This window comes from Capricornis sumatraensis, chromosome 14, assembly GCF_032405125.1.
Source record: "Capricornis sumatraensis isolate serow.1 chromosome 14, serow.2, whole genome shotgun sequence".
NCBI lineage: Eukaryota > Metazoa > Chordata > Mammalia > Artiodactyla > Bovidae > Capricornis > Capricornis sumatraensis.
In genome coordinates, this window is record NC_091082.1 from 77,221,063 (window position 1) to 77,365,241 (window position 144,179).

Sequence of the window (144,179 nt, forward strand, 5' to 3'; positions counted from 1 at the left end):
CTCCTCTTGATTCTGGGCTGATTTATTACAGCTTTGGCTAATGGAGTGAAATTTGTCAGTTCTGGGCCTAAACTTTCAAAGAACTAGTAGTATTCACCATCTCTGGATGACTGGAGAAGCCCCATAGGGAAGCAGTAAGACTATGAGAGGAAGAAAAACATAGGTAAACCCAACCTTCTAGCCATTCTACCAAGGCACCAACATGTGAGTCAAACCACCTTGGACCTTGAAGACCAGCTTAACCACCAGCTGAATATCACCGAATGAGCCCAGCAGACACAATCTGAAGCAGAAGAATCATCCAGCAGAGGCCTGCTCAATTTTCTGACCATAAAATTGTGAAACACAGCAAAAGGATTGTTGTTTCAATGTTCTAAGTTTTAAAGTAGGTTATTAAGTAGCCACACACAAATGAAACAATCTATACATCACTATCCAGAACAACCTATATACAAAAACAGAACAGTCCCTGCAACACAGTATGCGTTCAATAAGTGTTCACTCTTCCAAATTCTTCAGGGATGGATTTAATTTTCTATATATTTTAAAACAATGTCTCTAAAACTCCATAATTTTGAGCTCTTTGTAGTCAACCAAATTTACTGTATTATTTTTTTCCTCCACTGCTTCTGTTAATGTGGTTCTCTTTTCCATTTCCTAGCTCCATTGCACTTTCAAACTTTTACCTGGGCACCTCCTATTCAGGACGCATCACTTCCTCCAGAAAGCCTTCCCGGTTCTCACTCTTTCAACCCAAGGCTGAGTTAGATGCTGCTGACGATTCTTTCAGCTGCTTGTCTAAAGACCAACTTTTGTTTTCTTTATTGCTGGCAAAGCCCTAGTTTTATTTAAAGTCTTCTTCCTCCCCCATGACTTGGTAAATTTTAGTAAATCTAAATGCTGTCTTGCACATCTGGAAGTTCACAGTTCACGTACTGCTGAAGCCTGGCTTGGAGAATTTGAGCATTACTTTACTAGTGTGTGAGATGAGTGCAATTGTGCAGTAGTTTGAGCATTCTTTGGCATTGCCTTTCTTTGGGATTGGAATGAAAACTGACCTTTTCCAGTCCTGTGGCCACTGCTCAGTTTTCCAAATTTGCTGGCACATTGAGTGCAGCACTTTCACAGCATCATCTTTCAGGATTTGAAATAGGTCCACTGGAATTTCATCACCTCCACTAGCTTTGTTCATAGTGATGCTTTCTAAGGCCCACTTGACTCCACATTCCAGGATGTCTGGCTCTAGATGAGTGATCACACCATGGTGATTATCTGGGTCATGAAGATCTTTTTTGTACAGTTCTTCTGTGTATTCTTGCTAGATCTGATAGACAGAGTGCCTGATGAACTATGGACGGAGGTTCGCAACATTGTACAGGAGACAGGGATCAAGACCATCCCCATGGAAAAGAAATGCAAAAAAGGAAAATGGCTGTCTGAAGAGGCCTTAAAAATAGCTGTGAAAAGAAGAGAAGCAAAAAGCAAAGGAGAAGAGGAAAGATGTAAGCATCTGAATACAGGGTTCCAAAGAATAACAAAGAGAGATAAGAAAGCCTTCCTCAGTGATCAATACAAAGAAATGGAGGAAAACAACAGAGTGGGAAAGACTAGAGATCTCTTCAATAAAATCAGAGATACTAAGAGAATATTTCTTGCAAAGATGGGCTCGATAAAGGACAGAAATGATATGGACCTAACTGAAGCAGAAGATATTAAGAAGAGGTGGCTGAAAATAAAGTTATGACCAACCTAGATAGCATATTCAAAAGCAGAGACATTACTTTGCCGACAAAGGTCTGTCTAGTCAAGGCTATGGTTTCTTCAGTGGTCATGTATGGATGTGAGAGTTGGACTGTGAAGAAAGCTGAGCACCGAAGAACTGATGCTTTTGTACTGTGGTGTTAGAGAAGACTCTTGAGAGTCCATTGGACTGCAAGGAGATCCAACCAGTCCATCCTAAGCAGGATCAGTCCTGGGTGTTCATTGGAAGGACTGATGCTGAAGCTGAAACTCTAATACTTTGGCCACCTGGTGCAAAGAGCTGACTCATTGGAAAAGACCCTGATGCTGGGAGGGATTGGGGGCAGGAGGAGAAGGGGATGACAGAGGATGAGATGGCTGGATGGCATCACCAACCTGATGGACATGACTTTGAGTGAACTCCAGGAGTTGGTAATGGACAGGGAAGCCTGGTGTGCTATGATTCATGGGGTCACTTAAGAGTCAGACACGACTGAGTGACTGAAATGAACCGAACCGAACCGAACCGAAATGGTGTCTTTGTCATTGTCCTTCTCTGTATTGTGATTTTTCCACAAGTGTCCAGGTGACTTGATTAGGAAATGTTAGGAGAAGTTTGCTGTGGCAGAGTAGCTACTTTTAATAAATTTTTCTTAAAAAGTGATACTTAGGGAAGAAACAAGATTTTATTTTTCCCTTGGTGTTAGTCTGTTGATACTGTTGATGTCTGGAGCTATTGCAGCCATCTTGTGATCCTGAGGGAAATTTTGACACTGTACTGAGTGAGGATGGCAAAGTGAGAAGATAGAAAGAACCTGGGTCTATGTTCAGTTACTAAATTAAACGATTCTGGCCTTTCTTAGGTTAGGATTTCTTTTTACATAAAATAATGCTTCTTTTTATTATTTAAGCCATTTTTAGTCAGGCTTTCTGTTGCAAGTGGCTAAAGGGCATCCTATTATGGCGTCAAATGCCCTGGCTCTCTTCTACCCAGAAGCCATATATCTCCTTATCATCTCACTTCCCACATTATTCTGTGGTTATACAATCTGCCTCCTCTGGTCAGGAACATCTTGAGGTTTATTATTTGCATTCCCAGCACCTGGTGTAGTATAAATGGTGTGAACTAAATTTTATGAACTAAAGTGAACCCAAGGGTTTTCAGATAAAAAATAAATTTTAGCCACTTCAGGTATCATCCCCTGTCCCAAATTAACCCGAAAGAACTGCTCCTTGAAGCTGCACTCCTTACCCTCACCTCCCACCAACAGCAGTAGTCCCAGAATACAATCTCATTTGGATATTAACCCAAATGAAATATCATTAAGAAGGCTGCAGAAAGGCCGTATGACTCATTCTAAGACTGAAAATAACAAAAGATAATCATTATAATGACGATAGCAATGTCTTTCCCTTGCATAATAATAAAGGTTACCATTAGCTGAGTCCATCATACTCCTCTCTACCCATAACTCCCAACTAACAGGGATAAATAACTTCCTAAAAGCCACAGGGAAAGTACATAATGAAATCAAGATTAGAACCCAGGTGTCTGCCCCCTAAGCCTGGGCTCTTCCCATTTTGCTCCCCCCAAACCCCTTTCTGAGCACTGCATTTGCCAAACTGACTATGCACATGATTTCATTTCATGTTCTCAAAGGAGCTGTGGGTAGCATCATCCACCTTGCTTGATGTCATTAATGCTGTTAACTAAATATAGGTTACACTGGGATCATTACAGAGCTTCATTTCCCCTGTATCTTCTTGTATATTGTTTTTAAAATCCATAAGAAACCACTGTTTAGAAGGGAAAAGAACCTAATGTGACTGAATCAGAAAACTTTTTTTTAAGCACCAAAGGATAAAAAAATTAAGTTGGCCCAGTTTTTCATAGTGGCATGTTGATGAAATGCCATGGATGAAATGCCATGAATGAAATGTGGGATGAATGAATGAAATATTTCAAAGTGGAAAAATAAATCATGAGGAAGAACCAATTCCCCAAAGAAACAAGGCTGCAGATAGCAATTCCCTAATTTCCAGTCCCGTGCACATTTTTCATTCTGAGAAGACCCCTCTGTCAAAACCTCTTTGATGGAGACATAGAGCTAAAGCAATAAGAGAAATCTCATTCTTTAGAGCATCTCTTTGCTTCCCTCCCAGGCTTCAGGATGCCGGAATGTCTTTGTTCCCATGGACCAGGCAATCAACACTCATCACCAGCTACTCAACAGGCCCCTTAGAAGTAAAGACAGAGCAGGTATCACCTGATGCCTGTGAGCAAGGGAGTCAGTAAGGACATGCTTTCATTTTTCATAAGAGCACATGAGTTTTCCTACTCAACTCTCCCCTTAAGAGCAAAATCCTCTTTTCATGGATTATCTAAAGCATAATAGTTATGTTTTCTTAACTCACTCATAATAATCTTTCAATATTTAACTACCTGATCAATTGTTGAATGACTGTGTTTCCAATATAATAACAAATATTGATAGGACAATTCCAAGCGAGAAGGTACTCAGCACATGCAGCACACCTTTCTTCTTTTCAATCAAACAGGAATAAAGCCGGATTGACCTTCCCCCTTCCATCTCCACATGGGGTCAGTGTTTTGCCCTGCCCCCTCCTACCCTCTGGTGTCAGTTGCACACATTTGATTGATGCAGACCTAGGTTACTTTAGAGGGGTCCAGCGGTGGCACCTGGCAATGGGACCCAGCAGAATATGGTTACAGTTCCCATCAGATGTGGTGACCCTACTGCCAAAGAAGGGTAATGGTGCCAGGTAGCCACTGTGTGTTGATTGCACTCAACACATCCCTAGGTGACCTCTGGGATAGGGGAAATTTGGTAGCAGCCTGTCATTTTGCATTAGGAGGCAGGAGCCAGGCTAGAGAAATAAGAATCGAGTAGTAGTAGCAGTAATAATAATGGGGCTTCCCTGGTGGCTCAGATGGTAAAAAATCTGCCTGCAATATGGGAGACCTGGGTTCGATCCCTGGGTCAGAAGATCCCCTGGAGAAAGGAATGGTAACCTGCTTCAGTATTCTTGCTTGGAGAATGCCATGGACAGAGGAGCCTGGTGGGCTACAGTCCAAAGAGTCACAAAGAGTCAGACACAACTGACCAACTAACACACACGCACAGAGCAATAATAATAACAATAATAACTGTATCTACTAAGGGCTTTCCCAACTTGTTGAGCTGCTAAAACAAAACACCACAGATGGTAGCTCATAAACAACAGAAATGCATCTCTCACAGTAGTGGAGGCTGGAAGTCCACGATCAAGTTGACGGTATGGTTGGGTCCTGGTGCAGACTTTCTTCTGGGTCACTGACTGCTGACTTTTCCCTGTGTCCTCACATGGTGAGAAGAGTGAAGGAGCCCTGTGGGGTCTCTCTTATAAGAGCACTAATCCCATTTATGAGGGTACCACTCTCATGACCCAATAACCCCAAAGTCTCCACCTCCAAATCCCATCCCAAAATTTGGGGTCGGGGGACACAAGCATCAGGATCCCAGCAAGGGTCTCGCAGTATGCCAGACCTATCACATTGCCATCTGACAGGTGTCCTGCATGGGCAACTGCGCTGCCTCCCTTTCTACCCAGGAGAACACTGAGGCCTGCGTAGTTAATGACATCTCACAGCTCCAAGCTGACACAAGGGTATGAACACAGGCCCGTCTGCTTCCAGAACCATACCTGCTCACCATGCCCAGCTGCCACTCGTAGCTCTGTCCTCTGGGGCTCCAGAACTCCCTGTGGCCTCAACCTCCACAAGTTTCAGTCCAGTCCCATCAGATGTCCTGCAGTGGCTTCCAGCCACACTGACACACCTCCTGCCCTGGGTCCACCTCACACAGGTGCATCTGTTGCACATGCCATATACATCACAGAAAGGTTAAGGCTCTGGACTTTAAATTCCCTCAGCCTGGTGTCGAGAATCTCCAAAGACTGCTTCACCCTCCATCATGGCCCTACCTGCATCTTCAGTGCTTGTCCTGCGGGCTTCTCACTTCTCCTGACCTCCAGGCCTTTCCCGGGCCAGCCCCTCGATGGCCACCCACCTCCTTTCCACCAAGGCCTCTATGAGAGCTGCCTGACCAGCTCAGCTCCCCCAGGTCCCCCAGACCGACCTCCCGTTTCCTGAACTCCCACAGCATCCTCACCCTGCCCACTTGGCATTTGTTTACCGTCTCGCATGTACTGTGCAGTAATAGCTTTCTGTTTTCAATATCCTTTTTCTGATTGGATTGGAAGCTCCTTAGAAGCTGGGGCCGTGCCTTGCACTTTGCTGATGCTGCTTTTCCAACCCTGTCTTTACCAAACTCCAGTCTACTGCAGTGGCGAGCAGAGGGGCACCTGAGATAACAGGATTCCTCTGAGCACCTGACCCACAAGGCATTTGACTCACTCTGGGTTTGGAACTAGACTTAGTCAACTAACCAACTAATTTTTTTTAATCGTTTGACCTCTCCCTACCCCCAGAACAGTCACAGAGGTGGCCTTGCGCCCAACTCCTTGCAGAGAATCACTTTCTCCCCCTGCACCTCCCCACCCCCAAGTCCCCATGGAGACAGGCAGAGCCAGACTTAAAGGGAAGCAGGCTGGATGCCTCCCCCTGGACGCAGTGTACATTCTCACAGGGACACATTCTGTCTTAGCAGCAGCCCAATCAGCTCCCAAAGTCCCAGCCATCTCCTGCATCAAGGCCCCCAGATGGCGTGTTCTGTGGAGCATGCGGTGATGGAGGGAGGCACCTGCTAGGGAGGAACACAGCCTGGGAGCTGAGTGCCACCAAATCATTTGTCCCTCTGTCTTGGCCCTTCTGCAAGATGTCTTGCTCTTAACAGGCATCCTGATGGCGAAAGAAAGCCTTGGCCACATTCAGCCTGCAAGTGCTGGAGGCATTTTGGCCAGAGGAGGTTGCTTTCTTCTTTCTCATCAAGCCTTCCTTCCTTCCTCTCTCAGGCTGAGTTGGAAAGCTCTTGAAAGATAGCAGATTGCAGGCACTGAAGGCTTGTGTCTTCTGTTTATCCACAGAGTGAGGACATTGGCCAACGCGAGAGCCCCTGTACTGTTCCTTCCATGTGCTCCTGGCTCCACGGCACCCCCGGAGCAGCCCGCCTGGACTATCCAAAGTCCCAGCTCTTCCCACCCCCAGCCTCCCACTCCTCCAAGCTGTGCCAGAGGGAGCTGAAGATGCATCCCCTGTGGCAGTGGTTCTCAGATTGTAGGGGCCGCGACCCATCAGTGGAGCAAGGCAGCCTACCAGGTCACAGCTAGCAATTGAATGAAATAGAGTGGAACGGAACGTATCAGTGCGTCATACATAGGGGTGGTGATTGTTTCATTTGATTAATGCTACACACACACACCCAGGTGAGTGGGGTGGGCACCTTCTTTCTGGCACCAGCCGGCTCACTCTCTGCCCAGAGATGTGATTCTAGCACAGAGACGTTGAGGCACTACAGCTTCACGTGCAGCAAACCTACCCCAAAAGCTCTTGTTTGCAAAGGGAGGTTGCCTGCCTCTAAACTTAGAGCATCTTTGTATGAGAAGGCCAATAGAGCCATCTTTACTGCAACACTGTCTTCTCCCAATTATTGTATCAGTATTAAAGCCAGAGATAGTTTTGCATGACTTTGACAGGTGGCTGGAATTTAAAGCTCACCACTGTCCCTTTGGACATGCTCCCTGTGTTTTTGGTCCCAATTCACCTTACCTGGAGCCTGCACCCTACTCCAGAACACGTGCTCTTGCTCTAAACTTGCTTTAGCCCCCAATCTAATCCTCTCAAAGAGGTGGGTGATGCCAGTGCTACATTTTCATGGTGGACAGTAAGGTGCAACAAAGATTAACCTACAGGAAGAATGATCCGGTGGTGGAGAGTCTAGTACAGTAAGGCCAGGCGGTACCATCCGGGACAGAGAGAATTACCTCAACAGTTATTCTACCTGGTTCCTCTTACTCCTAAAAACAACTTCGCTCATGTCCACCATTCATAATAACACCTGGCCAAGGGAAAATGTGCTACCATCTTACTGAATTCTACTCAATGAATGCCTTCTGAGGGTGTCTGGGGACAGTTGAGTTGGGAAAGTCAGTTATTTGCTGATGACATGAGCAATCAATGCAGTGAAGACACAGAGGTGATGACAGTCACCATCCTGGGGGAAAGCTGTATTGATTTCCTCCATCCTCATCACCAAGGGTTTAGAAAATGGCATTAAAAAGTAGAAACTACATATTCTTTTTATTCTCTAAAGGAGAAGCTAAAGATGACATCAAGAATAATTTGACAGAGATATTTTACATTTTCCCTTGACAAAGCAAATATACTTCATGACAGAGGTTGGAGGGAAAGATCTCCCAATAGTCTCGTTAAAACCCCAGTGATTATTTTAAGGTGAAGCCTCAGTGGAAAAGCAATACCTGAATCCACAACTTTGGATTTTGTACTCAGACTATAATTATCAATTGGAAACGTAGACTGCGTTTTGCCTAAATCAGATTCAATGAGCATTGATCCAACATCACTCTCGACACACAAGTTCAGTTCAGTTCAGTTCAGTTCAGTTCAGTTCAGTCGCTCAGTCATGTCCAGCTCTTTGCGACCCCATGAATCACAGCATGCCAGGCCTCCCTGTCCATCACAAACTCCCAGAGTTCACTCAAACTCATGTCCATCGAGTTGGTGATGCCATCCAGCCATATCATCCTCTGTCGTCAATCCCCTTTTCCTCCTGCCCCCAATCCCTCCCAGCATTAGGGTCTTTTCCAATGAGTCAGCTCTTCGCATGAGGTGGCCAAAGTACTGGAGTTTCAGCTTTAGCATCAGTCCTTCCAAAGAACACCCAGGGCTGATCTCCTTTAGAATGCACTGGTTGGATCTCCTTGCAGTCCAAGGGACACTCAAGAGTCTTCTCCAACACCACAGTTCAAAACCATCAATTCTTCGGCGCTCAGCTTTCTTCACAGTCCAACTCTCACATCCATACACAACAACTGGAAAAACCATAGCCTTGACTACACAGACCTTTGTTGGCAAAGTAATATCTCTGCTTTTGAATATGCTATCTAGGTTGGTCATAACTTTCCTTCCAAGGAGTAAGCGTCTTTTAATTTCATGGCTGCAGTCACCATCTGCAGTGATTCTGGAGCCCCGAAAAATAAAGTCTGACACTGTTTCCCCATCTATTTCCCATTAAGTGATGGGACTGGATGCCATGATCTTAGTTTTCTGAATGTTGAGCTTTAAGCCAAATCTCCTCTTTCACTTTTATCAAGAGGCTTTTTAGTTCCTCTTCACTTTCTGCCATAAGGGTGGTGTCATCTGCATATCTGTGGTTATTGATATTTCTCCCAGAAATCTTGGTTGCCATACAAAGTACTTTACAAGTTGTCCAGTAACTTTATTTACATTTTCAATTTCTTTTTATACAATCCCATGAGCCATGCAGGGCAGGTTTTAATCCCCCCCACTTTATTGATAAGGAAAATGAAGTGAATTGTTGAAGATCCTCAGCAACCAATACTTTAACTGGAGTCTCTTATCTCAAGGCCTCAGTTCTTCCCTCTATGCCATATGGTTTTTCACATTTCTGAGGTCCCTTTGTTCATAAGATTTGTCTTAATACTAGTAGTGACTGGAGTCATTGATTGTAGAAATGTAGAGGTTCTTACTGAATCAGAATACAGACTGGGGTATTACAATAAACCAAGAGGTTCTCAAACTTAAGCGTGTATCAGAATCATCCAGAGACTTGTTAAACCACTTTGCTGGGCCCCACTGCTAGAGTGTCTGATTCAGAAGATCTGGCACGGGGCCGCAAACTTGCATTTCCAACAAGTTCCCAGGTGACACTGATGCTTCTGACCCAGGACAAACACCTGGACAACCACTGACCTGGGGATTTTCAGCGGAGGCAGCTGAAGAGATAGAAGTAAGCCTTCCCTCTACTTCTGCATCTGTCTGTGGTCTGGTCCATCCAACTGGCCTCTGCACAAATTCTTCACAGGATTGTTGCCTCATCTCCTAGCCCTTCTACTGCTGAGGTTTCTCCAGGACGGAGCCTGTACTATGAATCCCATGGGGCTCCTTCCCTGCCACAAACTTTATATCTATCCTAGTGATGACATTTCCCCATCATGGTCAGATTCAAGCTTGATGGCTAGGATTCTAAATCACAGCCTTTCACTGCAGGTTCTGAGAAACATCAAAGACTTAAGACAGATATGAGGAACACATGTTTTAGCCAAAGGAGCAACTTTGCTAATTAGCCCCTAATAGCTAATTAGGGACTAAATACCATCCCATCCCATAGTCCCCCAGCCTCCCTACACTATCCAAAATGCACATTATACTCAAGGCCCTGAGAAGTCCTGCAGGATATAGACTGGGTTAACTTTAACATAGATCTTTCCAATTTTACAAGACTATAGCCTCCTTTTATTTCCCTGATAATGCTTCCTATCATTTCTTGGAGTAAGAGCAACCTGATAAACACTCATTAGAAAAGAGTCCACTTTAAGGTGTTAGTGACGGATCCTATGGAGTTGACAGGATGAGTCCTCAATGTCAAGTTTTCTCCTCAACCAGCCCTCCCCCAAAGGACACACATAGGTAGACTGACTTGTAAAATGCAAGGCATGGAAGGCGGGAGGGAGAGAGACAGAGCAGAAATCCTGCTTCATGTGGGCGGCCGGATCCCCAGAGGAAGGAAGGAGGAATTTCTCTCAAAGTGACAAAGCAGATGAGTCATGCCTCCTTTCCTGGAGAACAATGAGTGAGGAGGCAGAAGGGGGCCAGGTGTGTTACACAAATGGAGCTCCCTCCTCATGAAAGATAACAAGACTGGAATAGCAGGCCCTCTCTGGCCCCACTGCCCACAAAGCTGAGAATCAAACAGACCTGCTCCCAAGGAGCCTTTAAGGCTATCAGGGAAGATTCATGGAGGAAGCAATACAAGACATCATAAAGGAATTTATGGTGTCAACCCCTATAGGCAACCCAAGAAGACAGTCATTATACAGAGCAAATGCTTCACACATCTTTGGAGATGGCTGGTCTACGCATTCCCGCAGATGGGCTCGCAAACAGGAAAGCGCCTAACTTGCTCCTGCTGGCAAATCCGGTGACTCCAGCTGCTAGATCTGTGGAGTCCTTCTTGCACAAACAAATAGGATTCCCTGAAGCAAATTAACTCTCAGAGAGTGACCCTTCCCCTATGTGAATACCTGGCACATGGTCATCAGCCTACAACTGTCATATATTGTCTTCCTGCAAATCACGATGAGGAAAGCATTGAAACCATTCCTGCCCTGGGAAGTGTGTTCCAGACCATAAACACCTGCCCCAATCAAAGTAAACTGCAAGATCACAAGCCAAATTCTATATTCCTGGAGGAGAAGAACAGAACTGTAATATAGGAAGCCCTAGGATGAGATGGTTGGATGCTATCATCGACTCAATGGACATGAGATATTCATTGGAAGGACTGATGCTGAAGCTCTAATACTTTGGTCACCTGATACAAAGAGCTGACTCATTGGAAAAGACTCTGGAAGTCTTTTCCTCCACTGGGAAAGATTGAGGGCAGGAGGAGAAGGTGGTGAGAGAGGAGGAGATGGTTGGATGGCATCATCGACTCAATGGACATGAGTTTGAGCAACCTCCAGAGATAGTGAAGGACAGGGAAGGCTGGCATGCTGCAGTTCATGGGGTCGCAAAGAGTCAGACGTGACTGAGTGACTGAACAACAAAGATGCCCAAAGAGTAGCATTTCCTCTGTGGAATCAGGTCTTGTGCCGCTGATAGTAGGAGCCTCAGCCCAATATCCTCCTGGCTCCTACACAGAGACACCTGGTTGCTCCGGCGTCCCATTGCAGACTCTTGCATGCCTCTGTACTCCTCAGCAAAGCAATAGTTCTTGACCAGCAGTGAGGACGGGGCACCCCAGCTCCTCATCCATCCATAGCCCTCCGCCTTCTCTCCTTTCTTCAGGCTTCAGAAGCACTCTCTAACACCTCCTGAATAAGCAGGCCAAGGATGCAAAGAGACAATGAATCAGACAAAACAAACTGGTCCACGAATACACGGAAAAGTGTTCAAACTATGACTCAACGTTAAAATGTCTTTTTTTTTTTTAATTTTTGCTTCCCGCATTAGCAATTAAACCAACATGAAAATGTTGGGTGTGAGCAAGAATGTGGATTAAAACAAGGTACTGGTGATGAGCCCCTTACTGGAAGATGCTCTACAAAATCTGAGTGAAAGTGTTTATGCGTATGCATTGAATAACCTGGAAATATGTTCACAGTATCTCAGGTTATAAAGATGATTATAAAATAGCTTATACAAAACAATCTTATCTGTGGATGTACAGGTATGGGTGAGTGTGGAAATGTATCTGGAAGGATATATTCCCAACTTTTAGTTCTTATATTCTTTGACTCTGTACCACCCTTAGGCCCAGGTCCTTCCTAAGCCCCATATCTTAGAGGGTTTCACTCAAGCCCTTCTCCATCCTGCTGCTTGCGTGAGGCAGGGATTCTCCAAGGCCATAGGGATGAACCCACCCAAAGCCCTAGCTTCTCCTCCTTCTGGATCCTGGAATTCCCATTTCCCAGGCTGCATAAGCTTCTTTCTGGGTCCCTTTCGCTGAGGGTAAATTGTATTACTGATGAGCATACCCCAGACCCAACAGGTGATCAGGAAGGAGCTGTTTGGCCAGGTGTGGGTGGTACCTGAGCCTGGGACTGACGGCAGTGTCCTCATGGGCACACAAGGACCCTCCGGGTGAAGGCTTGAGTCATGCCTGGGACAAGAGAGGGAGCGTCCAGGGTCTGCTCTCTCCAGGCTCCCAGACTCTGGTTTGAGAATTCGAGGAGGCCAAGAACTGTAAATTTGAACCTGTACTTTCAGTTTGTTTCAAGGGTAAGGATAGAAGAGATTGCATCTAATAGTTTGTCAGCTGAATTTATAGCCTCTAAGTATTTAGACTTTCTCAGCTTTCCAAATATGGTATGTGGACCTTAATTCATACTCTTGCCTCAGGCCACAAGAATGTTAGGGATGGACAGCTTTAGGTAGTGGAATTAAGGATATTTTATTCTCTGTCTCTCTCCCTTCCTCTCCTTCCTTCTCTCCTTTTCTCTCTATATCACTTTTTATCTCTCCCTTTGTTCTTTTTTAAATTTTGTTTTACTGAAAACTAACAAATCGATGTTGTTTCGATAATTCCAAGTCTATAAATCTAATCTAAAAAAATGTTAGAAATGTTAACAAATGTTTGTGCATCTAGAAATTCAGTTCAGTTCAGTCACTCAGTCATGTCTAACTCTTTGTGACCCCATGGACTACAGCATGCCAGGCCTCCCTGTCCATCACCAACTCCCAGAGTTTACCCAAACTCATGTCCATTGAGTCGGTGATGCCATCAAGCCATCTCATCCTCTGTCACCTAGAAATTAAAAGAACCTAAATGCTAAACAATGGGGAAGTAGTAAATGAATTACGGCATACCATATGAGTAAGTATTTTTAAATTATTTTAGTAAATATGTGTTATATTAATGAAGAATTTTAGTAAAAATATGCTCAATACAATATTAATTTAGAAGCAAGTTACAAAATATATAGCATAAATATAAGATTTAAAATATGAATATGAGATATGTTTACATGTAAAAGACAGAAAAATCACAAAGATATTAACTGTGTTTATGTTAAACGAAATTCTGGATGAGGAATTCTTTTTATTTTTGGGTTTCTCCTACAATGATTCGGGGTTGCTTTCATAAGCAGGAAAAACTTATTAAAAGTCTAAACATGTCTCTCCCTGGATCCAGGTTTGTGTTTCCAAGAGGAAGCCATACCCTGGTGGCCTTTGACGTAATCTACAAGTGAACCCTGCGTCCTGTCGCCACCGTGGAATCCCACTTTCCAAGTGTTATTTCCCTTCTGTACCTTCTGACGTTTGGATTCCTGGAGCAGCCCTGGGGCCTCAGCCTAATCACAAAGCTGTCTTTTTCCTGGGCGGCTCGGAGGGTGGCCTTCCCAGGGAAGCAACATTTACAAGATGCTCTTAGAAAAGCCAAGCAGACCCACCTGACTTTTCCCTGAAGCGACCTGAGTGCTATGAGCTACTGAAGATCCTGGCTCATTCACCCCAGCTCCCCAAACCACTGCCATCCCCTTCCTCCCCATGCTCCACGATGCAGGTACTTTCATTATCTCTCTCTCCCTGTGAAAATATATGATTGGTTACTTCACACAAACACTGAAGCTCCTAAGGGTCTTCATTTTCAACAGGGAAATGGTGCACTTAGCCCGGGGAAGGAATCTCAAATGGCAGGATGTCCAGCAGGCAACTTCTGAATGTAAAGGTATTTGGGGAGAGCAGAGGGAAGCAAGCTGTCTATCTAGTGCCTAAAACCAAACCATCTCAACAACCTTCTTTCAGCAAACCAGCTAAGACCTAAAGAATAGAAGATTGAGATACTCCCCTGAGTATCAGAAAACTGAGACTAAAAGGAAGGCCAGTTGAGCCCAGATGCCTCTTATTCAAATTAGAAACCAAGCACAAAGATGCAGATGAGAACTGCTGGCAACTGACATTTCTGAATGTTGAGACAGGAGAAGAAAGCATCTCTTAATGGTATAACCATGATTAGTGTTCTAGAAACTCTTCCAAATAGCAGACTAACATCCTATCATGAAAATTGGAGATACCAAGGCAATATTTCATGCAAAGATGGACACAATAAAGGACAGAAATGGCAAGGCCCTAACAGAAGCAGAAGAGATTAAGAAGAGATGGCAGGAAAACACAGAAGAACTATACAAAAAAGGTCTTGTTGTTTATTGTTCAGTCGCTCAGTTGTGTCTGACTCTTTGTGACCCCATGGACTGCAGCACACCAGCCTTCCCTGGCCTTTACTATCTCCCAGAGTTTGCTCAGTCTCATGTCCATTGGGTTGATGATGCCATCCAACCATCTTATCATCTAGATTTGTCAAAAAGTTCTTAATGACCCGATTAACTATGGTGTGGACACTCACCTAGAGCCAGACATCCTGGAGTATGAAGCTAAGTGAGCCTTAGGAAGCATTACTATGAACAAAGCTAGTGGAAGTGATGGAATCCCAGCTGAGCTATTTCAAATCTTAAAAGATGATGCTGTTAAAGTGCTACACTCAATATGCCAGCAAATTTAGAAAACTCAGCAGTGATCATAGTACTGGGAAAGGTCAGTTTTCATTCCAATCCCAAAGAAAGGCAATGCCAAAAAATGTTCAAACTACCATACAACTGCACTCATTTCACATGATAGCAAGGTAATGCTCAAAATTCTTCAACCTAAACTTCAGCAGAACCAAAGAACTTGGTTCAAACTTGTACCAAGAACGTCCAGATATTCAAGTTGGATTTAGAAAAGGCAGAGGAACCAGAGACCAAATTGCCAACATCCACTGGATCACAGAAAAAGCAAGAGAATTCCAGAAAAATATCTACTTCTGCTTCATTGACTAGGCTAAAGCCTTTGACTGTGTGGATCACAACAAACTATAGAAAAGTCTTAAAGAGATGGGAATACCAGACCATCTTACCCGTCTCCGGAGAAACCTGTATGGGGTCAAGAAGTAACAGTTAGAACCAGACATCGAACAACAGACTGGTTCAAAATTGAGAAAGGAGTAAGTCAAGGCATTTTATTGTCACTCTGCTTTTCAATTTCTATGCAGGGTACATCATGCAAAAGGCTGAGCTGGATGACTCCCAAGCTGGAATCAAGATTGCCAGGAGAAATATCAACAAGCTCAGATATTCAGATAATACCACTCCAATGGCAGAAAGTGAAAAGGAACTAAAGAGCCTCTCAATGAGAGGCTCTTTCACTCTTGATGAAAGTGAAAGAGGAAAGTGAAAAACCTGGCTTAAAACTCAACATTCAAAAAACTAAGATCATGGCATCTGGTTCCATCACTTCATGGCAAATAAATGGGAAAACGTGGAAACAGTGACAGACTTTATTTTCTTGGGCTCCAAAATCACTGCAGAGGGTGACTGTAACCACAAAATTAACAGACACTTGCTCCTTGGAAGGAAGATTATAACAAACCTAGACAGCATATTAAAAAGCAGAGGCATCACTTTGCCGACAAAGGTCCATCTAGTCAAAGCTATGGTTTTTCCAGTAGTCATGTATGGATGTGAGAGTTGGACCATAAATAAGGCTGCTGCTAATGTTCTCAGTCATGGCTAACTCTTTGTGACCCCATGGACTGTAGCCCGCTAGGTTCCTCTGTCCATGGAATTTTCCAGGCAAGAATACTGGAGTGGATTGCCATTTCCTTTTCCAAAAGAAGGCTGAGCACCAAAGAATTTATGCTTTCGAATTGTGGTGCTGGAGAAAACTCTTGAGAAACTCTTGGATAGCAAGGAGATCAAATCAGTCAATCATAAACGAAATCAACCCTGAATACTCATTAGAGGGATGGATGCTGAAGCTCCAATACTTTGGTCACCTGGCATGAAGAGCCAATTCACTGGAAAAGACCCTGATGCTGGGAAAGATTGAGGGCAGGAGGAAAAGGTTGAGAGGATGAGATAGCTGGATAGTGTCACTGACTCGATGGATATGAGTTTGAGCAAACTTTGGGAGATAGTGCAGGATAAGAAAACCTGGTTTGCTGCAGTCCATGGGGTTGCGAAGAGTCAGACATGACTTAGCTACTGAACAACAACAATCGTAGTATTATTTCCCCTAGTGTAGGCTTCCTCCTGCTCACTGGCCCTACCTCATCCACACAGCCTTACCTGAGAAGCTGGGCAAGAGCTTCACTGCTGCCCCCGCCACACACACCCCGTGTTCTCCAGCCCTCATTAGGCAGACTGGGAGTCATGAGCCAGTCTGGAATTTAGTTGCAAATGTTGGAATACAGAATACTAGTGATGGACATCTACCAGGAAAATCACGCGACAACCATTCTGGCCCCTAATTTCCTCCTCTTAAAAAAAAACAAAGGATTCTACTAAATTTCCAAATCCTTTGTTCCTCTAAGACTATATCATTCTAAGGATATGTATCTTATTTTCTTTTTTCCCTGAAATCTGAGATCAATTTTCCAATTTGTAAAAATAGAGCAACACCCCTAAAACTTTTTCTGAAATCATACTTATTTCCAGCTTGGCCAGTTTAGCTCCTCATTTGATGCCTGTTTCTTCCCAGTTAGTTCTATGTTCCCAGTAAATTCCTTGAGGGGAGGACCCAGAGGAAAGCACATCGTTCTTCTCTGCTTGGCCACGTCAATGCTGAAAACACGCTTCACCCATAATACGTGCTCAGGAAACAGGCAGACTAACTGGGCTGGCTGGATAGTCTCAGCATCACTCCCCAGGCAAAAACCAAAGCTCTCAAACAAGCTGGCCTGGGGTGAATTCTGCTCTCAGATCCCTCATTTGTAAATGGAGATGGCTGTTTAATGAGTTTTAAATGAGATTATACACCAAGTGGCGATTCCAGTGCCTAGCACAGAACAAGAGCCCAGTAACATCAGCTCTCATGTTCTATTGCCAGTGTAAGAAAGTCTTTTCTCTTCTTGAAAAACAGAATACAAAACCACAATCCCCACTAGGAGAGAAACAGTTGGTGGCAAATTCACCTCCGACAGATTGGGAGTCTCTGGGAGGCATGGAGCACAAACTCCCTCCTTGGTACATGTTTCGACCTCAGAGCTGCAGCCTGGCCTCCATCAGCCGAAGAAAAGCTTGGCTTGGTGCCTTGAAACTTATTGGCACAATAAGAGATAATGATTTCCCTGTACACATTCCCTCAGAGCAGTTATTGTTCAAGTATTTCCCTTATTCCTCCTTTACCGGAAAACAATACCTTATAGAATCAGCTGAGGAAGACACTAATAGCAACTTCAAAAGTGCAGCTTTCTCGCTGCCCTGGCTTGGCAAGGAAGCCTGTTTGGAGCAGTTCGCCCCAGACCCAGGAACAGAATGTGACCAAACGAGTCCCTGGGGACTGATGTGGGCACCAAACACTTGGCAGCTTTGGGGCCAGCAGGGCCAGCGATAAGAGATTGGTTTCCTCCATTGATGTCCCCTTTGGAGCATTTGCCAGCCCCGAAGGTCATAGCCATGCTATGAAAATAGTGGGGTTTTTCGTTGTTATTGTTTCTTCCCCTTCTCCACTCACCCTTCTTGTCTTCCATGATATTTCCTCTCTGTCCCTTGGGAAATTTGTGTCTTTATGGATCTGTCCCCCGCCCCTCTTTTGTGAGCATACTAAGGCAAAGATCCACTTAATTTTCAGAAACCATGTCTGTCAATAAATTGCTTTTGCTCAGTCTTGGAGGGGGCACTGCCACCGTCCTCCCTGAGCGGACATTCCTTATGTAAGGGAAGCGTTTCTCATTATCTGTCTTGACCTCTTGTGCAATCTTCTTTTCATCCTCTCCTTGGGCTTTTCTTATCATGGTTTGCCCTCCCTCACCCTCATGCTGTAATCGGCAGCATCCTTCTCAGCACCTGTACATGTCCTCTGATACAACCTTGATGATTCCCTCTCATCCTCCACCAGAGCCCTTTAAATTGGAAATGTTGTCCTTGCTCGAACCAAACCAGCACTTCAGCTAATTTACCTCTAAATCCTCCAACCTTCCCCCTGTAAGGAAATCAGGCATGAGAAGCTAATGGGTTCCATTCCTCCACTGGGCTTCCCAGGTGGCAGAGCAGCAAAGAATCCACCTGCCAGTGCAGGAGACGTAGGTTCGATCCCTAGGTCGGGAAGATCCCCTGGAGAAGAAAATGGCAACCCACTCCAGTAGTCTTGCCTGGGAAATCCCACGGACAGAGGAGCCTGGCGGGCTACAGTCCATGGGGTCACAAAGAGTTGGACACGACTGAGTAACTAAACCACAACAATTCCTCCACTGCATGAGCACGTATCGTGCACCTCCTAAGTGGCAGCACTCTTCTAGATAAACTAGACAGATACACTGCCTGTCCTGGGGGGCTTACAACTAAGGAAACGGGAAAGAACAAGTAAGCAGACAATGCTGGGTGATGAGCCCGAAGAGCTGAGTCCATCACAACAAGCTCGGAGGCTCCATGGATATTTGAGGTCTTCGAGGGTCACACAGCACTACCCTCCGTGTGCTGGACACAACTCGACCCGCTGGCTTGAGGTGGTATCTCTTTCCACACTAGATCACACCGCATTCTTTGCAAGGATGCACTAGAAAGCTGGCTTTTCAGCATTTGCTGTGATAAAAGAGGTACTTGCATTAAAAAAAAAAAAATCAGCGCAGTGCCTAATCTGATCCTAAGGGTCAAGAAGGCGAATACTGGCCAGCAGCTCTGTACATGCCATGAGCTTATTTAAGAATGAATTTTAAATACCGTATCTCTTTCTATATGTGAAGTTACTTTTCAAACGGTTAGTAAGTCTTTCGGGTATAGACTTAACACTACATTGTTCAGACCCAACTACTTAATCAGAATAACTAAATTATTCTGGGATTTCTCTTGGCTGCCAAGCTTGTGAAAGCTGGGGGATCTCTGATCTAAGCTTGAGACCTGAAGGATGAGGATTTGTTAGTTGGGCTGACAGGAAAGAATGTTCCAAGCCGAGTAACATGATATCCAGAGCCCAGATATGAGAGAGAACGGGGGTGGGAGGGAGATTTTAAATTGTCTAGTATGTCCTGGATTCCCCCACTCCACCCCGGTAAGCCACCCCTTCCATCAGCCACTGCCCCCCATGCCCACTCACTCACGCATTTGCACACCCCTCCCCTGCCCTTCCCAAGTGCCGGCTGGACCCTCTCGTCTCCCTCCAAGGCCTGAGATCACACCCCGAGCAGGGAAAATCAAGACCTAAAGATGCAACACGCCTCCTGGAGCCAGGCCAGGCAGATGGCTGCCCCAGGAGTGTCGAGTGGCAGGCGAGAGAGGGGGTGTCAGCACCCCACATGGCTGGTCTGGTAGCAGGTGACAGAGAGCCGGCCAGGGAGAGACTGGATATCAGAGACAGGACTCCAGTCCCTGGAAGGACCTGAGGCCCCGAGAGGAAACCACGCAGGAACACAGTTCCCAGAAATGGGGCACCGGCTGGAGGTTCAGTGACAAAGAGCAAAGCAGGAGCCCAGAGCTGAGTGACCAGCTGGGAGGAAGTGGTCTATTTATAACAGAGGAAAATCAGACACAACTTTCATGTCCAAAAGCAGGGGGTTAGTTTAAAAATTATATGATAAAACTACACTGTGGAATAAGGTGGGAGATAAGGAGAAAAAAAACATGCTCTGTAAGACCACATGAAAACAGGAGAACATTTCTTAAATCATGTACACTGGGGCATTAATTTGCACCCTAACTCGTAAGATAAAATGCCTATATGGTGTATGCAATTAGAAACACCAGAGAGAAAAGAAGAAATTGACCAATGGCTGGAAGAAGATACAACCAAATGTTATCTAAGTGGGCAGAATGTAACTGATCTTTTAGTTTTTCTTTTTGCTATTTTTCTGTATTTTTCCAAATATTCCAAAGTTTAAAAATTATTACCTTACTTTCTTTAATAAAAATAAAAACAAGACCAAAAGTTGCTTGGAGTCATAATCTTTCCCCAACGCAGAGCAAAGCCAGAGGAGAAATGGATCTCTCCAAATGGGTTGGCTCTCCATACAGAGAAGAAAAGCCAATGATTAGAAAGTGAGAGATGGGGCCACCCAGATGCTTGATAAAACACCAAGGCCAACTTGGCATTAGAAGGAATAAAAAATGAGAAACCGATAACCCAGTTACCTACCCCACTGCTGCCACCTTGCCCCATGGTTCCCTTTCCTTCTTCTCTACTCATGCCCAGGTATTTCATTTCTCCCCAGCTGTACCTCCTGCTCAAAGCACCTCTGAAGCCCTGCACGTCTGCTGAGGGGAAGCCAGGGGGTGAGGTCAGGACTTGCAGCGATAGCATCAGGACAGCACCATCTGGGCCAGTGACACAACGTGGGGTCTGGGCCAGCAGCCCTGGGTCTGAACTCTGACAATGTCCAAAACCAATGGTCTGGCTCTGGATAAGCCATTGAGCCCATTTCTTCACCATAAAGTGAATATCGGCCCCCCTGTGAGACTCAAATGAGATCAGTCTTCCTGGCAGGGCTTTGTCAACTACGAAGTGCCAGGCATCTATCAAATTTAGGTTACTAACTGCTAGTTGGAGTCTACTAACACAACAAGATAAATTTCTGGAGCTTCTCAGAGATCTCACAAAGTCCGTGAAACACATCTTGGCTCACTTCAGTTAAGCTCCTCTGTACTTGCTGCTTTGACTTACGGAGACACACGATCAGACCACGTGGCTCTGACCTTCATGGAGAAAATGCAAATGAGTGCCTCTTCTGTCTCTATTAGGGAAATTCCACCAAATAAAGTCCCACAACTGAGGCCACAAGAGAGCCTGAAAAAAATTACTGAGAAAAGCCTTGGTCATGTTTGCTTGGCATCCAATATTTCTAGCTAAGACATCAACACACCTCTGTTTTTCCAATAATCCTATCTTGATCAAAGCCTTGATCAGACCTTCCCAGGTCATAACCTGGGAAATAAAAAGCCTCAGAAGATTAGCTGAAAAAAACAAGTCTAAGATGACCTTTTCTTGGGGAATCCCTGGTAGTCCAGTGGTTAAAACTCTACGCTGTCACTGCCAAAGACCTGAGTTCAATTCCCGGTCTAGAACTAAGAACAAGCTGATCACAAGCTGATCAGTGTAGCAGGAAAAACAAAAACAAAAACAAAAAAACAGATGACTTCTTCTTTATGGGTTCCTAATAAGCCTCAAAGAAGGCTTTCAAATATTATCTCATTGAATCCAGAGATTTCATGTTGAAAGATGAATGAGTTAATAGACAAATGAATAAATAAATGTAAATGAGGAAAGGAAATTTTATTTGGAGGGATGAGAATTATTCTCTAGTCCCTGAAGAACAACAAATTTAAAAGGATATGGCCATCATAACTCCCAGAAAACCATAGAGAGTGGACAGAATCCAATATGGGGGCTTGGAGTTCTGAGAATACTTTCAGAGAAAACCAAGTTCTGAGAAACCATTCAGCTTCCCATCCAAGGAACTCCACCTTCAGAGAGCCCCAGGTGTTCTATGGAAAGCTGCTGAGAACCCGTCAGATACAGAGCCTCTGCCCCTTCCTTCCCCCTCGTCTCCCCCTGAAGAGCCCCAAGACCAGCCACTTTCCTTTAGCAACTTGTCATGTTTGGGCTCTCTCCTAAGCTAGCCTCCTACCCAGCTTCCTTCTGTCCTAACTTTTACTACATACTCAGTGGCTGCCCCAACCCAGGACACCTCATGGGCCAGCTCAGAGCCCAGCCCCAGGTCAGGCACGGGAGCAGCATGACCACAACAATCCAGGGATGGAGGGGCGCTTCCTTCTCAGTCCCGACTCCTAAGTTCTTGGGAGTCAAAGCCCTGGGACCTGTGGCTGCCTTCGGAGTCCTTGACCATCTGAGACCTTTTTGTGGGCCTTAAGGACTTTAAAAACAAACATGCTCAAACAGAAATATGAACCACCACCTTGAACCTAATTCACGTGGACTGAACCAGAGTTTTGTTTTGGAAAAAGAAAATCAACTCATTTTGTGGAATTTTCCACCTGTTTCTGAAAACCCTGAATCTGGCCCCGTGCCAGGGTACAAGGGATCAGGAGGGGTCTGCCTTCTCTTGCTGCTTCTTTGTTCTTGCCTCGTGATTTCCTTCCATCTCATGAAGCACTGTTTCGCCCAGAGTGCTGCACAGGCAAGGCATGCTGCCTTTCCTCCCTCCCAGCTTGGGAGATCACGAATCTTCCCCTGCTTGCCTACAAAATCAGCCGACGGGTGGGGCCACATAATGCACTACCCCTTACCCATGTATGTATTCATTCACTTAACAAACATGACTGAGTAACTAGGTTGTACCAGCCATTATATTTAAGATGATCTCATCAAGGAAAATTGTCTTATCAAAACTATACATATTATTAATATGATTGTTTATTTTAAAAGTATGGGCTTCCCAGGTGGCGCTAGTGGTAAAGAATCCGACTGCCAAGGCAGGAGATATAAGAGATGCCAGTTCGATCCCTGGGTCGGGAAGATCCCCTGGAGAAGGGCATGGCAACCCGCTCCAGTATCCTTGCCCGAAGAATCCCATGGACAGAGGACCCTGGTGGGCTACAGTCCATAGGGTCATAAAGAGTCAGACATGACTGAAGCAACTTAGCATGCATAAGAAATTCAGGCCAAAATTTTGGTGAGTATCTTGCTGGTGTGGAATGGTAGGGGTGGTAGGTTGGAGGGATGGTGCCCAATGATATTAGGGGGGAAAACTTTGCCACCTCCTAAAACAGACACTGCTCTCATCAATCTGGGCTTTGTAAAAAAGAAAGGAAAGACAAAAAGGAGACTCAGGGGTCCAAGGAAAAGAGCTAGAAAGGATTCAACTGCACTCTACCATAGGCATGAATAGAAAAACAAGTTGTTTTCACAGCAGAGAATCACCAAAATGATGATCCCTTATACCCCTTTATGTCTATTTAAAAAGTGATTTTCAGGACGACCAAAGGGGTAGAAAGGGACCGGCTGTATGCTTTTCTGGAGTGTGGCCTGTCCTGAGCTTTCTGCCGCAGATGGAAAGGAGCTTCTGAGATGCGGCTGAGTATCCAAAATCCGCACAGCCATAACACCCAGCACCTAGGCTGGCTTAGGGTTTTCTAGACCCTGCTGTGAAGAGGAGGAATGGGGGAGAAGCAGCAGGCCATACTGATCTGTTTTGTGAGCTACAGCTGCTTTCTTTTCCAAGCCCTTCAAGTCCACGTTTGGTTCGAGAAACTCCACAATTGGTACAAATGACAGATTGGAGGGGGGAAAAAAAGAATAATGCAAAACCGCCAGCTAGAGCAGATTTCCCTGTGATTGAAGATGGCAATAATAAGACAAAAGACAGATTTTTGCCTTCAAGAAACTCTCTCTGCATCGCAGCCAAAGCAACACAAAATTCAAGGCAAACATTCCATTATTTTCCCCCCACTGTTTGGAAATATGGAAAAAGAAAATCTTGCCATGATTTTTTTTTCCTCCAGTTCTACCAGAAGTGACACTTCTTTTTTTTTTTTTAATCCGGCGTTAACAAATGACGGAGTATGATTCTTGGTGCTTGGAACGGACGACAGACCCAGCAAAGAAAAGCGTCTGGATGGCAGACAGTCTGCAGGAAATTGTAAAGCTGCTAAGAAAACAGAGGCCCGCTCAACAGGCTGTCTTCACAACATTAGTCTTTTCGAATATGATGAAAATATTATCTGCCTTATTGATCACCAGCTCCCTAAATAGAACAGAGTTGTTTATAACAAATGCAACCAGTGACCATAAATGTGCAAAACAATAACACACTCCCCTCATATCCTGGCTCCTATCCACTGCCAAACACCAAACAGGGCAGATGAAACACCATGCATTTTGTTCATATGGATTTTAGGGAATCCAAGAATCTAAAAATGTCACACGATTCTAAACGTAAGATGCGGTCTGTTTCGAAAGGTTGAAACACAGAGTCCCCAAATTAGTTTGTTCTTTTTTTTTTTCAAAGAGTGCTCTGATTTTTTTCTAATCTTTTGGCTTCCCTAACTGTAAATTGCTAAAGGTAAATGGAAACATTGGGGGATCCTTTAGTTCAATCCACCCATTTTATAGGTAAGACCACTGAGGACCCAAAGAAAGGAACTGATTTTCCTAAGGTCACATAGATAGCCAGTTACAGAGTTAGGAATAGAATTTACATCTCACTATACACGGCTCAATGCCCTGGTTAAATGAGTTAGTCAGTTCAACTTTTGGGTGGCTTTGCACAACAGGAGTTCTATTTGTTAATATCTGGGGACATACATTTTGTTGGATTGTACAATTTCCTCGGTTCCTTCCCCCACCTCCCCATCCATGTCCAGGGAATAAAGAAGATGGGTCATAATGATATCCACAGCTCTGAAGGACAAAGATATACTTTCTGATGGGTATTTTCCTGGCACAGGCGAGACTGTGTTTCTAGGTTTTCTTTTCTTTTTTTTTTCCAGGCATCTTGGGACAAGCTATCTCTGTGCCCCTTAAAAAAATAAACTTGAGTTTGAAAAGTGACTTCTTAAAGCCTAACTTCCTTTCTGTTGTTGTTAAGTCACTAATCATATCCGACTCTTTTATGACCCTATGGACTGTAGCCCGTCAGGCTCCTCTGTCCATGGAATTTTCCAGGCAAGAATACTATAGTGAATTGCCATTTCCTGGTCCAGGGGATCTTCCCAACCTAGGGAGCAAACTTGTATCTCCTGCACCGGCTGGTGGATTCTTTACCACTGTGCCACCAGGGAAGCCCAACTTCCTTTTAGAATTGGGCTTATAGTCATCACATGTATCAGCCCATCTATGCACTTAAACTGGGCAGGCATTCAGCGCCTCTTAAAATGCTCCACAGGTTCACCTGATCCTGGTCCAGCTCCATCCTTTAGTTTTCACACTGTTTATTTCTTATATTTTTTTAATGTATATTTCCTAATTAACAACAAAGTAATTGGGTCCTTCGGTTGGAGCAGCTCTGGCTTCCTCGTATTTAGCAAGATCAGGTGAAACAGAGCTGGGAGCCTCAAAACTCTGTAGAAATCAGAGCTGCCTCAGCCACCCAATGCTGGTCCCAAACTGCTGCTGACCCTCTGAGTGACTTAGGCAGCCTCTGTTTCTTCTGCCTGTCTCATCTGAAATGGGCTGTCCAGCTAAACGAGGCATGTATTTACCCTTCTCTTCTCAAATCCCTTCCTCCTGGTTTCCCCTCTGGGTCCTCCTGCCCAGCCTGTCCCCTTCTTCTTAATGCCCTGGAAAGATTTCCTCTCCCAGCTGTGAACTTGGCCCTGATTCCCTCACTCCTATGATGGCTGATAAGGCACAAACCCGTCTTACATCTGAGCACCAACCTCATCTCTTCAGGTCCTTGGAAGGCTATCACTTGGATATTCAAATATCAGTTTTACATTTTCTTTTTTGTCTCTGAATATATCAAATTCCTTTTTTAGGAAATTCTTGGTTGAGATATAGCTCACTGAATTCTTTTTTTTTCCCCACTTTTTAAAAACTGAAATATAGTTGATTTACAATGCTGTGTTAGTTTCAGGTATATAGCAAAGTGATTCAGTTATCCATACATTTGTAGATATTCTTACTGAGATTCTTTCCATTACAGGTTATTACACGATATTGAGTATTGTTCTCTATGCTATATAGTAGCCCCTTGTTGTTTATATGTTTTACATATATTAGCGTGTATATGTTAATCCCAAACCCCTAGTTCATCCTTCCCCCACCCTGTATTTTCTTAACTAGAGGAAAACATAGGTGAATATTTATCTTTTTTCTAAACTTATAAATGGGAAAGAACTTTCTAAACCTAAAAGCAAGGGAAGAAATCACAAAGGAAAAATAGATTTAATCATAAAAATATTTAAACATCTGTGTGTTAAGGAAAAAAACACAATATTTCCATTCCCTTGTTTGGATACGCCATCCTCTGTGGCTTTTGGTGGGTACAGCCTCTAATCAGTAACCTGGTTTTTGAACTGTCTGTCCTGACATTGACTTTGGCTCCACTTGGAGCAATGCCGCAGGCCAGGCGTCATCCCTGGGCTCTGTCCACGTGGTCACCCTAGCAGGCAGGGCCAAGGTATCAAACTTAAAGTTCATCACCCCCCTTGGTAAATCTCTCACTGTGTCACTTGGCGTGTATCTCAGCATTTGACTTCACAAGGGCAAAAACTGCGTCTTCAGCTCTCGGCATTTGAGAGATTTCTAAATGATTGACAGAAAGAGAGAATGACAGCTACAAGGCCAAGCCAGAGGAAAATAATTTAAGGATTTGAATTCTTCAAAAGTAAGACTCTGTGATCAAGCTGTCAATTTTCAGTGCTAATGATTAGTAAAAGATCAAACCGCGAGTGATGGAAAAGCCCACCAGCTGAGCAGCAGGGTGTTCTTACCCAAGGGCTCTTTTGTGAACAAAAGGGACAAGAGTTGATACACGGGGCACAGTGAAAAGCTGACCCTTGGTTCCATCGTAGCCAAACCTGTGTAAAACCAGTTCTTCCAGTGGCTTATTTTACTCTTCTCTTTCCCCCAATCGGACCTCATTTACAAGACTGGTGAAGCAAGCCCTTCAAAGACGGCAAGACGGCCACCTCTTGCTGGACTGCTGGAGCAAAGGAGCCTGCATGGTCACTGAACTACCAGGGAGGAAAGTCTCTCCCACACTGACTCCTATCAGCTCACAGGGTATCCCTTGAGCTGTCACCGAGAGCATGACTAAAGACAGAGAGCTGGTTACTCCTTTTCATGAAGCTGCCCTAAGCCTCTCCATCCCCTCCTATCACTTATCAGAACTGACAAGGCTTTCTAGTTTACTTTGCATCCTTTTCATCCTCCTGATCAAGCCAGCCTTTGCCACTTCCATGCTGATGCTGAAGCTGAAGCTTCAATACCTCGGCCACCTGGTGCAAAGAGCCAATTCATTGGAAAAGACCCTGATGCTGGGAAAGATTGAGGGCAGAAGGAGAAGGGGGCAACAGGATGGGATGGTTGGATGGCATCACCGACTCAATGGGCTTGAGTTTGAGCAAGCTCTGGGAAATGGTAAAGGACAGAGAAGCTTGGTGTGCTGCAGTCCACGGGGTCGCAAAGAGTCGGACATGACTGAGCAACTGAACAACAGCAACCACCTCCGCAACTCAGACAGTCTTAAATTATCTGGCATTTATCATTAATTTATCTGTGACAATTATTTTTCCATGTCCTTTCCTCTCTACACTTCTGCCTTTCGTTCCAGTATTTAAAATACAACAAAATAAAACAAGAAAGAAAAACAAACCTTCCATATAACACAACCTGCAGGGAACTGAGCATTTTATCATGTCATTCAGGGGTGACTATAAAACGTGAAAGTGTCCACTAGGCTATGGCACACATCGTTTCAGATGTTATTTTATTTTTCCCAAAGTACAGTTGATTTATAATATTGTGTTAGTTTCAGGTATACAGCAAAGTGATTCTGTTATGCATTTATATATGCATATGTCTGTTCTTCTTTCCAATTCTTTTCCATTATAGTTCGTTACAAGATATTGAACATAGTTCCCTGTGCGGTACAGTAAACCCTTGTTGTTTATCTACTTTATACGGCCGTGTGCATCTGTTAATGTCATACCCCCAACTTATCCTACTTTCCCCCACCCCAGTTTCAGCTGCTATTAGGTTAATAATGACGAAATTATCATGTTGGCAGGTCAAAAATTCAATATTGACACTGTCCCCTAGATCAATGTCATATTTTAAGTACTCTGTTCAAATTGGGCTTCACTATGACTCCTAACGGAGAAGGCAATGGCACCCCACTCCAGTGTTCTTGCCTGGAAAATCCCATGGATGGAGGAGCCAGGTGGGCCACACTCCATGGGGTCGCTAAGAGTCGGACACGACTGAGCAACTTCACTTTCACTTTTCACTTTCATGCATTGGAGAAGGAAATGGCAACCCACTCCAGTGTTCTTGCCTGGAGAATCCCAGGGACGGGGGAGTCTCATGGGCTGGCGTCTATGGGGTCACACAGAGTCGGACACGACTGAAGCGACTTAGCAGTAGCAGCATGACTCCTAAAGTAAAGGCTTTGTGTGTCCAGCAAAAAGTCAGACAACTTGTTACCTGGTGTCCTGAGCAAGGCATAAACTGAAGGGCGGGCAGGATAAAGCCATCAGCTTCTGAAAGCAGCTGAAGAGCGTGTCAGGAGATGGGTGGTCTGTGTCCTGGCCATTCACAGTCAGGAAGAGGACACCTGTGTGCCTGTCTGCTCCTTTCTCCCGCCTGCCCTTTGCAGAGGAAACACAGCTGTAATGTCCTCTCCCCACAACAATGAGGAGAAATGGGCAAGAGGCTGTTTCATCACCTTTTCCTCTGCCCCGATGCCCCGCTGGGGACTGGAGAGCAAGCAGCCACTGTGTTTTGGAGGCTGCAAGAGGAAGTTGCTGTCGTTAACCCAACTTGGGTCATTCCTTCCGGGGTACAACGGTGGGAGGTGGAAACTCTAGCAGGAAAGCCAAAGGAGCTCTTTGGCCCACGTGCTCATGTCTGGGTCTCTGGGTGAGGTCGCAGGCATCCATCTGTGTCACCCTTTACGCTACAGATCACGGGGGAGTTTTACCCTGAAGGTAAAGGTGAAAAAGAGGAAGAGCCTGGGAGCTGGTGGTGTCATCACAAGCCCAGAACGGAGTCCAGTTTTGTTTTCATAAACAGGAAATTTCTCTTTTCACAGCTTAAGATGGGTTATAAAGAAGTATTGTTCTGAAATGACTCTCTTCCTTCTTCCAGCAGATGTTTCTAATGGATTACCTCACCCCCCAAAAGGCCAAGAGGGCCAAGATTTTTTACAAGACAATCCAGCCTCGAACCACTTCTCCAGGCAGAATGGGCTTCACTGTGACATCTGCTCAACCCTGGCTCACCTCTGTGCCCACACTTCTCTGCCTTTCAGCTCCTTGTCTCTGGTCCTGCCTGGTCCTTCCTGCCAGGAGTAATGTATCCCATTTGATCATTCATACCACATTCCATGCCTTAATGGGTCTGCATGTTGCACTGGGGATTAAATGTACATGTATCTGTCTATGGAGAGTACTTAGAACCATGCTACAAGAATAAGCCCTCAATAAACATTAACCAATAGTACTGTAGGAGGTGATAATTAATGGATCATTATTGTCATGAAGACTGGGGTGGTATATGCAATCACTACTTGAGGACTTTGATTAAAAGTCAACTCTAAATTACTGAATGAGAAATTACAGGAGCTCTTCACGTTGGTTCTCTAAAGCAGTGCTGTCAAACAGAAATACAGTTGGAGTCACATGCAATGTTAAGTTTTCTAGTAATCATATTTTTTAAACTAAAAAACAAAAAGATGACATTAATGTTAATAACATTTTATTTCATCTATGAATCAAAAAAATCTAATTTCAACGTGCAATCAATATAAAATTATTTATGAGATATTTTACTTTTTTATTTGAATGCCATGCCTTGGAAATCTGATGTAGAGTTTATATATACAGCACACCTCAGTTTGGATGCTAGGTTTTCAATGATTCAAGTCACACATAAACCTACCGAAGCACTAAAGTTTTGCTTAATAGAAAAAATGGTCCTTGTGGCTTCAAGTTTTAAATTTGAATTTGAATTAAATTTCAAATTCAGTTCTTTGGTTTCACTGGTTACATGTCTAGTGCTCAACAGACATGGGAGTGAGAGTGCCCTTGGAATCACCAGGGTTAAAAGGAGCAGGTATCAAGCACACACACGCATAGCTCTTGACACCTTGCTTAACCACACCCCCATGGGAGTGGTAATTTTAAAATTAAGCTCCGAGTGGCTAGTGGCCAGTCTATTGGACTGGGCAGGTCTGAGCTGCCTACCAACTTCCTCTGCTGCCCTCATACCTCCCGCCAGGCCCACAGCACATCCTGGCTCCACTGTGCTCTCCTCACTCTCCTGCACGGGTTCCCGCCTATGCTGGGCCTCTGCTCACACCTTGCCCCTTTACCAGGAGCACCTTCCTCCTCCTCTAATCCATGACCTCAGTCTACTCCAAACTCACTTCCACCATGTAGCCTTTCCCAGCAGCTTCCTCTTAGAACTTCTCAACATGCCCTCCAACCTGGTACGCTCAAGGCTCTGTTCTTTGCCATCTGAACGCTTCTGCATCTATCTGCATATATGTGCGATATGTGTGTCTGTGTGTGGGGGGGTGCATATGCACGTGTAAATGCACGCATGCACATTCTCTGTTCCCGACTCAACTGTAAACCCTTCAAGAGAGTGTCCCAGGGCATTCCAAACCATTTTCCTTTCACCTGGGTGATCACAGTGGCCTCCTAACTGGTCTCCCTGTTCCCTCCCTCCCCTGGGCCCCTTGAAAATCCATCCTCCACCCAGCAGCCAGAGTGACCCTATTGAAAACTCAAATGATCACGCATCTTCCCAGCTAAAAGCCTTCTGGTGACTTGGCATTTTTCTTAAAATGAAATGAACGTTTCTCAGACTGGCTTCTGCAGCTTTACTAGCGTGGGGGTTGGGAGCCTGTCTCTATGGCTTCATTGTCTCCCCCATCACTGTGCCCAGCCACGCTGGCCTTCCTTCAGCTGCTTGTGAAAGTCGCTCAGTTGTGTCTGACTCTGCGTGACCCCATGGACTAATCAGTCCGTGGAATTCTCCAGGCCAGAATACTGGAGACGGTAGCCTTTCCCTTCTCCAAGGGATCTTCCCAAACCAGGAATCAAACCCAGGTCTCCAGCATTGCAGGTGGATTCTTTACCAGCTGAGCCACAAGAGAAGCCCAAGAATAGTGGAATGGGTAGCCTATACCTTCTCCAACAGATCTTCCCAACCCAGGAATCAAACCAGGGTCTCCTGCATTGCAAGTAGATTCTTTACTAACTGAGCTATCAGGGAAGCCCTTGATAGCCTTCTTGAGTACCTCAAGTTCATGCCCACCTCAGGCCCGGTGCAATTAATGGACCCTCTATCTTTCTTGCTCCCCCCAGCCCTCGATCATACTCAGCTGGTTTCCTCTCATCATAAGTGATGTCTTGCCTGAAATCCCGCTGGTCTCCACTCCCATTCCTGAACCCCACACTTACACTCTTTCACAGGTCTCTGCTGGATTTTCTTCATGTGATCTTTCTTACAACTATTTGACATCATTGTTCATTAATTGACTGGCTTGTTTAATGCGTGCCTCTTCCCTAGAACGTAAGCAGGAAGCTCACCTCTTTTGTTCACTACTGTACCTGAGAACCCAGAAGCTCAACAAAATGGAAATCTTCAATATTTCAAATTAATGAATTAATATAAAATCCCATGTAATTCCTACAGTTGGAAAAACCCAGTGAGACATTAAGGGCTCAGTCAATATCACAATTCACAAAGTAGTTAAAAATGTGATTGCAAACTCAAGTCCCTATGGAGATTTGGCAGTAGTATATGAGCAAGGCACAGTAGGGAGGGGGTAGGGACTGTGGTCAACTGGAGAGTGCTGGTTCCATTTAGAAGAGGCAAAACCATGCAGCTCAAATCATTACTGCTTCATCAGAATACAGGCCTAGTGTAACCCAAATCTTTGATTTTTTTCCAGAAAAGCTAAACATTTAACTTTTTAAATAGAATGATTTAATTATTAAAATTATATAGATGAAATAAAATAAGATTGCTGGCCTTATTTAGCCTATCAGTTTGCAACTCCAAATTCTAATACCTTCAATTTAATTTTTATTTCTTATCCAGTTTCAATTGAACAGTTGACAAAAAAAATATAATAACCTGAGACTTATAACTTTCTTTTTATTTTTTCTTTTTTACATTCCTCTTCTAGTGTTTCCTTCAACTCAGTAACTCAGAAGTCACCGGGGTTTTTGAGTACCAATCCAATGCCTTTTTATTTCAATCCTCATTTTCTTTGATCATATTAGATCTTGGGAATCAATCATGAAAAAATGCTGAAATGCACCACCCACCTAAATCCCTCTCCAGGAATGAAGATTTTATACCCTTAAACTGCTGGGAGCATTGCCTGCAGACAGCCCTTGAAAGTGAAATAAAGTGAAAGTGAAGTCGTTCAATCTTGTCGGGCTCTTTTTGACCCCATGGACTGTAGCCTATCAGGCTCCTCCATCCATGGAATTTTCCAGGCAAGAGTACTGGAGTGGGTTGCCATTTCCTTCTCCAGGGAATCTTGCCAACCCAGGGATTGAACCCAGGTCTCCACCATTGCAGGCAGACGCTTTACCATCTGAGCCACCAGGGAAGCCATCCCCAGCTCCGTTTGGGATTATCTCAACTGAAGAGAATTGCCTGACCTAAGACAATCTTCCTTCTGGGGGAGAGGGGCAAATCCACTGATAGACTGACACAAAGGAATAGAGTCCTCTCTCTCTTGCCCCAATTCAAGACATCTCTGAAGGGGAACACCTACTCTGGGGCCCCCATAGGCTCTCCAGGGCTTCCCTGGTGGCTCAGATAATAAAGAATCTGCCTGCAATGCAGGAGACGTGGGTTCAATCCTTGGGTCGAGAAGATCCCCTGGAGAAGAGAATGGAAACCCACTCCAGTGTTCTTGCCTGGACAGATCAACCTGGTTGGTTTGGGATCCATGGGGTCACAAAGAGTAAGGACTGTGTGAGTAACACACTTCAACAATAGGGTCTTCGGAGGCCAGCACGGTCCAGCTTCTCCCACTACCTAACCCTGCTTCATTAATCTCCCTTTCATAATATTAGCACCCCTAGTCAATTCTTACACATAATCTTTACCTGAGTCTGCTCCTTGGGGACCCCAAGTGTGACTGTTGGTATCGGAAGTGAGAAAATGAGATCTCTTAGCACCTGGCTGCCAGCAAGGGTCCCATCCCTGGCGCTGGAACAAGCACAGAGAGCCCCGCTCAAGGCTGCGGGGCCGCTGTCAGCACTTTCCTACGGGATAAAATAGGGGGATGTGCTGGTGGAGGGGGATTCATTAGTGGGGGCAATGAATGAGGTATTTGAGGAGCATAATCATAGGCAAGGTTTAGAATTTGGTGGCTCCTGGGAAGTTCAGCTGAGGCAACGAAGAAAGCTAGTAAAAGCTGGATTATGAGCACTTGGGCTTCATGTGTGCAAGAATGTGCCACCAAGAAGAGGAGTCAGCATCTTGGCAAAGGAAGTAGACCCTGACCTGCAGGAGGAGGTAGGGCTGCTGCTCCAGAATGGGGAGGGGGCTTCCCTGGTGGCTCAGATGGTAGAGACTCTGCCTGCAATGCAGGAGACCTGGGTTCAATCCTTGGGTTGGGAAGACCCCCTGGAGAAGGGAATAGCAACCTACTCCAGTAATCTTGCCTGGAGAATTTCATGGACAGAGGAGTCTGGTGGGCTACAGTACATGGGATCGCAAAGAGTTGGACATGACTAAGCAACTTTCACTTTCTTCTGGCTGGCTCTTGCCCAATTTTGACAGTAAATGGACAAGTATAGCAAAACTCATCTGCGAAAGGCATGATGTCCAGTGGCTCAGATTCTCAGAGACAAGGCACCAGCTAAGCCAATTAGACCAGCAGAGGCACTAGCTGATGGTTAAGGGAATCTAGGCTACAGGGGACAGTATAAAAGTGGGGTATCCGCTCTAGCCCTGAGACCAGCTGCAGTGACTGGGGCTGTGTGTGTGTGTGTGTGTGTGTGTGTGTGTGTGTGTGTGCGCGCGCGCTAAGTCGCTTCAGTCGTGTCCGACACTTTGTGACCCTATGGAACATAGCCTGCCAGGTTCCTCTGTTCATGGGATTCTCCCGGCAAGAATACTGGAGTGGTTTGCAGTATTCTCCTCCAGGAGATTTTCATGACCCGGGGATTGAACCTGCATCTCTTACGTCTCCTGCTTTGGAAGGCAGGTTCTTTACCATTAGTGCCATCTGGGAAGCCGTTTGGGGCTATAACTTATTCCCATAACTGTCCTCTTCCAAATTTTCCTCAGAGAGATGAAATTCCCATTGAGTCCTGGAGGAACTGCTCTGAGAACATGTAAGGAGTGACTCTGAAGGGCACAGGGTGGACTGCGATGGACACTGTAATGTGCTACCCAGACCTCCCTTCGGGAATGGACTGGTCACCACCCCAACCATCCAGCTGCCAGGAGTGCTACCAACAGACCATCCCAGGATGGCAGTCACCTCTGGGAATGGCCTCAGCTCCCTCACCCAGGCCCACACCCAGGGCCACACCCACTTCTTAGAGCAGCCCACTTGCTGTAACTCATCAGCATGAGGATAAAAAAGGCTCAGTTCCCTCACCTCCACTCAGGTCATCCCTGAAGGGTCATCCCATCTTCAGAGCTCCCATATGTCATCAGGAGCCTCAGTGACGATTGCATCACAGCTCAGCATCTCCCTCTGCTCAATTCTACTTCTTTCTCTCCTGTTCTCAGTTCAGTTCAGTCACTCAGTCATGTCCGACTCTGCAACCCCATGGACTGCAGCACACCAGGCTTCCTTGTCCATCACCAAATCCTGGAGTTTACTCAAACTCATGACCATTGAATTGGTGATGTCATCCAACCATCTCATCCTCTGTCGTCCCCTTCTCCTACTGCCTTCAATCTTTCCCAACAGGGTCTTTTCAAATGAGTCAGTTCTTCACATCAGGTGGCCAAACTATTGGAGTTTCAGCTTCAGCATCAGTCCTCCCAATGAATATTCAGGACTAATCTCCTTTAGTATGGACTGGTTGGATCTCCTTGCAGTCCAAGGGACTCTCAAGAGTCTTCTCCAACACCACAGTTCAAAAGCATCAATTCTTTGGCATTCAGCTTTCTTCACAGTCCAACTCTCACATCCATACATGACCACTGGGAAAACCATAGCCTTGACTAGACGGACTTCTCTTCTATTCCTGTGTTAATTCCAAAAACACTACCTAACATCCTCCTGGATGTTAACCCTCTTAGGATATACTTCCCCAAAATTTCAGCCTCTGACATGCTGACCTTTCCTTCTTAAGTCCCCATTAATTTTCACATGCTGCATTCCTGCTCCCTTTCGAATAGCCTCTACTTCCACCTCCGGACACGTGTCTTCCTCCTCCCATTCCTTAAAGGTAAAGGTGGCTAATCTGAGTCACCTTTCTTTGGAAGAGATTTTCTAATAACAGGATGCTACCTACTAGCAAAAGATTTACAACCACACCCGCATAAACGGATGGCAGTGGTATCTCTAGTTCTCCTGCTTCTCACATTTGGGAGAAGTAAAGCACCAGTGTCTTTGTTTGGCCTCAGGAAATAGAGGGTGATATGTATGGCAAATGGTCTTCCCAAGTCAAGAGGGTACTATAAGATTCTCTACTGCTTTGCAAAACTTTACATTTTGTAATGTTACCCGCTCTTCCTCATTGTTGGTATCCTCTCTCTCTCTCCTCATTGCAAAAACAATGCAAAAATATGTACTCCGCAAAAGATATATGAATTTCATCTTACTGCTCTCCTTTCAGTCCACGGCCTGCTAACCTCCAGCCTCTGAACAGCAGGGCCAATTCCCTCTTTCCAGTTCACATTAATTTTTTGATCTCTTACGACCAGCAAAATCTTAGAAAACTAACGAGGGGCTTAACGTAATGGAAAACGCAGTGATCTGAGAGCAAAAAGATCTGGGTTTTAAGCATGATTATGCCACTTACTGGACTTCCAAGGTGGTTCTGTGGTAAAGAATCTGCCTCCCAATGCAGGAGACACGGGTTCGATCCCTGGGGCAGGAAGATCCCATGGAGTAGGAAATGGCAACCCTCTCCAGTATTTTTGCCTGGGAAATCCTATGAGCAGAGGAGCCTGGCGGGCTAAAGTCCATGGGGTTGCAAAGAATCGGTCACGACTTAGTGACTTAGCAACAAAAACAACACCACTTATTAGCGATTCTTAAGCAAGCTGTTTGTTCTCCCAATTACAAAATTAAGAGGGTAGTCTTTGACCAACCAACCCTCTTCCTAAGACCATCAAGAAGCTAAACTAAAAATTTCTATGTGGCAGTTAGTAAGAAATGGAAACACATCCATAAAGGCAAATTTCCCTTTGAATGCTCTCTTCTGATGTACATGCTGCCTAAAGGAAACCTCTAAATTTAAGCAAGTCAGGGGTCTCTGACCTCCTGGAAACCTCAGACAGCAGACTCAAGCCTGAGTTTTCTGTTCATGGTTGCTGATCCACTGGGGAGGGAGGTCTCTGGAGGTATTAAGCCTCTGCCGAGACCTCACACTGTCTTCCTTCCTCTGCTCTAAGAGACCAAACTAAGGGCTGCTGTTTGCCCACATTCCTGAGAGATCTGTAAGAAATTTGCCTGCTTTTGCAATCCCCTCCCCTTCTGTTTACTTTTGGGAGCCTACTCTGGGAAGTTCATTCTTCATGAGGCTCATCTGGTCCCCTAACTTGAGACTAAGTAGGGATGACCACCTGCCTTGCTGATCCCTAACTGAGCAAGTCCCCTGCAGAAGAATCTGCCCATTGCTCTATTTCCACAAGGAAAAGAGAGCTACAGAGCACCAGTGACGAGAGCCCAGGGAGACGCTGTTAGGAGCACAGGTATGGGGACGGGGAGCCGCCAGCTTCTTGGAGGAGGATTCCCGCCCTACGATTCAGCTGAGTACAGGGCAGAGAGGGGTGCTGAGTGGGACTTCCAGAGATGAGCTTGCCCAGACTTTTGCCTTCTTGCAGGAGGATATCTAAACTCAGCCAAGAGGCAACTTTCTGGATGATCCTCAGGGGTGGGGTCTTCACAAGCTCCCTGGGCTCCCTTATTCCAATTTTTGAACACTTCAAAGATCCAGAAGCTCTACCATCTAGTCAATCAAAATCTCAATTGCTTTCCCTTAAACCCATTTTATTCATTCTTCTATATATCAAATCCTCCAATGCCTGTAGCAGCCAAAGCATTAGATGAGCTGTTTCTCTTGCAGAGTTATCTGCAGGCGTGAATAACGGCAGCTCACCATCCACCTCATGAAAACCCTCCACCTTCTCGAAGGCACCTGGCTCTTGCCCCATTCCATCTCTAGCCTTTCATATCTTCCCAGGGTTTAGGAAGATCCACGAGGGGCATCCATCAAGTGGATGCCACACTTGATATCTGGAGCAGGAGCCCAGCACTGTCCCACCTTCCTCCTACCCTCTTGTGGAGTATTGACTTATTTCTCTTTGGGTCTCTGGCACCCAGCACAAATCAGGCACACAATATACAGCTGATGTGAATGAAACAGCCCCTTTCCTCATGTACCTGCCACGGTTGCTTGAGGCTTTGTTAATTCCTGGGCAGGTCCCAGAAAACATAAAGGCAAAAGGAAATCCTTAGCATCAAACCTCACAGAAAACAAGGGAAAGGTATGAGACAGGTGAGTCATCACTGAGGGTTTCCAGGGATACAGAGGAGAGCCTGAGAAGTTAGCTTGGAAATGAGTCACCCCCCAAGGGCCTGGAGGATGAGGGCACATGTCCAGGCTGATGGGAACAAGGAGAGCTGGCCCACACCTTCTACCCTCTGAAAGTGTGGGAACGTCGAGTGGGCCAATAAGGGCAGTGTGCGAAGCCCCTGGGACCTGAGACCCGACCATGTGACCTCCAAGGCCACCACTGGGACACTCACTACCTGTCTCTCAGCACCTAAGTCCCTGGCATCCGTATCAACCAGCATCTGTATATGTCTTGCTTTTGAGGCCCACAGCAGTGGGAGGGGAAGAAAGAGCCACAAAGCTGAGGATTAAGCCTTAGGAGGACAGTGGCCTTCCCCTCATCTGTCTCACTCTTTTAAGTTGAGTCTCTTCCTTCACTTTGCTAATAATGTAAAGTATCAGCTAAAAATTGCAATGCATGCATTTCATTTGAGTTTTATTGCCCTAACAGACAGCATTAGATTACAAAAGAGGACATTTTTCTTCTCAGTTTTAGCTTATTCTGATGATTTATGATTAGATACAGCAAGAGTTCATAAACTTCCCTGACCTGCTGACAGTTTTTACAGGCTCCCAGATTTATTTCCATCTCAAACTTAACAGCTTTCATGTGACTGATATTCCCAGCGTCGCGGCGTGGCCAAGCCAGGGGCTGAGAGAGTGCCTCTAATCTCCATGTTACTAATTTAAATGAAGTCTTGGTCTGTTGTTTAAAAAAGACATCAGTCATCCCGGGGAGGTTCACAGATCCTCTTGTAATGTAATGTCAGCCCCTTCTGAGATATGAGGTTTATAAAGCCTCACGATGTTGAGTGTTGGCAGACATGCCAAGGTCACTCTGTATGGCAAACGGGAGGGGAGGGAAATGCGCTTCAGAGTAGGAGCAAAGAATTCCAAAGAAAGAGTGTTCTCCTGGAGAGACGGGGCATGACTGTCAAGTAGGGAACTTGAGCCTGGAATCTGGGGGGGAACTGGAGACTGGAAGGCAGAGTCAAGTTCTAATGGTGAGACCCCCTTGCTCTCACCTGCACACGTCTCACCTCCCTCTGAGGCTAAGGAGGCCTGAGAAGAGGCAGCCCCTGGTCCCTGAACTGAACATCATCCTAGGCACCTGCTCTTTGCTGGCCCTGGACTCTCTGCACAGGGCGCATTGTGCTGTGCCCCGAGTCTGGGAAGAGAGACCTAGAAAAGTCTGCCCCTCTCTCCACCTGCAGAGTCTGCTGGGCTTGAGAAATCTCAGGAAGGAAGGCACTTCTGTCCAGCTCTGGGAGGCCCCCCAGAGGCAAGGCGGGGTGCAGACAGGAGGGGCGAAACCCCATCCCCAGGGTGAGGCGGAGCTAGAAGACAGATTCCTTGTGCCAGGCCTGGCCTGTTCTCACACATTCACACGCCCGGGTGTCTGAAGGTCACTTCCAATCAGACCTTCACTGGGCAGGAGTTGCCTTTGTGTTATTTGAAGATCAGATAAGAAGTGACAAGTAGCAATAAGCTCTGGCTCCCTGGGGACATGGCTGAGGGCCTGGGGGCACTTTTCATTCCCTTGGGAGAAGAGGGCTGGAATAAATGCTTTATCCACAAGCTCCCTGGTTAGAAGGGAAGAAGGGCCAGCTCCACGTCTCACTGAAGGCCCAGGTTCTCCAGAGGGAACTTGAGCATAATGAAGATTTGCCATTTGCGACCCTGGACCCACAGGGGCCCAGGGAATGAGAGCAGGTGACACTGTTGCTCCTCTGACATTCACCCAGTTGTGCTAACTATATGCCAGACTCTGGGCAGGATCTCAATCAACCATCACAGCCATAGACAACTGAGGAGAGGGAATGAAGTATTATTGCCATTTTACAGATGAGACAGCTGAGGCTTAGGATGCTAGCCCACGACCACACCCCTAGTAACTGGTGGAGTTGAGGTCTAGTTTCTTTTTTTCTTAATTATTAGCACACATTTTTCTTTTCTTTTTAAATATTATTTATTTATTCGGCTGTGCCGGGTCTTAGCTGCAGCACACAGGATCTTCGATCTTGGCTGTGACATGCAGGATCTCCTAGTTATGGCATGTGGGGTCTAGTTCCCTGACCAGGACTCAAACCCAGGCCCCCTGCATCGGGGGTGCAGTCTTAGTCTATGGACCACGAGGGAAGTCCCATCCAAGGAACAGCTTCTTACCTATCGCATCTTAACACCAACTAAGAAGACTACAGATAATACTATTAATAATAACAAACTCGGGTTTCTTTGGCTATAATTCTTTGGAATTGACCATTTCCTCTTGCCCTAAAGAGAGACGGAGAAACAATGGTTTCTGTCAGTGTTTCTCAGAGTGGTTCAGTGCCCACCACCATCATGGGTCATACCTGGGATGCCAATAATCCAAGGCAGTTTCCTGGTGGGAGCCCTGCCAAGCACTGCTTAGCAACACATGCCCTGGGAGACTCGTATGTACAGGACATTTGAGAACCACTCGTCTTTTCAAAGCCTATCCTTGGTGTCCTGGAGGACTTCAGCAGTCAGGGAAATTACACAGTTTCTCAGAAATTCCTGACTTCTATCCTGAAAATGCAGTCTCTGTATTTGCTTGATGTGAATCCCTAGGAGCAGATGATCAGGAAAAAAAAATAAGCACAAACATACATTTCAAAGTCACTTCAGAAAGGTTTGGAAATTATCCACCAGTCCTTGCCATTTATCTCTTCATCTACAGCATCCATAGATAATGGTGATAGAGAAACAGCTGGATGAGCCAGATGTTGGCATTTGTTAAGTGCAGCCATTTCCCTGTTAGAATACCAGATGTCTCTGTTTGGGGGTGGGGGGATTTTCTCTGGAAAATCTGGTGAAGTACATAGCACACTTTCTCAAAGAGTGTTGTGTGGACCAGCGTCACCCCGAATTTCTGGGGCCATCTGTTACAGGTGCAGATTGCCAAGCTCTACTCCAGGTCTCCTGAATCGGACACTCTGAAGGATGGGGTCCTAAATCTGTATTTGCAACAAATTCACAGGATGACTCATGCATAGAGTTTCTCTGGCAGCTCAGATGGTAAAGAATCTGCCTGCAAGGCAGGAAAGCCAGGTTCCGTCCCTGGGCCAGGAAGATCCCCTGAAGAAGGGAATGGAAACCCACTCTAGTATCCTGGAGAATTCCATGGACAGAGGAGTCTGGTGGGCTATAGTCCATGGGGTTACAAAGAGTCGGACATGAGTGAGCGACTAACACTTTTCCCTGGATGACTGACACATACGCTCAGATTTGGGAATACACCTGGTACACCTGGGAGAAAGGACCTGGGTTTCACAATCAGATAGGCCTCAGCTCAGAACTAAGCTCCACAGTGAAACCCTCATCCACTGTTCTTTGGAATGGAAAATGGTGCAACCACTTGGAAGAGCAGCTGGACACTTTCTTGTAAGATTAAATGTCTACTTACTAGACAGCCCAGCAATTGCATTCTTAGGACATTTCCCAAGAGAACATGTCCACACAACAACCTATACACAAATGTTTAGAGCAGCATCACACACAGTAGCCCCAAATCTGGAAAAGCTCCAAGCCTATCACCTGGGGACTGAATGAATAACTGTGGAACATCCACACGGTGGAATGTTCCTCAGCAAGAAAACCAACAAACCATTAATATTATACCAAAGGACGAATCTTGAAACAATACGCCAAGTGGAAAAAACCCAGACACAGATGACTACATACAGTATCATTCATTTCAAACGAAGTTCTAGAAAAAGCAGTGACGTAAAGCAGAGCACTGGATGTCTAGGTCAGAGATGGGAGAACTGACTACAAAGCGGCATGAAGGAACTTTTGAGGTGATGAAAATGTCTTGTATCTTGATTTTGGAAATGTTACATAGGCAAGTGTATTCATTAAAACTCATCAATCTCTATACTTAAAGTGGGTATACTTTATTGTATGTGAATTATAACTTGATAAAATTGATTTTATATATTTTTTAAAGTTCAAAAAAGCCCCATCATTTATGAGCTATGTGACTTTGACCAGATTACTTGACTTCCCTGTTCCCTTCTCCTTATCCCAGCTGAAGTACTCTAACCCATTATTCCTCTCATCCCAAAACCATCCTTCCTACTTTAAAACTCTAGAAGCCCCACTGATTATGTAAAGCTGTCTTTTAAAATATAATAGGTAAGTGTCATGCTTCAATGTTTATATCAATTTTTAAATGTTCTTGCTGATTTAAGGATGTGTTCACCATCGATGATGGGATCATGGCTGATGAAGGTTAGCAGCAGTATTGCATGCAGGCAGGAAGGATTTAGGTGCTTCTGGCCAAGAGCAGACAGAGGCCATGTTTGCCTGGGTTTCATTTTGACCTGGCAGGAGAATCCCAAAGCCACTGCCCTGGTGTCCAAGGGCAGGCATATTTATAGATAGTAGGTTTCAGCCCAGAAGAATTAAGCCATTTACCCAAAACACCCACATAGATAGCATGCTATGCTGGAAACCAGGCTCTCCTTCACTGTCCACTTGCACCTTATGGTTGCAGCCCCTTCATTCGAGGCATTCTCAGTAAGCCCATATTCAAATTATGTGCCAAACACAGAGGACAGCAACTGGGGGTTCAGAATGGAACATTTTTAAATATATACTTCCTGCCCTCCAAGAATGCGATGAGTATACAGAACACAGATACACACGAAAAAAATAAAAGCAACATTTCATAATCCTCTGATATCCACAGATGCAAGATGCTATGGGTTACAGAGGAAGCCAGGATCAGCTCCTGCCTTAGAAGAGCAGGAAGGCTCCACAGAGGAACTGACACTTAACTTCTTCTGAAATGATGATTAAATGCGCAACAGAGAAAGGGGGAAAGAGGCTTTCTGAGCACAGGGAATAGCGTGCGGAACAGCACAGAGGCCTGAAAAAGCCTGATGAGGCCAGAGAACGCAAACAAAACCAACGACAGGCATGACGAGTGAGGAGGACCACAACAGGTAAAAGCCTTGAATGAAGGCAGTGGTCACCCATTATTGGGAGCTGCTCTCTTCCCACCTGCCGCAGACAGAGCGTGGCTTCAAAGTGCTCACACTTGCGCTGATGGCTGGAGACCTCCCTTGGCTGACTGGTGCCGCCTCGACTAGAGACGCCAGGGCGTTTAGAAGCCCCCGCCTCCAGAAGACCCGCAGCCAGTGGCTGACCTGCCTTGCCTCTGCAGGACGACTTCCGCAGTGATGCAATCCTTGCTCCACAGCGCCCCCTGGGATCAGACAGGCCCTCGAGGCACCATCTGTGTCTGACTTCCCTAGCTTTATCCAGCTTCCCTAAGCCCCTTCCAGGCCTCTTCTGAGAGCTCTTCCTCAACGAATCATGAGCGCTGCTTCAAGGAAACCCAACCTAAGAATCCAAGCCAAGGCGCCTGGGCTTCGGTCTCTAAACAAAACATCACACCAGTTGCAAACTGTGTCCACTTAAACCTTTGCTGTGGCCCCGGGGCTGCCTGTATTTTCTGTTTGTGTTTTTCTTTCATTTTTCCCTTACTTGTGCCCCCTCCAGACCCCACCGAGGAAAGAAAATAAGAACTCTGAAACGAGTCACCTCCACTTTAGAACGTGGCTTTCTGACAGCCATCTCTCTGTGGACAGATCTAAGTCTCCAGACGGCAAGGGACTCTTGAAACCAGCCCTCACGCCTTCTCTTCTCTGCCTCAGCACGCTTCGGCTCGCGGCCCCTCTCCTGTTCTTTCGGATCCAGGGGTCCTTCCTGGCCCTGCCTCGCCCCCGCCCCCGCCCCCGCCCCACTGCTGTGTCCCTCTGCCCGCCGCTGGTGCAGAGCTGGGGACCCATCTGGCCATCCGCTTCCGCCCTGTTCTGCTCTCCACTAGACTGTTTCCCCTCGGCCCTTTCTACAGCAGATCTCTGGTCACTGTGCTCTCCTCCTCAAGAACCCCTGCTGGCTTCCTATTGCCATCAGAATATGGTGATTTGACCTTTCAAGTCCATTTTCAATCTTGCCTCAATATACCCTTCCAAACGCTCCCTGCTATTTCCTGGTACAAACCACGTAGTAGGGGAATAGGGGAAAGGAAAGTTAGGGGCCTGTAGTAGCTATATCACCTTGGACCAATTACTGCTACTTTTTATAACTCTGTGTGTGTGTGTGTGTGTGTGTGTGTGTGTGTGTGTGTGTGCGCACACACAGTCCCGTCTGACTCTGCAATGCCACGGACTGTAGCCCACCAGGCTCGTCTTTCCATGGGATTCTCTAGGCAAGAATACTGCAGTGTGTTGCCATCCCCTCCTCCAGGGGATCTTCCTGATCCTGGGATCCAACACCCCTCTGCTACACCTCCTGCCTTGGCAGGTGGATTCTTGACCACTGGCGCCACCTGGGAAGCCCTCAACTCAGTACACTTATCTATAAAATGGCAATAAAACCTCTATCTCTGGTGGCTTCTAAGGATGAACAAGAATCGAAGTAAATGACGAGGTCATTTTTAAAGTACTTCGTCAGTTGTATCTCAGCCTAACAGCACTATCTATTACTCAGCAAATGCCATCTAGATCTTCCTGCCTGCCTGTAGTTTCTCAAGCTCCTCTCCCCAACTAAGAGAACAGTCAAAGTACTTTAATAAGTAACTCCTTGATAACACATTAATACCAAAAATGTACAAGGACCTAAAACAATTCAATGTTAAAAAAAATTAACCTTAAGAAAGATTAAGAAATGGTCAGAGGATCTGAATAAACATTTTTCAAAAGAAGACGGACACACGGCCTACAGGAACAGGGAAAAGATGCTGAACACCACTAGTCATCAGGAAAATGCAAATCAAAACTACAGTAAGATATCATCTCACACCTTTCAGAACAGCCATCATCAAAAAGACAGGAGATAAGTGTTGGTGAGGATTGGAGAAAGGGGAACCGAGGTCTACTGTTGGTGGGAATGTAAATTGGTGCAGCTACTATGGAAAACTGTATGGAGGTTCCTCAAACAACAAAAAATAGAAGTACCATATGATCCAGAAACTCCACTGCTGGGTATTTAGCTAAAGGAAACAAGAGTATTAACTTACCAAAAAAACCCACACTCCCAAGTGTACTGCAGCATTATTTAAATAGCCAAGATATGGAAACAACCTAAGTGTCCTTTGATGGATAAATGGATAAAGGAAATGTGCTGTATGTATATACACAATAGAATATTGTGCAGCCACAAAGAAGAATCTTGCCATTTGTGGCAACACAGGTGGGCCACTAGGGCCCACAGGTAGGCCACAGGTGGGCCTGTTTATTTATTATGCTAAATAAACCAGACAGAGACAAATACCATATGATTTCACTTATATGTGGAAACTAAAAAAAAAAGGCCAAGCTCATAGACACAGAGAATAGACTGGTTGTTGCAGGGGGAGGGAGGCAGAGAGAGTAGGCAAAATGGGTGAAAGTGGTCAAAAGGTATAAACTTTCAGTTGTAAAATAAATAATTCATAGGGCTGCAATGCATAGCACAGTGACTTTCAGTTCAGTTCAGTCGCTCAGTTGTGTCCGACTCTTTGGGACCCCATGAACCGCAGCACGCCAGGCCTCCCTGTCCATCACCAACTCCTGGAGTTTACCCAAACTCATGTCCACTGAATCGGTGATGCCATCCAACCATCTCATCCTCTGTCGTCCCCTTCTCCTCCTGTCCTCAATCTTTCCCAGCATCAGGGTCTTTTCAAATGAGTCAGCCTTTCACATCAGGTGGCCAAAGTATTAGAGTTTCAGCTTCAGCATCAGTCCCTCCAATGAACGCCCAGGACTGATCTCCTTTAGGATGGACTGGTTGGATCTCCTTGCAGTCCAAGGGACTCTCAAGAGTCTTCTCCAACACCCCAGTTCAAAAGCCATCAATTCTTCAGTGCTCAGCTTTCTTTATAGTCCAACTCTCATATCCATACATGACCACTGGAAAAACCACAGCCTTGACTAGATGGACCTTTGTTGACAAAGTAATGTCTCTGCTTTTGAATATGCTGTCTAGGTTGGTCATAACTTTCCTTCCAAGGAGTAAGTGTCTTTTAATTTCATGGCTGCAATCACCATCTGCAGTGATTTTGGAGCCCCCCCAAAATAAAGTTTGCCACTGTTTCCACTGTTTCCCCATCTATTTGCCATGAGGTAATGAGACTGGATGCCATGATCTTAGTTTTCTGACTGTTGAGTGACTAAAATTAATAATATTTTATCATACATTTGAAAGTTGTTAAGAGTAGATCTTAGATGGTCTCCAGAATTAAAAAGGACCTTGTTTCCTTCTTTAGATAAATAGTTACTTTTCCTGGCTCTTCAGCCCCATAAGAGGCTCTGTCTTTTGACCCAAAATAATTTAGAAAAGGGTAGCAGATAGATTCTGACTGACAACTAAGGAAGAATGCAACAATAAAATTTCATTTTAATGACAGCCGGGCAGGGGTGAGGAGTGGGAGTGGTTGAAGGAGGAGGAAGGCAGCAAACAGGAGCAGAAGTGGACACCTTGGGGCCACTTCTCTTTCAGAGGGTGACAGCTGACCTGTCATTGGTGCTTTGGAGTTTGAGCAGAGAGTGAAGGCTTCAGGTGCAGAAAGTATCTCCTGCTACATGTTACCAAGCCCTGCCATGGGACATGAGACGAGGCAGCAATGGAAGCCAGTCCTCCTCCAACCCACCCCTGAGGGGCTGGCAACTCATTTCCACGGTTCTAACAATCCCCATTCTTTCTTGGGAAATGCATCCTACAGCTTCTATGTCCTTGTGTCTAACTGCAAGTTGAGCCCATTTCTTCCTATGTTTCCCCAGGTGGATATGCAAGGACAGAAATGAAGGTCAGTTTTTTTACTGAGCTTGGTGCTAAATTCTGACAAAAGTGTCCAGGCTGCATCGGGCTTCCTGGGGGCACGCCCCTCCTCTGCCTGGATGCACAGAGCTTCCCCGTGTAGGATCTGAAGTCCCGACTGCAGGTCTGATGCTGAGACTGTTTCGCCAACGTCACCCCTGGTGGACACTGTGGGCCTGTGCTTCCCCTCCTTACATCTGGACAATGATAAATGCTAACACTGACATCAAACGTGCTGTGTGCCAGGCACAGGTCAGGTGATATACAGGATAAAAAATATGCATATTAAAATTCATTTCATCACAGGAATCCTGTGAGATAGACACCAGTATCATCCCCATCTTACAAAAGACCCTGTGACTCAGGTTAAGTCACCTGCTCAAAGTCACCCAGCAACAGGATGGCAGAGCTGAGACTGATGCTGGCCATCAGGCTATGGAGCTGTGCTCCCAAGACCTCCCTGCCTTTGGGAACCTTCCCTGACCCACCTTCCTGCCTCCCTCTCGTCCAGTCCAGCCTGCACAGAATGGTTCTTGCCAGATGGGGATGTCATGGTGCTCCTCTCGAGGCTGGGGCCCACAGGGGCTTGGTCCTGCCGGTCCTACACTCCAGGCCTGGGGATCAGGGCCCTCCTCGCCCTTCCCTCACCCAGCACCCTCACACTGGTCTGACTCTGCCACCAGGTTGACCCACGTGCCGCTTCCAGGGCCTCAGACTTTCTCTCATGTTACCACATCCCTAAAACCTGGCTCAGAATGGCTCACACCAGTTGTGGAGGTATGACCAAACCTGTATGGAGTCTCCTTATCAAGACCTTCCACTATCCATGTCATATTATGACCATGATTTGGTTTAGCCCTAAATATTTCAGGTAAGAATTCTGGGTCTCTTGTGGTTTTCTTCTCTATGATTTTTCAAACTGACTGAAAGAAAGGGCTGTTTATCTTTCCTCATCAAGGTTAGTAGAGACCTTCCATGGTATTGTAACCAGGGAAATTAAATTCTGCCACTCAATGACTGGAATTCCACCATTAGAGATTCATTTCTTTGACATAAACTTTGTCTTCCTTCTTCCCTTAAAAGCAAAATGCTCTTAACAGGAATTAACAACTGAGCATTTCTAGCCATTTATTCTCAGATGGGATAAGCTGAAAAGATTCTAGTCGTACATCAGCATTTGAAGGTAGGTAGAACAACATGGAGAACAGAAGACTATGAGAGCGCCAAATTTAGAAACTGGAAGCAAACAGAGATACTATCAAGCGAGGAAAAGACACAGAAAGAGGGTGCTGGTGATGTCTTAGACAACTCATCTGCCCAGTGACTTTGTTACCCTTGGCACACCAACTTGCCCCTGCCCTGCCACTGACTCGTCAAGCTCAGCATTTTGGCAAGGATTTTCTGAGGCACAGGCTTATGTTCTTTTTTGTTCTGACTTTCACTCCCCAGCCTCCTAACAGCTAAAGCATGGGCTCTACAGCCACGGAGTCAGGACTTGCAGCTGGGACTACCAGCCATTGGTTTGCAGTCCATCGGCTTGTCTGCCCACCTGCCCCTCGCCGATATTCCTTGGATCTCCACCCATCTCTGACATTTCCAGAACCGAACTCTCTGAGGCAAAGGCTTCTGCCGCAAGCCAGAGTCTGGGGCATGGAGCCTGGCATCTGCGGTCCTTCAGATACCCTCCATTGTTTAGATGCTTTCATTTCCAGGAACAAAGGCTCCCACCCCCGCCTCTCCTCTCTGTCCCCTCAAAGGGCACCCCTGTGAGGCAGCAGAAGTGCATCGAGATATCATTTCTGATAGCCATAGGTTTCAGCAATCAGTAACTGGGTTTTATTCCAGGAAAAAGCAATATTCTTTGACAAATAAGCCATTTGCCGAGCAGTTTAAATGACATTGCAAAGAGTGACACTACCAACCAATGAGCCTGTTTTCTCTCTGCTCCTATTCACCGAGAAACAGCTAATGCTCCAGATAAGGAGTGTAGATCACATGTGGCTTATAAACTTATAACGTGAATGCAGCCGACACAAAGAGCCCCAGGAGGGGACCACCCTGGTCAGCCACTGCGTTCAGGAGAGACCCAACCAGGCTGACTCTGCTCCCTTCCTATCTCAGAACGGGAAAATATTCCTATCACCCCCACGTCCTTTAGGATTTTCTTAAATGACTTCCGTTCCTTAAACATTCCTCTTCTAGCACTGACGTGGCCAAGCTCGGGTCTCTACTAGCCCTGGAACTATTGTAACCTGCCCTAATGCGGGGCGTTTCCAGGAGGCAGATGTTTTAACTAGCAGGGGAAAAGAAAGGTCTGTTTCTTATTGACGGAACCCTAGCATGTGTAATAGAACTTCAAAGATGCGAGGCCAGATTGGGCAGGCAACATCAAAAGCTTTTGACTGGTGCTGAGTAAACTTTGTATTCTGACATACAAGTTCTTATCTATTCTGCTCCAGACTTGAGAGAGGAGCCTGCATCTAACCAAATCACATTGTTTTTCCTCACAGCTGCCAACTTGGAAAAATATCAGGGCACAAAGGGACCATTAAAAAAAAAAAAAGAAAGAGAGGGAGAAACACACACACACAGAGACATGTTTTGTCAGTTCCTAAGCAACACAATATTGCCAAGATGGGGGCTTTTGGGAAAATAAGAAGACATTTGGTGCACGACCCATGGATGCCATTCACTTACCCTAATTTTTATCTTTTTATAAAGAAATTAACAGTATGTATCAATATTTGGCTACTCCCCACCATCCACTTCACAGGGTCTTTTATAAACATTCACTTTCTAATGAGACCAAATCTATGACCTAATTATACCTAAACTCAAAAACAATGAAGCTATTTCCTTATTTAAATTTTTAAAAATAATAAATTGATTTATTTTTTAAAAATGTTTAAAGGAATTATATTCATTTCTTTGGATTACCTGTTTTTTCCATTATTAAAAAAAAAAACTTTAAAATGTGTTTCATTTCAACATAACTGGAACATGAATAATATTTCCTCAGTCTGGGAACCAGAGCAAATCAGGAGGGCCATCTTTCTATCAAAGCCTGTATGTGCCTCCCTCGTGTGGGTTTGTTTCAAAGCACCAAGTGATTTCCTCTGAGAACATCAATGTGTGTCTACACTGGGGAAGAGAGGAAGAGCCCCACAGAAGGGAAATTAGTTTTAAACCTGGGGTTTTCCTCCGACGCTAAAAACACATTTATTTAATCAGAGGGTCCTTCTGAGGGCCTTGTGTGTGGGTTCTGTCAGGGACAGGAGAGCACCTCCAGCCCGCCTGCCATAGAGCTCGGCCCCGGCACTTCTCTGAAACCAGCAGCTCTGCCTTCTCATCCCTCTACTTTGAAAATCACCGCCTGTTTGGACCCCATAGTCCAGCCCCAATCCTGATTTCCTCCTGCCTCTCAGCTCTGTGCCTCTCTGGTCCCTTTTCATATTTAGAGAAGTTTAAACAGGGCTCCCTGGTGGCTCAGACGGTAAAGAATCCACCTGCCAAGGCAGGAGAACCAGGTATTTAATACCTGGGAAGGTTGGGAAGATCCCCTGGAGGAGGAAATGGCAACCCACTCCAGTATTCTTGACTGAAAAATTCCACGGACAGAGGAGCCTGGCGGGCTACAGTCCCTGGGGTTGCAAAGAGTTGGACACAGCTGAGCGACTAAGCATGAAACCCAGGGGCCTGATAACCAGAGAGTGGACTTAGCCATCTGGAGGGTCAGCCCCACCTGGATGCTTATAGAAAATGCCAACTCTTGGTCCTGGGCTTCCCTGGTGGCTCAGAGGGTAAAGAATCCGCCTGCAATGCAGGAGACCCAGGTTCAATCCCTGAGTTGGGAAGATCCCCTGGAGGAGGGCATGGCAAGCCACTCCAGTATTTATTCTTGCCTGGAGAATCCTATGGACAGAGGAGCCTAGCGGGCTACAGTCCATGGGGTCGCAAAGAGTCAGACATGACTGAGCAACTAAGCACGCACATAGATTCTGCCCCAAGCCTATTGAATCAGGGTCTGCATTTAACAAGCTCCTTAGAAAACCTGGGCGCACACAAGGTTTGAGAAGCACTGCCCCAGGCCATTTCAATGTACACCTGCCCAGGCTCCAGCCCTGAGGTTCTGGGGGTGATCTGCAGTGACGTCCTGGATTCTGTGTCTCAAAAGTGCCCCCAGGTGAATCTGTTGTGCCTTAAGTCTAAGGACAGGTAGTGAGATGTTCAAAGGCTTCAGAGAGACCCAATGTGGAATTTTGTCTTCTTTGCTTATTAGCCAGTGACACTGAGCTGCTTAGAAATGAGCTAAAGGGACACAAGGATTCTTAACATTCAGGAAACAACGTGTAATAAGGCCCTTCAAAGAGTCCAGCGAATGGCCATCTCTGAGGTCTCTCCTTCTCCATCTGTCCTCCCCAGTCCTTGCCATGCCTTCAACCCAGAAAACTCTTCCCCACCCTCCTCTCTGCTTCTAAGGTTCAGCTATCTACAAAGCATTTTGAAAAGGCTACTTTCCTCTGATGCTACTCCTCAAGGGCCTTTCTGCCTCTTAGTGCCCTCAGAGTCATCATAACCCTTTCCTCTATCTATCCCCTGTGTCCCCTTCAGTGGCTGGCCCTGGTCCTTATGCTGAGAAGACACCCAGTAAAAATCAGCTAAATCTAATCAAAGTCATTCTCATGAGTTCCTTGAATCGCCATTCAAAAAAAAAAAAAAAAACTTTTCTATTTGATACAACCAAGAAAGGTATTTTTATTAAATTCAGTTCAGTTCAGTTCAGTCACTCACTCATGTCCAACTCTTTGCAACTCCATGAATCGCAGCACGCCACACCTCCCTGTCCATTACCAACTCCCAGAGTTCACCCAAACTCATGTGCATCGAGTTGGTGATGTCATCCAGCCATCTCATCCTCTGTCGTCCCCTTCTCCTCCTGCCCTCAATCCCTCCCAGCGTCAAGGTCTTTACCAATGAGTCAGCTCTTCGCATCAGGGGGCCAAAGTATTGGAGTTTCAGCTTCAGCATCAGTCCTTCCAATGAACACCCAGGACTCATCTCCTTTAGGATGGACTGGTTGGATCTCCTTGCAGTCCAAGGAACTCTCAAGAGTCTTCTCCAGCACCACAGTTCAAAAGCATCAATTTGTCAGCACTCAGCTTTCTTCATAGTCCAACTCTCACATCCATACATGACCACTGGAAAAACCATAGCCTTGACTAGATGGACCTTGGTTGGCAAAGGAATGTCTCTGCTTTTGAATATGCCATCTAGATTGGTCATAACTTTCCTTCCAAGGAGTAGGCGTCTTTTAATTTCATGGCTGCAGTCACCATCTGCAGTGATTTTGGAGCCCCCAAAAATAAAGTCTGACACTGTTTCCAATGTTTCCTCATCTATTTTCCATGAAGTGATGGAACCAGATGCCATGATCTTCATTTTCTGAATGTTGAGCTTTAAGTCAACGTTTTCACTCTCCTCTTTCACTTTCATCAAGAGGCTTTTTAGTTCCTCTTCACTTTCTGCCATAAGGGTGGTGTCATCTGTATATCTGAGGTTATTGATATTTCTCCTGGCAATCTTGATTCCAGCTTGTGCTTCTTCCAGCCCAGCATTTCTCATGATGTACTCTGCATAGACATTAAATAAGCAGGGTGACAGTATACAGCCTTGACATACTCCTTTTCCTATTTGGAACCAGTCTGTTGTTCCATGTCCAGTTCTAACTGTTGCTTCCTGACCTGCATATAGGTTTCTCAAGAGGCAGGTCAGGTGGTCTGGTATTCCCATCTCTTTCAGAATTTTCCACCGTTTATTGTGATCCGCACAATCTAAGGCTTTGGCATAGTCAATAAAGCAGACATAGATGTTTTTCTGGAACTCTCTTGCTTTTTCGATGAGCCAGCGGATGTTGGCTCATTTGATCTCTTGTTCCTCTGCCTTTATAAAGCCAGCTTGAACATCTGGAAGTTTGTGGTTCACGTATTGTTGAAGCCTGGCTTGGAGAATTTTGAGCATTACTTTACTAGTGTATGAGATGAGTGCAATTGTGCAGTAGTTTGAGCATTCTTTGGCATTGCCTTTCTTTGGGATTGGAATGAAAACTGAACTTTTCCAGTCCTGTGGCCACTGCTGACTTTTCCAAATTTGCTGGCATATTGAGTGCGGCACTTTCACAGCATTATCTTTCAGGATCTGAAATACCTCAACTGGGATTCCATCACCTCCAGTAGCTTTGTTTGTAGTGATGCTTTCTAAGGCCTACTTGACTTCACATTCCAGGATGTCTGGCTCTACATGAGTGATCACACCATGGTGATTATCTGGGTCATGAAGATGTTTTTTGTACAGTTCTTCTGTGTATTCTTGCCACCTCTTCTTAATATCTTCTGCTTCTGTTAGGTCCATACCATTTCTGTCCTTTATTGAGACCATCTTTGCATGAAATGTACCCTTGGTATCTCTGATTTTCTTGAAGAGATCTCTAGTCTTTCTCATTCTGTTGTTTTCTTCTATTTCTTTGCTTTGATCGCTGAGGAAGGCTTTCTTATCTCTCCTTGCTATTCTTTGGAACTCTGCATTCAGATGCTTATATCTTTCCTTGCTTTTCACTTCTCTTCTTTTCACAGCTATTTGTAAGGCCTTCTCAGACAGCCATTTTGCTTTTTTGCACTTCTTCTTCTTGTGGGTGGTCTTGATCCCTGTCTCCTGTGCAATGTCACGAACCTCCATCCATAGTTCATCAGGCACTCTGTCTATCAGATCTAGCGCTTTGAATCTATTTCTCACTTCCACTGTATAATCATAAAGGATTTGATTTAGGTCATACCTGAATGGTCTAGTGGTTTTCCCTACTATTGAATATTGATTTTTAAAAGTCATATCTTTATAGACAAAAGTAAGCAGAATATTGAGACAATTCATCCATTCAGGAAAGCAATTATTAGACCAATAACCTATAACTGAAAGAAACAGAAGCGTGTAATGATTAATTTATTTAGCATATTCTGCTGTGAAGCCTGATCATATTAATTATCAGAGTAAGACATCATTTTGACTTTAGTTTCTGACATAAGTGTTATTTTACAGTATCTTTCACTCATCAGTGCTTTAATAAAAGTTCAGTTGGGTCCACCCATTCTTGTTGAGTGGATTTTACAGTGACAAAGAAGTGGGTGGGATCAGGGTTGAAGGGTGTTGTGCTCCTAGAAGTGGTGTAGGAGCGGGGCTAGACCACTCAGATTCATTTGTTAATCTCTCACCCTCCACCGAATTTGCCCTGGGTCAATACATTCTTGACTCACTTCATTGAAAAGTGCACAAGTGCCCTGGATGACCCACAGGCCAAATGATACTGACCCCAAAACCCAAAGGCTCCACTTCAATTGTAGAGGCAAATGAAAAGTTTCTCTCTGTGTATTCTTGCCACCTCTTCTTAATATCTTCTGCTTCTGTTAGGTCCATACCATTTCTGTCCTTTATTGAGCCCATCTTTGCATGAAATGTTCCCTTGGTATCTCTAATTTTCTTGAAGAGATCTCTAGTCTTTCCCATTCTGTTGTTTTCTTCTGTTTCTTTGCCTTGATCGCTGAGGAAGGCTTTCTTATCTTTCCTTGCTATTCTTTGGAACTCTGCATTCAGAGTTCCAAAAGAATGAAGTGATTTTTAGGGAGAAAACTGGTATCAAAGGGTCTTCTATCCTGGATAGAGGATGCCACCATCTCCATGACTCAGACACACAACTGGACTCTTCTTTGGGGACCATGAGAAAAGAGGGGTCTCATTTCCAGCTGATACAGATCAATAGCAATTGCAGGATTAAACCCTCATAACTCAGTCTTCTGAGCAGTGTGGGGTGATCCCCACAGTGACAGTGGTCCCCAATCCTTTCATGTGGACCTGTATTATAAACATCAAGACTCTTCGTTTCATTTGAGCCCCACTCTGTGCCAAGCATTTCACATATAGTATTGCATTTAATCCTTACAATCACCCTGCAGTAAATAGTCCAATTATTCCTTTTGACAGATGAAAAAAATCTGAAACTCAAGGAGGTTAAGTTGTTGTTATTGTTGTTGTTGTTGTTCAGTGGCTAAGTTGTATCTGACTCTTTGGGACCCCACAGACTGCAGCACGCCAGGATTCCCTGTCCTCTACCATCTTCTGGAATTTGCTCAAACTTATGTCCATTGAGTCGATGATGCCATCCAACCAACTCATCCTCTGCCATCCCCTTCTCCTCCAGGCTTCAATCTTTCCCAGCATCAGGGTCTTTCCCAAGGAGACAGTTTTTCACATCAGGTGGCCAAAGTACTGGGAGTTTCAGCTTCAGCATCTGTCCTTCCAATGAATGTTCAAGACTGATATCCTTTAGGATTGACTGGTTTGATCTCCTTGCTTTCCAAGGGACTCTCAAGAGTCTTCTTCAGCACCACAGTTCAAAAGCATCAGTTCTTTGGTGCTCAGCCTTCTTTATGGTCCAACTCTCACTTCCATACATGACTACTGGAAAAACCATAGCTTTGACTAGACGGGCCTTTGTCGGGTAAAGTAATGTCTCTGCATTTTAATACACTATCCAGATTTGTCATAGCTTTTCTTCCAAGGAGTTAGTGTCTTTTAATTTCATGGCTGCAGTCACTGTACACAATGGTTTTGGAGCCCAAGAAAATAAAATCTGATGCTGTTTCCATTTTTACCCCATCTATTTTCCATGAAGTGATGGAACCAGATGCCATGATCTTAGTTTTCTGAATGTTGAGTTTTAAGCCAGGTTTTTTGCTCTCCTCTTTTACCTTCATCAAGGGGCTCTTTAGTTTCTCTTTGCTTTCTGCCATTAAGGTGGTATCATCTGCATACCTGAGGTTATGTACTTGTCCCAAATCATTCAGTTAATAAGCAACAGAGCTGGGCTGAGTACCAAGGCCCCTGGCTCTGAATACATCCTGCATCATAACAGGTCTTCTCAAGGCAGCTTCTCAGGGTCTGATCCATGCTGTCTCTGCTTCCTCACTCTATGTTCTCCTGAACAAAACTGTGCAGGTTACCCCTCCCACTTCTGGTCCATGTCCAGTCTCTTTGTAAGCCAGCTCAATTCCTTGGTGCTTAGTTTTATCCATCCAAGAGCACAATGACTTCAGTTCACTGCCTATGGAAAGGATTTGGTAAAGACTTTGGTCTCCTTGAGTTTGCATGTTTTATATTTCTTTGTAGCCCTGCCCACCACTTAGCTAATGTCTCAAACTCACCTTGGGTTCTTCATACTCCTTGTTGAATGATTAAACAAGGGAAGGACTGCTGAATGCTATTCAGGTAGTAATTCCACGCTTCTGCCCTGACCACAAATGATCTATTTAATTGATTTTAGTGACTCCGCAGTAGCTGTTACATTACCTCAGGGCAAAATTACTCATTTCTTGTTTCTAAGACCTAGTAATTTATATGCAGAACATGTAATAATCTATTATATCAAATACCCACTCTTATTTAAATAAAAATAGCTTGCTGCAGAGCATAACAGCCCTGGATACACAAAATAAGTACAGGTGACTTATGAGTTTGCACAAAAGAGCCTTCTGTTCTGGACACAGCTGTTTCAGAAAAACACAGCTAAAGGTATAGAAGGAAGCTGGGTAGGTAAATATTACGAGAGGCCTTTTAAAAGCAGCCCCAATCATTGGGTCCTTAGGATGTGTTTAATAGGCAAGGATGCCCTACTAATGTTTCATATTGATACAGCATTTGACAATGTAACAGGCAGGCAGTGGAAAGGCTGTTCTAAAGATGAGCAAGCGGGGACATGAGAGATCAAGCTCACGACTTCAGATCAGGCACTAAGGCATCTGACAACATGGAGCAAAGATACAAACATCAGAGGACTGGGACTGCCTGCATGATGGTCTACAAACAGCAGAGCTGACGGGAAGAATTTTTATCTCCATGCCCAGCCTCTGGGCCATCATGCACGCCATCAAAGCCAACAGTGGGTAGACGTATATTGTGAAGGGAAAAGGAAAAAGGAGCTGGGTACAGGCAGAGAGCCCCCCAAGCTCTGCTGCCCACTTCCCTGAATCCCTCAAGCCTGATGAGGCCACTGGGGCAGCAGCCACTGTTACTTCCCGGTCGTAGCGGGTGTTGGCAAGGTCTGTGACACTACGCAGTGCCTGCCTCTCGTTCACTCTTCTTCTTCACTTCATAACTCCCTAAATCAGTGCTGGCGTAAATAGCGCTCCTCCTCAACCCCTCGCTGTGTTCCAGTTAGCAGAAGCCCTGGCTTTGACGTCAGGTCCACCCGGATTTGAATCCAGGCATCGTTTTTGGCAAATACATGATACTGGGAAAGTAACCTCATCTTGCTGAGCTTCTGTATCCTTCTCTTCAAAATAGGTATCATATTGTCTCCTTCACAGTGTTCCAGTCAGGACTAAATGCTAAAATATAGAGAGAGTAAGAATCTAACCCAACACCCCGGGCTCTATAAATCTTCGTTCCCTTCCTTGTTGCTGGTACTTTCTGTTCCTCAGAAGCTGCTCCATCTTCTGCTGGGGTGTAAGTGGGAACAGCTGGCAAATACCTGGTGAGGTTTTGCTTCATTCCACATGTCCTTGAAATGAATCTTCTATCCTCTGTGCTCCTCTTCTCACCATTAAATCCCCTTCCTTTCATCTCTAGGGAAATCTGGAAACCAGAAGATGCTCTAGCCTCCCATGGCAAAGGACTGGGACTGATCTGGTTAACAATATCCCAGAGTGGTCTGCAGTGACTAACATCCTGATTTCCCCCGAAGTCACAGGGCTAGCACCCCAAGTCCCACATCCCTAGAAACACCTCATCCCAGGTAAGCCAGAGCCCTCGCTGTCTGCAGGGCAGTTTCAGAGACAAACAGAAAGCTCATTACTTCTCAGATTTGCAGAGAGGAGCACATGGCTTAAATAAAACTCATTCAAAATTCGGAGAAGGCAATGACAACCCACTCCAGTACTCTTGCATGGACAATTCCAGGGACCTGGTGGGCTGCCATCTATGGGGTCGCACAGAATTGGACACAATTGAAGTGAGTTGGTAGCGACAGCAGCAGCATTCAAAATCTACCTGAGACACAGAAGTCCCATGTTCCTGTGGCTGAGTGTTCTGGTCAGGAGCAGAGGGTCAATTGACAGTGGCCTCATAAGGGATCTCAAACGTGGGTTTTTCAGATGGCCCACAAGCTGGACAGGACAGGCAATGGGAGACATTCAAGACACTTGTCTCTTATGGTACAAAGAATACTCTTCAGGACTTGCTACTGGAATAAGACAATAGCAAACGCACATCCAGAAGAGAGGCTCTTAAGGTACTACTCTATTCACACTGCTGACCCAGGCAAAACAATGTTCCCAGGCCAGCAAATGGGTTTGTCTGTCCTTGCAACATAAGAGAACAAAAGTCTACACACAAGAATCATTTAGACATTGGAGGAATCCCAGCTCTTTCACACTTACCAGCTTGTGAGACCTGGAAACACTGCTGAATCCCTCTATGCCTAGATTTCCTAGACTAATAATACATATATTATAGGGTTGCTGTAAAAAAATTAATAAAATAATACATGTGAAATGCCTAACACAGCTTTCATTTCCGGTTTTCTGGAAGATCCGGTTACTTGAAGACCCTCCCAATATGAAACACCTAGAATATACTGAATAGATTATAATAAATATCTTTTTAAAAGCAATATCTGGATTTATAAGTGAGGAAATCTTCCAGAGACACAAAATAAAGAGAACTGAAAACCAGTGTAGAAACCCTGAACTGAAGCTAAAGCTGCCTAGGGGAAGGCTTCCAGACTTGGTAATGTAAGGACTTGGATGTGAATGCCCACATGGAGTCAGCAGATAAGACCTTGAGTTCACATGATGCAAGGAAATAAAATGTAAACATCACTTCATGGCAAATAGATGGGGAAAGAGTGGAAACAGTGGAAACAGTGGAAACAGTGACAGATTTTATTTGGAGGGGGCTTCAAAATCACTGCAGATGGTGACTGCAGCCATGAAATTAAAACATACTTGCTCCTTGGAAGAAAAGTTATGACCAACCTAGAGAGCATATTGAAAAGCAGAGACATTACTTCGCCAACAAATGTCTATCAAGTCAAAGCTATGGTTTTTCCAGTAGTCATGTATGGATGTGAGAGTTGGACTATAAAGAAAGTTGAGCACCGAGGAATTGAGACTTTTGAACTGTGGTGTTGGAGGAGACTCCTGAGAGTCCCTTGGACTGCAAGGAGATCCAACCAGTCAATCCTAAAAGAAATCAGTCCTGAGTATTCATTGGAAGGACTGATGCTAAAGCTGAAACTCCAATACTTTGGTCACCGGATGTGAAGAGCTGACTCATTGGAAAAGACCCTGATGCTGGAAAAGATTGAAGGCAGGAGGAGAAGGGGACGACAGAGGATGAGATGGCTGGATGGCATCACCAACTCAATGGACATGAGTTTGAGTAAATTCCGGGAATTGGTGATGGACAGGGAGGCCTGGCGTGCTGCGTCCATGGGGTCGTAAAGAGTCAGACACAACTAAGCAACTGAACTAAGTTATAGGAAGGAGTAAACAAAATCCACATTCAGGCTCAGTAAGATGATCAAGTAGCTTCAGTTCAGTCATTCAGTCGTGTCCAACTCTTTGCGACCCCATGAATCGCAGCACACCAGGCCTCCCTGTCCATCACTAACTCCTGGAGTTTACTCAAACTCATGTCCATCAAGTTGGTGATGCCATCCAGCCATCTCATCCTCTGTTGTCCCCTTCTCCTCCTGCCCCCAATCCCTCCCAGCATCAGGGTTTTTTCCAATGAGTCAACTCTTCGCATGAGGTGGCCAAAGTACTGGAGTTTCAGCTTCAGCATCAGTCCTTCTAGTGAACACCCAGGACTGGTCTCCTTTAGGATGGACTGGTTGGATCTCCTTGCAGTCCAAGGGACTCTCAAGAGTCTTCTCTAGCACCACAATTCAAAAGAATCAATTCTTCGGCGCTCAGCCTTCTTCACAGTCCAACTCTCACATCCATACATGACCACTGGAAAAACCATAGCCTTGACTAGACGGACCTTTGTTGGCAAAGTAATATCTCTGCTTTTGAATATGCTATCTAAGTTGGTCATAACTTTCCTTCCAAGGAGTAAGAATCTTTTAATTTTATGTAGCTTAGCTATCTCAAACTTGGCCTAAATGAAGAAAAGAAATAGCCTCCTCTGATAATTCATGAGCACAAGGCTGCCTTCATATGGGTTTAGCGTTCAACTTTGCTCTAGATGCATGACATAGAAAGTGACTAGGGCCTGTGACTCTGGTATATCCAGCAGAAATAAATGAAAAAATGTCTCTGGAAGGACATAATCTTTCTCAAGCTGGAATAGTCCCTCAGATAAATGTCCACTACCATAGTCACTATCCAAATTTATGAAGGACACAAGGAAGCAATCCACAATGGACTAGAGTCATCAAATTCAGCAAATAGAAGAGTTTTAACCCCTGATAACACCCATCTAAAATAAACTATTAGGATTAAGCTAAAAACTAAAGATGTTTAAAATTATTAAATACATAAAAGTTTTTTTTCATTTTTCATTTTTATTGGAGTATAGTTGCATTACAATGTGTGTTTCTGCCATACAGCAAAGTGAAGCAGTTTTATATATGTATCTCCCCTCTATTTTTTTAGTAAGGGCTTCCTAGGTGGCACAGTGGTAAAGAATCTGCCTGCCAATGCAGGGGATGCAGGGGGCTCAGGTTTGATCCCTGGGTCAGGAAGATCCCCTGGAGTAGGAAATGGCAACCCACTCTGGCATTCTTGCCTGGAAAATGCCAAAGACAGAGGAGCCTGGCAGGCTACAGTGTATGGGGTCATAAAGAGTCAGACACAACTGAGCATGCACGTAATACCAATATTAATCTCCCGTCTTTTTTAGTTTTCCTTCCCACTTAGGTCACCACAGAGCATAGAGTTCCCCGTGCTATAGAGCAGGTTTTCATTAGTTATCTATTTTATACATAGTAGAGTATATATGGGGCCTCCCCAGTGGCTCAGCAGTAAAGAATTCACCTGCAATGCAGAAAACATAGGAGATGCGGGTTCAGTCCTTGGGTCAAGATCTCCAGGAGGAGGAAATGGCAACTCACTCTGGTATTCTTGCTGGGAAAATCCCATGGACAGTGGAGCCTGGCAGGCTACAGTCCGTCCACAGAGTCGCGAAGAGTCAGATACAATTGAGCATACACGCAAATATAGACAGTATATATGTTAATCCCAGTCTCCCAGTTCATCCCATCCCCCTTCTCTCCTTGGTATCCATAAGTTTGTTCTCTACATTTGTGTCTCTATTTCTACTTTGCAAGTAAGTTCATCTGTACTATCATAAAAGAATTTTTAAAAGGACACAATAAAATGATTATGGTGGGGAGATAATTAAATAGAATTTGTAGAAATGAAAAACAGTCACAGTTTAACCAGAGGTTAGATATCGCCAAAGCGAGAATCAGTGAACTGAACAATGAACATGAAAATGAACTATTTAAAGGTGCAAAATGAGGGCACCCAAATTGCAGCAAAGAGAGATAAAGATATACAAAGCAAAGGCTAATATTTGAGGTTGACAGGATGAGAAATTTCAGCACAGATATAACAGGAATTCCAGAAGAAGAAAGACAATACTCAAAGAAATAAGCATTGAGAAATTTTAAGAATTAAGAAAAAGTAAGCTCATGAGTCTTGAGTACAATAAAAATTAATCTATACCTAAACTTCCCTGGTGACTCAGCAGTAAAGAATCTGCCTGCAGTGCAGGAGACCTGGGTTCAATTCCTGGGTCAGTAAGATCCCCTAGAGAAGGAAATGGCAACCCACTCCAGTATTCTTGTCTGGAGAATCCCATGGACAGAGGAGCCTGGCGGGCTACAGTCCATGGGGTCACAAAGAGTCGAATACAACTGAGCGTGCATACATGCAAACACATTACAGTGAAAGGCAGAACATTAAAAACAATGATTTTAAATAAAACTATAGAGAAAACACAGATTGCTTTAAAAATAATTATTATTAGATGGACAGCAGCTTTTCCAACCTTTTATTATAAAATTTTCAAACATAGAACAAAGTTGATAGAACTTTGCAGTGAATACCTATATTCCCACTACTTAGATTCTACCATTAATACTTTATTCAATTTTACCATATTTGCTTTATCACATATCTTTTATCTACCTCTGTATTTATCCATCAGTCCCTTAATAGATTTTGTTGTTGTTATTTAGTTTTATTTGGGGATTTTTTGTATGTGTGCCTTTCAAAGTAAATTACAGGTATGACTACACTTCCACTTAAATGCTTCAGCAAGTTTATTATTAAATAGAGTTCAAAGTTTGTCTATAGGTACTTTATTTTGATGTCAAGTTTGCATACAATGAAATGTACAAATCATAAGTGTAAATTTTTCTATGACCCAAGCTTCTATCAAGTATAAAACAGTGCCATCACTTTCAGAAAATTCCCTCATGTACCTTTCTGGTCAATCTCATCTCCATCCCCTCAAAGTCAACCATTATACTGCCGTTTTTTTTCGGCCAAGGATTAGTTTTACCTATTCTGGAACTGCATATAAGGAAAAGTCTATATTTTTGTATAAAACTTCTTTCACTTAACATACTGATTTACATTATCATCCATGATGTTGCATGCATCAGTAGTTAATTCCTTTTTATTGCTAAGTAGTTTCCTACTCTATGAATCCATCAATTTGTTCATCTTTCCCCTATCAATGGCCACCACTCCCATTTCCATTTTAGAGATTATGAAAAAAGCTGCTATGAACAAGCCTTTTTGTGAACATGTTTGTTTGTTTTTCTTGGGTAAATACCTAACAATGGAATTGCTGGGGTCAAAGAGTATGTGTACATTTATATTATACTACCAGACTTCTCTCCAAATTGGTTGTACAATTTTACATTCTCAATGATGAATGAGAGTTCCAGCTGTTACACATCTTCACCAACATTTACTGTTGTCATACTTTTTAATTTTAGCCATTCTAGTGGGTGTATAGTGGTAGCTCATTGTGGTTTTAATTTATGTTTCTCTGATGGCTAATAATAGCTAATAAGTAGCTTCAGTTCAGTTCAGTCACTCAGTTGTGTCCAACTCTTTATGACCCCATGAACCGCAGCACACCAGGTCTCCCTGTCCATCACTAACTCCTGGAGTTCACCCAAACTCATGTCCATCGAGTCAGTGATGCCATCCAGCCATCTCATCCTGTCATCCCCTTCTCTTCCTGCCCCTTATCCCTCCCAGCATCAGAGTCTTTTCCAATGAGTCAATTCTTTCCATAAGAGTGCCTGATGAACTATGGACGGAAGTTCATGACATTGTATAGGAGACAGGGATCAAGACCATCCCCATGGAAAAAAAATGCAAAAAAAAAAAAAAAGGCAAAAACTTTTATATAAAGTATCTATTCAAATATTTTGCTGGCAATAGTCTTTTGCACGTCAACAAATTAAAACAGAAAACAATAGAATAATATTTCATCAGTGAGGGTCTGGTCAGAAACCAAACCAGCAATTTAAGCAGGAAAAGTTTAATATAATGAATTATTAACCAGTAAAATGCAGTTACCAACTAAAACAGGCAAAAAAAACACCCTAAGATCTAGATAGATAGAAACTATAGGAAAAAAATTACTGTTAACCTTATGGATCAGAGAAAAGTGAACAAAAAAGTAATTTAAAATCTCAGAGGATAGTCAATAAAAAATAACAATAAAATCTCAGAAGACAAGACCCTGCTAAGCTGAAATTTAGACCTCTGAGGAGAGGGCATGGATGCCACAGGAACATGATGCCCACTGAGGAGGTAATGAAGAAACTGGCCACTGATAAGCCATGAACCCTAAGAGACACCCTCCAATGTGGTAACAAGGAAACTGGCAGGAGGGTGCCACGATTAAATAAGGATCTCTACACCCTGATCACTCGTTCTACTGAGACAAAAAAAACAGAAACCAGGAGGAAAAAAATTTCTTTTCCCTTTTCCCTCTTTCAGCACTGTAATGTCCCTCTGGTGCCCTCTCTTGGCAGAACTTAACATGGAACCTTCTGGCAATGAACAAGCATAATCTATAGAGTTCAGATCTGATATCAGGAAGGAAGAAAAAGATATGTGGATTTGGAGCTGAGAGGCAGTAAGTTAATAACCAGCACAAATATTGTCCATGTGCTAAGAAAAAGAAATACGTGTTAATTTAGAATTCTATACCCAGTTAACCTATCATTCAAAAGTAAAGACAATAACTAAAAATCATTTTTCTTTGTTATACTTCATATAATACAGACAAGAGAAAATACATAACATATAGGTAAATTAAGACTTTTCAAGCAATCAAAAACTGAGAAAATATTATTAACAAACTCTCAATGCAAGAACCACTAATGTTCTTCCTTCAAGAAAAAACATTGACTCCAGAAAAGAAATAAAATACAAGAAAAAATGTCAGACTTATGAGTAAATATAAATAAGAAAGGATAGTATTAATCAATAACAATTTTAAAAACACTAATTTGTGGTATAAAAGCAAAGGGCAATTAATGTGTTGGACAGTAACACAGGAGATGGAAGGAAATGATCAGTTAAAATGTTTTAAACTCCTTGCATTTTTGGAAGGAATGGTAAAGATCAAGGCCTTAGTATGTTACAGTCCAGAAAACAATGTGAATGGTATCCCCTGGAAGTGTACAACACAATACTGGATGACAGTTTCTAAATATTTGTGCTGTAATGTTAAGGTTGCCTCTATAGAACAAAAATAAAATGAAAAATCTTAAAATCAGTAGAAGAGATTAGAGAATAAAGAGAGCTTGATCAATGCAAAGTAGGAATGGAAAGAAAAAAGAAAAAATTAAATCACACACAACAAATGGAAAACACAAAATCTTTGGGAGAAGTAAACCAAAAATGTATCAGTAATTCCAACAAATATAAATGAAATAAATTTCCCAAGTAAAAGGTAGAGGTTTTTGTTGTATTCTTAATCAGTTTTATATATAGTATATAAAAGACATGTAAGAGTATAGAAATACTATAAGTCAAAAGATGGAAAAAAGATATTAGGTAAACATTATCCAATATAATGCTGGTGTCACCATATTAACATCAGATGAAATAAATTTCAAAAATTATTAGAGATAAAGAGAGGCACTTTATAAAGAGAACTCATCATGAAACTAAGAAAATTTACAAACTTCTATTGATATAAACTTTGAAATATCTAAGATGAAAATTAAACTTTCAAGAAGAAATCACAGTAAGAGATAACAATATACTTCTTTCAAATTGGTAATCAAGCAGATAGAAAATCAATAATGACATAGACGATTCAACAGCACAATTAACCAACTTCACCTGGAGTTATACAAAGAACTTTTAAGGCAACTTTATAGAATATATTTTCTCAAACACACATAAAATACTAGCAAAATTTGGCTGTACGCTAGGCTGCAAAGCAAGTTTTAATAAATACCAAACTGCTGTTATCATACAAATCAAATGCCTTGATCGTTATATAATTAAATTAGAATTACCAAAAGAATCTAAAGATGTTAAAAGCATACTTCTAAGTAAAGTGGGTAATATATTCCTTTTCAGAAATGAAATTAGTGGCTCCAAAACAGAGAAGACGAACCTAACCTCTAAGGATATTGAAAGTGTGGGAACTTAAAAGCACTTTCACCTGAAAAGTTTGATTTATCATAGTCTTCCTGAAGCAGATACATCCATGTGGAAAGCTTTCCCTTTCACTCTTCCAATGGACAAACTAATTTTCTTAAAAGATGAATTGGGCTGTCACTCCTACAAAATGCTTGAGTTAAAAAGTGATGCTGGCAGTCCAGTGGCTAAAACTCTGCACTTCCACTTCAGCGGGCATGGGTTCAATCCCTGGTTGGGGAACTAAGATCCCACATGCCACATGGAGTGGCCCCCCAAAATTAAAGAAAACACAAACTTAAATATTCCCTCACTTTAAAAAGTATTTAATATTTTCTTTAAAAAAAGAAAAGTGCTGTTCACTGGGATTGGAGTGTGTAACTGATGGATGAGTGGGACCCTAAGAACATAAACATGCTTTGGTGTTTATCCAAGAAGAGACAGTGCTGGTCTATAAGCCTGGTTACTACTGAAGTCTTAGGCCCTAGGGTAGGAGTTGCAGTCTAGCCAGACAAGAGTCTAGAAAAGAAAGTAAAGGGGCACTTCAGACAGCAACATGGACTCGGGACAATGATGCATGTTGTCCAGCTCTCTGGATCCAGCCCGAACACTCCAGCATCCCATCGCTCTGAGCACCGGGCACACCATGGTAGCATCCCTGTACAAATGGCAGAGTGAATCACCTCACCTTAAACGCAGTACATGGGCAATCTAACGGATCAGTCTTCCTCTGGTGAGTTTGCTAAATGCAATTCAGTCCTCTGGAGTGTACATTCTTAGCAGAGGAAATATCGCTGCCAAGGGGGCCGAACTTGATTGGGAGAGTAAAATTACTTAAATATTATAATGATTAACAGTCTCCCAAAGGGCCACAGCACATAAATAGACATACAGTATATAAAATTTTAATTAGGGGAAAATTTTGAGCCCCAAAAGGCTCCATTAACAGGGCAACAATTTTTAAAAATTAGGAAATATCTCTCTAGAGGATAAAACCTGTGAGTAGGTAGATACACGAGTCTGACAACCAGATTCTGCCCTAAAGTAATTCCATGCCTAGACACTGGCTAGGCTAATTAATCAACCTCTCCATCATTAACAGCTTTTAAACTGCAGGAAAAGGCATCAGTCACATTGACAAAGGACCACAGAACTCAACTCTCAATTTTCCAATAAGCCTCTCGACAAATATTTATTTGATAGTTTCTGTATCTGTATAATATATTTGCTACTAGCTACCTGTGGCAATGAGCTCTTGAAATGTGGGTGATTGAAATGGAGATGTGCTTGTCAGTGTGAAAAGTTGGGAGACATTTCTTCAAAATCTCTCTTGCTGCTGAGTGTTTTGCCTGGGTCCTTTGTGGCTTTTATAACAAAAATACCACAGACTGTAGCTTGAACAACGGAAATGTATTTCTCACAGTTCTGGCATCTGAAGTCCATGATCAAGATGGCGGTAGATTTGGTGTGTAGCAAGGGCCCACTTCCTGGTTCACAGACTGACACCTTCTTGCTGGGTCCTCATATGGCCCAAAGGACGAGGGACTCCCTGGGGAAAACTTTTATAAGGACACTAATCCCATTCATGAGGGTACCCCCTTACGACTTAATCACCCCCCAGAATTTTCACATCCAAATAGTATCATGGTTCAGTTCAGTTCAGTTGCTCAGTCATGTCCGACTCTTGGCGACCCCATGAATTGCAGCACTCCAGGCCTCCCTGTCCATCACCAACTCCCGGAGTTCACCCAAACTCCTGTCCATCGAGTCGGTGATGCCATCCAGCCATCTCATCCTCTGTTGTCCACTTCTCCTCCTGCCTCCAATCCCTCCCAGCATCAGAGTCTTTTCCAATGAGTCAACTCTTTGCATGAGGTGGCCAAAATATTGGAGTTTCAGCTTTAGCATCAGCCCTTCCAAAGAATACCCAGGACTCATCTCCTTTAGGATGGACTGGTTGGATCTCCTTGCAGTCCACGGGACTCTCAGGAGTCTTCTCCAACACCACAGTTCAGAAGCATCAATACTTTGGCGCTCAGCTTTCTTCACAATCCAACTTTCACATCCATACATGACCACTGGAAAAACCATAGCCTTGACTAGATGGACCTTTGTTGGCAAAGTAATGTCTCTGCTTTTGAATATGCTATCTAGGTTGTCATAACTTTCCTTCCAAGGAGTAAGCGTCTTTTACTTTCATGGCTGCAATCACCATCTGCAGTGATCACAAGGCGGACTCAATTTCAACATTTGAATTTGGGGGGACATAATCATTCGGTCTATAGCAGTATGCCAAGAATGTGAGGCCCCCTACTTTTCACATGGGGGCATTTTTCAGCCATGTTTGCAGTAGCAACCTTGAAGGATGAGATAATATCTTTCTCTGGGACACAGAGCAGGCTTGCCTGCTGCTCTCTATTAAAGGGTGAGTTTTCCAAGCTCAAAGTTCCTCAAGTGTGATGTAAACCCACGAGCAGCATCTACCTGGACCCTCCAGGCCGCCTTTATGGAGCTTACCAGTTTTCTATTGCAGAGTAATAAATTATCACAAACTAGGGAGATTAAGATAAGACTCACATATTTACTCACAGTTCTGTAGGTCACGAGACCATACAATGTTCTCTGCTCAGGGGCTCGAAGCCCAAGTTCTCATCTGGAAACTCAGGAAAAATCTGCCTCCAAGCTTATTCAGATTGCTGGCAGAATTTAATTCTTTGTGATTGTATAACCAAGGTCCCCGTTTTCCTTGCTGGCTATCAGCAGGGGCCACTCTAAGTTCATAGAGGCCACCTACATTTCTTGTCACGTGGCCCCCTCCATGTCAAAGTCAATAATTTCTTACTGAAAATCCATCAGTGTTATTAATCTCTCTCTTTCTCTCTCTGACCTCCAGTGCCATATTTAAAGAGGTCACACTCACCTGATTAATCTTCATTCTTAAAATGTATTTATCAACTGATTTAAGGTCTTAAGCACATATGCAAAATCCCTGCATAGCAGTGTTTCATTGAATAACTAGAAGGTATGCGTATGTAAGGAGATGGGAATCTCTGAGGCCACGCTGGAATTCTGCTGATGACACAGGACCAGGGCAACTGAAGCAAACATGCTGATACCCACACTGCTTGCTGTGCCATGGGTAAAAAAAGTCCTCTATCTCTGACCCAAGAATCTCATCTTCTCTGCCAGCATCCATGAGATAGGGGAAGTAGTTTATCAGAAGGGTAAATTCAAATCCAAGACCTGCCACAAAATATACACTGGATTTCAAACAGTTGTTATGGAAAATATCTCATTAATAATGTTTAAATTGATTACATGCTGAAATGACAATATTTTGGATATATGTGGTTAATTAAGACATATTACAAAAAATAATTTTACCAACTTTTTACTGTTAATATGGCTACTAGAAAAATTAAAATTACATCTGGAGAGGTTGCATTATATCCCTACCAGGCAATGCTGGCCCATATGCCCGGCTACTATTGAAATCTAAGGCTCTTTGGCAGGGGTTACAGCCTAGCAACACAACTGTGTCCTGAAAATATTCTGTTTGGCCAGGACAGTGTTCAAAATCTTTATTATTTAGATGCCTTTACGAGGGGTTCGCATCTTCTACCGCGCCTCAGGCTCTATCACCCCCATTGTTTTTCACCTGGTCTGTTACACATTTGCTTTATCCACAGGCTTCTGTAAGTATCTCACGTGTGTGACTCTTGTAGACACACTCACACTTTTTTAGGGTTTATTAAAAGACACTGACACAGGATGGCTGCCAAAGAAAAGCATTCAACCAAAGGTCAGCCTGCACGACCCACATAAGCTGTAAAAGCTTCGGAAGGAGGCAGTTCTTGTGGGCAGGGTGGTGGCCGTGAGTCAGGAGACCTGGTTCTAGACCCAGCTCGGTGACTGATTTCACTGGGAGACCTTGAACAAATCAGTTCCCCTCGTGGGCTTCCATTCCCTTAATGGCAATGAAGGATGAAACTAGAAGACGTCAAAGTTCCTTTCTGAAGGCCTACAAGATGGCTTGCTGGCAAAAGCAATCAGAGGGAGCTACCTGAAAGGGAAGGGCTTGAAAATACTTGCTTCTCTGTCCTTGGCACATCATTTCCTTGCTGTCGTTGGCCCCCAGAGAAGGGAGGGTCAAGAAGACTCAAAGTCCTACAAAGCTCCAATGCATTATCTGTCCAAGAAGGAATAAAACCCTCCACTGCACCATTGTTCTGTGTTCACCACGGATGTAGATCCTTCGAGCTTTGGCCCTGGACCCCACATGGTAGGGAACCAAGCGCTGGCAGCATCCTGCTCCCTACATCTGCTCCCCCCTCCCTCCCTCTCCTGACAGTGGCATTTCACAGAATCCAGAAGCAGATGCTGCGCATTGGGGTTGGTGGCTGGCACATTCCCACTCTCTCTACCCATGACATCTTTTTCATAACCTGAATTTCTTTAATTAAAAAACATCTGCCAACTCCTGTTATCTGCAAAGATGTGCCATGGCAACTCTCTTTGCAAGCCCCCTTTTGTAGCTGATGCAAACAGGTAGAAGCAAAGCCTCCATGGAGCCTCTCGAGTGTAGAGAAAGGCAGAGAAGGAAGAGCCTCAAACTGTGTGCGAAGGCAGGGGCTGGATCTCTCTTGAAATTTATCCTTCTTCCAAGTTCTCCCTCTTATCAGAGAGGGTTAAAGGAATTTGGGAACGTGAGCAGCACCCCTCTCCTATGCATACCGCAAAATGAGGATGGGTGCCTTGTGATAACGCAAACACACAGAGAGAAGAATTCACTGAGATGGGCCTTACTTGTGAGGACTTTTGTTCCATTTTGCCCAGAATGAATCCGATAGGTCATTAGGAAGAGGAGACCAGATGCCTCTGTCCTCCACTGCCTTTGTCTTCTGCCCCAGGAACTTTGGAAGGAAAATCCTTCACAATGATCTCAAGGAGGAGAGGGAACATTTGCACACCCTAAACAGGTAATATGGGACTTACCTGGTGGTCCAGTGATTAAGAATCTGCCTGCCAATGCAAGGGGCATGGGTTCGATCCCTAGTCCCTGAAGATCCTACATGCTGCAGAGCAACTAAGCCCGTGCACCACTACTGAGCCCTCATTCTAGAGCCCGCAAGGTGCAGCTACTGAGTCCACAAACTCTAGGGCCTGTGCACTGCAACAGGAGAAGCCAGCACAATGAGAAGCCTCTGACTGCAACTAGAGAGTAGCCCCTGCTCCCCGCAATGAAGGAAAGCCCACATGCAGCAACGAAGACCTAGCACAGCCAAAAACAAATACATAAATAAAATAACTTTTTTTACAAAGACAGGAATAAGAATGGAAGCCACAGAGGAAGTATCTAATATAAGTACCACATGAGCAGATTGTTTTAAAAATGTATTATTTTCTATACTCATACCTTAACACATACACCCTCAAGCTGGAAGGCCACTTTCACACTGAGACTTCTCAGACTCCTTAGGGTTCTGCCTGGGATGAGGAGATGCAAAGAAAGCCCATCCCAGGATTTTGACCCGCTGTCTCTTCTCTTGTCATCCTGTCCCACAGAGCATAAGCCTCTCATATACACAGGTGCTCCAGTCCACACCCTCAAGTCCCAAATATGCCTTTTATGAGCCACAGTCCCCTAGTCCCCTATGGGCCACACCCACCCTCACCCTGCAAGCCCTTTGTATTCTGTGCTCTGGAGCACTGACCCAGGAGAAAGGCCAAGGAATTCCAAGCAGGAGGTAGAGGTGGGGAGGCACGAGCTGAGGGTGGACACATGTCCTGGTCCCACGACCCCTCAGCACACATACAGTACAGGCAGAAGGGAGACAGAGGAGGACCCCAAAAGAGCATCCCTCTGGCTGGGTCTAAGTGCAGTGCTGATGTCAGCCACTCACTTCCACTCCTGGGCCTCCTCTTAGGATAGATCCAAGTGTCTCTTCCTCCCCATCGACCCAAGCACGGTGCTCTCTTCCATGTCCAGCCCATCACAAAACACTTACCTTCTCTAAGAAGAGTGTCCCCATTCTTAGAGAGGAGGGAAGTCCCATCCCACTTGGATTAAGCTTGACCTCCACTGAATCTGAAAAGGACATATTGAAGGCAATGTGAGGGACCTCCTCTATCTCAGGGTTATCCTCCTGACCTGACACTTTCTATAGGAAATGGCTCTTGTGCTTGGGATGTTCCCACAGCACATTCTTACACATGGCTTCCTGTGGACAATGAGACAATCAATGCCTTTAAACATTACACTAGTTATTTTTCGTAATCAAAGAAATATAAAAAAAAATTGAGATGTTTTCAGGTGGTAATAATGTCTGGCTTTGTTTGTTGGCAATCCTTAGGACAAACCTCTAAATTTTCAGCGCAGAAGTCACTTTCCTTCAGGGTGGCCCATTAGTTATCGGATAGGGCTAACATCTTAGTAATTTCTTTAGAGTCTTAATATCTGTCTTTCTGTAAGTTCTATCCACTGACACGGTTTCACCTGCTTTCTGCAGCAGCCACACTCTTTGGAGCAGCAAACCTGCTCCCTCAACATAAATCCAACAGCCCTCTTGAGAGTTAGCACCAAACACCTAACACTGTAATCATTACATAGTGGACTCCTAAGTAATTTATTCTTGTTATTATTGGTTAATTTCTTTCCACTTCTTATTAAGAGGTTAGAAATTAAAAGGAAATAAATACAGATATTTCTCCATATTTTGTCCAGGACAGGGCAAGGAAAACAAAGATGAAAACCATAAATACTCCTTTCTTAAAATTCCAACTCAAACCTGGCTAAAGACAACATATTTACCCCCAGAGTGAAAATATCTAATGAACTCTGCATTATATTTTCAACCTTTTAGCTATAAGGTGTCAACTATTCTTGTCCTCTCCCAATTGTCTTGCATAATGTCACAATGAGGACATATAATGTTAGGTGCCGGCTCGGAGTTCTAAGGGAGACAAAGTTGGGAGAAGACTGAAGACGTGGAGTTTTGTATCCTATTTTGGCCACAGTGATGAAAAAAAAAGAAAACCATAGCCAGCTTTCCTAAGCATTCCCAAATCGTGGTATGAGGGTGAGGGAACCAGGGACAGGGTTAGAAGGGGGAAAAACAGTTCAAGAGATACAAGTTTTGGTACCAGAGAAGGAAATTGTTGATTTCATTTGGAGAGAGTTAAGTGGAATGAGTTTATGCCAAATCCAAAATAGCACCTCCTTGAATTTCTAAATGCACTTGGGAGTAACCCCACTCCCCAGTACCCTGCACAGCATCATGACTTGCTAAAAGGGGAAAAGGGGGAAATATTACTGTTCACAATTAGCAATCAAGCAAATGTTGGTAAACATTAATAAGAAATAGCAATCATGAAATACACAAGCAATCTCAGATTTTCACAGAGTTCTAAAGTGTATAAATGGGATGGACTGTGACGGTTCTCAATAGATAGATATACGGAGTCGCATTTCCTAAGAGCTGGACCACTGGGTGCTCTTGTCAACATCGCCCAGTGCAAGAACACTCGTTGCTGCAGGGGAGAAGGACAGGCATGAGTGGAATGTGCCCCTGATTTGTTTTGTCAGTGGCACTTTCAAATGGAAACCTTTTCCATTTTTTTCTTTATGGCAGCCCTTCAGAGGACTTTATGGGTAGACTGTCCCTAAAAAAGTTAAAGACCTGCTTTTAGGATGAGACTTCTTCTATGCACAGATGTGTGTGTGAGTGACTATCAGGGGTAACGTACCACCTCCTCTCTCTGAAGCTGGATGTGCAGTGAAGCTGGTTATTTCCACGCTTTTTAAAAACCCTGTCCCCATATCCCACTTGGGAAGAGTATCCTACAAAAGTGAGTGAGGGGATATTTTAAAGTCAGGACTAGAAATTCTAAAAGAGAGAAAATATATTATGTTTGCATGAAATGCCTAATGGATTATTTGGGTATGAAAAGACAGACTCTAAAGTATGTTCTAGAAGGAAATACAAAACAAAAAAGGACTGAATAAATATCTCTGTGTCAGGAAATAAGAGGAAATAAATTTGTACCTACAATCAGAACCTGGAGTAGATGCAGGGGATATAAATAAGAAGTCAAGGGGAGAAATCTTAGAAGTGGTGGGAAAAACTGCAACATGCAGGGAAAGGAAAGGGTGACCACTGAAATATTCCAGATGCTGGTTATGGCTGAGAAACTTTGAAGAACGGCTATAACAATATCACACTTTAAACTGTTACACAGACCCATGTGTAGCTATAATTTCCCTCCTCTGCCCCAAACCTTCAGTAGCTCCATGGTGCTGGGAAGTAGGAGGGAGGGAGGGGCAATGAAGATGAAAGCAATTATAAGAAAACAGAGACCACATCTCATGTTCATATCTACACAAGACTAGGGGTCAAAAATTCTCTGGCTACAGGAATCATAGCTAGAAGTGACTATGAAAAATGTTAAGTCCCTCTACTTTCAAGAATCTTCAAAGGCATTGCTGGGAATTTTGAGTTTCATATGGCAATTAAGACTTCGTTTAAAAAATCTATTAAAACAAGTTACAGATTAGGAGAAAATATATACAAACAACATTCTGCTAAAGAACTGCTCTAAAGAATGCACAAAGAACTTTTAAAATTCAAAAATAAGAAAACAACTTGGCTAAAAACTGAATGGGCAAGAGACTAAACAGACACCTCACCAAAGAAGATATATAGATGACAGGTAAACATAAGGCAATATGTTCAACATTATATCATTAGGGAATTTTAAATTAAAACAACTAAGAAATCAGAACGGCCACAATCTAAAACACCGAGAACACCAAATGCAATAGGAATGCTCAGTCATTGCTAGTGGGAATGCCAATGGTACAGCCACTTCAGAAGACAGCTTGGTAGTTTCTTACAAAATTAAACACACTCTTACCATGACCCCACAATCATCCTCCTTTTTATTTACTCAAAGTAGCTGAAAGTTTAGGTCCACACAAAAACCTACACAGATATTTAATACAGCTTTATTCACAACTGCAAAACTTGGAAGCAACCAAGATGTGCTTCAGTAGGTGAATGGATAAATAGCGGTGGTACACCTAGACAATGGAATATTATTCAGCACTAAAAAGAAATAAGCTAATCAAGCCCCAAAAGACTTGAAGGAAACTTAAATATTACTAAATGAATGAAGCCAATCTGAAAAGGCTACATACTATACGATTCCAGCTAGACGACGTTCTGAAAAAAGTAAAACTACGGAGACAGTAAAAATGTCTGCGGTTGCCAAGGGTAAGGGGGACGGAGTGAATGGGTGGAACACAGAGGATTTTCAAGGCAGTGAGACTGTTCTGGATGACACCGTAAGGACGGATACACATCATTATGTATTTGTCAAATCCCACAGAATGTACAGCACAAAGAGTGAACCCTAACTGTAGACTTTGGGTGACACTGATGAGTCCCCAGGGGCTCATCAGCTATAACCAGTGTACCGCTCTGGTGGGAGATGCTTATAGTAGGGGAGGCTGTGGGGAGGCAGGGTGTATACAGGAAATCTCTGTGCTTTCTGCTAAACTTTGCTGTGAACCTAAAAGTGCTCTTAAAAAAAATAAAGTCTATTTAAAATTATATATGTATATAATATATATAATACCCATATATAACATATATATATATATATATATATTTTTTTTAATGGGTGACTTCAAAAGTCTGTTGGAACCCACTGATAGCTATATCTGGGTTAAGCAACCAACACTTGGGGCAAGTATAGAAACAACTGTCAGTGGTCCAAAAGTTTTCTTTCACGTGCAGCAGAGTGAATGGCTCATTTACTTCCGGTGCACTTTCCTGCCCTCTTATGGTTGGGCTGATCACGGAAGAGTTCTGACCAATGAAATGTGACTGGAAACGGCCTCCGTCACTTCCTTGCCAAAGTATGGAACGGTCAGTGTCTGGCTCTCCAGGTTGCCCTAACCCTGCCGCACCCAAGGTGGAAGTGCACACCGGGATGGAGGAGCTGAGAGGTCCAAGCAGTCTGCAAAGCCAGGCTGGAGCTCTGGAGGGCAGCTGTTGTGGAAAATCAGTAGCATCTACAGGGGACTTTGCACGAAAAAGCACTAAAAGCTTCTGCTGTGTTAAGTTCCTGAGTTTTAGTTTGCTCCCAGAGCCCAAACTGGTCTGTCTTGGCTGCTCTGCCAAGTTACAGTTTCCAGCTCAAGTTCTGTGAGGCCTGACTCGTGCAGCTATGCAGAGCAGGAAAATCAGGAACAAGAGAAGGCTGCAACTTGGGTGGAGAAAACCGCAACCATTTTAGGTGAATTTAGTTTTGAGAGTTTTGCCCGATCTGAGTAATGCTTAGGTCAGGGCGACAGTGCCCATATTTTGCCTCTCCCAGTTTCCTGGAGAATGTATTTTTAGGGGAGAGCAGAGAGGGCTGCCATCCATCATTTTGGAAAGTCATGAGATTTACAGAGATAGATGCCTAAACAAAGGACAAGCGCATTAGCAAATCTCGCTGTCCAAAAGTCAGGGCTAATGTTAACCAAGATGAGCATTACTGCGATTCCATCAAGATGTCCTGTTATTTATTTAACTTTTCCATTTTCATTTTTTATTTGGGTAAGATAATTGCTTGTGATAAGCCTCGGGTGTAGAGGTCTGGTGCATACAAAGTGGCAAGGCGAGCTTCAGTTTGTCTTCTCAGGAGGCACTGGGGAAAGGAAACAATGAATTAACATATTGAAATGATCTCAAATCCTGTCCTTTAGAGTTTTCTTCCAAGAAGAGCTCTCCAAAGTGAACAGCCTACTCCCAACAAGAAAAAAAGAGCCCGTCAGGGGATAATGTGTTTACCTGCTTAAGGAAATAACATCTCTTATGAGTAGATTTCATAAGAAACAAGATACAAATATATATAGCATCTCTTTCCCTGGGTCTGACAACACAATGTTACTCATTCATTTACCTCATAGTGTCTACATCAGTGCCTCCCACTGCTTTCTGACTAAGACCCTAAGCTGGACAATACTAGGCATCATAGGTCCTATAATGAAATTTCAATAAATGATACATGTTTATATACAGGTTACTTAGCACTCATAAATCTTTCAATTAAAAAAAAAAAACACACAATCTCAGCTCGTGTGCCATTGCACTCTCCTGTCCTTGATAACCTCTCTGTTCTGGCCTGAACACACCAGAAACTTATGTGGAAGCAAACCTGGGTGTGGTGGCTGCTTCAGAGAAGCCAGTAATGGTTGAAGGCATATGCAAGGGCTCTATTGGATAAGGGTGAAAATAGCCACTGATGGGACTTCCCTGTTGGTCCAGTGGCTAAGAATCCACCTCCCAATGCAAGGGGACGTGGGTTTGACCCCTGGTTGGGGAACTAAGATCCCACGTGCCAAGGGACAACTAAGGCCACACACCACAACTAGAGAAAGCTCGGACCTCAACAAACACCTAGCGCAGTAAAAAAAAAAAAAAAAAAAAGCCACTGGTACACACAAGCCCCAGAAGTGGTCTGGCTAACCTTTTTTTCAGATGAGAAAATTGAGGTTTGGAGAGTGACTGGCCCATGAAGCTTAATTCCCCAGAACTCAAGATCCCTTGCTCTGCACAGTAAACTTCCGCTCAGCCTTCGGTACATGTTTAAACGTAAACTTTCTGGTGAAGTCTTTGCCAGGTGCTCCTGTTTATGCCATCTGTCTGCAGAGTACTGGCCTACATAACAACCATCACACCTGTGCAGGGGACACATTCCAGTCTTAGTTTCTGCACAGCTGTCTCTCCCAAGGGACACAGCACTCCTTGAACAAGTGCCCTGAGTCCCCTTTATAACTCTGGATTCTCTACACTTTGCCCAGAATGGATTTTGTGTCATGTGAGTCACTCAGCAGTGTCCGTGTCTTTGTGATCCCATGGACCGCAGCCCACCAAACTCCTCTGTCCATGGAATTCTCCAGGCAATAATACTGGAGTGGATTGCCATGCTCTTCTCCAGGTGATCGTCTCAACCCAGGGGACGAACCTGGTCTCCCCCATTGCAGGTAGATTATTTACCGTCTGAGCCACTAGGAAAGCCCTGAATGGATTTTGGTTGTTATTAAATTGTAAGCTTCCTCAAAAGACAGTGTTGAGGCATGATGGATTTGAAAAAAAAAAAACACACAACTCAATTAGCACTGTGCACACTTTCTTACTGGATAAACTGAGATTTGGATCTCTTCATCATGTTCTTGCAGTCATGAGTCCAAAGAGGCTTACGGATCCAATGGGCCAATCCGGTGGCTCCAGTGCCTTCTGGTGGTAGCACGGCTCTCTCTCCTGCTGTCTTCACTGGAGGTGGCTGGGATGCTAGACAGAAACAATACTCAGTCCACGCTTTACCACGTCTGCTACTCCTTGCTCCAAACAGCACAACTGCAGCTCATCCCAGTTTTCATCTGCTTCTCATCTCACTCTGTGGGGAAGCCACAGGCATAACTGACATCCCAATCTGGAGCACAGCCCCACAGAAAGGCGACCCCCAAAACCCCTGTTTACTTTCCAACTGGAATGGCTTGTGAAAAAGAAACTGCTGTGCTTTGGGTCAGTCAAATGAGCTGTGGCAACAGCACCAACCACGGAGATGTAAGATAATTCCTCTTACTGACGGGGAGCCTCTATCATTTCAGAATATGCTTATTTTTCTGCAAGGAAACCAGGCCAATTTACTCAACTGCTTACAATGTCATCGTGCATTTGTGAAATGGAAGCTTTCTCTGGGCTCAATGTGACAAAATGCTGATGGATGACTTTCGGTGGCCGCATCACCAGGAAACTGAATGGATGCCAGGGCGGAGGAGAGGGCTCCAGGGCCTGCCCTCTGGCAGATTACATGCTGGAAGAGGAGGCTTGTTGGGTAGTCTGCCTTCACTGAGCATCTTCAATTGCCCAACACCACAGCAGGGAGAACACGTGGGAGGGGAAAGAGCTGAGGGCTTGTGCCCTTTGGTGTGTCGCCTCGAATTTCAGAGTCCCCGATCTATACAATGCGGACGATCATATCTCCCCTGCCTGCATCAGAGTTGTGCTATGGATGAAACAGTGGATAAGAGAACTCTGTGAAAACACAGTGTTCACAGCATCCCATGCATTGCCCTCATGGTGTTCATCATATTCTGTATCTTGTTCCTGTTCCTGCCTTGTTCAATTCTCCTCCAGCAGAAGGCACACTCTCTGTAGACAGGAATCTAGAACGGTTGGGGATGCACAGCATAAACTCATACCTAGGAGTTACGCTCACCGTCCTGCCATGGCGCCTTCAGACCTACATACTCCTTACCGCGACACCTCTGCTCCAGCTGTTGCACAGTTGCTTCACTCTGGAAACGCCTTCCCCTCACCTTTCTAGCAACCTACACCCCATGCTTCCTTGAAAGGACTCTTCAAGTCCCAACGACACAGGAGGGAAAGAGGTAGACCTAACCTTTAAAAGAATGACCTAGCCCCTGGGCACAACATGAACTGATTAGAAACAAACAGGCCAAGATAAGTGGAGGAGGAGACTTCCACTAGACCTTGAGCCTCAGTGCACACTCATTGTAACACAACAGCAAGGTAAATGACACAACCACAGGCACCATGACAGTTCCAAGGCCGACCATAAAGGTCAACAAGCGGGGAGTGGCCCAATTCCAGAAAATCCCCACCTCTCTCCCCAGTAGCAGGAATACTCCTCCCACTCATTAACCTGTGAAATTATCCACCCCTATAAAAACTGAGCAGCCCCATACCCTGGTGCTGCTCTGGCCGAGAGGAGCTACCCCTTGCCCACAGTCAGGGGCAGCGACAGAGAGGAGCTACCCCATGCCTGAGGCCAGGGGTGGCGGCTGAGATGAGCTACCCCACATCCAAGGTTGGGGTGGCAGCCAAGAGAAGCAACCCCATGTCCAAGGAGCGGAGGCTGTGCAGGCACAGGAGGGCTGAGAGGAACTACTCCACGTTCAAGTTCAGGAGGGGCGGCCATGAGGAGATACCCCTTGTCCAAGGTAAGGAGCAGCAGCTGTGCTTTGCTGGAGCAGCCATGAAGAGATACCCCACGTCCAATGTAAGAGAAACCCAAGTAAGACAGTAGGTGTTGCAAGAGGGCATCAGAGGGCAGACACACTGAAACCATAATCACAGAAAACTAGTCAATCTGATCACACGGACCACAGTCTTGTCTAAGTCAATGAAACTAAGTCATGCCCTCTGGGGCCACCCAAGACGGGCGGGTCATGATGGAGAGGTCTGACACAATGTGGTCCACTGGAGAAGGGAATGGCAAACCACTTCAGTATTCTTGCCTTGAGAACCCCATCAACAGTATGAAAAGGCAAAATGACAGGATACTGATAGAGGAACTCCCCAGGTCGATAAGTGCCCAATATGCTACTGGAGACCAGTGGAGAAATAACTCCAGAAAGAATGAAGGGGTGGAGCCAAAGCAAAAATAATACCCAGATGTGACTGGTGATAGAAGCAAGGTCCAATGCTGTAAAGAGCAATATTGCATAGGAACCTGGAATGTTAGGTCCATGAATAAAGGCAAATTGGAAGTGGTCTAACAGGAGATGGCAAAAGTGAATGTCAACATTCTAGGAATCAGTGAACTAAAATGGACTGGAATGGGTTAATTTAACTCAGATGACCATTATATCTACTACTGTGGGCAGGAATCCCTTAGAAGAAATGGAGTAGCCATCATGGTCAAAAAAGAGTCCAAAATGCAATACTTGGATGCAATCTCAAAAACGACAGAATGATCTCTGTTCATTTCCAAGGCAAACCATACAATATCATGGCAATCCAAGCCTATGCCCCAACCAGTAATGCTGAAGAAGCTAAAGTTGAATGGTTCTATGAAGACCTACAAGACCTTTTAGAACTAACACCCAAAAAAGATGTCCTTTACATTATAGGGGACTGGAATGCAAAAGTAGGAAGTAAAGAAAACACCTGGAGTAACAGGCAAATTTGACCCTGGAGTACAGAATGAAGCAGGGCAAAGGCTAATAGAGTTTTGCCAAGAAAATGCACTGGTCATAGCAAACACCATCTTTCAACAACACAAGAGAAGACTCTACACATGGACATCACCAGACAGTCAACACCAAAATCAGACTGATTATATTCTTTGCAGGCAAAGATGGAGAAGCTCTATACAGTCAGCAAAAACAAGACTGGGAGCTGACTGTGGCTAAGATCATGAACACCTTATTGCCAAATTCAGACTTAAATTGAAGAAAGTAGGGAAAACCGCTAGACCATTCAGGTATGACCTCAATCAAATCCCTTATGATTATACAGTGGAAGTGAGAAATAGATTTAAAAGACTAGATTTGATAGACAGAGTGCCTGATGAACTATGGACAGAGGTTCGTGACATTGGACAGGAGACAGGGATCAAGACCATCCCCATGGAAAGAAATGCAAAAAAGCAAAGTGGCTGTCTGGGGAAGCCTTACAAATAGCTGTGAAAAGAAGAGAAGTGAAAAGGACAGGAGAAAAGGAAAGATATAAGCATCTCAATGCAGAGTTCCAAAAAACAGCAAGGAGAGATAAGAAAGCCTTCCTCAGTGATCAATGTAATGAAATAGAGGAAAACAACAGAATGGGAAAGACTAGAGATCTCTTCAAGGAAATTAGAGATATCAAGGGAATATTTCATACAAAGATGGGCTCAATAAAGGACAGAAATGGTATGGACCTAACAGAAGCAGAAGATATTAAGAAGAGGTAGCAAGAATACACAGAAAAACTGTACAAAAAAGATCTTCACGACCCAGATAATCACAATGGTGTGATCACTCACCTAGAGCCAGACATCCTGGAATGTGACGTCCAATGGGCTTTAGAAAGCATCACTATGAACAAAGGTAGTGGAGGTGACGGAATTCCAGTTGAGCTATTTCAGATCCTGAAAGATGATGCTGTGAAAGTGCTGCACTCAATATGCCAGCAAATTTGGAAAACTCAGCAGTGGCCACAGGACTGGAAAAGGTCAGTTTTCATTCCAATCCCAAAAAACGGCAACGCCAAAGAATGCTCAAACTACCACACAACTGCACTCATCTCACAAGCTAGTAAAGTAATGCTCAAAATTCTCCAAGCCAAGCTTCAGCAATATGTGAACCATGAACTTCCAGATGTTCAAACTGGTTTTAAAAAAGGTAGAGGAACCAGAGATCAAATGAGCCAACATCCACTGGATCATGGAAAAAGCAAGAGAGTTCCAGAAAAACATCTATGTCTGCTTTATTGACTATGCCAAAGCCTTTGACTGTGTGGATCACAATAAACTGTGGAAAATTCTGAAACAGATGGCAATATCAGACCACCTGACGTGCCTCTTGAAAAACCTATATGCAGGTCAGGAAGCAACAGTTAGAACTGGACATGGAACAACAGACTGGCTCCAAATAGGAAAAGGAGTATGTCAAGCCTGTATATTGTCACCCTGCTTATTTAACTTCTATGCAGAGTACATCATGAGAAACGCTGGGCTGGAAGAAGCACAAGCTGGAATCAAGATTGCTGGCAGAAATATCAATAACCTCAAATATGCAGATGACACCATCCTTATGGCAGAAAGTGAAGAGGAACTAAAAAGCCTCTTGATGAAAGTGAAAGAGGAGAGTGAAAAAGTTGGCTTAAAGCTCAACATTCAGAAACTAAGACCATGGCATCTGGTCCCATCACTTCATGGCAAAGATGGGGAAACAGTGGAAACAGTGTCAGACTTTATTTTGGGGGGCTCCAAAATCACTGCAGATGGTGACTGAAGCCATGAAATTAAAAGACGCTTACTCCTTGGAAGGAAAATTATGACCAACCTAGATAGCATATTCAAAAGCAGAGATATTACTTTGCCAACAAAGGTCCATCAAGGCTATGGTTTTTCCAGTGGTCATGTATGGATGTGAGAGTTGGACTGTGAAGAAAGCTGAGTGCCGAAGAATTGATGCTTTTGAACTGTGGTGCTGGAGAAGACTCTTGAGAGTCCCTTGGACTGCAAGGAGATCCAACCAGTCCATCCTAAAGGAGATCAGTCCTGGGTGTTCATTGGAAGGACCAATGTTAAAGCTGAAACTCCAATACTTTGGCCACCTCATTGAAGAGTTGACTCATTGGAAAAGACCCTGATGCTGGGAGGGATTGAGGGAAGGAGGACAAGGGGATGACAAAGGATGAGATGGCTGGATGGCATCACCGACTCGATGGACATGAGTTTGAGTGAACTCTGGGAGTTGGTGATGGACAGGGAGGCCTGGCATGCTACGATTCATGGGGTTGCAAAGAGTTGGACACAACTGAGCAACTGAACTGAGCTGAACTGAACTGACACTTTGTGGAGTGTGTTTCTCTCTAAATAAACCCACTTCTTACCTATCACTTTGTCTCTCACTGTATTCTTCCTGTGATGAGACATCAAGAAACTGAGCTTCATTAAGTCCTGAGACTAGATGTGCGTGCATGTGTGCATGCATGCGTGCATGTGTGCGTGCATGTGTATGTGTGTGTGCTAAGTCGCTTCAGTCGTATCTGACTCTTTGTGACCCTATAGACTGTAGCCCGCCAGGCTCCTCTGTCCATGGGATTTTCCAGGCAAGAATACCAGAGAGGGCTGCCATTCCCTTCTCCAGGGTATCTTCCTGCCCTAGGGATTGAACCCAGGGCTCTTATGTCTCCTGAATTGACAGACAGACTCTACCACTAGTGCCACTGGGGGTTCAAGTCCCAATCTGAGCTACATGTTCTCATCACTGCTTCTGTGCAATTACGTCATCGCTTCTTAGAAATCTTCCTTTGCCAGGCAGTTCTTGACTGTGAAGCACACTGTCCAGAGCCCATGGTCACACACTCCTTCATACTGTCAGTTGGCATGGGTGGAGTCATACGAAATGTGTTTTCTGCCCTCCCAAACCAAGTGTCATGCTCAGACCAGCTCAGAGCCCTAAGAAGGGCCATACTTCTCACACAAAGAACAGGAGAGTATGCCCTCACCTAGGAATTAGTCCCCCTGATGTGGCCATCCTCCCTGTCTCCTTAGATTCCCTTGACCCAGGTGGATCTGCCCCAAATTCCAAGACTCAGCCACCTCAAAGCCTATCTTCTGCAGACACTAAGTATCCTATAACCCAAGTCAATTCTGATGCTAACTACCTGAAGTTAGCCACAGGACCACAGATGAAGAGCTTAGTTCTACAGAACTGCCCCCCACCACCACTTTAGACACTCATCACAAGTAGTGGGTCCCCAGGTTACCCACACTTTCATCCAACTTGGCTACAAAGAAGAATTTCCCACCTCCCTTCTCCAGGAGGGAGGTACAATTTGCTAGAACAGCTCAGGAAGGCTCTTTGCTAATGTTTACCAGTTCATTATGAAGGATTTCACTCAAAAACAGCCAAATAAAATAGCTGCAGAGGGCGCAGTATGGTGGAAGGTAGAAAATGAAGCTTCCATGGCTCTTTCCAGGAGCGTCCCCTCCCAACACCTCACTGTGTTCACCAACCCATAAGCTCAATGCATCTCCTTGTTCAAGAGTTTTTACAGAGTTTAATCTCCATTCCCACTCCACCCCAGTTTCCTGGAGGTAAATGAGTGCGGATGAAACTTCCAACCCTCTAATCCCTTGGTCATTCCAGTGACTAGCGTTATTAGCATAAACTCAGGTCTGATCAAAAGAAGCTCAATACAAATAACAAAAAACACTTCTCTTCCTATCCCTTAGGAAATCTCAAGGGTTTTAAAGCTCAATACCAGAAGCCAGAAATAAAGACCAAATATACTTAACAAAATGCCTTCCAAGTCCATCCATGTTGCTGCAAATGGCAAAATTTCATTCTTTTGTACAGCTGAGTAGTATTCCATTGTGTGTGTGTGTGTGTGTGTGTGTGTGTGTGTGTGTGTGTGTGTGTGTGTGTGTGTATGTCCTGTATCCATTCATCTGCTGATGGACACTTAGGTTGTTTTCATGTCTTGGTAATTGCAAATTACCAAATAATGCTGCTATGGACACTGGGGTGCACGTATCTTTTCAAATTAGTGCTTTTGTTTTCTTCAGATACATATCCAGGAGTGGAATTACTGGGTACACCTGTAACTTAACTGCTACTATATTTCAATTAAAAATAAAACACCAAAATTATTTTTATTATACTATAACAGCCAAGCGTAATAAAGGCATCTTGACTCAGATGACTAGGGACCCTCTGAGAATTTACTATGCTGCCTCCTTTTCAATAAAGATGGCTGTATTGCTATGCTTTTCATTTTGTGCTGGCTGTTAGCAAATCTGAAACCTTGTTGCTTCATCACAACAGCTGTATTAACCTATATTAATTGGCAATAATTGTTCCCTTTTCTCCGTCTCAATCAAGATTTTCTATTTTTATTCTATTCTATTAACCTTCCTCTTGTTGTTGTTGCTCAGTTGCTCAGTCGTGTCCAACTCTTTTTGACCCCATGAACTACAGCACACCAGGCTTTCCTGCCCTTCACTATCTCCCAGAGTTTGCTCTAACTCATGCCTATTGAGTTGGAGGTGCCATCCAACCATGTCATCCTCTGTCACCCACTCCTCCTCCTGCCCTCAATCTTTTCCAGAATCAGGGTCTTTTCCAATGAGTCAGGTGGTAGCCAAAGTATTGGACCTTTACCTTTAGCATCAGTCCTTCCAGTGAATATTCAAGGTTGATTTCCTTTAGGATTGGCTGGTTTGATCTCCTTGCTGTCCATGGGACTCTCAAGAGTCTTCTCCAGCACCACAATTTGAAAGCATCAACTCTTCAGTGCTCAGCCTTCTTTATGGTCCAAGTCTGACATCCATACACGACTATTGGAAAAATCATAGTTTTGACTATATGAACTTTTGTTGGCAAAGTGATGTCTCTGCTTTTTAATATACTGTCTATAAGTGAAGTGAAGTCGCTCAGCCATGTCCGACTCTTTGCAACCCCGTGGACTGTAGCCCACCAGGCTCCTCCATCCACGGGATTCTCCAGGCAAGAATACTGGAGTGGGTTGCCAATTCCTTCTCCAAATATATACTGTCTATATGTACATAGATTCTTTCTGAAAAGATATGAAGTATAAATAAATTAACTGATAACCTAGCCATAGGACCAATGTCTAAAGAAGAATTAATAAAATGAACCTCCAGATGGAGCCTGCTGACCTAAGCTGATCAGCTTTCTCAAAGCCAAGAGCACAAATCCCCATGAAGTCAAGCTTTCAGGGTGAGTGGGGTACCACTTAGAACTCGACTCAGTGTCGAAATGGGAATGTCCTCAGTGTGAACTTAATCACAGGATTAACCATGCCAGGGGGTGGCAGTAAGGCTGAGAATGCAGAGGAGGAGACCATCAGCAGCAGGCCCAGGAATGCAGACAGTTCTGAAATCACAGCCAGCATCACAGATGAAGACTTCATGAATGGACTGGGACTTTAGACAGGTGTTCTGAGGTGTGAGCTTCTTAAAGACAGCAACTGGGCAGCACAGTGGTCTGATTTGCACAGTGCCTGACACACACTAAATACTCAATACAGTGTTTTCTCTCTTGCTGTGCTGTACCAAGTCACGTCAGTCATGTCTGACTCTTTGCGAACCTGTGGACTATAGCTCGCCAGGCTCCTCTCATCCGTGGGATTCTTCAGGCAGGAATATTGGAGTGAGTTGCTATGCCCTCCTCCAGGAGATGTTCCTGACCTAAGGATTGAACCCGCATCTCTTATGTCTCCTGCATTGGCAGGCAGGTTCTTTACCACTGAGCCAATTGAAGGCAAAAGGAGAAAGGGGTGGTGGAAAATTAGATGGTTAGATAGCATCACTGACTCAATAAACATGAGTTTGAGCAAACTCCAAGAAATGGAGGACAGAGGAGCCTGGCAGGCTACAGTCCATGGAAAAGAGTCAGACATGACTTAAGCGACTGAACAATAACAATCTTAATTAATAATCTTAATGAGATCTAAATAACTTGCTGCAGCTTCAGCATCAGCACTTGCTTCACCTTGCACTTTGAATGGAGGCCGCTTCTTTCCTGAAATCTCATGAGCCCACCAAGCTTCAAACTTTCTTCCCACAGCTCCCCGACCTCTCTTAGTCTTCACAGAATTGAAGAGAGTTAGGGCCTTGCTCTGGACTAGGTTTTGGCTGAAGGGAACATTGTGGCTGGTCTGAGCTTCTATTCAGACCACTAAAGCTTTCTTCATATCAGCTATCAGGCTGTTTTCCTTTTTATCAATCATGTGTTCACTGAAGTTTCACTTTCAGTCTGCTTTAAGAAGTTTTCCTTCGTATTTACAACTCGGCTATCTGTTTGGCACAAGAGGCTTAGCTTTCAGCCAGTCTTGGCTTTCAAAATGCCTTCCTCACTAAGCTTAATCTTATTTCTAGATTTTGATTTAAAGTAAGAGACATTTCACTTGAACTCTTAGAGGCCATTGTAGGGTTATTAATTGGCCTAATTTCAATATTATTCTGTTTCAGGGAATAGGGAAGCCTGAGAAGAGGAACAGAGATGGGGGATCAGCCAGCCAGTGGAGCAGTCAGAACACAGTATTGATGGGTGAAGTCTCCACCTTATATGGGCATGGCTCACGGCACCCCAAAACAAGCACAGTAGCAACATCAAAGATTACTGATCACAGATCACCGTCGCAAGTACAATAATGAAAAAGACTGAACCACTGTGAGAATTACCGAAACGTGACACAGAGACACAAAGTGAGCAAATGCTTGTGGAAAAAAGGCACCAACAGACTATCTGGGTGCAACACTGCCACAAACCTGTGTTTCGTAAACACAGAACAAAACAAAAAACCAAAACGCAGTTATCTTCAAAGGGCAATAAACCGATGCACAATAAAACGAGGTCTGCCTATGTAGTTTCTCTGCCGATTACATACGTGCTAAGTCGCTTCAGTCATGTGTGACTCTTTGTGACCCCATAGACTGTAGCCCGCCAAGTCCCCTGGAGGTCCAGGGGATTCTCCAGGCAAGAACACTGGAGTGGGTTGCCATGCCCTCCTCCAGGGTAGCTTCCCAACCCAGGGATGGAACCCACATCTGTTATGTCTACCTGTCCACTACAGAGTTCACTAATTGATTACAACACTCCCTCCTACTGAGTCCAGTTATAGCCCCCCAAAGCTTTCCCAGGGAAATACTTCAGGCAGCCTCTGCTGGTCTTTCAGAGTTAGCACAAGGAATGAAACCAATTTCTTATTGTGGAAAGAGATTACCTCACAGATCCTGTGATTCTTTTTTTTTTTTTTTTAATGAAGGATAATTGCTTTACAGAATTTTGTTGCTTTCTGTCAAACCTCAACATGAATCAGCCATAGGCATACATATATCCCCTCCCTTTTGACTCTCTCTCCCATCTCTCTCCCATCCCACCCCTCAAGGTTGATACAGAGCCCCTGTTTGAGTTTCCTGAGCCATACAGCAAATTCCCATTGGCTATCTACCTTTCATATGGTTATGTAAGTTTCCACATTACTCTCGCCATACATCTCACCCTCTCCTCCCCTCTCCCCGTGTCCATAAGTCTATTCTCTCTGTCTGTTTCTCCACTGCTGCCCTGTAAGTAAATTCTTCAGTACCATTTTTTCTAGATTTCACATAAATGCATTAGAATATGATACTTATCTTTCTCTTTCTGATTTACTTCACTCTGTATAATAGGCTCTAGGTTCATCCACCTCATTAGAACTGACTCAAATCTGTTCCTTTTTATGGCTGAGTAATATTCCATTGTGTATGTGTACCACCACTTCTTTATCCATTCTCTGTCAATGGACATCTAGGTTGCTTCCATGTTCCAGCTATTGTAAATAGTGCTGCAATGAACAATGGGATACATGTGTCTTTTTCAATTTTGGTTTTCTCAGGGTATATGCCTAGAAGTGGGATTGCTGGGTCATATGCTGGTTTTATTCCAAGTTCTTTAAGGAATCTCCATACTGTCTTCCATAGTGGCTGTATCAATTTACATTCCCACCAACTGTGCAACAGAGTTTCCTTTTCTCCACACCCTCTCCAGAATTTATTGTCTGTAGACTTTTTGATGATGGCCATTCTGACCTGTGTGAGGTGATATCTCATTGTAGTTTTGATTTGCATTTCTCTAATAATGAGTGATGTTGAACATCTTTTCATGTGTTTGTTAGCCATCTGTATGTCTTCTTTGGAGAAATGTCTGTTTAGGTATTTTTTCCACTTTTGGATTGGGCTGCTTGTTTTTCTGGCATTAAATTGTATGAGCTGCTTGTATATTTTGGAAATTAATCCTTTGTCCATTGTTTCATTTGCTAGTATTTTCTCCCATTCTGAGGATTATCTTTTCACCTTGCTTTAACCTGCCTCTTGAGAAATCTGTATGCAGGTCAGGAAGCAACAGTTAGAACTGGACATGGAACAACAGACTGGTTCCAAATAGGGAAAGGAGTATATTAAGGCTGTATATTGTCACCCTGCTTATTTAACTTATATGCAGAGTACATCATGAGAAACGCTGGGCTGGAGGAAACACAAGCTGGAATCAAGATTGCTGGGAGAAATATCAATAACCTCAGATATGCAGATGACACCACCCTTATGGCAGAAAGTGAAGAACAACTAAAGAGCCTCTTGATGAAAGTGAAAGAGGAGAGTGAAAAAGTTGGCTTAAAGCTCAACATTCAGAAAATGAAGATCATGGCATCCAGTCCCATCACTTCATGGCAAATAGATGGGGAAACAGTGGAAACAGTGTCAGACTTTATTTTGGGGGGCTCCAAAATCACTGCAGATGGTGACTGCAGCCATGAAACTAAAAGAGGCTTACTTCTTGGAAGGAAAGTTAAGACCAACCTAGACAGCATATTAAAAAGCAGAGACATTACTTTGTCAACAAAGGTCTGTCTAGTCAAGGCTGTGGTTTTTCCAGTAGCCATGTATGGTGTGAAAGTTGGACTATAAAGAAAGCTGAGCACCGAAGAACTGATGCTTTTGAACTGTGGTGTTGGAGGAGACTCTTGAGAGTCCCTTGGACTGCAAAGAGATCCAACCAGTCCATTCTAAAGGAGATCAGTCCTGGGTGTTCATTGGAGGGACTGATGTTGAAGCTGAAACTCCAATATTTTGGCTACCTGATGCGAAGAGCCAACTCATTTGAAAAGACCCTGATGTTAGGAAAGATTGAGGGCACGAGGAGAAGGGGACGACAGAGGATGAGCTAGTTAGATGGCATCACCAACTCAATGAACATGAGTTCGGGTAAACTCCGGGAGTTGATGATAGACAGGGAGGCCTGTCATGCTGTGGTTCATGGGGTTGCAAAGAGTTGCACACGACTGAGCGACTGAACTGAACTGAACTGATGATATTAGGAAGTGTTCTAATTTCATTCTTTTAAAGGTAGCTGTCCAGTTTTCCCAGAACCATTTATTGAAGAGGCTGTCTTTGCCCCACTGTATATTCTTTTCTCCTTTGTCAAAAATAAGGTACCCACAGGTGCATGGGTTTCTCTCTGGGCTTTCTGTCTGGTTCCGTTGGTCTATATTTCTGTTTCTGTGCCAGCACCACACTGTCTTGATGACTGTAGCTTTGTAGCATAATCTGAAGTCAGGAAAGTTGATTCCTCCATCTCCATCCTTCTTTCTCAGGAATGCTTTGGCTATTTAGGGTCTTTTGTGTTTCCGTATGAGTTGTGAAATTTTTTGTTCTAGTTCTATGAAAAATGCCATTGGTAGGGATCTCATTGAATCTGTAGATTGCATTTGGTAGTATAGTTATTTTCACAATATCGATTATTCCTACCCAGGAACATAGAATATTTCTCCATCTGTTTATGTCATCTTTGATTTCTTTCATTAGTGTCTTAGAATTTTCTGTGTACAGTTCTTTTGTCTCCTCAGGTAGGTTTATTCCTAGATATTTAATTCTTTTCTTGCAGTGGTGAATGGGATTGATTCCTTCATTTCTCTTTCTGGTTTTTCATTGTTAGCATATAGAAATGCAAGTGATTTCTGTGTATTGATTTTGTATCCTGCAACTTTGCTAAATTCACTGCTTAGCTCTGGTAATTTTCTGATACTATCTTTAGGGTTTTCTATGTACAGTATCATGTCATCTGAAAACAGTGAGAGCTTTAGTTCTTCTCTTCCAATCTGGATTCCTTTTTCTTCTCTGATTGCTGTAGCTAGGACTTTCAGAACTATATTGAATAATAGTGGCAAAAGAGGACACCCTTCTCTTGTTCCTGATCTTGGGCGGAATGCTTTCAGTTTTTCACCATTGAGAATAATGTTTTCTGTAGGCTTATCATATATGGCCTTTACTATGTTGAGGTAGGTTCCTCCTATGCCCATTTTTTGAAGAGTTTTAATCATAAAAGGGTGCTGAATTTTGTCAAAGGCTTTTTCTGCATCTATTGAGGTTATCATATGGTTTTTATCTTTCAGTCTGTTAATATGGTGTATCAAATTGATTGATTTGCATATATTGAAGAATCTTTGCATCCCTGGAAGAAACCCAACTTGATCATGGTGTATGAGCTTTCTGATGTGTTGCTGAATTCTGTTTGCTAAAATTTTGTTGAGGATTTCTGCATCTATGTTCATCAGTGATATTGGTCTGAAGTTTTCTTTTTTTGCGTTGTCTTTGTCTGGTTTGGGTATCAGGGTGATGGTGGCCTCGTAGAATGAGCATGGAATTGTTCCTTCCTCTGCAATTTTTTGAAAGAATGTTAGAAAGATAGACATTAGCTCTTCTCTAAACGTTTGATAGAATTCTCCTATGAAGCCATCTGGTCCCGGGCTTTTGTTTTGGGGGAGATTTTTGATCACAGCTTCAATTTCAGTGCTTGTAATTGGGTTGTTCATAATTTATATAAAGACTGAGCTTTTCTAAGAATCTGTCCATTTCTTGCAGGTTATCTATTTTATTGCCATAGAGTTGTTCATAATAGTCTCTTATAATCCTTTGTATTCCTGCATTCTCTGTTGTAACCTCTCCTTTCCCATTTCTAATTTTGTTGATTTGATTCTTCTTTTTTTCTTGATGAGTCTGGCTAAAGGTTTGCCAATTTTGTTTATCTTCTCAAAGAACCAGCTTTTCGTTTTATTAATCCTTCCTATTGTTTCTTTCATTTCTTTTTCATATATTTCTGCTCGGATCTTTATTATTTCTTTCCTTCTACTAATTTTGGGGTTTTTTTTGTTGTTTTTCTTCTTCTTTTTCCAGCTGTTTTAGGTGTAAAGTTAGGTTTCTATTTGATGTTTTTCTTGTTTCTTGAGGTAGGATTGTATTGCTATAAACGTCCCTCTAAGAACTGCTTTTGCTGCATCCCATAGGTTTTGAGTTGTGTTTTCATTGTCATTTGTTTCTGGAAATTTTTTGATTTCCCTTTTGATTTCCTCAGTAATCTGTTGGCTATTTAGAAGCATGTTGTTTAATCTCCACGTGTTTGTGTTTCTTACAATTATTTTCTTGTAACTGATATCTAGTCCCATAGCATTGTGGTCAGAGAAGATGCATGATATGATTTCAATTTTCTTTAATTTACTGAGGTTTGATTTATGATCCAAGATGTGGTCTATCCTGGAGAATGTTCCATGGGCACTTGAGAAAGTGTATTCTTCTGCATTTGGATGGAATGTCCTGAAGATATCAATAGATCCATCTCATCTAATGTATCATTTAAACCTTGTGTTTCCTTATTAATTTTCTGTTTTGATGATCTGTCCATTGGTGTGAGTGGGGTGTTAAAGTCTCCTACTATCATTGTGTTGCTGTCAATTTCTCCTTTTATGTCTGTTGGTGTTTGTCTTATGTATTGAGGTGCTCCTGTGTTGGGTGCATAGATATTTACAGTTGTTGTGTCTTCCTCTTGGATTGATCCCTTGATCATTATGTAGTGTCCTTCCTTATCTCTTGTAATCTTTTTTATTTTAATATCTATTTTGTCTGATATGAGGATTGCTACTCCAGGTTTCTTTCGCTTCTTATTCTCATGGAATATATTTTTCCATCCTCTCACTTTCAGTCTATATGTGTCTTTAGGTCTGATGTGGGTTTCTTGTGGACAGCATATATATGGGTCTTGTTTTTGTATTCATTCAGCCAGTCTGTGTCTTTTGGTTGTAGTGTTTAATCCACTTACGTTTAAAGTAATTATTGATATATATGTTCCTATTGCTATTTTGTTAATTATGGGGGATTGATCTTTTTTCTTCTCCTGTATTTCTTGATTATATAAGTCCCTTCAACATTTGTTGTAAAGCTGGTTTGGTGGTACTGAATTCTCTGAACTTTTACTTGTCTGAAAAGTTTTTTATTTCTCCATCAATTTTGAATGAGATCCTTGCTGGGTACAATAATCTTGGTTGTAGATTTTTCCCTTTCAGTACTTTAAATATACCCTGCCATTCCCTTCTGGCCTGCAGAGTTTCTGCTGAAAGATCAGCTGTTAAGTGTCTGGGGCTTCCCTTGTATGTTACTTGTTGCTTCTCCCTTGCTGCCATTAATATTCTTTCTTTGTATTTAGCCTTTGTTAGTTTGATTAATATACGTCTTGGCATGTTTCTCCTTGGGTTTATCCTGTATGGGACTCTTTGTGCCTCTTGGACTTGATCGACTATTTCCTTTTCCATGTTGGGGAAATTTTCAACTATAATCTCTTCAAAAATTTTCTCATACACTTTCTTTTTCTCTTCTTCTTCTGGGACACCAATAATTCAAATGTTGGTGCATTTGATATTGTCCCAGAGGTCTCTGAGACTATCCTCAGTTCTTTTTATTCTTTTTACTTTATTCTGCTCTTCAGAAGTTATTTCTAACATTTTATCTTTCAGCTCATTGATTCATTCTTCTTCAGATATTCTACTGATTCCTTCTAGAGTATTTTCAGTTTCAGTAATTGCGTTGTTTGTCTCTGTATGTTTATTCTTTAATTCTTCCAGGTCTTTGTTAATTGATTCTTGCATTTTCTCCATTTTGTTTTCAAGGTTTTTGACCATCTTTACTATCATTATTATGAATCCTTTTTCTGGTAGTTTGCCTATTTGCTCTTCATTTATTTGTACTTCTGTGTTTCTAGTTTGTTCCTTCATTTGTGTCATATTTCTCTGCCTTTTCATTATTTTTTTAACTTATTGTGTTTGAGGTCTCCTTTCCCCAGGCTTCTGAGAGTCCCTTGGACTGCAAGGAGATCCAACCAGTCCATTCTGAAGGAGATCAGCCCTGGGATTTCTTTGGAAGGATTGATGCTGAAGCTGAAACTCCAGTACTTTGGCCACCCCATGTGAAGAGTTGACTCATTGGAAAAGACTCTGATGCTGGGAGGGATTGGGGGCAGGAGGAGAAGGGGACAACAGAGGATGAGATGGCTAGATGGCATCACAGACTCGATGGACCTGAGTCTGAGTGAACTCCGGGAGATAGTGATGGACAGGGAGGCCTGGCATGCTGCAATTCATGGGGTCACAAAGAGTCGGACACGACTGAGTGACTGAACTGAACTGAACTTCCCCAGGCTTCAAGGGAAGTTGAATTCTTTCCTTGAAGAAGGTTGAATTCTCTCTTCCTTTTGGTTTCTGCCCTCCTGAGGTTGGTCCAGTGGTTTCTGTAAGCTTCATATAGGGTGATATTTGTGCTGTTTTTGTTTGTCTGTTTGTTTGCTTGTTTTTCCTCTGATGGGCAAGGCTGAGTGAGGTGGTAATTCTATCTGCTGATGATTGGGTTTGTATTTTTATTTTGTTTGTTGTTTATTTATTTATTTTTTTTTAATTTTTTTTTTATTAAATTTTAAAATCTTTAATTCTTACATGTGTTCCCAAACATGAAACCCCCTCCCACCTCCCTCCCCATAACATCTCTGTGGGTGATCCCCATGCACCAGCCCCAATCATGCTGTATCCTGCGTCAGACATAGACTGGCGATTCAATTCTTACATGATAGTATACATGATAGAATGCCATTCTCCCAAATCATCCCGCCCTCTCCCTCTCTCTCTGAGTCCAAAAGTCCGTTATACACAGCTGTGTCTTTTTTCCTGTCTTGCATACAGGGTCGTCATTGCCATCTTTCTAAATTCCATATATATGTGTTAGTATACTGTATTGGTGTTTTTCTTTCTGGCTTACTTCACTCTGTATAATCGGCTCCAGTTTCATCCATCTCATCAGAACTGATTCAAATGAATTCTTTTTAACGGCTGAGTAATACTCCATCGTGTATATGTACCAAAGCTTCCTTATCCATTCATCTGCTGATGGACATCTAGGTTGTTTCCATGTCCTGGCTATTATAAACAGTGCTGCGATGAACATTGGGGTACATGTGTCTCTTTCAATTCTGGTTTCCTCGGTGTGTATACCCAGCAGTGGGATTGCTGGGTCATAAGGTAGTTCTATTTGCAATTTTTTAAGGAATCTCCACACTGTTCTCCATAGTGGCTGTACTAGTTTGCATTCCCACCAACAGTGTAGGAGGGTTCCCTTTTCTCCACACCCTCTCCAGCATTTGTTGCTTGCAGATTTTTGGATCGCAGCCATTCTGACTGGTGTGAAGTGGTACCTCATTGTGGTTTTGATTTGCATTTCTCTGATAATGAGTGATGTTGAGCATCTTTTCATGTGTTTGTTAGCCATCCGTATGTCTTCTTTGGAGAAATGTCTATTTAGTTCTTTGGCCCATTTTTTGATTGGGTCGTTTATTTTTCTGGAATTGAGCTGCATAAGTTGCTTGTATATTTTTGAGATTAGTTGTTTGTCAGTTGCTTCATTTGCTATTATTTTCTCCCATTCAGAAGGCTGTCTTTTCACCTTGCTTATAGTTTCCTTTGTTGTGCAGAAGCTTTTAATTTTAATTAGATCCCATTTGTTTATTTTTGCTTTTATTTCCAGAATTCTGGGAGGTGGATCATAGAGGATCCTGCTGTGATTTATGTCTGAGAGTGTTTTGCCTATATTCTCCTCTAGGAGTTTTATAGTTTCTGGTCTTACATTTAGATCTTTAATCCATTTTGAGTTTATTTTTGTGTGCGGTGTTAGAAAGTGATCTAGTTTCATTCTTTTACAAGTGGTTGACCAGTTTTCCCAGCACCACTTGTTAAAGAGATTGTCTTTACTCCATTGTATATTCTTGCCTCCTTTGTCAAAGATAAGGTGTCCATATGTGTGTGGATTTATCTCTGGGCTTTCTATTTTGTTCCATTGATCTATATGTCTGTCTTTGTGCCAGTACCATACTGTTTTGATGACTGTGGCTTTGTAGTAGAGCCTGAAGTCAGGCAAGTTGATTCCTCCAGTTCCATTCTTCTTTCTCAAGATTGCTTTGGCTATTCGAGGTTTTTTGTATTTCCATACAAATCTTGAAATTATTTGTTCTAGTTCTGTGAAAAATATGGCTGGTAGCTTGATAGGGATTGCGTTGAATTTGTAAATTGCTTTGGGTAGTATACTCATTTTCACTATATTGATTCTTCCAATCCATGAACATGGTATATTTCTCCATCTATTAGTGTCCTCTTTGATTTCTTTCATCAGTGTTTTATAGTTTTCTATATATAGGTCTTTAGTTTCTTTGGGTAGATATATTCCTAAGTATTTTATTCTTTTTGTTGCAATGGTGAATGGAATTGTTTCCTTAATTTCTTTTTCTACTTTCTCATTATTAGTGTATAGGAATGCAAGGGATTTCTGTGTGTTGATTTTATATCCTGCAACTTTACTATATTCATTGATGAGCTCTAGTAATTTTCTGGTGGAGTCTTTAGGGTTTTCCATGTAGAGGATCATGTCATCTGCAAACAGTGAGAGTTTTACTTCTTCTTTTCCAATTTGGATTCCTTTTATTTCTTTTTCTGCTCTGATTGCTGTGGCCAAAACTTCCAGAACTATGTTGAATAGTAGCGGTGAAAGTGGACACCCTTGTCTTGTTCCTGACTTTAGGGGAAATGCTTTCAATTTTTCACCATTAAGGATAATGTTTGCTGTGGGTTTGTCATATATAGCTTTTATTATGTTGAGGTATGTTCCTTCTATTCCTGCTTTCTGGAGAGTTTTTATCATAAATGGATGTTGAATTTTGTCAAAGGCCTTCTCTGCATCTATTGAGATAATCATATGGTTTTTATTTTTCAATTTGTTAATGTGGTGAATTACATTGATTGATTTGCGGATATTGAAGAATCCTTGCATCCCTGGGATAAAGCCCACTTGGTCATGGTGTATGATCTTTTTAATATGTTGTTGGATTCTGATTGCTAGAATTTTGTTGAGGATTTTTGCATCTATGTTCATCAGTGATATTGGCCTGTAGTTTTCTTTTTTTGTGACATCTTTGTCAGGTTTTGGTATTAGGGTGATGGTGGCCTCATAGAATGAGTTTGGAAGTTTACCTTCCTCTGCAATTTTCTGGAAGAGTTTGAGTAGGATAGGTGTTATATGTTGCTTACAAGAGACCCACCTCAAAACAAGGGACACATATAGACTGAAAGTGAAGGGCTGGAATAAGATATACCATGCAAATAGAGACCAAAAGAAAGCAGGAGTGGCAATACTCATATCTGATAAAATAGACTTTAAAACAAAGGCTGTGAAAAGAGACAAAGAAGGCCACTACATAATGATCAAAGGATCAATCCAAGAAGAAGATATAACAATTATAAATATATATGCACCCAATATAGGAGCACCGCAATATGTAAGACAAATGCTAACAAGTATGAAAGGGGAAATCAACAATAACACAATAATAGTGGGAGACTTTAATACCCCACTCACACCTATGGACAGATCAACTAAACAGAAAATTAACAAAGAAACGCAAACTTTAAATGATACATTAGATCAATTAGACCTAATTGATATCTATAGGACATTTCACCCCAAAACAATGAATTTCACCTTTTTTTCAAGTGCTCATGGAACCTTCTCCAGGATAGATCACATCCTGGGCCATAAATCTAAACTTGATAAATTCAAAAAAATCGAAATCATTCCAAGCATCTTTTCTGACCATAATGCATTAAGATTAGATCTCAATTACAGGAGAAAAACTACTAAAAATTCCAACATATGGAGGTTGAACAACACACTTCTGAATAACCAACAAATCACAGAAGAAATCAAAAAAGAAATCAAAATATGCATAGAAACTAATGAAAATGAAAACACAACAACCCAAAACCTGTGGGACACTATAAAAGCAGTGCTAAGAGGAAAGTTCATAGCAATACAGGCATACCTCAAGAAACAAGAAAAAAGTCAAATAAATAACCTAACTCTACAACTAAAGCAACTAGAAAAGGAAGAATTGGAGAACCCCAGAGTTAGTAGAAGGAAAGAAATCTTAAAAATTAGGGCAGAAATAAATGCTAAAGAAACAAAAGAGACCATAGCAAAAATCAACAAGGCCAAAAGCTGGTTCTTTGAAAGGATAAATAAAATTGACAAACCACTAGCCAGACTCATCAAGAAGCAAAGAGAGAAAAATCAAATCAATAAAATTAGAAATGAAAATGGAGAGATCACAACAGATGACACAGAAATACAAAAGATCATAAGAGACTACTATCAGCAGTTGTATGCCAATAAAATGGACAATGTGGAAGAAATGGACAAATTCTTAGAAAAGTACAATTTTCCAAAACTGAACCAGGAAGAAATAGAAAATCTTAACAGACCCATCACCAGCACGGAAATTGAAACTGTAATCAGAAATCTTCCAGCAAACAAAAGCCCAGGTGTTTGTTGTTTAGATGAGGCATCCTGCAGTGTGCTACTGGTGGTTGGGTGATGCTGGGTCTTGTATTCAAGTGGCTTCCTTTGTGTGAGTTCTCACTATTTGATACTCCCTAGGGTTAGTTCTCTGGTAGTCTAAGGTCTCTGAATCAGTGCTCCCACTCCAAAGGCTCGGGTCTTGATCTCTGGTCAGGAACAAAGATTCTGTAGGTGGTTGGTTATGGCATTAAGTGAGATTAAAACAAATATCCAAAAATTAGAAACCAAAGATGAACCCCAGACAAATTGCAGTAACAAAATCAGGCAAATAATAAGTTAAAATAATGGAATATATACATGTACACTCATGAGCAAAGTCAAAACAGTCCAACAAAAATAAAGTACAGTAGATTGACCTGGTGAACAAAGAAAGTTTAGTCGCTCAGTAGTGTCCGACTCTTTGCGACCCCATGGACTGTAGCCTACCAGGCTCCTCTGTCCATGGGATTTTCCAGGCAAGAGTACTGGAGTGAGTTGCCATTCCTTCTCCAGAGGGTCTTCCCAACCCAGGGATCGAACGCAGGTCTCCCACATTGTAGGCAGACACTTTACCATCTGAGCCACCAGGGAAGTCCACAGCAGATTGACTTGGTAAACAAAGGAAATCAAAAATTATATTTACCTGTTAAGAACAAAACTAACTAAAAACAAACTGGAAAACAAAACTAAAGCAAAGTGCCAAGTGGGGAATAAAGCAATGAAAACAAAACTAACAAATATGCTGAGAGGAGAGGAAAGAAAGAAAGAATGGATATGCAAAGTTAAATAGAGGTAAATCAAGATTTATATACATTAAAGATTAACTGCAAGGGGAAAAGAACAGTAGGAAAAGCAAACAAGGAATAAATGTAGAAAAAAATAATAATAGGTTTTAAAAATTAAAATTAAAAAGAGAGAGAGAGAAAAAAAAGGAAAAATCCACAGAACTGTAAAAGCCCAACGTAGAGGCAGAGGTTTATAACAACAATAAAAAATGCGACTGAGGAAAAAAAAAAGGTTCAAAAGCTTAATTGGATTTCCTAGTGCCAACAGAATCAACAACTACAATGAGGGGTTGGGGGGGGGGGGACAAAAAGAAATCCAAAAGATTCTACAGAACAAGTCAAAAAATAAGAATAATAAATGTCTTTCTTGAGTCACTGCTGTCAGAGTCCTTTCCCTCGGTGGGAGTCACAGTCCACCTTACCTCCCTAGGATGTCCTCCAACACAGTGCTGATCTTTGGACCTGCTGTGGGGGCAGCTCATATTCTAATCTGGTCCCACTGAAAACCTGTGTTTTCTTGCCTCCAATGTCCACAGCTATCAGAACTAGTGCGTTTTCTTTTGTGGGAGCTCTCAATGACCTTTTATATATTCCACAGACACAGCGTCTATCTAGTTGATCGTATGAATTTAATCTGCAGCTTGTGCAGATGGTGGGAAGGTTTTGGGTCTTCTTCCTCCACCACACTGCCCCTGGGCTTCACTTGTGGTTTTATTTCCACCTCTGCATGTGGGTCACCCACTGGGGTTTGCTCCTGAGGCTGCATTGGAGGACTTGGGTTTGCCCCTGTGAGGGCCAGGTGTGGAGGTGGTGTAGCTGCTTGGGTCTCAGGGGTTCTGGCAGCACCAGGTACTCAGGGGAGTTGACAGCTAGGGCAGCGGGAAATACAGTGCTCTAGAAGGGTATGGCAACCAGTATTGGCCAATACCCTCCAGTAGTCTTGCCTAGAGAACCCCCGTCCCTGACAGAGAAGATTGGCAGGTCGCAAAGAGTCGGACACGACCAAAGCGACCCTGTGCGCAAACCCACGAGGCTTTTTTTGCCTGTGACAGCTCTGCCCCACTGAGAGTTGAGCGTGAAGGTGGTGCAGCTGCTTGGCGTGCAGGGACTCTGTCGGTGCCAAGTGTGCAGGGACATGGACTGCTTCCACCACAGGAGTCGTGGCCCTGTCAGAGTCTTTTTTTGAACCTCTTGTAGCTGGCGATCAGGAGGCCTCTTTAGCCAGTCTTTCTCCATAGCTCTGCCTGTTCAGGCCTTTAGAGGGATCTCTGGCCTGGGGTCCTTCTCTGTTGTTCAGTGCATCAGGCACATGGAGCAGCCCCCTGGCTGGGGTCCTACTCTGTAGATCGGCGCATCAGGCACTTATAGGGGCACCTAGATGGGGTCCTATTCTGTAGTTCAGTGTGTCAGGCATTTGGTGGGCCAGCCTCTCTACTGTTCAGCTGCCGATGCTGGTGTGTGGAGAGAGAGAGGCTATGGTGATGTCTCCACACCCTACACGTGACTCAGCAGTATCGCCTTGCTTCCATGGCTGCCTGACTTTCCTCCACAGGCATTTTCCACCGCAGTCTCCTCCCTCACATCCCCTCGATCCATCTCTTTGCAGTCAACAGCAGCCCTCGCACTTGGATTGCTCCACAATCCTCAAACTCCAGCTCCCAGCCACTGCCCCTTCCAGGAGACCCGCGTTCCTGCCCAGCATACGTATGGCTGAGGCAAGGACTGCCTGATTCTCATTCCATTCAGGCTGCCACAGATCACCTGTTTCACTCTCAGCCTTAAATGTTTCTCCTCTGACTCAGACAATTGCCCCAATGTGGGGATCAGACCCCTGCTTCAGTTCCTCCACCCGCTGAAGGCAGGTCCAGTCCCACTAACACTCCTGTTTTTCCCCCCTAGTTCCTTTGTCCTCCCGAGTTTTGCGTGCTTCTATATATTCTTTCCCACGGTCCACTCTCAGCTGGTGTTCTGCAAGCACTTGTATGTGTGAAGGTATATTCCTGATGTACCCATGGAGAGAAATATACTCCGTGTCCACCTACTCCTCTGCCATCTTGTTCTCTTATCCAATTCTGTGATTCTTAATGAACAGATGTGAGGAATCAGTGAGGAGGTCACTGGGAAGGAAGGGGATTGACCTGGACGAGACCCTCAGTGCCATCCCCGGTGCCATCTTTGACTGCCCAACCCCTCCAGATGCGCTGACTCTGCTCTCTGAGACGCTGCCCTTCCTCAGCCTCCCTTCAGGACTGGACTGTTTTCTCCCTTTGCAGTGTAATTGCAGAGATAAAATGGCGTGTGACTAATTGCTGGGTAGGCCACAAACAGAGCCACCTCACATGTAATTTCAGATTGGCAGAGACTGCAAATTATTCAACGTGATAACCAAAAAGATTATAGCAACGTGTGGAAGTGGAGAGAACATTTGTGAGAAACAAAAGGCTGGCTGTGAAGGCAGGGTAGTCACAAACAACCTTCTATAAAAGTGAAGAACGTACTCTGGCCCAAAATTCAAGGGGGCAGCTGATGCTCAGATCTGGGAGACAGGCCTGAGGGCTCCACTCCCCAGGAGCCTTCGTTCCTGTAAGAATAATAAACTGTTATGGAAAGTTAATTCTTAGTTACCCATGAAAGTTCACAAACAGTACCAAACCATATGCACCCTGTTGCTGAAAATAACCCAGCTGGAAGCTCTGCACCTCAAGCCCAAGCCTCCTCTGACTGCCCTGTTTCCATCAATGGTCCTCTGTTTTCTGCATTGCTCTAAAGTCTTCTTTCTCTCTTCTCTCTTCCTCTAAGTTCTCATCCCATCATGGCCGTATTTTGGTGAACGCCTTGCCATTGTTCTTCCCATTCCTGTTGCTTTCATCCACCCGTGAACCATCATGGCAACTTCTGGGCTCCAACTTCCCGGATCTGGGCCTTTCTGCACATCACCTCCTTTTCTGGGTTTCTCAGGGAAAGCTCTGATCAGAGCACTTTTCTACTCAAAACCTCCCATGGCTCCACCTATCTGTCAAATGAAGCCACCACCACGACCATCACCATCACCACCACCACCACCACGACCACAACCACCACCACCACCACCGAGCTCCCAGCCAGGGACCCTTGGCTCCGCCCACCTTTCAGGCTAAATTGCTGCCACTTCCTTCCCCCTGCCCCTCACCCCGCCCCGCTCTCCCCAGACAGCCTAGAAGCTGTCTCTGAGACATAATCTCTCCTCTAGGAACCAGCTTGGCTGTTCTCCCACTTCGATGGCCTTCATCATGAACTCTGTGGGCCAGACCTGGATGACTCCTTCAAGATATCTGAATATGCTTGAGCTGCAAACTCAGGACGCAGGTCCGGGGGCAGTGGGAGGGCTATGCTGTGAGAAGCCTGCTCCTGCCTCCTGGGACTCCCTCGCCTGGGCTACCAACCACCTATGGCACAGCCTCCTCCCGACCACAGCCTTGCTTGGCCTTGGCCTGCTGGCAGAGGCAGTCAGCCTGTTGGCATGTGGTGGAGAAGGGGTTGGCAGAGTGGTCATAGGAGGTAAGAATCTCTTTAGAAGCCTCTCTGGCTCTTCTTTATCTGCCACATCCTTCAGGGCTGTCCCCTGAGTTCCCGTGTCCCTTTAAGGCCATTAGAGTCAAAGCCACAGTATTCTGATGGGATTCAAGTCACGTTTTTCCCCCTCAAAACAAGCCACAACCAGCAAGGTACAGGAAACCACAGACTTCATCCCCATTGAACTCCTGCCCTATCTGTCCAAGATGGAGAGATCACCCCCAACACATCCTCAGTGGCAACTCAAACCCTCACCACCGCCACTTCCCGCACCTCCAGGATGGGCTGCCTTGGCCGCTCCCCACCGCTTCTGCCCATCTGCTGGGATGGCACGGTGCCCGCTCACAAGTTGGTTGGAGCCTATGGAGGTGCCAGGCAACAATGTGTTTTGATGGGCAGCCTGCAGAAGGTGGCAATTGCCATCTCTGGTGAGTGAAGGCCATACGTGGTGCCAGCCCTGGCATGCCAGGTCTGTACACTTGTTCACACCTGTTGACTCTCCAGTGCCAAGAAAAGCATACTTGAGCGAGGGACAAGGGTAGAGGGGAGAAGACATTCTCAGAGCACCAGCATCTTCGGGTATCCTTGTGGGTACAGACAGAACCTAAAGAGACGTGGACAGGCAGACCCAGGGCCACCTCTGTGTCAGCACTGGAATGGTTTTGTCTGGCCCTGGAATGTGTCCTCAAACACAATCTGTGCTAAGGAAAAGGTACCCAGTGGGGAGACCGCAGCACAGACACAATTCAGCACAGAGACAGGCCTGACCTCCGAGCCAGACTGGAGAGCCAGAGAGACGGGCAGGCTGAGTTTAGGAAAGCTCTTTCCACCAACAGCTTAAAATACTTAGAACCTTGGTAAGGTATGTCCAGTGCAGCTGGGGCCTCCAACTCCTCACCACCACCTGCCCCAGAGAACCGCTGTCTTCCAGCTGGGACCTGAGTCCAGCTCCTGAGTCAGATAGAGCTCGCTTTACAACTCCACACCACTAACTGACCGAGTGATCTTCAGCAAGTTACTGACTTTACCTGAACCTCAGGCTTCTCATCTCGAAAATGTGGGTAACCACACCTATCTCTTTGGATTAACACAAAATAAGACAGGACAACATAAGGGGCCAAATACGCTGTCTAAAACACACAGTAGTAATTGCTCATCAAACTGAGTTTCCTTTTGTGCCCTGCTGTTTCTTGCCTTCTCTCATTCTCTATCCCAAATAGAAGAGGTGTTCCAGGAACCAAATGATATTACAGATGTCAGTCTGGGAATAAGTCATTGAGACTAGGTAGCAGAAGAGATTGCAAGATAAACACAGTGGGAGAGAAAAGGGAAGAGAAAGATGGGAATGGGCAGGAAGTACACTGGGGTTCCCTTTCTGAAAGGCCCCTTCTCCGCTTCTCCCATGTCAGTGCTTCAGCCCAGAGACAGCCCTTGTTCTCTCCCAGTGGGAGAGAAAAGGGAAGAGAAAGATGGGAATGGGCAGGAAGTACACTGGGGTTCCCTTTCTGAAAGGCCCCTTCTCTCTCCGCACTACCATGTCAGTGCTTCAGCCCAGAGACAGCCCTTGTTCTGTACTCCGTCCCCACCTCAACTCACCAAGACTGTCCAGCCATCTGCTTTGCTGTTGCCGTTTGTTCACTAAGCTATGTCTTTGCAACCCCAGGGACTGCAGCACACCAGGCTTCCCTGTCCTTCACTATCTCCCAGAGTTTGCTCTGACTCATGTCCATTGAGTTGGTGATGCCATCCAACCTTCTGATCCTCTGTTGTCCCCTTCTCCTCTTGCCCCCAATCTTTCCCAGCATGAGGGTCTTTTCCAATGAGTCAGCTCTTCACATCAGTGGCCACTGTACTGGAGCTTCAGCTTCAGCATCAGTCCTTCCAATGAATATTCAGGGTTGATTTCCTTTAGGATTGACTGGTTTGATTTCCTTGCTGTCCAAGGGACTCTCAAGAGTCTTCTTCAGCACCACAATTCAAAAGCATCACTCAAATCAGGGAAGAAAGTACATAGTGAATTTACATCACCTAGAAACCTTATCTATGTACAGAAGATGTTCTTATACCAAGCCCTTGACCTCTTTGCTTGCCTGCTGTGTGTCGACGGCCATGCTAAGAGTGGGGAGGGTAACAGGGGTGTGAGTCCTGCCCTTCAGGCTCTCAGTACATGAGGCAGAAATGAGCTCCAATAACCCTTAAACAAGCCAGAATGGGCAGACCCACCAACTAAGATGTAAGCAAACAGCTCCAGGGAAATATGGCTTTAGTTTGTCTCTACACTCCATGTTTGGCTGGTGCTCATGTGCCAGCCTTGCCCGTCAGGCCTGCCTTCTGCCACCAGGTCCCTGAGAGTAGGACCCAAGTGCACTGCAGCCTGGGGCATCACAGAAGGTCTTACTGACCCAGAGAGCCTTACTTGCATTAGAAACCCTGAGAAGCCATGAGAAGTACATTTGAGCAGCTGGTATGACCCTGCTGGTTTCATGGCAATACTGTAACGGTGGTCCATTGGACTTTAAGGCTGAGTGGCATACTTGGGCTGAGATCTGGATGCTAGAACATCGTGAGTAGGAATAAGACCTCGAGTCCATAGCTGAGAGCCTGAAAGACAACTCAGACCTGCCAGAGATCCCGGTGGGATGTCCCCAAGGAACTGTCCTCGGTGCTGATAACAGAAGTGAAGAAGGAAAGAAAGATAGAAAACTATTAGAAGAAAACGCACAGGTAAAGCTCCACTTGCTTCCCAAGGCAGGGGAGTTAGGTGAAGAGGAGAGATGGGACATGCCAGGGATGAAAACAGAGGCATGAATCTTGGAAGTGGAAGAACACTTTTGGAGGGGCAGTTCCTGGATGCCTGAGGACTGTCAAAGGATAGGAACGCCTAAAGCTTCAAGGAGGACAATAGGTCCAAGACAGATACAGGGTGCTTGAAGAGAGCAGATGGGCTGGATCACCCAATCCCTAGAAGAATCTAGCTTTAAGATCTGCAGGACAGTCAGAGCAGGACTGACCCGCCAGAAGGAAATCAGGTTCACTTACAAAATGTATAATACATTCCTCCTGTGAGTCTCTTTCCAGGGATCAGTGGTGAGCTAACGCACAGTTCCCACCCTCACAGAGCTTCAAGGAACCCTGGAGTCAAGAAGCCTGCATTCAGAGCGTAGTGACTCCACCCAGGAGCTAGGTGAACGTGAGCAAGTTATGGAAGCTCAGTTTCCCCAGCTGTAAAATGGGAATAAAAAGTAATACATAATTCAAAAGGCTGTTGGGAGAATTAGATCAGGTGGTATGGGGAAAAACACAGGGGAACACCCAGAACCCACACTCAGAGCATCTTAGATGCTGTTACTGTTGTTGTCATTGTTATCCTTACCATGGTCTTCATTATTACTATTAGTTTCAAAGTTCAGCTGTGGAGAGAGAGAGGTTAATGAAATATAAGCACAGAAAATGTCATTTCTGACCGAAAAACAGTAAGTGATAAGCTCCCTAAGCAAAGGTTGCCTATGGTGATTTGAGAGTGAAAATTTGGTCGGGGGGGGGGGGTCTGAGGAAACAGCCTTGAAGCTGAGCACTGAGAGCTATGGGGGTGTTAGCAGTGGCACAGGGGGTCGTCAGATGTGAGTGGGTGGGTGAGACAAGGCAGGGAAGACAGCTGTTTCAAGTCCCCGAGACAAGTCCAAAGTCACGGCAAGGAGCTGATCCCCACAGGACTGTCCGTGTTCCCAAAGAGGATAAGATGGAAACAGAGGGCCCTAGGAGGCAAGAAAAGGCTGACCTATGCTCCCTACTGTGTGGGTGTGAGGCTGAGAAATGATCAGGAGGATCAGTTTCTCTGCCCACAAACAGCAGGCTGATGGCTACCGGAGATACCCAGTACTTCACTGCCATGATCTGGAGTCCATAAGCCCCCCTTTTGCCAGCAGGGCCCAGGTACGCTGCCAGTCCTGGGGAAAAATAGAACTGTCCACGTCCCTCCCCATTCCTCATCATCACCCAGGAGGCACAGGCAATGTCCTGCCCTGGCCGGTCAGCGCCACGTTGTTCTCACCTCTGTCTGACAGGGTCACTTGGCTCTCATCAGCCAGGCCGCCACTTCCCTGAAGCAACAGCCAACTCCAGCACCAGCCCAGTCTCTGACTCACACTAACCTCCCTTCTGAGAAAAGAAAAACAAGTGTTGAAGTAATAACACCAGAGGCTTTCCTCCTGAGCTCCACCTGAGTTCATACCTCTGTCCAGTGGGGAAAATCTGGGCTTAGGCATTTCACAGACCAATGGATAAATCTCATCTCTACCATTTACTGTGAAGCAGCCTCAATATCCTCATCTGTAAAATGGGGCTAATATCATCCATGCACAACTATCCCTGGAGGATAAAGGAACTGATTGGTGTAAGTCATTTTTTGCAGTGCGTACCCCTGCACACTCCATGAATGGTGAACAGCATGGCTATTACTATAAAACTGATTTACATGGGGAAGAAGAATCAATCATTTAGGGAAGATAGTGCTAAAAACCCCCACTTTGAATCTCTCATAGTCACCACTCAGCAAATTTGTTCCTAAATGGCCAGATGTGTGGCCTTGGGCATGTTATTTAGCCATTTTCTGCCTTATTTTTTGCACTTGCAAAACATACACAATAATAAATCCCACCTTGTGGGGTTGTTATGAGGATTAAATAGATTAATATGCATAAAATGCCTGGTGCCCAGTAAATATTTGCTATGATAATGATGATGATTATTTCAGATTGTTATAAGTAGGTCAATCAAGCTACTATGGGGCATAGTGAAAACAGAGAGTCCAATTAGGACGATATTGTGATGAATCAGGCAAGAGGTATTGTCTTCGATCAGCAGAACAACAGGGTTGGAGAGAAGTGCTTGAATTCTAGGCATATTTTGAAGGTAGATTGACAATTATTTGCTGAAATATCAGTTGTAGGTATGGGAGAGGATGAGAGGAGTTAAGGAGCCCCAAAGTGTAAGGCTCAGCAGTGTCAAAGATGGAGTTGCCATTTACTGACCAAGAGTAAAGCAGGTATGGGAAGAAATCAGGAGTCCCTGATTCCAAGGTAGTCAGTCATCCAACTACAGATCTCAACAAGGCAGTCTGGATATCAGAGTAAGATATCAGCTGGGGATATAAAAAGTCAGTAGACTTAGATGAAATTATTAGGAACTAGGGATGGATAAAGAGAAAAGGTCCAAAGATTGACCCCTAGGGTTGTCCCACCTTTAGAGGTCAGAAAGTGAAAAAAAAAAAAACATCAAAACAACCAAAAGTCTGGGCTTGGGAATTTCAAAATCAAAAATCAATTTTATCTCTACCACTTACTGTGGAGCAGCCAGGATGGCAGGAGAATAGAGAGAAAATACCTCAGCAGATGAATGAATAAAGAAGATGTGATACACATACACATCACATACACATATACACCACAAAGGTATACGACTCAGTCATAAAAAAGAATGAAATAATGCCATGTACAGCAACATCGTGGACCTTGAGATTATCGCATTAAGGAAGGAACAAGAGAAAGGTAGAGAAGGGACATTCAGAGAAGGAGGAAAGGAAGAAAGAAAAAGAAAGAGGAAGAGTCCTTCTGTTTCCCTCTCCTTTCCATGTGAAAGTGTTAGTTGCTCAGTCGTGTCCAACTCTTTGCAACCCCATGGATAATAGCCTGCCAGGCTCCTCTGCCAAGGGATTCTCTAGGCAAGAATACTGGAGTGGCAGCCATACCCTTCTCCAGAGGATCTTCCCAACCCAGGGACTGAACCCAGGTCTCCCGCATTCCAGGCAGATTCTTTACCATCTAGCTACAGGGAAGACACTCTGTTCACCATATATCCCTCCAAGAGTCTCTGAGCACGAGCCTTAAGGAGTGAGAAAGAAGGGCACCCAGGTGTGAGGGGGCACATGACAAGGAGACCAGCAGAACTGCCCCAGTTTGGACACAGAGCAGTAAGAAACCCAAGAGTAACAGCTCCCATCATTAGGTGCAGGCTCTTGGGTTGGAGCCTTTCACATACATTAGCTCAAGATTAAGGATCTCAGTCCCTAATTCTGCATTTAAAAAGCAGAAGCCCTGTGACCTCCCAGAACTGTAACTTCTCTCATCATCTCAGTGTTCTCAGCTGGCTCATGGGGGAAGCTTCCTAGCTCGGAGGGCTTTCAGAGGATCAAATGAGAGCCTACATAAATATAAGTATTATTCATGCTATAATTGATATGATTATTGTCACTCCAGCTACTGAGTCTGAACAGAAAACGCTTACGAGCATGAAGTGTAGTAATCCTGGTATCCAGTGGTTACTATGTGGTCGCTCTTTAGATCTGTTGAAAAAACGGTGACTGTGGAAATCATTTTAGTTCCATTCACAGATTTTTAAATAACTGACTGTATGCAGGGGAGAGGATTTGGCTGTGGGGAGGGGTGGTCGCTGGTACCACGCAGCTGCTATGGCTGTGAAAATTTAACCTCAAGCAGCCTAAACATTCATTTTACAATGTACACTGCTGATTACTTAATTATGTCTAAAATATAAGTCAGACACACTCCGAACCCCAGGGAGTAAATTACACAGATCTATGAAGCAACATCTATGCACTCATTCTGGTCTCACATTTCTGAATTATCTTTTTCCCCCCAGTGAATCTGAAAAATCTCTTCCTTTTCTGAAAAACATATGGCTATTGCAAACAAATGATCATTTTCTCAGTATTATGAGCTCAGAGGAGGCGAGCCCATCTTCAACCTAACATTTCGGACTCTTACCAACAGGTTCTTATCTTTATGTATATTTGAACTAGGAGATCTACATATGCTTGATCTCAGCATGAACCTCCCTATGACCTGATTTTGTTACCATGGTCACCAATTAGATGAGTCCTGTTGACTGCAGAACAACAGTCAAAGGATTTCTATTAAGTTCCAGGGTGGAATAACAGTCATATTCTGTGAACACACTTTATAGATTATTTTTCCCATTTGCTTGCCCCAAGGTCTGCCTCCCTCTATCTGCTGAGAATGCAGTTGTTATATAAAATACAAAGAAAATGCTTCCTGGGGGCAGTAATTAAATTTTCCTATAAAATAAATGGATCAGCTGGACTCCTATTTCCCTCTTCTCCCTCCAGGATATAGCAAGGTACATCTACTCAGGACTCACCTACAATCATCTTTTGCTAAAAAACTTTACTCCCACACCATGGCCTCACATGGGTACATGTATGTGAAAACATACTATATCCTTTACTGATATTAGCTACCTTATATATGAAAATACTTAAGGGTAATTTTGAAAGATTTAGCTGGGTGAGGCTTTTCATGTAAACACTCCAGCCAGTGGGTGTGGTCAGTGATTCAATGATCTCATGAAAACCATGCCTGATGATTTATAAATGTTGACATGAACAGGTAACATGTATGTACTGAATGTTTTATGACTACATAAGCTCCCAGTTTGTTGCGGTCCACACAGTCAAAGGCTTTGGCATAGTCAATAAAGCAGACATAGATGTTTTTCTGCAACTCTCTTGCTTTTTTGATGATCCAACGGATATTGGCTATTTGATCTCTGGTTCCTCTGCCTTTTCTAAAACCAGCTTGAACATTAAGTTTGTGGTTCACGTATTGTTGAAGCCTGGCTTGGAGAATTTTGAGCATTACTTTACTAGCATGTGAGATGAGTGCCATTGTGTGGTAGTTTGAGCATTCTTTGGCATTGCCTTTCTTTGGGATTGCAATGAAAACTGACCTTTTCCAGTCCTGTGGCCACTGCTGAGTTTTCCAAATTTGGTGGCATATTGAGTGCAGCACTTTCACAGCATCATCTTTCAGGATTTGAAATGGCTCAACTGGAATTCCATCACCTTCACTAGCTTTGTTTGTAGTGATGCTTTCTAAGGCCCACTTGACTTCACATTCCAGGCTGTCTGACTCTAGGTGAGTGATCACACCATCGTGATTATCTGGGTCATAAAGATCTTTTTTATACAGTTCTTCTATATATTCTCACCATCTTTTCTAAATATCTTCTGCTTCTGTTAGGTCCACACCATTTCTGTCCTTTATTGTGCCCATCTTTGCATGAAATGTTCCCTTGGAATCTCTAATTTTCTTAAGAGATCTCTAGTCTTTCCCATTCTATTCTTTTTCCTCTATTTCTTCACATTGATCACTGAAGAAGGCTTTCTTATTTCTCCTTGCTATTCTTGGGAACTCTGCATTCAAATGGGTATATCTTTCCTTTTCTCCTTTGCCTTTCACTTCTCTTCTATTCACAGCTATTTGTAAGGCCTCCTCAGACAACCATTTTGCTTTTTTGCATTTCTTTTCCTTGGGGGTGGTCTTGATCCCTGCCTCCTGTACAATGTCACAAACCTCCATCCATAGTTCATCAGGCAGTCTGTCAGATCTAATCTCTTGAATCTACTTGTCACTTCCAGTGTATAATCATAAGGGATTTTATTTAGGTCATACCTGAGTGGTCTAGTGGTTTTCCCTACTTTCTTCAATTTAAGTCTGAATTTGGCAATAAGGAGTTCATGATCTGAGCCACAGTCAGCTCCCGGTCTTGTTTTTGTTGACTGTATTGAGCTTCTCCATCTTGACTGCAAAGAATATATACTGATTTCAGTATTGACCATCTGGTGATGTCCATGTGTAGAGTCTTCTCTTGTGTTGTTGGAAGAGGGTGTTTGCTATCACCAGTGCATTCTCTTGGGAAAACTCTATTATACTTTGCCCTGCTTCATTCTGTACTCCAAGGCTAAATTTGCCTGTTACTCCAGGTGTTTCTTGACTTCCTACTTTTGCATTCCAGTCCCCTATAATGAAAAGGACATCTTTTGGGGGGTGTTAGTTCTAGAAAGTCATATAGGTCTTCACAGAACCATTCAACTTCAGCTTCCTCAGCATTATTGGTAGGAGCATAGACTTGGATTACTGTGATATTTAATTGTTTGCCTTGGAAATGAACAGAGATCATTCAGTTGTTTTTGAGATTGCATCCAAGTACTGCATTTTGGACTCTTCTGTTAACTACAAAAAAGCAAGAGAGCTCCAGAAAAACGTCTACTTCTGCTTTATTGACTATGCCAAAGCCTTTGACTATGTGGATCACAATAAACTCTGGAAAATCCTTAAAGAGATGGGAATACCAGACCACCTGACCTGCCTCTTGAGAAATCTGTATGCAGGTCAGGAAGCAACAGTTAGAACTGGACATGGAACAAGACTGGTTCCAAATATGGAAAGGAGTATGTCAAGGCTGTATATTGTCACCCTGCTTATTTGCTTCTATGCAGAGTATGTCATGAAAAATGCCGGACTAGATGAAGCACAAGCTGGAATCAAGATTGCCGGGAGGAATATTAATAGCCTCAGATATGCAGATGACATCACTCTCATGGCAGAAAGCAAAGAAGAACTAAAGAGCCTTTTTATGAAAGTGAAAGAGGAGAGTGAAAAAGTTGGCTTAAAGCTCAATATTCAGAAAACTAAGATCATGGCAGCCGGTCCCATCATTTCATGCAAATAAATGGGGGAACAATGGAAACAGGGGCAGACTTTATTTTGGGGGGCTCCAAAATCACTGCAAATGGTGATTGCAGCCATGAAATTATAAGATGCTTTCTCCTTGATAGAAAAATGATGACCAACCTAGACAGCATATTAAAAAGCAGGGACATTACTTTGTCAACAAAAGTCCATCTAGTCAAAGCTATGGTTTTTCCAGTAGTCATGTAAGCATTTGAGAGTTGGACTATAAAGAAAGCTGAGCACCAAAGAATTGATGCTTTTGAACTGTGGTGTTGGAGAAGACTCTTGAGAGTCCCTTGGACTGCAAGGAGATCCAACCAGCCCATCCTAAAGGAGATCAGTCCTGGGTGTTCACTGGAAGGACTGATGCTGAAGCTGAAACTCCAATTCTGTGGCCACCTGATGCGAAGAACTGACTCACTGGAAAAGACCCTGATGCTAGGAGGGATTGAGGGCAGGCAGAGAAGGGGATGACAGAGGATGAGATGGTTAGATGGCCTCACTGACACAATAGACATGAGTTTGAGTAAACTCTGGGAGTTGGCGATGGACAGGGAGGCCTGGTGTGCTGCGGTTCATGGGGTTGCAAAGAGTTGGACACGACTGAGCAACTGAACTGAAATGAACTGAGTTCCCAGTGGCTACCGTAGCCAATTAGCACAAACTCAGTGACTTAAAACAACCGGCATTAATCCCCCTCAGGCTGGAGGGCAAAGTCTGAAGTCAAGATGTCCATCGGGCAGTTCTTCCTCCAGAGGTTCCAGCGGAGAGCACTTTCTTTCTCTTCCAGCTCCTGGTGGCTTCAGCCGTTCCTTGGCTCACAGCTGCTGGCTTCAATCCCTGCCTCCATCTTCACATGGTCTTTTGCTGTGTCTCTGTCCTTTCTTCTTCCTTCTCTGAGGAAGATACTTGTCACTAAATTTAGAGCACACTATCAATCCAAAGAAATGACACCTTCAAACTGTGATCTTGGAAGAGACTCTCCAGAGTTCCTTGGATTGCAAGGAGATCAAACCAGTCGATCCTAAAGGAAATCAGTCCTGAATATTCATTGGAAGGACTGATATTGAAGCTGAGGCTCCAATACTTTGACCACCTCATGCGAAGAGCCTGATGAATAATACCTGATGAATAACACTGAAAAATACCCTGACGATGAGAAAGATCGAAGGCAGGAGAAAAAGGAGATGACAGAGAATGAGATGATTGGATGGCATCACCAACGCAATGGACAGGAGTTTGGGCAAACTCCGGGAGATGGTGAAGGACAGGGAAGCCTAGGGTGCTACAATTCATGGGGCTGTAAAGAGTGGAATACAACTTAGCGACTGAACAACAAGATAATCCAGGATGGCCTCATCTTGAGAGCCTTCATTACATCTGAGAAGACTCTTTCTAAACCGGGTCATATTCCCAGGCCCGGGAAGTTAAGGTGTGGCTCTTTCAGAGGGGCTGCCATTCAGTCCATTGTAATAACAGCATGCTTTTCCAAAGGATTTATAAAATTAAGCTTAGGATTTTTATATGTGCACATACCAATTTTGAACTTCATACAATGCCAAAAACTATTTACAGGAAAACACACCTCCCTCGGCATTTTTAAATTAATCAAAAGTGAAAACCTTGATTTTAAATTGGCAAACCAGGTGTACAAATCTGAGAAGTTATAAAAAATACGAATCAAATACCTTAAGGTGTCTCAGAATGGCTCTAAGATGAAAGTAAACTCCAAACATGACAGGCATTCTGAAGATAGTGAAGAAACAGAAGAATGAATGAAACGGAGAAGACCACGGAAACAGCTCAGAACTACTCAGAGAGATGAGAATTAATAAAATGGGTGAAAACAGTCAAGCCATAAGCAACATGGAAGACATGGCAATATATCTGAGCCCCTGAGTGCCTGATAACAGGAGCAAGAGCCACTGTGGGATGTATTTTGCTGATGGCTGTTGGCACGGCGGGACTAGTGTATGTTATACGGATAAGGCTACTCATCGGTACTACTTTGTGTCATTGTGCCACTTCGCCATGCACTCTGTACAGTATTATTGTGTTCTTGGGCTTCCCTTGTGGCTCAACTGGTAAAGAATCTGCCTGCAATGTGGGAGACCTGGGTTCGATCCCTGGGTTGGGAAGATCCCCTGGAGAAGGGAAATGTTACCCACTCCAGTATTCTGGCCTGAAGAATTCCACGCACTATGTAGTCTATGGGGTTGCAAAGAGTTAGACACGACTGAGCGACTTGCACTACACTACTGTGTTCTTATGACGGTGGCTTTTGATCATGGAGATTCACGTTTCAAATGCTGTGCATACAGAGTTTGGGTTGGAAAGTCTGGAGGGTTTTTTGTTTTGGTTTTTAGCTCCTGCTAGGTGGGCCTTAGAAAGCATCACTATGAACAAAGCTAGTGGAGGTGATGGATTTCCAGTTGAGCTCTTTCAAATCCTGAAAGATGATGCTGTGAAAGTGCTGCACTCAATATGCCACCAAATTTGGGAAACTCAGCAGTGGCCACAGGACTGGAAAAGATCAGTTTTCATTCCAATCCCAAAGAAAGGCAATGTCAAAGAATGCTCAAACTACCACACAATTGCACTCATCTTACACGCTAGTAAAGGAATGCTCAAAATTTTCCAAGCCAGGCTTCAGGAATACATGAACCGTGAACTTCCAGATGTTCAAGCTGGTTTTAGAAAAGACAGAGGAACCAGAGATCAAGTTGCCAAGATCCACTGGATCATTGAAAAATCAAGAGAGTTGCAGAAAAACATCTATGCCTGCTTTATTGACTATGCCAAAGCCTTTGACTGTGTGGATCACAATAAACTGTGGAAAATTCTGAAAGAGATGGGAATACCAGACCACCTGACCTGCCTCTTGAGAAACCTATATGCAGGTCAGGAAGCAACAGTTAGAACTGGACATGGAACAACAGACTGGTTCCAAATAGGGAAAGGAGTATATTAAGGCTGTATATTGTCACCCTGCTTATTTAACTTCCATGCAGAGTACATCATGAGAAATGCTGGGCTGGAAGAAGCACAAGCTGGAATCAAGATTGCCAGGAGAAATATCAATAACCTCAGATATGCAGATAATACCACCCTTATGGCAGAAAGTGAAGAACAACTAAAGAGCCTCTTGATGAAAGTGAAAGAGGAGAGTGAAAAAGTTGGCTTAAAGCTCAACATTCAGAAAATGAAGATCATGGCATCTGGTCCCATCACTTCTTGGCAAATAGATTGGGAAACAGTGGATACAGTGTCAGATTTTATTTGTGGGAGCTCCAAAATCACTGCAGATGGTGATTGCAGCCATGAAATTAAAAGACGCTTACTCCTTGGAAGGAAAGTTATGACCAACCTTGATAGCATATTCAAAAGCAGAGACATTACTTTGCCAACAAAGGTCCATCTAGTCAAAGCTATGGTTGTTCCAGTGGTCATGTATGGATGTGAGAGTTGGACTGTCAAGAAAGCTGAGCGCCGAAGAATTGATGCTTTTGAACTGTGGTGTTGGAGAAGACTCTTGAGAGTCCCTTGGACTGCAAGGAGGTCCAACCAGTCCATTCTAAAGATCAGCCCTGGGTGTTCTTTGGAAGGAATGATGCTAAAGCTGAAACTCCAGTACTTTGGCCACCTCATGCGAAGAGTTGACTCACTGGAAAAGACTCTGATGCTGGGAGGGATTGGGGGCAGGAGGAAAAGGGGACAACAGAGAATGAGATGGCTGGATGGTATCACTGACTCAATGGACGTGAGTTTGAATGAACTCCGGGAGTAGGTGATGAACAGGGAGGCCTGGCGTGCTGCAATTCATGGGGTCACAAAGAGTCGGATACGACTGAGCGACTGAACTGAAAGCAACACAGGAAGAAACGAGTTCCGACTGGGGAGAGGAATGGAGGAGAGGCAATATAAGGGTAAGGGATTAAGAGGCACAAACTTTCACTATGTATAAAATAAATAAAATACAAGGATATATTGTATAGCACAGGAAATTATAACCAGTATTTTAGAATAATTTTAAATGGAATATAATCATTAAAATACTAAATCACAATGCAAATTAAAAAAAAAATTTTTTTTAATTTTTAAAAGATGTAAAAGAAATACTGAACCATTATCTACTTATGGCTGATTCACACTGAGGTATGGCAAAAACAAACACATTATAAAGCAATTATCCTCCAATTAAAACTAAATTTAAAAACATAAAAAATACTGAATCACTATGTTTTACACTGCAACTATACTTTAATTAAGAAAAAGAATGGGGTGAAGATTAAAATTTGAACCCTCCAAACATTGTTATTGAAAACTTGTCTTCAGTACGTTCAGTTCAGTTACTCAGTCATGTCCGACTCTCTGCAACCCCTTGGAAACTTGTCTTATGTGTTGCCACCCCAACACCTTAAGAAAAGGTATTAGGTCCTCTGTCTCTTTAACTGCCCTGACATGAAGTCTACTGACCACCTGGGGTACTGCTCAATCTCCCTACTGCTGTTGCAACACATTTCCATAAATGTGACGGGTGAACACAAGACAAACACATCACCTTACAACTTCAGTGTCCGAAGTTGGAAATGTGTCTCCCTGGGCCAAGGTAAAGGGTCAGCGGGACTGTGTCCCTTTCAGTGGGTTCTATAAAAAGAATCCTTCCCCTTGTCTTCCCCAGCCTCTGGAGCCTGCCCGCAGTCCATGGCTCACGGCTCTCCTCCTCCATCTTCAAGCCAGTGCAAAGGTCTTCTCACACAGCAGCACTCTAACCTCCTCTTCTGCCTCCCTCTTCCACACTGAAGGACCTCTGTGATTACATTAGGTCCATCTGGATGAGACAGGCTGATCTCCCCATCTCAAGGGCCTTAATCACTTCTGCAAATTCCCTTTTGCCATGTAAAGTAACGCATTCCCAGGTTCCAGGAATTCAGATACAGTCATCTTTGGGAGGGACTATTATGCTATCTACTACAGGAACAGAACAAATCAAGAATCACAGCAGGCTAACTAACTCCTTGAAGTCTGCACACAAGCCACCCCTCCAGGTTTGGGTACATTTCCTCTAATCCCCAAGGTTTTCAGTTAATTCCTACATCACTAGAAGTAGTTGGCAGTGGGAGGCGGTGGCAATTAGACGTGTGTGGCTAATGGTCAGGTCATCAGCAACTGTTTACAGCTTCCAAGTACAAAACCATCCTTTTCCAAATGATTGCCCTCAAAATGCCACCCTAGATAGGAAATGAAGTACAGGTATGCTTCATTATAAATAAACACCATATAAGGAAGCCTGACTTTACATAGACATTTGCCTCACCCTGCGGGAACTTCCAGCAGTTTGTACCACTTAAATGTCTACTAATGGGCTAAAGCAGTTACTAATAGTCTAATAAGCTAGCCATTAACAGTTTCTTAAGCAGCAGGCTGCTGGAGTTGTGTGACTTAGCTACAGCCACTGAGAATGAGCTGTCTTGTCAGTTTATAAAAAACCCTAAACTGGGACTAGAATTATTTCCCTAAAGGTTGACTTACTTGGCTCCAAATATGGAGGCAGCAATTGTTCAAGTGACGTAGGTATTTCTCCCTTTATATAAAGTCATTCACTCTCAAGTTCCTTGCCAGGTTCTTCCCCTGGGCATTGAAATGTTGGTTTATAGACCATGAATTACTTCCAGAGACATTAAGGAATAGAGATTTTTTTAATGGAGCCTTAAGACATAACTTTAAAAATCAATCAGAAATGAAGATAGAGCCTGATTTCCATTGTAGTATGAATGTCCCAAGCATAATCAGCTAAGAGTGCAAATGAATTAGGGTCACATAAAAAGCTGATTATCCCTACAGGCCCTCCTATTCATTCACTCATTCAATAAAGACTTATTGAGCACATAATGGGCAGCGATCTAGGTACAGGAGAATATTAGAAAATAAATGGGTGAGATTCTGTTCTCTTATAGAGTTTACATTCTGTAAGTAGAAAGACTAAAAGTCAACAAAAAAATCAACCAAGTTATAAAATATACTAGAAGGTGCCAAGTGCATGGGAAAAGATAGAGCAAGAAAAGGGGAATAAGGAGTTCTGGGCAAGAGGAAAAGTAGCGAAGGGACACCTCCTTGAATAGGTGACCTTTAAACAAAAGCTGGAAGAGGGTGAGAGTGGAGGTGCTGCTGCTAAGTCACTTCAGTCGTGTCCAACTCTGTGCGACCCCACAGACGGCAGCCCACCAGGCTCCCCCGTCCCTGGGATTCTCCGGGCAAGACTACTGGAGTGGGTTGCCATTTCCTTCTCCAAAGCATGAAAGTGAAAAGTGAAAGTGAAATCACTCAGTCGTATCCGACTCTTCGCGGCCCCATGGACGGCAGCCTACCAGGCTCCTCCGTCCATGGGATTTTCCAGGCAAGAGTACTGGAGCAGGGTGCCATCGCCTTCTCTGCAGAGTGGTGAGCCAGGGGGATATCCAGGCATGGGCAACAGCCAGTGCAAAGGCCCTGAGGCAGCAAGTATTTGGCTTACTTGAGGAAAAAGTAAGGCAGTCATGTGGCTGGACAGAAAGAACAGATGAAGTTATGGGGCAACAAGGGCCTTAAAGGCCATTTTCAAGGTTTGGCTTTCTTTCCACCCCCAAAAGGAATGAATTACTGTTGAGGATTCAGAGCAGAGGAGTAAAGGAATCCCATTGTCAAAAGCTCCCTAGTTACTCCTGGGCAACCCCAAGGCGATGTGCATGAGTTGCCTTGTTCTTCTCCAGTACCCTCCTCTCCTATCCCCCTAGTTACTCCTGGGCAACCCCAAGGCGATGTGCATGAGTTGCCTTGTTCTTCTCCAGTACCCTCCTCTCCTATCCCCCTAGTTACTCCTGGGCAACCCCAAGGCGATGTGCATGAGTTGCCTTGTTCTTCTCCAGTACCCTCCTCTCCTATCCCCCTAGTTACTCCATGTCCTCTGCAAAAATGCCACTGCCTAGCCTCAGGCTCTCTAATGCTCCTGAACAGCCATCCCCAGTGTTCCAGAGCACTCATGCAGGTCCTCCCAGCCCCATCCTGCCCTGGGATAGCTGACTCCCAAAGCCACACAGCTTCCACATGGAAGCTCAGAGTCTCTCAGGAGAAAAGCTCCTCCAGATTTGGGCCTCTGTACTGGGCTAGTAAGCTATTCCTGTTTCTTAACAAAAAAGACATTCCCCAGCATTATCTTTCAATTGCAGGTTTTTCTTGAATTATATCTTCTCATAGCTCCATTTTCCATGACTATGTTATTCCTTTGAAGCCTAACTATATGAGTTTAAAATATAGCTTCTTTTCTCATATCACTGGATTTATCCTATATTGAAACTCTTCTGATGGCAGGGAATATGCTTTTTATTATATTTCCCTCCAAAACTGTAAGTAATCAATATTGGCTACATTAGTGTAGCCTACGAGCTCAGTCTTGTATTAGCCACTAAAGCAATCGTAGAAGTGAAAGATACTCTCCCCTTACCCAAATAAGCTTATAAATATGTCTGGGAAACAGCATCAAATAATGGTAGAATATGATGAAATGTAAGAATTGAACATTATAAACTATAGATCCTATAAATTTAAGGAAGAACTGGGTGGGGTCAGAACAGTGGAAAATGTTTTTCCAGAGAAAACAGACGTGAACGGAAGACCTTGAAGGATCGGTCAAACAAGACCCACAGAGCCACCATACTCCATTGAAGAGGGAGCTACAGAATAACTGGCAGCCACAATTTATGTTGCCTAGACTGTTTTTATAACTATCCTTATTAACATCTGTGATTTGGCCAGTAAAATCTGCATGGGTTTACTGCATTTACGCAACATTAGGTTTGGGAGTGCAGAGTAGACCTCAGCAGTGGATTGGTTGTATATGGCCTTTATTATGTTGAGGTATAGCTATTTGTAAGGCCTCCCCAGACAGCCATTTTGCTTTTTTGCATTTTTTTTCCATGGGGATGGTCTTGATCCCTGTCTCCTGTACAATGTCATGAACCTCTTTCCATAGTTCATCAGGCACTCTATCTATCAGATCTAGACCCTTAAATCTATTCCTCACTTCCACTGTATAATCATAAGGGATTTGATTTAGGTCATACCTGAATGGTCTAGCAGTTTTCCCTACTTTCTTCAATTTGGCAATAAGGAGTTCATGATCTGAGCCACAGTCAGCTCCTGGTCTTGTTTTTGTTGACTGTATAGAGCTTCTCCATCTTTGGCTGCAAAGAATATAATCAATCTGATTTCGGTGTTGACCATCTGGTGATGTCCATGTGTAGAATCTTCTCTTGTGTTGTTGGAAGAGGGTGTTTGCTATGACCAGTGCATTTTCTTGGCAAAACTCTATTAGTCTTTGCCCTGCTTCATTCCATATTCCAAGGCCAAATTTGCCTGTTACTCCAGGTGTTTCTTGACTTCCTACTTTTGCATTCCAGTCCCCTATAATGAAAAGGACATCCTTTTTGGGTGTTAGTTCTAAAAGGTCTTGTAGGTCTTCATAGAACCGTTCAACTTCAGCTTCTTCAGCATTACTGGTTGGGGCATAGACTTGGATTACTGTGATAGTGAATGGTTTGCCTTGGAAATAAACAGAGATCATTCTGTTGTTTTTGAGATTGCATCCAAGTATTGCATTTCGGACTCTTTTGTTGACCATGATGACTACTCCATTTCTTCTCCTTTGTGAAAAGCAAAGGAGAAAAGGAAAGATATAAGCATCTGAATGCAGAGTTCCAAAGAATATTAAGAAGAGATAAGAAAGACTTCCTCAGCAATCAATGCAAAGAAATAGAGGAAAAGAACAGAATGAGAAAGACTAGAGATCTCTTCAAGAAAATTAGAGATTCCAAGGGAACATTTCACACAAAGATGAGCTCGATAAAGGACAGAAATGGTATGAACCTAACAGAAGCAGAAGATGTTAAGAAGAGGTGGCAAGAATACACAGAAGAACTGTATAAAAAAGATCTTCAAGAACCAGATAATCACGATGCTGTGATCACTCACCTAGAGCCAGACAGCCTGGAATGTGAAGTCAAGTGGGCCTTAGAAAGCATCACTACGAACAAAGCTAGTGGAAGTGATGTAATTCCAGTTGAGCTCTTTCAAATCCTGAAAGATGATGCTGTGAAAGTGCTGCACTCAATATGCCAGCAAATTTGGAAAACTCAGCAGTGGCCACAGGACTGGAAAAGGTCAGTTTTCATTGCAATCCCAAAGAAAGGCAATGCCCAAGAATGCTCAAACTACCACACAATTGCACTCATCTCACACGCTAGTAAAGGAATGCTCAAAATTCTCCAAGCCAGGCTTCAGCAATACGTGAACTGGTGAACTTCCTGATGTTCAAGCTGGTTTTAGAAAAGGCAGAGGAACCAGAGATCAAATTGCCAAGATCTGCTGGTCATGGAAAAAGCAAGATAGTTCCAGAAAAACATCTATTTCTGCTTTATTGACTATGCTAAAACCTTTGACAGTGTGGATCACAATAAACTGTGGAAAATTCTGAGAGAGATGGGAATACCAGACCACCTGACCTGCCTCTTGAGAAACCTATATGCAGGTCAGGAAGTAACAGTTAGAACTGGACATGGAACAACAGACTGGTTCCAAATAGGAAAAGGAGTACATTAAAGCTGTATATTGTCACCCTGCTTATTTAACTTATATGCAGAATACATCATGAGAAACGCTGGGCTGGAAGAAGCACAAGCTGGGATCAAGACTGCCAGGAGAAATATCAATAACCTCAGATATGCAGATGACACCACCCTTATGGCAGAAAGTAAAGAGGAACTAAAAAGCCGCTTGATGAAAGTGAGAGAGGAGAGTGAAAAAGTTGGCTTAAAGCTCAACATTCAGAAAACGAAGATCATGGCATCTGGTCCCATCACTTCATGGCAAATATATTGGGAAACAATGGAAACAGTGTCAGACTTTATTTTGGGGGGCTCTAAAATCACTGCAGATGGTGACTGCAGCCATGAAATTAAAAGACGCTTACTCCTTGGAAGGAAAGTTATGACCAACCTTGATAGCATATTCAAAAGCAGAGACAATACTTTGCCAACAAAGGTCCGTCTAGTCAAGGCTATGGTTTTTCCTGTGGTCATGTATGGATGTGAGAGTTGGACTGTGAAGAAGGCTGAGCGCTGAAGAATTGATGCTTTTGAACTGTGGTGTTGGAGAAGACTCTTGAGAGTCCCTTGGACTGCAAGGAGATCCAACCAGTCCATTCTGAAGATCAGCCCTGGGATTTCTTCGGAAAGACTGATGTTGAAGCTGAAACTCCAGTACTTCGGCCATCTCATGCGAAGAGTTGACTTATTGGAAAAGACTCTGATGCTGGGAGGGATTGGGGTCAGGAGGAGAAGGGGACGACAGAGGATGAGGTGGCTGGATGGCATCACGGACTCGATGGACATGAGTCTGAGTGAACTCCAGGAGTTGGTGATGGACAGGGAGGCCTGGCGTGCTGCGATTCATGGGGTCACAAAGAGTCGGACACGACTGAGTGACTGAACTGAACTGATGTTGAGGTATGTTCCTTCTATGAGCTTTCCTTCTGGCTTAGATGGTAAAGAATCTGCCTGTAATACAAGAGACCCTGGGTCCAGAAGACCCCCTGGAGAAGGGACCCAGGTTTGAACCCTGGGTCCAAAAGACCCCTTGGAGAAGGGAACAGCAACCCACTCCAGTATTCTTGCCTGGAGAATTCCATTGCAGAGGAGCCTAGTGGGATATAATCCACAGGCTCCCAAAGCATCAGATATGACTGTGTGACTAACACACACATGTTCCTTCTAACATTAATTGAAAAAGGCACATCTACTGCAATGTACCTTCATCATAGCACTATTTACAATAGCTAGGACATGGAAGCAACCTAGATGTCTACTCACAGATAAATGGATAAAGTTGTGGTACCTATATACAATGGAATATTACTTGGCCATAAAAAGGAACACATCTGACTCAGTTCTAATAAGGTGGATGAACCTAGAGCCTACTATAGAGTGAAGTCAGTCAAAAAGAGAAAAACAAGTATCACATATTAATGCATATATATGATTAATATATATGGAATGTAGAAAAATGATACTGTTGAACCTATTTGCAGGGCAGCAGTGGAGATATAGACATAGAGAACAGACTGTGGACATGGAGTGAGGGGTAGGGGCAGGACAAGATGGGATGAATTGAGAGAGCAGCATTGAAACATATACAGGATGTTATGTAAAACTAGATAGCCAATGAAAATTTGCTATATGACTCAGGGAGCTCAAATCAGGTGCTCTGGGACAACCTAGAGAGGCGGGATGGGGTGGGAGGTGGGAGGGATATTTAAGAGGGAGAGGACATACATATACCTATGGCTGATTCATGTTGATATATGGCAGAAACCAACACAATATTGTAAAGATTTATCCTCCAATTAAAAATAAATAAATTTAAATTTTAAAAAAAGAATAGACCTCAGCAGAAACCCTATCAGGGTTCCATCAACAACAAAAGCAAACTACACTACTTATCTCCATTAAATGAGCTTAAATAACAAAGATAAAAATGTGCCCAACTTTGGGGTAAAAAAAGTCAGGCAGTTGAGGACAGTGCAGGTTTTGTTGTAGGTATTCAGGATCTGGTAACTGGCACTAGGAAGTACCATGGAAACTTGTTTATGGACAGATGCAGACAGATCAGGTAACGGACGGGGCTTAGGATCTGACAGCACACATAACTGAAGGGTGCTGAGCGTTATACCAAGAGGCTTAATAATGCTGTTCCTGTCACCTCGGCAATTAGCCCTCCAGTAAATGAATTAGCACCCTACTGTAAGCAAGGACTCAAGAAGTCCTTGGGTAACAGGCAATTTAAGATACTAGAAGCAGAGTTGTGAGAATCAGTCTGCCCTGATGGGAAAGAGATCAGATATTCAGCTACTGGATGAAAGTATAAAACAACAAAATTACTGATATTCTTCTGCCACCAATGAAAAAAATTTCAGAACACATGCTTCAATAAAATACATCCATGAAGATAATAAAAGAACTTAAAATGGCTGTAGGAAGCATGGAACATTAGCATAAAAACTGGTTATCCAAGAGATAAAAATGGTTTTAGTATGCTAGCAGTAAAGTTTGTAGTTTCCGGGTGCTGTTGCAGGGGAGAAAATTTTTAAATTCATTAACCAACATCCTACCTACCATCTAATACCTAAGGATTGATATTTATTGGTTTGATAACCATAAATACTGATCCCAGGCATTGTCATTTGACTTTGTTGACTGACCCCAAGTCCCTGCTAAGAAATTAAAGTTGTGTTTAATGTAAAGGGGCTTCCCTGGTGATTCAGATGGTAAATAATCTGCCTGCAGTGCAGGAGAGCTGGGTTCGATCCCTGGGATAGGAAGATCCTCTGGAAAAGGAAATGGCTACTCACTCCAGAATTCTTGCCTGGAGAATTCCATGGATAGTGGAGCCTGGCCGGTTACAGTCCATGGGTTCAAAAAGAGTTGGACATGATTGAGTAACTAATACTTTCACTTGGTGTAAAAACTTAACATTTATACAACAGATACTCCCTAGGCAAGACTTGAGTAAATCAGATCACATACAACAATAAGCTGCTAGCTAAGAATCTGGTAGGTCTTTTCATTATGGAAAGGTTATTTTGAAAAGTGAGTAACTGATACCTTATTTATCTAATGTGTAAGAGTGATCTTGTGCTTATTGTGTTTTCTCAAAGCTGAGTTTGCTTGCTTTTATGTGTTCTAATTCCTAAAAAAAAAAAAAAAAATTGCTTTTCCTAAAAGATAAAATAACCAACCTCCAAAGAAAAGTACAGTCAAACCCTTGACTCACTCTCTTCTCATTCTCCTTCCTTGCTCTAAGCCTTAGGCAGATTTTTAGCCATGAGATTTGAGGGCAATGATATATACCGGTTTGCTCAGGACAGTGTTGGTTTACACCTGATGCGCTGGCATAATTGCAACTCACTCTCAAAATGTCCCGAGTTGCATGATAAATTATATGGTTACCCTATGTATTACAGATTCTAAGAAACTAGGAATTTATTGCATTTTGAAATCAATTAAGAAGGCAACACACCCACAGTAAAGGAAACCATAAACAAAACAAGAAGACAACCCACAGAATAGGAGAAAATATTTGCGAACAATGCAATTGACAAGGGATTAATCCCCAAAATACACAAACAGCTCATGCAGCTCAATATCAAAAATTAAACAACCTAAACAAAAATGGGCGGAAGATCTAGGTAGTCATTTCTCCAAGGAAGACATACAGATGGCCAGCAGGCACAGGAGAAAGATGCTCAACATCACTGATTATTGTGGTTGTTGTTCAGTCTCCAAGTCGTACTCTTCGTGACCCCACGAACTGCAGCACACCAGACTTCCCTGTCCTTCTCCCAGAGTTTGTTCAAACTTGTGTCCATTGAGTTGGTGATGCCATCCAACCATCTCATCCTCTGTCACCCCCTTCTCCTCCTGCCCTCAGTCTTTCCCAGCATCAGGGTCTTTTCCAATGAGTCACCTCCATCTGATCAGGTGGCCAAAGTATTGGAGCTTCAGAGAAATGCAAATCAGAACTACAACGAGTTATCATCTCACTTCAGTGAGAATGGCCATCAACAAAAAATCTACAAACAGTAAATGCTGAAGAGAGTGAAGAAAAGGGAACCCTCCTATACTGTTGGTGAGAATGGAAACTTTTACAGCCACTATAGAGAACAGTACAGCGGCTCATTAAAAATCTAAAAACAGAACTACCACATGATCCAGCAATCCCAACCCTAGCCAATAGGGGGATAAAGACATAATTTGAAAAGATACATGCACCCCAGTCTTCACTACAGCACTGTGTGCAATAGGCAAGACATGGAAGGAACCTAAATGTTCATCAACAAATGACTGGATAAAGAAGATGTGGTACATATATACAAAGGAATAGTACTCAGCCATAAAAAAGAATGAAATAACACCACCTGCAGCAAGATGGGTGGACCTAGAGATTAGCATAGTAAGTGAAGTAAGCCAGACAGAGAGGACAAATATCCTATGACATCACTTATATGTGGCATTTTAAAAATGATACAAATGAGCTTCTACAAAACAGAAACAGACTCACAGACTTAGAAAACAAACTTATGGTTACCAAAGAGAAAAGGTGGGGGGAGGGACAAATTAGGAGGTCTGTCTTAATACATAAACACTATTTCTGCTTTATTGACTATGCCAAAGCCTTTGACTGTGTGGATCACAATAAACTGTGGAAAATTCTGGAAGAGATGGGAATACCAGACCACCTGACCTGCCTCTTGAGAAACCTATATGCAGGTCAGGAAGAAACAGCTAGAACTGGACATGGAACAACAGACTGGTTCCAAATTGGAAAAGGAGTACATCAAGGCTGTATATTGTCACCCTGCTTATTTAACTTCTATGCAGAGTACATCATGAGAAATGCTGGGCTGGAAGAAGCACAAGCTGGAATCAAGATTTCTGGGAGAAATATCAACAACCTCAGATATGCAGATGACACCACCTTTATGGCAGAAAGTGAAGAGGAACTAAAAAGCCTCTTGATAAAAGTGAAAGAGGAGAGAGGAAAAGTTGGCTTAAAGTTCAACATTCAGAAAATGAAGATCATGGCATCTGGCCCCATCACTTCATGGGAAATAGATGGGGAAACAGTGGAAACAGTGTCAGACTTTATTTTGGGGGGCTCCAAAATCACTGCAGATGGTGACTGTAGCCATGAAATTAAAAGACGCTTACTCCTTGGAAGGAAAGTTATGACCAACCTAGATAGCATATTGAAAAGCAGAGACATTACTTTGCCAACAAAGGTCCATCTAGCCAAGGCTATGGTTGTTCCAGTGGTCATGTATGGATGTGAGAGTTGGACTGTGAAGAAAGCTGAGCGCCGAAGAACTGATGCTTTTGAACTGTGGTGTTGGAGAAGACTCTTGAGAGTCCCTTGGACTGCAAGAAGATCCAACCAGTCCATCCTAAAGGAGATGAGTCCTGGGTGTTCATTGGAAGGACTGATGCTGAAGCTGAAACTCCAGTACTTTGGCCATCTCATGCGAAGAGTTGACTTATTGGAAAAGACTCTGATGCTGGGAGGGATTGGGGGCAGGAGGAGAAGGGGACGACAGAGGATGAGATGGCTGGATGGCATTACCCACTCGATGGACATGAGTTTGGGTGAACTCCAGGAGTTGGTGATGGACAGAGAGACCTGGCGTGTTGCGATTCATGGGGTCACAAAGAGTCGAACACGACTGAGCGACTGAACTGAACTGAACTATATTAGATAATCAACAAGGACCAACTGTACAGCACAGGGAAGTCTATACAATACTCTGTAATAACCTATATGGGAAAAGAATCTGAAAAGGAATAGACGTATCTATATGCATAACTGAATCAATCTGCTATATACCTGAAACACAACATTGTAAATCAACTATAGTCCAATATAAAATTTAAAAAAATATTTAAACAAAACAAAAAAAAAAGAAGGCAGCATGTTGGACATTATTCACATTACCTCCAAGGATGAAGTCATTTATAATCCACTTGAGAGATTTTGCTAAGAATTTGGTGCATATACAATTCTAATCCCAAATCTTATCATTACCCCCTTCTCTCTTGCATGCACCCTCTTTTGTCTTTGACTTTTAAACATTTGGATAATATTTTCAGGTTAGCAACTGGACTCAATGGTAAATAATTCGCCTGGCAAAGTAGGAGACACAGGATACACGGGTTCAATCCCTAGGTTGGAAAGATCCCCTGGAGGAGGTAATGGCAACCCATTCCAGTATTCTTGCCTGGAAATCCTATGGACAGAAAATCTGGCAGGCTACAGTCCACGCGGTCACAGAAAGTCAGACACACACACACACACACAACTGAACTCAATCAGTAAGAATTTACTAAGCCCTCAAAACACACCTCAGGTAACACAGAATCCCTGGTTTATCAATCATTTGATTAGATTTTGATTCCTCCCCCATTTTCAATGCCCTTGTGCGCAAAACCTTGTCTTCCTGGTTTACATGTGGAAACGGAGCCATAAAGAAAAAAACATAAACTCATTGGAAACACACCCTAGTAGCAATTCTAAGCTTTTCCCTACAACCACCACCCATAAACCCAACTCCGATACACACACAAACACACACCTTCTCAGTGATAGCAGAAAGCCTTCAAAAGAGACACATTAATTCTATAAACATCCTATTTTCTGGCTCTCTACTTTTTTATATGCTGAATTGGTAATGGAGCTTATAAAGGTTCAAGATTGCTCTTTCTGGGGGCCAAATTTTTCTTTTCTCCATGTCATGCTTTTTATTCAGAAAATAATTTTCTTTGCTTTGTTTTCACAAAAGCTTTCCAACACCCCCAAATAAAAAGCAGAGAAATTGCTTTTATTTTGCACGGGCATTTTCAATGCACACTGTATCTCTATCTCTCAGCATACCTATTATATTAATCTAAGCCTTAATGATACAATGGGTAAAAACAGTGTACGGATGTGTATAAATGAAAAATTTAATAGATTTCCCTCTTAATGTAATAGAATTGGCATGAGGCATTGGGAACAGGAGTGAGAGTAGTCACTCAAGCATTGTGTTTACATGATATTTAAATACAAGTGGCTGGGGTATAAGTACTCCTAAGTACACCTGAAAGGGATGGTGCCTTCTAATCATTGTTTCAGCAAGTGACAGTTGTTTACACAACAGCAGCACATTCGCTGCTGATTTGAATAATAAACATGCTTAAATACCAGCTGGATAATAGAAGGATAATTGAAACATAGTTTAAAGCTCTGATTTACAGGAATTGTAGCAACACTTTTATTTGCTGTACAATGGCACACTTCTGTGTAGTCGCTGGAAAAAAAAATTTAAGGTATTGTTTCAAACATTGGGATCTATTAAACTTGATTAATACACCCGGCATATGTACCCATAGCTCAAGCCATGCCTGGGCGTACTTGAGACAGCTATTGTACAATGTGTTTTAGCAAAACACTTGAGGCTATAATAGAACCATTCAGGAGGCCAGCAATGCAGTGTGTCCACCAGGGCCCCGAACGGTGGATGGGACCACAGGTACCAGAGACAGAACAGGAGCTCATCACCTACGTCTCATGATTGACCTGGATAATTGCTAAAGGCAAAAGTTTCACAAAGTTACGCCCGTAAACTCTAGCAAATCTTTTTTCAATTTTTCACATGTCCATTTCCTTCTTTCCACGCCCACTGCTACCACCTAAGTTCAGGACAATTTTACTCTTACACGATCAATACAGGAGGCCTGATCTGGGCATCTGTTCCTAGGGCGGCTCTGTTTCAACCAGCTCGCACAACATCACCAAGTGAATGGTCCCTTTTCAGGTAGCAATTCCAGTATCAGACCACTGCCTGCCCAGGTTGGCCTGATGAGTAGGCAGCACCCAGCAAGTGCTAGTCACCACTCAAGTCCTCAGATGGTGGAATCTCAAAACATGATTGTACCTATTCACTTAGAATGGGTCATACTTGGGGAAGTTACTCCTTCAACCAAATTAATAGAAACCTAATTTGCCAACCAGAATGCTAATGTGTTCATTGATTTATCAATTTGCTAGGAGAAATATGTCTTAAAGGATAATTCACATTGCTCATTCAAAACACTCTCTCCTGGAACGATTGCTTCAGGAGATCGGATTACATGTCAGAAAGTCACTTAATGAACACAAAGTAGAAGCAAAAGGAATAGGATGGATTGGCACTTTTTACTCCAGGAAAAATGTGGCCTAAAAGTAATAGCACCCAGGCACCAAGCCAGGTATCAATTATCTCTAATCCTTACAAAAGTTATTATTCCCTTTTAAATATAAGGGACTGATCTAAGGCCACCTGGTTGTTGAGTTACAGCTTTGAAGCCACACTATTTGCTAACTAATTAATAGTCATCATATTGATGACCAATAATAAGCACCAGGTATTAAGATTCAGATCTCTCACTCTCAGACTGGGCTAAATAAAAAGGAATAGGTGTATATTTTCTGGCTCCTTTTTCAGTGAACCACTTGCACCAGTCACCAGGGCTGTCTTATACCACTTGGATTGGTGGATGCCCCATAGATGTGGAATGAGTGACTGAATGAAAGGTTACATGCACCTTAAATAATGTTACTTAATGCTAGACATGTCTTTTCTGAGAATACAACTTGGTGCATGGTAAGAGAGTTTAGACAATCACTGCATCTCTGATCCATGAAGAAATGGTGTTGCTTCTGCAAATATCTAATCTCACCTGGCATAAGTGGCTCACTAAAACTTAAGTTTCCATTACAGCCATGCTTTAAAATTCTGAAGACACATTACCAGCCTCCTTCCATGTACAAAAACTATTTCCTAAGGCCATTGTTACTCACCCATTCAAAACTAGGTCAAAACCGGGAGGTCCATTTTCAGAAGAAAGAACAGCAGGGTCAAGAGCCTTTATTGCAGAGTATTCAGCAGGTCAATCATGGCTCCATCTTGCCCTCAGATCCCCTTCTAAGAGAATTCACTCCAGTTCCTATCACAGTTGAAGCAGTAACTTTCTACTCTTCTCCAAACCCCAGCTGAGTGGGAGGGCAAGGGCAATAATCCAAGGATAACAGATGCAGAGGGCAGCCAACAACTTCATGCAGGCCAGACACAAAAGAAGAGCTGGATCAGTAATCTCAAGTTCTCTCTCTCTCTCCCTCCCTCCCTCTTTCTCTCAGATTAGAGAGAACCCAGGCAGTTGGTAGTGAAGCCAAACGCAGAAACTAGGCCTAAAGAGAGAAGCCATGAGGTACCAGCAGGGCCATATGAAGCAGAGAAACTAAAAGAACCATGACGGAAAGTGGTCAAGTGTGTGGACTCTGGAACAACTGCTCAGGTTTGAATCCTGGTTCATCCTTATTCCAGCAGCATTACCTTGGGTTACTTACTCGCTTCTCTATCAATGTCTGGCACGTGGTTAGCACCATGCACGTGTTAGCATGGTAGGGATTGCCCTGAGCACTTATAATGCGCCAACCAAGGCTCTCAGTCTGTTACATGTATTAACTCAATTAATCCTCAACACAAGCCTATGAAGCACGGTTATCATCCCCACTCTGAAGATCAAGAAATTGAAGCACAGAAAAGTTAACTGCCTGGTCCAAGGTCATGTCACTGGTAATACATGAAAAGTCATACAGAAAAAGCACAGACATCCTCAGAAAGAAAACAGGTGATCTGCAGCAGAGAAATAGCACACTCAGGAAGTGCTCTGGCTGGCGACCTAGTGCCAACTCAGAAGCGTTCTTGAGTCTCCCTCTCTGCCCTTTGGCTCACGTGGCCTGCACAGGTCTCTTTCTTGAAACAGAGAGTCTGAAACTGAACTTGGTCCTGCCCTAGGTTGGGGACAGGTGCCGAGAGGAACAGAAGGGGCTCTCAGAAGACACGTGGGACGGATGTAAGTGCACAATGCACAGTGACAGGGTGAAAAGGGCCCCACACACCAAGAGAGCGACAGGGTGAGCACTGGGTTTTCCTTAGAGAATCTCAGGACCATGAGCCACTGGAAGCTGACTTGTGGGAGACTTGGAAGCCTTGGCCTTAACTCAGTTTCCTGGGGTTAGAAATGAGGTAAACGGACCTCCCTCAAGTGTTATAACATTATTCATGATGCTAAATGTAGATATAAAATAAGTAATCTTCATCATGAAAAGAAAACACATTTCTATGCTTGGGAAGAATTGTTTCATTTTATCAAAAGGCTTACTTGCCATTCATTAAAATGATGTGAGAGGGTTTTTTTTCAATTTCTGAACTATTGTGCATAATTATATCAAGAGGCTTCATAATGTGGAAAATTCCAATAAACTAGAATGAAAATTCTTGGCCATACCATAATCATTTTTTTTTTTTTTGCTTGCTGGCATTTCATCTTGTTTTTGGCAAATTTTATTTTCTAACATATCACATATTACTTTTATATATTTATCATATATGTTCATGATTGGGTATATTCTCAAAGAAATTGATTACTACTTTTGGTTGCTATTTTTGTCAGGGTATGATATGACATTATTCTCACTCTGAAAATAAAATAACAAAACTTTTACACTGTTCTTATGGTTAGAAGTAATTTTAAAGGGCAAGGAATCATCTGTTAATAGCTTGAAAACAGTAAACAGAAAAGACCTTGACCCCTTTCTTAACGTAAACTTTTTCAGCTTTCCTGGTCATGAGTTTATTCAGATTTACCTTGACAGAACTTTTACAATTAGTAATACAGAAATTTAACTAGTAGTCTCTCAAAATTTTAAAAACTTTTTCTACGTATTTAGCTAGATCCTATTTTGATTCCTACATTATGAGTTTTTTCTTTATTATATTTTCTAAGGTTTAATATGGGCTTCCCTTGTGGCTCAGCTGGTAAGAATCCATCTGCAATGCAGGAGACCTGGGTTTGATGCCTGGGTTGAGAAGATCCCCTGAAGAAGGGAAAGGCTACCTTGGAGTCAGTTTTAATAACTTTTTAGTCTTGTCAAAACCTTAGAATTTTAATTTACTTACTAACTACACCACTTTACGACTATAAAAATAATTTATAAATCTCTGCTTCTACATTTAATTCTTTCAATCTGCTTTCCTTGGGACAGTTTTTTGAACTCTGTTTCTAATTTCTAAAGCTAAAATATAATTAACTTATGTACATTAAATTATTTAATATTGAAGGCACTTAAGACAATGAAGTTTAATTCTGTCACTGCTTTGGTTGCATCTAATAAGTTCTGACATGTAATGATGCTGACATTGTTTTCAAAATTATATACAAATGAAATTTTAATATTGTTTTTTTATTTTAGACACTGTTAGGGAGAATTGTATTGTTCCCTTATTTTTTGGTTTGATTGGAGGCTTAATTGTTGCTTTTCACTGCCTGTTTGGGGCAAACTACCAAGTGGTTAAGTATATGAAACTTTTTCTTAAGGTAAACTTCTGTTAGTAATTTCTAGGTTTTTACAGTGCAACCAAGAAAAAAAGCCTATAACATTTACCTTTTGGAGCTTTTTGGAGTTTGTTAAGACTTTTGGTTGAAGTTTAGAGGTTGCATGGATGCTAAAAAGAACTAATATATAACACTGCTCAGTAAATATGTATTTATTAAATCAACTTAATTCTCTATATAATTCAAATTCGCTATATATTTATTGTTTGCAGACTCATTCTATCAAAAGAATGAGAGATAGATAAACATGGAAGCTGCTTGTTGAACTATTTTTCTGTTAATTTCCTTATGTGTTTCCAGCAATTTTACTCTACATATTTCAATACATGATGCATATCTCCCTTGTGAATTTTACCAATACAAAGTAACAAGTGGAGTGGTGGTAAAGTGGTTCTATGAAGAGAAAAATTTCTAACTATGATTTGTAGCTTTTGCCGACTGTGGTGTAAATGCTCCCACCATGGCTCATTTCATGTTACTGATATAAAAATAAATCCCAACTTGATGAAAGTGAAAGAGGAGAGTGAAAAAGTTGGCTTAAAGCTCAACATTCAGAAAACGAAGATCATGGCATCCGGTCCCATCACTCCATGGGAAATAGATGGGGAAACAGTGTCAGACTTTATTTTTTGGGGCTCCAAAATCACTGCAGATGGTGATTGCAGCCATGAAATTAAAAGACGCTTACTCCTTGGAAGAAAAGTTATGACCAATCTAGATAGCATATTCAAAAGCAGAGACAATACTTTGCCGACTAAGGTCCGTCTAGTCAAGGCTATGGTTTTTCTAGTGGTCATGTATGGATGTGAGAGTTGGACTGTGAAGAAAGCTGAGCGCCGAAGAATTGATGCTTTTGAACTGTGGTGTTGGAGAAGACTCTTGAGAGTCCCTTGGACTGCAAGGAGATCCAACCAGTCCATTCTGAAGGAGATCAGCCCTGGGATTTCTTTGGAAGGAATGATGCTAAAGCTGAAACTCCAGTATTTTGGCCACCTCATGCAAAGAGTTGACTTATTGGAAAAGACTCTGATGCTGGGAGGGACTGGGGGCAGGGGGAGAAGGGGACGACAGAGGATGAGGTGGCTGGATGGCACCACTGACTCGACGGACGTGAGTCTGAGTGAACTCCAGGAGATGGTGATGGACAGGGAGGCCTGGCGTGCTGCAATTCATGGGGTTGGAAACAGTCGGACACAACTGAGCAACTGAACTGAACTGAACTGAACTGAACTGAAACTCAGAATGGGGCTTCCCTGGTGGCACAGAGGTTAAAGCGTCTGCCTGCAATGTGGGAGACCTGGCTTCAATCCCTGGGTCGGGAAGATCCCTTGGAGAAGGAAATGGCAACCCATTCCAGTATTCTTGCCTGGAGAATCCCATGGACGAAGGAGCTTGTTGGGCTACAGTCCACGGGTCGCAAAGAGTCAGACACAACTGAGCAACTTCACTTTCACTTTCACTTTAAAACTCAGAATTGGGATAAGATGGACACAAGTAGGCTCACACAGGCCAGCACATGCCAGCTCCAACATGTCATTGAAAGTAAGCATCTTTGTTTTATGATCTTTCATTCTATTTTAGTATTAAGCATACATATAGACATTTTTTTTTGCTTTTTTGTTTGTACCTTTCTGATATATGTATGCCCGTTCATTCATTTTTAGCCATCTTACATCATTTTTTTTACAGATATGTCTCATGTGAATTATACTTTAAGACCCATTCTGAGAGTCTTTATCACAGACAGGCTTAACACATTTATAAATAGATAGAGAGATGTTTTAATGATATACTTGGTCCTATATCTTTCATTTTATGGGTTTTTTTTTTTTTTTTGCTTCCTTATATAGACCCTTGCTTTATATTTATTTACTTTTCTAGTTCTTATCTCTAGTATCTGCTATCTTACACTTTTTCAAGAGCATTCTGAAGTGTGCATTTCTAATTGTCAGCTTTAAGAATGAAAAAGTATCTTTGGAGCTCCTCATATTTAAGTGGAGAAGGCAATGCCAACCCACTCCAGTACTCTTGCCTGGAAAATCCCATGGACGGAGGAGCCTAGTAGACTGCAGTCCATGGGGTTGTGAAGAGTCGGACACAACTGAGCAACTTAGCAGCAGCAGCAGCATATTTCAGACCATAAATTTAGGACCCAAGAAGGGAGTTGTGATTTCTTAAAATGCTAAAAGAGAGAGTAGTCATAACAGATGTCTTGATATTCAATTATATTCTCTAAGGGTTTAATCCTAGATTATTATAATGATTTCACATCATGTTTATATTTTATATCCTTTAAGAATAAGAATTTTCACTCATTTTATAATCACATATAAAAAGTAATTTATGCCTATCTATAACTTAAATAATTTCAGAGCTGACTCAGCCTTTTGTAATAGGATGATAACAAACATGAAGATGAAGGACTCTGGCACCAAAATTCCTGGGTCCAAATGTTGGTCATGTAACTCTGGGTAAAGTCTTATTTAACTTCTCGGTCCCTCAGCTCCTCACATGTAAAAATGGGCATATTAATAGCACATACTTCATAATGTGATATAAAGTGTGTATCAGTTAATGTGAATAAAGGTCTCACAGCAGTACACCATGTGTATTTGCTTTATTATTACATCATCATCATATTTTAATGTTGCTCTAAGAACTCTCTCAAAACACTTTGATTAATTTTTCAAGATGGATATCCATGGTATATTTCTTAAACCTAGTAAAGCCAAGGCTGTCCTGTTACCTTCACATATTAAAAACAATATGTCTAGGCTTTAAATTCTTCAGTTCAGTTCAGTCACTCAGTCGTGTCCGACTCTTTGCGACCCCATGAATCACAGCACGCCAGGCCTCCCTGTCCATCACCATCTCCCAGAGTTCACGCAGACTCACATCCATCAAGTCGGTGATGCCATCCAGCCATCTCATCCTGGGTCGTCCCCTTCTCCTCCTGCCCCCAATCCCTCCCAGCATCAGATCACACCTATTCTCCCTCAAAATCCCACAGATGACTCTTCATTACTTTCTGAAATTAATTTGTAGCTAAAAAGTCTAAAGCCAAACTTATTTTTGTTTTTATGTAGATAATCTAACTGTCTGTGTGAACTTTTGTATGCTTTTTTCCATCATCATTGTACCAAAGTTTTTGTCAGGATGTCTAGGTATAGTTATCTTCTCATCAGTTTTTTTTGGGAATAGTCTTTAAAATCTACTCACAAGTCTTTTCCTCAGTTCAAAAAAATTTGACTTTCATGGCATATTTATATATTTTGGATTTGCACCTTTCCATTCACTCCATCCCTAACCCTGATGTTTGGAAAGATTGAAGGCAGGAGGAGAAGGGGATGACAGAGGATGAGATGGTTGGATGGCACCACCGACTCAATGGACATGAGTTTGGGTAAACTTCGGGAGTTGGAGATGGACAGGGAGGCCTGGCGTGCTGCGGTTCACGGGGTCGCAAAGAGTCAGACACAACTGAGCGACCGAACTGAACTGAACTGAGCTGAACTAGGTCAGAGGCACCAATTATTCATGTGCTGGCCCTCCAATCTGCCCTCCACTTCTATCATTTTCTCTCACAATTTTTCTCCACTTTCTCCTGCATTATTATACAGCCTTTGCCTTTCAAAACGAGATGATGTTCAAATGTATCATGTAGTGCTCTTCACTGATGCCATTTTGTCTCTGAATGCTGCTATCTGATATTTTTCTTGCTTTCAATCTCTATCCATCTTTCTTTTTACCTCATCCTACAGCACTTTTCTTTTACCCATGTTGACCTGGCTTCTATTGAAGGTGTCAGAGGATTTCCTGAGTTTTAAATCTGAATCTTGATACTGATCATTCTCAGTGGTCTGCAATTCCTTGAGTTTTCCTTTATTCATAGCGTCTTATTAGGCCTTTCTTGAACTAGGTGAACTATATCCGCCTTTAGAATTTGTCAGAAAACATGGTGAAGTGATTGCACTAATCTCCTTTCCAGATATGTTTGGCAATCTCATCCCAATCATTTCTACAGTGAAAGAGCAGGCTAATGTGTGTATCTCCAGGTTTAATTCCCATACACAGTGATTTCACCTCTGCTAGATCACCTCTGTTCTTTGAAACAGAGAACCATTAACCCACAGAGTCTCTGAGCCTCTGCAGTGATGTCGTACGTGAAACGCAACAATTTCTAGCCAGAAGCTTCTCTCAGGTTTTCCTCTCTCTGCACTGCCCTCCAGCATTTCACTTCTGGGTTCTTTACACACAAGGCACCTCCACAATCCCTCATTCACTTCCTACTCAATTGTTTTTGGTGAATCTCTGATTTCCAGGAGTTATAAAAAGATGTTTTGCACCAAAACTCCTTTTGCACAACTTGCTCAAAATAAAAAGTTCAGGGACCATGACTTCCTACATTCACATCCATCCCAGTTCCTGATTCCGTAACACCAGTGGAGACCCCAAAGACATAAGCCTCTTGAAACCAGAATGCTGTGGCTAACAGCTAACTACCACTAACTTCATGGCTGCAGTTAGCGGGGAGTGGGGAAAAATGAAAGGGAAGACAATTCCTCTAATGTCTAAATTTTCTGTTGAAATTTACATTCACGGCTCTGAAGCACGAGAAACAGGAGAGCATAAAGCCATTTTCTATCATTATTCAGATCATTTCTGTTCCTTGTGGTGAAGAATCTGTCCATCTGCCTGTATTTCAGCATTTCTTTGCTGTGTTTAGTGTAGCTTCATCTTAAAGTATGGCTTCATCTTACATTTTGGCACCTGGCGGCCTGCACTCTACGTTTAATGTCCATAAATGTTTCAGTAGATCTTTGCGAAAAACTACATCAGAGTCTAAAGGAAATCAATCCTGAATATTCACTGGAAGGACCGCTACCGAAGCTGAAGCTCCAATACGTTGGCCACCTGATGCAAAGAGCCAACTCACTGGAAAAGACTCTGATGCTGGGGGAAACTGAGGGCAGGAGAAGGGGGTGGGAGAGGATGAGAAGGTTGGATGGCATCATCGACTCAGTGGACATGAGTTTGAGCAAACTCTGGGAGACAGTGAAGGACAGGGAAGCCTGATATGCTGCAGGCCATGGGGTCACAAAGAGTTGGACACGGCTGAGCGATTGAACAACAACAACACATATCAGAACCTACTGGCCAGGTACTATTTTGAACTAAGACACCATTTTGCACCAAAACTCCTTTTGTACAACTTGACCAAAATAAAAAGCTCAGGGACCATGACTTCCTACGTTCACATCCATCCCAGTTCCTGACTCCATCACACCAATGGAGAATCCGAAGACATAAGTCTTCATGGAACCAAAGAGTCCTGTGACTAAGAGCCACCTGCCACTAATTCATAGCTAAAGCCACTTAAATAGAATCCTTTATGAAAAATAGAGTGAAACCGTCTTACAAAACCCTGTGACCATGACTACAGATGGCATCTCCTCTGATATTTTTAGACCCCAGCATCACCACAAACAGCATCACCACTCTCTCTACTGTCACTCTTTATGACTCCTCCAGAATGGGACTCCTCTTAAAATGCGTCAGCCAGCTCAGAGCAGTGCCGCACCTCCTATCACATGCCCAGCTGAGCTCTGCCTGGGGCTCTGCTGGACCTCCGCAAGTGGTTTCCCAGGGGAGCAGCACTTCCCACATTGCATTCCAAGGACATCCATACTTTAAAAAATGGGGGAGAAACATATTCAGGAATTGCTCACAGCCACTTTATAAGAGGGGGAAAGAACACATATGCAAGAAAGATAGTAAGCCTCAGAGTGCTCAGAAACACGGAAAAGGACAGTTCTCTATCAGTGATAATGCCTATTATATGACATTCAAACACCACAAGTGCTATTCAGCTGCTTGTAAGTCACAAAAGGTGAGTGAAAACACTTATGTCCTTTGTCAGAAGGGAAAAGGAGGTGGAGAATCCTTCACACAAAGATCCACTTTGACTTAAAATACAGGGTAAGCAGTACTAGAAATCTCTGTGCACAAAGCCCACCTATTAAGATTCTGAACCAACAAGGAGCCTCAATACCACAAGGCTCTGTTGTTAATACGTGGTTAGTTATGTCAAGGACACTAAACAAAGCTGCTTTTCAAGTGTCAGTTTGAGCTCTCCCAGTTGATAACCATGGGGACTCCTGGGTCACAACCCCAAACGGGCGGCCGTTGTGCTGGGGAAAACAGCAGATGGGCCCCAGAGCACACAGAACTACTAGCAGACCAGGACTTCAGCCACCCAGGCTGGGTCTCGGCAAAAGTCAGAAGTGGATGATTACCGGGAGGTCTGTCTGCTCTCCTTCCCGCACCTTCTCCGCACCTGCTCCCCAAGCTCAGATGGTCACCTGGAGATGCCCATCCCCTGACTCAGGTGCCCCATGAAAGCCTCCACTCAGGTCCCTGGCTTCTGCCAATAAAATCACCTACTTGATGCGGAGGTTCTGGGAGCTGCTGACAGATAAACCCATCTCCTTGCCAGACAAGAGATGCATTTTGTCCCAGACAGAGGTAGCGTTTGAACAGCTACCCTCCACGTCTCATCACCACTAGGCTGGGAGGTGAATTGTGGGTGGATGAGGAGGGACATATCAGTTTCTCCTCAATGATGATGACTGAAAAAAGAGGCAGCTTCCAACTCCACCCTAGAACAAGCCCAACCCTGTTTCTGTCTCATCACACTGAGTCTGGAACCCTGGCTCCCTGACTTCTGATTAGCAAGCTCTTCTGAAGATTCTGTGAAGGCGAGGCCCACAGGGTGCGGTCCCAGCGCAGGCGGCCACAGGCTGTGCCCTTCCACAGCCCCACCCTCTCCAGAGGATGCCCCTCACCCCCTGCTAAGATAAAGACAACCTGCTGCTACCTTTTAAGATCCCGTTTAAAACAAGCTGCTCTTCAGATGCCCTCGAGAGCAATTAATTCTCTCTGCCTCGGCACTTCTACAGCACTCGTCGTCCTGCCATCTCGAACCTCTCATCCCAGGTAGAGAGGAAAAGCACTGGCCTCGTCCAGGCAGCCAAAGGCCAGTGCGTCTCCCCCTCCTCTGAGGACCACGGAGAAGTTCAAGCCTTCCTAACAGGGGCCGCGACCGCACAGGAAACAGAACCATTGTCCACGCCCGAACACAATGAGCCTGCGGATGAATGGGTGTCCAGGCAGAGGGATATGAATGCCTGCTTCACCTTGCACTGGAGTCAAGAGAAAAGCGAGGGAAGATGGCCCTCCGAGAGCTCCTCCTAGCAGGTCAAGAGTAACCGCTAATGTTAGCCTCTCCCAACAGCCAGGGCCCCCAAGAGCCCACCAGTGCCTCTTCCCTCCTGAGTGCAAGTCACTGTATTTATTGCCATGTTACACCGCTTTCAGCTCCTGAAGAGGGGTGAAGGCTGCAGAAAAGGGACCTGAATTTGCATTCACTAAAAATTAATGGAAACACAAGTGAAAGAGCTTTTTTCTGGAAAAAGTAGAAACCACCTCGAGCCAGGCTTAAGAAATGACCTCGTCTCCATTCCCTCCGCCCCCGGCCCATTTCAAGCCCGCTGTCGCTCAGTCACTGAGACTGTCCAAAAAAAACCCTTCTTACTAAACTGCAGTCCTGCCCCAGGTTTCGTCTGGCTCCATTCCGTCCTTCACAGCATTTCCAGCACTCTGGTCTTGGAAATAAAGTGTCGCCATGCTTGCACGGTCCAGGCTGAGTGTCTGGCTATAAACTCGACTCCCTCACGTCCCTCTTTTCCTGTCCCATTCCCATTTTTCCCTGAGAACTCCAGCTACCCTGAACTTCCTGCTTCGCCCCTTGAATGAATGAGACTCATTCACAATTCAAAGTCACTGGGATACCAACTGTTGGCCTGAAGTGCCTTTTTATGGCTAGGATGCAGCCTCCACACAATACCCATTTCAGAGTCCCTCAGTCCCCGGCTTGACCCAGCACACCTCTGTTCTTAGCTGCATCAGACTGCACTGTAATTTTCCATTCACGTGTCCCCTCCACTCAACTCGGGACTCCTCCAAAGTAAGGATGGTGCCTTATGATCATCATATCTGTCTTGGAGTCTAGAATCAAGTAGATGCTCAGTGTTTAGCGAACAAAAGAGCCTGGAAGAAAACCGGCCTTCTCCACTCTTAGATCTGTGACGTCATCCACATCCCCAGGCTGCCAGGGAGGGTGACTGCCAGACACCGTGATCTTGACCCCACGACCATGACCACCCTCTCCCCTGCCTCCACCCCACAGGTGGAGGATTTTAGTCCTAAGAGAAATGAGAAGGAATTGCACAATTCTAAGTGAGGAACTGGCATGATCACTCTTAAACTGTTAAAAAAACAAAGTTCACAAAGGCTGTTATCTTAAAAATGAATTAGAAGAAGAAAAAAAAATGAATTAGAAGAAGACAAACGTTAGTTCAGAGAGATCACTAAGAAGGAGAGGTGATGACGGCCAGGACCAGGTGGAAGCACTGGGGGTAGAATGCAAAGTGGATATTCTCCAAAGATGCTCCGGACTGTCAGGACTGACATACTGACTGGATATAACCAGAAGGCAGAAATGACCCCTCAGCCCTATGTGCTCATATGCCTTAACTTAATATTGCCAGTAATTCTGCGTATTTATCTTACTTTTTGCAGAAAGAAATGAAGTTCTAAAGAAATGATGATTTCAAAGTCAGAGAAGCTGTAAATGGTGAAGACAAGATTTGGAACATACGCATATAGCTCTATCTTTCCTGCTGTGGAGGGCTAGGCTCACGTCTTGGTCATTTTGTGTTCCAAGCCAGATGGGGCCCATGCCTGGCACATGGCAGGGGCTCAGTAAGTTACTGACTAATGAGCAGGAGCAAAGGCGTTCGCGTGCTCCAGTTCTGCCCCGACACTGCCTCTCAAGACTTCACCACGGAGTGGCAGCTCCCACTGTCCCCAAGCAACACCATCAGAACTTTTTAGACCTATTGAACAAAGAGGGTTACCCCAAAGTACCCAGATGTCACCTTTCTTTGCCTGCTTATCAGGGCCCCAGCTGTTGATACCTGCCCACAGGCCCTCTATCAGCTGTATATCTCGAGTCCTGAGTCTGCACCTCAAAGTTGCATCAATCCCTTAGGTTTGAAAAAAAAGAAATATTAAGCCAACTTAGGCTGGACAGCTCAGGTATTATTAAAGTTCCTCCAAAGTCTTAATAAATTCCACAAATATTTAACAAGGGGATTAATTTATGTAAAGATCTGTACATATTTGATAAACTAGAACCAATTTAATTAATCCTGTCCTGTTTTAGTAAATGATGGATTAGGGTTATATTTCCTACAAACAATAAATATATAAAGAAAAGATTTGTTATGTATCTATATATACTGTGCCTGCCTTTTCAAAGATCAAGAAAAGATTATCTCTGCCAAGAGGACTTTAAAGCATTGTGTTGTGTGTGTGTTTTTGGGGACAAGAGAATGAAATAACACATATTCAGACCATCAAACTGAAGATGACTTCCTGGATGAGATGGCATGCCAGAGAGAATGCCAAAACTTCGGACTAAGTGAAACTTCTAGAATAGAGTAAGGGCAAGAGGGAGAAAGGATCTAGAGTAACTATACACTAATTTTTTTAATAGCAAACGCCTGTGCCACTTATCCTCCCAACACTGCCTCCTACTTTCTCCAATCAACAAAATCCTATCCATTCTCCTTCAAGACTCAGCTCAGACTTGCACTGTTACGTGAAAACTTCCTTAGCCTCATCTCCAAAGAGCTGGCATTTGCTGCCCAGACTCTGACAGCACCCTGGGAAAGTCTACAGAATAGCACAAATCCTACCGCAGTTATCAGGGTGCAGGTCGCTCTCCCTCACTGTTCTGTGAGTTCCTTTATGGCAACATAATCAACAACACCTATTCTCTCAACAATATTTGCTGAGTAATTCGCTTTGCTAGATGCTATTGCCGGTAACAGCCACGCAAGGGAAAGAAAAGGACAGGCAGATGGTTCTTGCCTTCATGAAGCTTATAGCCTAGCTGGGCATAGTGGATGCTGTTGATGTCCCTCCTGTATTTTTTTAGCATTGATCTCCATACAAAGTAGCATTGGTGTGGGGGGGCAGGCAGAGTGGCACTCTTAACATATATAAGACAAGAGAATTATTTCCCCTACAAGCAGTCTGCAACCAGTGATGGAAGGAAAGTTTGCAGATTAATACCCCAGCCTCCTCCATCCTTGGTTGGGACAACACCGTGGCATGTTCTGAATTGTTTCCCAGATCTCCCGGCAGGAGGGTGCTCCAGCTGCCCGGAGTAGTACCTAGACTGACAACATTCCCTTTACGGGCTTCCTTTCCTTTCCTATCTCATATCCCCAATTGTTCACAGATTTTCCTGGGATTATCCTCCCAAAAAGCTCTTCACAACTGAAGTCTTTCTTTGGGGCCTCCTTCTGGGAAAACTCAAATGAAGACACTGGAGAAGAGATAAGTAAGTAAGAAGTTGTACCCCACCTCTTGGTATTTGCACTCATCATTTTAATGTGGGCTCATGCAGTCCTCATGCTTAAATGTGGGCTTATGGGTTAGACTTATCGACTTGTTTTAGTGAACAGAATATGCTTCATGTGATGGGATGCCACCTCCAAGATGAGGCTATAAAAAGTGCTTTCACTTTGGATTCTCTCTCTCTCCCGCTTTCTCTAAGGAAAGACGGCTGCCATATTGTGAAGCAGCCTTGGGGAGAGGTCCAAGTGGTGAAGAATGGAGGCTTGCAAGAAACCCCATCAATGTGCTTGGAAGCAGATCTTCTGAGACCTGCTAACCACCAAGTGAGTGAGCTTGCAAGCAGCTCCTTCCCCATTCAGGCCTTGAGACATCTGCATCCCCAGCCAACACTTTGACCGCCACATCCCAAAAGATGCTGAGCTCACCAGGCTAAGCAGCACCTAGATACCTTACTTGCTAGAGGTAATAAATGTTTGTTGTTTTCATTTGCTAAGTTTTGGGTAATTTGTTATGCAGCAATAGATAACTAATACAAGTGATATGACAGAATTCTAGGAAGAGGATGATGTAATTGTATCATGGGCT